This window comes from Gymnoscopelus braueri, assembly GCF_963280865.1.
Source record: "Gymnoscopelus braueri genome assembly, chromosome: 20".
Lineage (NCBI taxonomy): Eukaryota > Metazoa > Chordata > Actinopteri > Myctophiformes > Myctophidae > Gymnoscopelus > Gymnoscopelus braueri.
Window position 1 is genome coordinate 12,709,864 of NC_137622.1, and position 144,179 is coordinate 12,854,042.

General features: G+C 40.9%; 3 protein-coding genes across 7 annotated transcripts; 2 read left to right on the top strand and 1 right to left on the bottom strand.

Moving 5' to 3' along the window:
* Positions 1-10,780: 10,780 nt before the first annotated feature.
* rxfp1 (relaxin family peptide receptor 1) lies at positions 10,781-93,166 on the top strand. 3 transcript variants are annotated; one of them, XM_080415706.1, is made up of 18 exons: positions 10,781-11,030; positions 14,776-14,916; positions 41,211-41,294; positions 46,180-46,285; positions 60,965-61,036; positions 67,533-67,604; positions 69,901-69,972; positions 70,289-70,360; positions 72,111-72,179; positions 72,422-72,493; positions 72,616-72,687; positions 75,689-75,760; positions 76,464-76,535; positions 77,517-77,588; positions 80,797-81,026; positions 87,722-88,132; positions 91,484-91,702; positions 92,780-93,166. In XM_080415706.1, exons 1-18 carry the CDS (start codon positions 10,988-10,990, stop codon positions 93,061-93,063), a joined length of 2,235 nt encoding a protein of 744 aa, XP_080271832.1. In that variant the 5' UTR covers positions 10,781-10,987; the 3' UTR covers positions 93,064-93,166. The 3 variants fall into 3 exon arrangements, with proteins under 3 accessions (XP_080271832.1, XP_080271833.1, XP_080271834.1); XM_080415707.1 differs by lacking the exon at positions 77,517-77,588; XM_080415708.1 differs by lacking the exon at positions 41,211-41,294.
* A 7,483-nt stretch (positions 93,167-100,649) lies between these two features.
* On the top strand, positions 100,650-123,453 carry etfdh (electron transfer flavoprotein dehydrogenase). Of its 2 annotated transcripts, XR_013932294.1 has the most exons (14): positions 100,650-100,806; positions 105,530-105,688; positions 107,883-108,112; positions 108,517-108,598; positions 114,325-114,443; positions 114,822-114,899; positions 116,046-116,192; positions 116,637-116,777; positions 117,655-117,798; positions 118,494-118,662; positions 119,684-119,866; positions 121,043-121,264; positions 122,182-123,056; positions 123,094-123,453. XR_013932294.1 is itself a non-coding variant. In XM_080416853.1 (13 exons), the coding sequence occupies exons 1-13, from the start codon at positions 100,776-100,778 to the stop codon at positions 122,343-122,345; spliced, it is 1,869 nt and encodes a 622-aa protein (XP_080272979.1). In that variant the 5' UTR covers positions 100,650-100,775; the 3' UTR covers positions 122,346-123,453. The 2 variants fall into 2 exon arrangements, 1 of the variants encoding a protein (XP_080272979.1); XM_080416853.1 differs by having other exon boundaries at positions 122,182-123,453.
* On the bottom strand, positions 123,450-134,207 carry ppid (peptidylprolyl isomerase D). Of its 2 annotated transcripts, XR_013932295.1 has the most exons (11): positions 134,031-134,207; positions 132,492-132,632; positions 132,064-132,170; positions 131,532-131,720; positions 129,856-129,978; positions 128,769-128,875; positions 127,611-127,752; positions 126,683-126,769; positions 126,117-126,159; positions 124,860-125,334; positions 123,450-124,824 (listed from the first exon to the last, which is right to left on the bottom strand). XR_013932295.1 is itself a non-coding variant. In XM_080416854.1 (10 exons), the coding sequence occupies exons 1-10, from the start codon at positions 134,113-134,115 to the stop codon at positions 125,246-125,248; spliced, it is 1,113 nt and encodes a 370-aa protein (XP_080272980.1). In that variant the 5' UTR covers positions 134,116-134,207; the 3' UTR covers positions 123,450-125,245. The 2 variants fall into 2 exon arrangements, 1 of the variants encoding a protein (XP_080272980.1); XM_080416854.1 differs by having other exon boundaries at positions 123,450-125,334.
* Between the last annotated feature and the right edge of the window lie 9,972 nt (positions 134,208-144,179).

Below are 144,179 nucleotides of genomic sequence, written 5' to 3' on the forward strand. Positions count from 1 at the left end.
GCCCTGTTTACAAATGAATGACTACACACTACAACCAAGGTTACTGTAGCAACATTTTTCATGTAAGGTATGACGCTAAAATCAGCTGCATTTTATCCGAAAAAAGCAGATCTACAAGCTCACAACGCATCGCCGCCTTGTGAGCTTGTACATCTGATATTTTTTATTATGACGTTTTATTGAATACTTCATTTACAAAAGACATTAATGAAACCAAATGGACCCATTTGGGTTTTTCATTCATTTAAGCCAGTAGTGAAAAGGGCAAACTTGCAGTTATGCATTACAACTCAAGCCTAGCTGTTTCAAACAGTGAAATCAAAAGACAAGTTGTGAGCTTCACTTTTATAAAGGCTTAGGGTTACATTGCAGTATTGATACTTTTACTTAAGTAAAACATTACAGTACTTTTTCCACCACTGTTGATGTTTTTAACATGACTGCCCTTATGCTACCTGTATTCTATGGACTCACTTAGTTTATTCTGAAAATAGTTTATTTCTTTCATACATAAATGAATACTAACTGGTCACCACCGGTCTTTTGTCCAGGAACAATGCATACAACACTATCAACCAGTCCTCCTGGGTGTGTGTGTGTGTGTGTCTCGTAATTTTTGTTGTTCATACATTTCTAAGTGAAACACTGTAGTTTTGACTTGGCTAAGGGTAGGCTACATTATTTCAGCTGGTGAAAATAGCAGATCTGTCAGATTGTAGATCAATTATTTTCACTATCATTGATATTATACACACCACACACACACACACACACACACACACACACACACACACACACACACACACACACACACACACACACACACACACACACACACACACACACACACACACACTTTATATTGGTAGCCAACCAATGAACCTCTGTGGAGTTATTTTTGTTGCATTCGAATGGCTGAGATTTTATTTTGATGACAATTTTTACATTTTGTGCTGCAGATTGGGGCAAAAACAGCCTGCCGCAAGCGGGTATATTATGACTTTGTCATTTCTTGTTTTTTTGTCTCAAGGCAAAATCATTCCCCCTTGCTGGCTGAGGCTAAAATCACCTATGATCCACAAGTATGAATATTTTCTGTTTAATTTGCATCCCCCGACAGCCTAATTATTTGGATCACAAATCTGTGCAGGGATGTCACATTGAACTGTCAAGTGACTACTGACACACATAAGTGGACACAGCTGAGTTCAGACTGGGCGCAACTGATCACAAAAGTCACATTGAAAAGACAGGTTTATGTTCCCAGTGAGTTACTGTTTGGAAGTGGGGATTACTTGACTGTAGGTTGGAGGAAACATTCCTTACTTAGGTTAAAAGTGCCAACCTCTCATAAATGCTATCTTTAGCTTGGTAGGAAATGTAGACTGCTTGCATTTATATTTGGTAGCCAAGGTAAGGTTATGTCCACAAATTGGTTGTGTGGTGAAGAGTTTTCAGGTGCCAGGAATGTTAAAGAAAATGGCTACAGTCAAGGCAAGGTACTGTTCTACTCCTGCAATCACTGGCAGTTACCACATTTGGAGGAGGTGCGTCTACTTAGTTTGGGTAAGGATATGGCCCCAATGATAAGGGATGCCGGAATTGTCTTTGCCAGTAGTTTTGGTGGACTCAAACAACTTTGATCTTAAGCTTTTTTATCCTTTGCGATAATAGCAGCAAAAATAGCTGATCTTCAAGCTCACAACGTATGATTAGCCCTTAGCTTGAGGATGTGTTTGTTTGGTAAACTAAATGTGGAACTAAATCAGTTCTTTTGTAATTGTAGGATACCATTGTCTGCTGTTTCTGTGCAGCCAGCATAACTGCTGTTTTGCATCACTCATGTTACACTAAACACTTGCGTCAAAGTGGATTTTAGTTTGGTTTTGTTATGTTGGTGTGTTCATTTATTTGTCCCTGGCCTGTAGCCCTCGAGGGTGTTTGTCCAGCCCTGTGCCTGGGCAACTGACTATAAATCCTCTAATAAACTGAGAGTTTTTGTGGTCCATCCTCTTGTCTATAATTGATTCAAATGAATACACTTGGAACCAAGCCGTATATTGTGTCAAGGATTCCCTACCATACCTCTTAACGGCACATATCGACTGAAGCAGCATGTGACACGGCCAAACACAACAAGGGGCACACTCTGTGATGTTTCTCTCTCTCTCATGTCTATCATGTTTGTTCTTCCTTTGAGCAGGGTTCAATTTGGCTCGTGGGGGAGGATCCAAATTGAATTTTACGAGCAAAGGACCACAACATCAATTAGATATTGACCCAGATATGAGCAATGGTGATAAGAAACATGATGAGCTGTGTGGTGAGGGAAAATACACTGTCAGTGGTGTAAAGTAACTAAGTACATTTACTCAAGTACTGTGCCTACTTTAATGTCTGTATTTCCATTTTTTTCCCTACTCTGCTACATCTCAGAGGCAAATATTGAACTTTTTACACAACTACACTTATTTGACATTTATAGTTATTACATAGCAGATTTTGATTATTAATAGGCTACAAAACATTAATTAACCACTTAAGCCCTATACTTCTGCTATTCGAAAATAGCCAATCTACAAGCTCACAGCGCGTCACATCGTGGCACGTTGTGAGCTTACTTCTTCCACCACTGTCCGCAGTGGTGTGGGGACAATTTGCCAAAGGATCAACCGTAGCTCCCGGGCTCTGCATACCCCTGAAGGTACTGTACAGTACACTGTAATAGAGGGGGAGGTAAAGGAGAGAGAGAGGGAAGGGTGGGGACATTTAATGAAGATGAACTTATGCTCACAGACATAAATAGCCCTGTGGCCTAATTGGCCACAGGGCTGCAAATGTTGTTTGTGCATGCAGAATGCACCTACTTTTGTTAGATGTCTTTTTCCTGTTATTTCCATAACAGAAGGGGAAGAAGAAGGGGGGAAAATAAATCAATAAAAAACAAACAAATGATCTACATATTTACACATTGATATCTATCCGGTGCAGTACCTGAGGTAAGACCTATAAATGCGTGAGCATAGCAGCAGATATATACTGTACATGATATACTATGGATGTTAGTTAAGGTGCGCGAAAAAAACTAAAAAAAGTAAATTTAAAAAAAAAAATCATTAATGCACATTTGGCAGCTGCACACACACACACACACACACACACACACACACACACACACACACACACACATTCATTCGGGAGAAATTGATATCTACTCAATGGAACAACTATTGAAGATATATTGTCAATAAGGAGTTGAATGTACTACACAACCCAAATCTCTACCAAAGTGTAATAGTGCTTTAACAAGAGAAACTACACAGAACAACCACCAGGACAGTGGGTGGCCAATGCAATACAAAACTGATTTTACATCATGTATTCTGCCTGTGGACTACTGCAGATGTTCAGTTATGTATTCAAAGTGTACGACAAATCAGGTATCTCGCATGTTCTAACTCTCTCCTGACTGACAGACTTTATAGCGCTTCCCTGTCTCTTCCAAAACTTTTTGTATATTTTAATTACATCCTTGGAGGGATATTATAATATACAGTACATCCCTCCAGTCTCTCATCTCATCCCCTCTATGATGTGCTAGTGGGGATGAGGAGCACATTCAGCCACAGTCTAGACTCAACTCATCATATCATCATATTCACCGTATCCATTCATAATGTACTGTATATGTAGATGTAGATGTATAATGTGTAGATGTATAGACATCTCTTATTTTATGTTATTTAAAGTTTTATCTATTCTCATCTCTCTCTATCTGTACCACAACAGTGTCTCACTCTTACTGCTGTTGCTGCTACTACTATGTATCTGAATGTCCCCACGGGGAACAATAAAGGCTTATCCTATCTTATCTTATATCAGTACGCTTGTGCTACCATGCTGCAGCTACTGAACTTACAAGTGAGCAATTGTCTTACGCACATCTGAAAAGCACTGGAGCAAATTGTGAACTACAAATATACGCCTACCCCCACCATAAACAAAGAAACTATGGTAGGCCATGTTTAAAGGATACTTATGTAATTATGTAATTCTGGTCATTCATTGCCTGTCAAGAAACTGTGAACAAACCCTCAAGCTCCGAGTGCTGTGTGACGCAGTATGACGAGGTGCTCACACACACTCCAACTGCTTTCTTGCACTCGCAAACACATGAAATCACTTCAGTCAATAAATACTCCATGGTCATCCACGTCACTGATTAATGACTCCCACAGCTATTGATCTGATTCTGGGCACTGCTAGCCCCACACTAGTCTGGAACATACTGTATAACCACTTAAACCCCATAGTAGGCTATAGTTAGAGGGGACTCCCTCTTTCTTTGGTGTTTTGCCCAGGTGGGTGTGGTTATATGCCTAAAAATAACCTTAACCCTAACGCTAACCTCACAGAAACTATGCCTCAAACCGAAGCCCACCTGGGTGAAACACCGGGAAAAGAGAGAGTCTGATAGTTAAAGACAGGCTGACCATATCATGATGTAATTCCTAGTGAAACGGGCTGGGTCACTGGGTGAGTCTCAGCCAATGCAATGGGGCGGTGGGGAGATCAGACTGAGGGCGCAGATCTGCGCCAGGCTGGGTTGCCTACCAAGGGCTGTGTCAGTCATGGGGTGCAGCCATGACGACACAAGGAAGCTGTGGGGGGAAATAAAGTTTGTACGACAGATGGTGCAACTTTGTGCGTTTGTGGCGCTGCCTGTGGGCAGAAGTAATATTGCTCTATGAAGGCCTCTCAACATGCAATTCCAATTTGGGGATGATTGGGTGTTGTATTCAAGATATATGCAGTTTTTGTAAGAAATAGGCCCCACCCACAAATCTATGAATCTAATCACAGGCAAACTAGGCCATGTGGTGAACCATGAAAAAGTAATTTTTCAATGTCTTTTTGCAAAATATCCTGCAGTTTTTTGTCACAAGCCATGAATGTATATAAATGAATTACAAAACAACTACAATCTTATGGTGATTGTTTTTCTTATAAGTGTAATATATTATTATTAATATTCATTTGGACACAACACAATGAGCAAGGCAACAGCTTACAGACGTGTTTCCACAATCAGGGTGATTAGTCACACTTAAGTAAAGTCTGTGCGTAAAGCCGTCTTTTTGTTTCCACCCACATAGAAAAAAACACAAGGACATTCAAGACGATTATCTCTGGTACATAGCGTTAGAAGGAGTTCTCCTTAACACTGTTACTTTTCAGTAATTGCTGTGCAGAGATGTAACATCCATTGTGACCATAAATACATCACCAATATTTTCTTGAGTACATGTGTGGTGACTTGTATATAGGATGGAAGGGCAAAGACAAACGGTTTGATAAAGTGGTCAATATATGAGAAGCTGGTTCAGAAATGGAATCTATCCCACTGATAATGGGTCGGCCTGGAGGATTAACTGCATTTTTGTGTATTTTAGGCAACATGTAGAATCTTAGAACTGGTTTTGAACAGAAAATCTAACTCTTTTCTGTGATCCCCTTTCTCTCAACAGCATTGTTCAAAATGTCTGTTAATTCACGTTTCATGTACTCCACATGATTACAGAGGTGCATAATAGTCAAGATTGTGTAGTTGATTGTGGGCTTCACTTACATATTGATCTCTGCCCCAGATGACCACAGCACCACCCTTGTCGGCTCTCTTTATTATGATGTCCTCGTTGTTGGAGATTTCTCACGGGGCTGTGTTCTCCTGTTTGGTGAGATTAAAGGTAGAAGGATTGATGGAGCTGTTTTTCCTTATCACCCACACAAAGTACCAGACACTTTCATAAAGGCGACAAAGAAAAGCAGACTCGGAGACAAGCAGCCATTTGTTTATAAAGATTATATTCAGACAGAGAGACTGAAGGTTACAGTATCACAGGTATGGTAGGCATCATCGGTCGTGTCTCTCTCTGACGCATAGCACGACAAGACTGGACTTTTACATGGCCCGTTATCAGTTAGGTAACATAAACAATGACATGATAGGATGTGACATAGATGAGTTTCCGGGCGAAGGTGGACTTCTTGAGGATGATGATGATGATGGTGATGATGGTAGATGATGAAGATGGTGTGACAGTTTATCTTTGGACAAACAGTGTCCAAATGTCTCAAACAACACGTTGACCTCGGATGTTTTACCGTTCGATTGAGCGACTCTACTTCACTGGACACTTTTTTTGTGAAAACAATTAAACAGGCATTACCGCCCCCAGACGGTGAGAGTGGCTGGTCGTACTTCCTCCACACTGAGTCTCAGCATAGGGGCACCACAGGGCTGTGTCCTCAGCCCCCTCCTGTACTCCCTGTACACCTACGACTGCGTGGCAACACAGACATCAAACCATGTTGTGAAGTTTGCTGACGACACGGCGGTGGTGAGATTGATCTCTGGCGGCAACAAGTCGGCCTGAGACGCCACACCATCAGGGACATCAGGGCACAATAGAGAGCCTCCTGACAAGCAGCTTCACGTCCCTGTACGGCAGCTGTACGGACAGAGACCGCAAGGCGCTGAGGAGGGTCGTTTGCGCTGCCAAGAACATCACTGAGTGTGAGCTGCTCAGTCTGGAGGACCTCTACACCCAGCGCTGCCTCAATAAATCCCTGAGGATCATGAAAGACCCCAACCACCCTCACAAAAGACTGTTCCCTCCTCTAAAATCCCGAAGGTTGAAGGGATACAAGATCCTCTCAGTGAACACTAGCAGGCCATCAGACTGTTAAATAACAGTGAAAAGTGACTGTGCAATAACTCTGTACTTTGCACTATATGCTCTTTCTTTTACTGATATTCTTGCCTTGTGTTTATTGTTTATTGAGTGTTTTAGGCTGTTTTATCATGTTTCTATTATCATGTTTTTATTGTATTGGAGCTTCCGAGCGGAGGTTTTTCCACATGTATGTACTTAAACAGTGTATAAGTGACAATAAAGTCAATCTGAATCTGAATTGTTGCTTATAGGGCAGAAAGTATATTTAGGTCTGAACTCCTTTTACAAGTCATTTATATGTGTACCTAACATATGAGACAGGTATTGGTGCACTAGTATACTCAAATGTGAATTTAAACTATATAGCAACGCTTAAAAAAACGCTTCAACTTGAGTGATTGGCATACATTAAAAATGTCAGAACCTATACTGTGTAATGAGAGGAAGAAAAATAAAAAAGAACACTTTGCCCCCAAATGGCAAAAATCTAAATGCTGCCCTGCACCCAAACTTTCAAATAATGCCAAAAATGTACAATACTAGATGCATTACATTTCAGAATGAATGCACAATATGGTATACTATACAATAATTATTACAATACAACAATGTTTCACAGCATTGTGTCATCAGTTGATGAAATCACCCACCACCCCATGTCAACAGCCCACCTCATCTCACCCCACCTCGTCCCACCCCATCTCACCCCACCTCGTCCCACCCCATCTCAACACAACTCACTTCACTCTCACTGCACCCTACCTCACTCCATCTCACCCCACCTGATCCTACCTCACCCCACCCCAGCTCACCTCGAGGTGGAAGGGGGGTCAGAAGGGCCAGAATGTACAGAATGTAGAACTATTTAGCGATCGATTTGTCGATCTCGCCGACCGCTGGTCTATTCCCCCCCCCCCCCCCCCCGCCCGGCACTGGTCTAGCACCCCACCGTTCCCATTGTGTTGTGCAATCGTTGTTGTTTATTGGCTGGATGCTTGCCTTGCCAGTTGCTCTCTCAACTCGACCAACTAGGTGCAAGACAAGCTAACACATAACAAATCGTTGTATGCTGGCTGTAGGTGTGAAAGAAGCAGATGCCCGCGGGGCTCAGGCTGCAAGAAAGTGCTGCGATGATAGACTGACTCACCAGGGATTAGATAAATATATGGGGGAACAAAGTTGTTCCCCCGTCAGTTAAAGTGAGCCGAGGGCACAACACAGACACAAAGCGCATCAAATTTTACCTCTGTGGAATCAAAGTGCACTGTGGCATATGTGATCATGGATTTCTTATTAATCGAGGTGAAAACATGCGATTTAATGTCATTGTCAATGTCTCTTATTGTAGGCTGCTACTACAGCTAGGTTAGATTTCATATGAACATCTCGCCTACTGTGTTAGAACAGCATTTTAGGTTTGTCGGGTCCATGAAATAATGGGTGCCGTCCCGGTGCGTCTTTCTTTTTCCGGCTCCACTCGGATCTCAGAACGAATTTCAGGGGTCCATTAGGGTTTGGGTCCATCATTTTGAACCCATGAAGAGCTATATGTATAATATCTAATCTAATATGTTCAATATTTATTCTGACTTCCTGATTACTAGGTGATCTTTATTGAAATGCAATGTTTCATTAGGTCTTCTAACTTTCACTATAGAGTAAGCTTGAATTTCCCTTAAATCTGAAAATTACTTTAACATTTAGGCCTACTACAGTATCTGGTCTTTATCCAGAGCTACTTAGTGGTAATTAAATTCTGAGGACTCTGGGTCTATAGCTACACCAAAACATACAATGAACGTCCTGACGTCACCGTCTAACACCCCCCCCCCCCCCACTAATGTCGGCGTGCCTGCCAGCAACACACTCTCGCGGGATCTAGCGCCAGTAAACTAAACATAGGACGTGGGCGAGATTTGCCGTCAGGTGCCGGCGCCCACTTGGGAGACCATTTGCAGGACTTATTATTACGTATTATTTCGCCTCTAATGGCTCCAATTGGGATGGTGGATCTTCCTAAATGAACTATCTTTGCCTACAGTTTAAGAGTTAAAGGCCAAAACATGAAGCAGCTTGTTATAGCGCTACCATGAGGCTGATTAAAAAAATTCTTGCTTAGCCTCCTGGGAGTGTGCCTGCAAAGTTTCATGCTGATGGGTTCAGAGGTGCTGGAGATTTGCTGTCTCACACACACGCACGCACACGCGCGCGCACGCACACACACACACACACACACACACACACACACACACACACACACACACACACACACACACACACACACACACACACACACACACACACACACACACACACATACACACTCACCTCTCTCTCTCGCACGCACGCACACACGCACGCGCACGCACACACACACACACACACACACACACACACACAGACACAGACACGCACACACACACACACACACACACACACACACACACACACACACACACACACACACACACACACACACACACACACACACACACACACACACGACACGCACACACACACACACACACGACACGCACACACACAAAGCCGGAAAACAACCACTGCCTCCGGCTGTTCTAGGGGAAGATAGTAGCAGATGTTTATTTGTGATAGCCTATACCTCATCCAGCAGGGTAATTGACAGACAGAGTGGATAAGGTGGAGCCTCGGTGACGTGGCAGCAGTGTTGCCAGGTCTGCTTATTATAAGCGACTTTGGGCTTGTTTTACCCATAAATTACCCATTCTTCAGAATTGGGACAAATTATGTCCAACCAAAACATTTCTAATTATTATTTATTATCACACACAAAGTTTGGTGAAAATATATTCTTAAAGGATTTATATATTCGTTGCTGTCCGGCAGAAACCAGCTAACTCCACCCCCCTTTGACCTCCAACCTCATTGTGAGCTTTGAGGTCCATTCAGCTGTCCTTATCAATGATGAACAAAACCTCCTAACTCCACTTTTTGTTTTGTTTTTGTCATTTCCTGAAAAATGAACATTTTGGAGTTTCTGCCCATTTTGGAGTTTCTGCCGAACAGCAGAGATATATGAATTACATGAGATTTATACAATGTTTTGGTCTGGTTTCCTTTTTCTTTTACATCTAAACTTGCACTGTGCCAGAAAATACCCTTGTCTAAGGATTCACAATTTCAATTTATTTTGTTTGTATTGTTAAAAGCATTAAAAAAAAAACTTGTGTATTGATATAGATGTAGGAATGTACTTGTATCAACTTTGGCAAAAGTACACAAATCTGGTACACAGCTAGGTCTCAGCTGGCACAAGCACAAATATTCAATCCGCAGACACAACCAAATTTGGAGGACCACGACATAATTTTTTTTAAGAACCACTGGTTTAAACAACATTATAGGAAACAAGCCCAAAATAAGCAACTAAACTATAAAAAAAACGCAAGCTGCAACTAACCATTTGTTACAAGCGACTTTACAGAAGAATAAGCCCAAAGTCGCTTAGAATAAGCGGACATGGCAACCCTAGACACAACTGCTACTGGACTTGGAGAGAGTCTGATTCATGTTTCTGTCTACTGTCCTGAGGATGTAGGAGAGCACCACGAATCTGCCGCGTACATAGTGTTGCCAGATTTTGTGATAGAAATAAGCAGCCAGGTCTATGAAAACAAAGATGCCACATGGGCACTTTATTGGCTGTTTGAAAATAGCAGATCTACAAACTCACAATGCGTCGCGAATGTGAGCTTGTAGATCTGGTATTTTCAAAAAGATCTTGAAAAGAAAAAGTGAAACATTTGGAATATATTTGAAAGTTAAAAAGAAAATTCAGATGGGGGGTCTGCAGAAAAAATACATTAATTTGGGCGTCCTTGACATGCAAATATTTGAGAACAAGCAACCTTACAGGAAAAACAAGCCCAAAGTCGCTTATAATAATCCGACATGGCAACACTGCTGACTGGTGTTGGAGTAGCCTCGCGTCACCAGACTTTCCACCTCAGTGTTGGAGAGAGTCTGATTCATGTTTCTTTCTGTCCTGACTGAGGATCGAAGCACACACCACCCAATCTGTAGGTGAATGATCAGTTGTCCTCCTCGGCTCCTCGTCGCGCTCTACTACCTCATCCATTCCATCTCTCTGTCCTTGACAGACCGTTTTGCCTCACAGACACTCTCCTCCTCCGGTAACTTTTGGGGTGATTTTACGCACACTTTTGCGCCTTTGGATCTTGCGCTGCTTCCCGGTCCCGGACGTTATCATCATGCACGTTTACGTCGCTGTGGTGCTGCTCTGTGGAGTCACTGGTGAGTTTACGTTGATTCATGATGTATGTATGTTTCACTTGGCCGTTGTATTGCTTCAGAGTATCATACTTGATTGAATAAAGTCACATTATGGCTGCAGTTGCCTTGTTGTTGGATACAGGATAGGTGGGCACTACTAGGGACATCTGGGCACCTCGATGTAAAATTGTCTATTAACTCTATTTTGTCCAAAAATACATACATATTTAAAAAATGGTGTTAATGTAAAGTATACATGATGTGAACATGCATGGTACACCATTATCAGACTTTAATTTTATCCTTCAACTTCTTGTTGATGCCCCAAATGACTGGATGTACAGGTTTTTTGTAGCAATTGTAGAAATGTTAGACCTTAATTGCCCAATGTTTAAGCATGTTCTAAATCATGTATACTTTACTTAAAACGTTTTCCAGATAAAAAAAAAACTTTTGGACAAAATAGCCAATTTTACATCAAGGTGCCCAGATGTCTTGTAGTGCCCACCTATCCTCTTACTCTTCAGGATATCATACTTGAATAAAGTCACATTATGCTGTGTTGCCATGTTTAGCTACAAACACTAAAAGTCTCATTTGTTTCAAAAAATTCACACAAAAAAATCACATTAAAACAATCAAAAATGTGAACAAACAATGCATTGTTTTTTTTTCTTCACATTTTTGAATGTGACGTGTTTTGGTGTGACATGTAGCCTACTGTATATGTTTATAGTGGTTAAACAGATTTTGATGCTATATTTAACAAATTTAGCTGGGGAGTGGGGACCCCCTGGAACACCTTCAAGTACCCCTGTGCGTCACTGAACCCCACTTTGAGAACCACTGCTATAATAAACCTATATTTACTAATTGTATGTATTTAGGTCATGCTGCTAACTGATGTAGATTTTTCTAACTGATGTAGATTTTGAATGCATTCCTAAAAAACTCCCCAAACACCTTAAAACCAGAACATTAGGCTGCTACTGACAGCTATATTTAGACTGTCAGATGATCTTCATGGTTTCTAAATAGGCTACTGCAATTAGCGAATTGGTCGCACTTGGAACAATATGGTCCAGGGGTAGCATATTGTTTAAAATGAGATGCTCAGCTTAGCCCCTGTAGGGGGATCCAGGGACATCCTCACTCATCTTAACATTTTTCTGAATTTAACGCATTAAATAGGTTGCATACATCTTAAGCACTCTGGGAGTAACTAAAGGAGATAAATGCCTATTCTGAAATTAGCATAAATGATCATACGCTCAGAATGTTCTATCAGTCTATATAGAACAGGAGTTCTCAAACATGTTCACGTGAAGGACCCCTAGTTTGATATATATTTGCCAGGGAGGGACCCCCATAAGAGAACATGTGTCAATTATTTTCCAGATTTCTTGAATATAACAGATTTATAAGGTCACCTTGCATCACTTTGCAACGCATTGCAAGCTTGTCGTTGTAGATCGACTATTTTCGAATAGCTGAAAATAGAGTGTTTAAACTGTTCCTCATTTTGCTGAGGGACCCCCTGGAACCCCCCTTTTTAACAGAGTAGACGTCATTTCCTGTATTTTGGTGCATTTTAACAGGGAGTTTGATGCCTGCCTGCTCTTGGCAGCACAGTAACAATCAATGGATAGACAGACACACGGAGGAGTTGGTCCCTAAATTATTAGACGTCGGTTGAATTAAGTTAATAAAAACTGACGTTATAAACTTGACTGGACAGAGAAAATTCCAGGGTACCCGGCATTTTGGATGCGTAGAACATAGAACATAATGTATTTACAATACTGTATACAGTACATATTCGTACAGTATGCATATACTTAAATTATACTTCAGATACAATAATTAAATTCCCTTCATCGCTCAAGAAGTGGATGCCTCAGTGGTGCATGAGTTCAGTTGATGCAGTTTTCCACTTGGGCTGATTTGATGGCTTGAGAAATGAGTGTGAAGAGCGTCATTTGCATGTGTCTCACGCTCATTGCATGAGAGTTGGCAGCTCTGCTATCTGTCTGTCTACCTGTGTCCCTTTTATGCCCATATATGGAGATCCCTGATGTCATCAGTATATGCCCATATATTGGAATGTCCATAAATGGCTATTTTGGTTGGATCGGCGGTTCTGGACAACTGAATATCCGAACTACTCGACGGCAGGCACCGCACTCCCTCAAGTCCTTGCCGCTAAACGCATCGAGTTTGAAGTCGCTCGGTCCCATATAAACATGACCATATATGGACATAGCGGTCGGTCTGTGGCTCTGGATAACCGGATCTCTGTATCTGTCAGTCCTTGTCCCTTTTATGACCATATATGGAGATCGCTGATGTCATCAATATATGCCCATATATGGGCATTTCCCCTTTTGTACCCACATATGGAGCTGACTAATTTGTTTAAAACATTTGATTCTGTGTCAAAAAATATTTGAATATTTAATTATATACTATATTTAATAAATATACCGTAATCTTTGTTTTTTTTACACAGAATCAAATGTTTTATGGTCTTGATTCACTAGGAGCCTGGATGGCTTGGTTCCAGGCTTAAAATAATTCATATAAATATTATCAGAAATCTCTGGGGAAATTAATGGGCTTTCCATCTGTGGCACCACAAAATGGCCAACACTGCTATGCCCTACGAGTCATGGTGACATGAGCGTGATGTCAGAGGTCCGCCCGCCGGCCGACCAGTGCTCCCTTAAGCCAATTTTAATATAAGGATTGTTGTCTATGTGGGTGTAGCTCTGCAATTGTTTGTGTGATTATACATTGTGTGTGTGTGCGTGTGTGTGTGTGTGTGTGTGTGTGTGTGTGTGCGTGTGTGTGTGTGTGTGTGTGTGTGTGTGTGTGTGTGTGTGTGTGTGTGTGTGTGTGTGTGTGTGTGTGTGTGTGTGTGCGTGTGCGTGTGTGTGTATATGTGCGCATATATTTCAAATTGTCTTCTTTGCTGTGAAGTGTACAGAGGCCGCTTGGGGTGATGTTGCAACTTGCACTATAAATACATGAAAACTGAACTGAACTGAACTGAGCATAATCCCCAGCCAATACATCAAGCTGCACATTCAGTATGGAAAACTGCATTAAAAAAGAACAACTCCTAGTCCTAAATAGTTGTAGTTATTAAAAAAGAAAACAAGCACTGTAAAAGCGTCTGCATGTATCACAATCTCATGAGATGTCATGTCTGTTTACCTTTAACTATATACCATACCTAGAGCCTTCAACCCCCTGACTGATGCTGGCAACAAACAATAGGCTACTACAACATTCGTACCTTGGTCAGAGTTCAAATACAAACAGGACTGACAATACATAAACACATCAGTTCTAACACACCAGATAAGTAATCCCAACTAGCACTTGAGTAATTCTTTCTTTCACATACGTACTTAATAAAAAATAAAAAAAAGTTTTATCTAACTTTAATTTTATAATGGAAGGCGATGGGGGCTCGGATGGGGCTGAAACTTTGCCCAAATTTGGAGTCATTATGCCATAGAACACATCACAAGCTGGCCACATAGTCAGAGATTGGAGATCCATGATTCGATTTGTTTTAGTGGACCAATTTCCCTTGTGCCTCCTCAGGTTGTTGCAGGTGTGTAGATGTATACTGAAATCTACAATGAGGGTTCTTGATATAGTTTGCTGCCCACTTAGGGGAGAGAAGACAAGAATTTCAAATAGAAACTTTGAAATCATAATCATGCTCTTGAATTTGCCCTGCCTTTGTGTTCCTCAGCATCGTTCAACATCTCAGAGGAGAAGGGCGTTTGCCCTCTTGGATATTTTCCCTGTGGGAACCTAACCATGTGTCTGCCGCAACTACTACATTGCAACGGTGTGGATGACTGTGGCAATCAGGCTGATGAGGAGAACTGTGGTGAGTCAGATCTTTTGTTTAGTCTAAATTATTTGTAGTAGCTATTTATGTTTTGGTGTTAGTTGGCATGTCATTATGGTTAACTTGTAGTTCTATGTCTAGACACTTGGTGGTGGGCATTTGATATGCACAGGGTGTGCACATAGGAATCACAGGCACACAGGTGTTTCAATTAGTGTGGACACAGAGTGAAGGGAAACACAGTGTTCCTACTTCCTACCAGACAGTAGACAGAGAAACAGAAAAATACGGAGTGAAGAAATACAAAAGAAACTGGGCTACAAGGACCAAGGTGCCAAGAGAGACAAAGTTAACTGGTACGTGTTGTTGCAGTATTCATGTGCAGCGCTTTAGAAGAACTACAGGAATATTCATAGGACTTTGTTTGTATATCTGCTTAGGACACTCCCTTTCCTGTGCCTGTGCAATGGCACAGTTCAGTTTTTTTCACTGACAAAAAAACAAAAGACAAGACAACAACAACAAAAAAACTAAAGACCCACTGCAGACTGCACCCACCCACACACACACACACACACACACACACACACACACACACACCTAGGTACAGTACAAGTCAAGTACCATCTTTATATTTGCCTCAAACACATATTCAATATCCCATTTAGTTACAAGGATGCAGTGATGGTAATAAAGATATAAAAGAACCCCATATTTTCCCATATGTCGCAGGTTTCCTCCTTAAATTGTGTAAGATCTTTTCAGGAGTACAATAGGAAGTTAATTCGTTCAACCAATGTCTCTGAGAAGGAGCGTTTTCAGATTTACAGTTTTGAAGGATATTTTTTTCCCCAGCTGTGCCAGCCAGCAAAATAAAGTATTTCTTATGATGGCTTAATGCAAGTTCCTGTGTGTCTCCCTAAATCCTAGTCCTAGGGTCGGGTACTATTTCAGACTCTTATATTTCTGAAGTTGTTCTAACAGTATATTTCCAAAACTCCTCCAAGCACGGACATCTCCACAGCATATGAAGTAAATCTCCATCAGAGATTTTGCATTTCTGGCAGTTCGGGGGAATCATTAAATATTTTGTGTACTATGTGGAGCATAGTAGGTTCTATTGAAAATGGTAAACTGCATTTGTCTGTTTAGTGGATATTAAGAAAGTCTGAGCATGTTATGCCAATCAATGTCATCATAGATGCACCACAAATCAGATTCCCATTTTTGCTTTACAGGCATAGTATTGTAGAGTGGTAGATTACTAATAATTATGTCATATATAGAAGATGTCAGGCTTTTAGTGGTAGAGCAGAGAAGATGTTTTTCAAATGGGGACTCTGATGAGTTACTACCAACCCAGTTTCTGATCTGAAAGTATTTGAATAGAAAATGATTTGGAAGGTTGAATTGTTCGGATAGTTGTTGGAAACTTGCAAAGTCATTGCAATATAGGTCATCGACTGTCTCAATTCCACTGCTAATCCATCTTCTCAGTGTTTTTTGTCCGAGTCGTGGGTAAGGAATTCTTGAGAGTTTTTCTGAGTAGTGAGATATTTAAACCAATGATGGAATGGGATTCGTGCCATGCATTGAAGGAGCATTGATTGGATATTGGAATTTTAATGAAAATCACCATTACACTATTAACAACAGTTCATTTAAGCAATGAATGACTAATGATGCCAAGGTAGAGGAATCAAACATCTGTACTGACACCACTGGTTCTACTGCATCACCACCCACCGACACTGCCAAAGTGCCTTTTTGAGCAACCCACAGAAGGCGTAAAGCTCCATGAGTCTCCACTGTGTAGGCAACCCATCTTTCTGACCTCTTGAAAGTATGCACCTTGTGGGAAGACCAAATTCAGAGGCTGTATGTAAACTAAGTAAGAGAGCCGTCTGACCCATTAGTCTGCCTAGCCCTAGACAATGAATGTGAATGTTAACACATTCTCAAAGCTGCAGCTTTGCTTTTAGGAAAGGGATGGATGCACTTACTTAAACAGCTTAAACCCTGTATACTTCGTTGACCTTCCCTCAGGGGTTTGGACTTAATTGGCCCCCTTCTCTTTTTTCCTCTATCTACACCAAAACTCTTCCCCGGAAATAGTCAGTGTTGTGTTGTGACACGTTGTGAGCTCATAGATCAATTTTTTTTGCCAAAGGTTTGCCTATTATGACATGCCCAGAATAGGGACACTAGGGTTCATGTGGTTATGTCCTTCCCACCATCTACATGTAAATGATTGTTTCCCAAACAGTTGGTCAGGTCCCATGTTAGGGTCATGGACCCATTTCTTATGGGTTGCGAGTAAATATCCTTTCATGTTTCATTTCCTACATTTAGTTTTTTATTATTGTTATTATTATTTCAAAAGATTTTCAAAACCTTTCCCACAAAAAATAATAATAATAACAAGTTCAAAATGTTCAAAAGAATCCCATGAATAAATAAAAGGCCTGAGAAATCCAATAAATAAAACTTAAATAAAACGTTCAGCTTGTGGATCGGCTATTTTCACTAGTTGGGGTCCCGGGAATACATAAAATTTCTCTTTTGTGTCTTGAGATAAAAAGTTTGGGAACCGCTGATCTAAATTGTGTTCGGCCTTATCTTTTCTGCTGTATGGTTTGTTAGTAGTCACAGTAGCATCTTTCGGAGCAATGATGCCTTTTCTCTTTACAGGCCAGCTATAGAGTACTGTATAAGTGTTAATGAGAAAGGGGTGCACCACCACGGAGCACATAATGATCTAAAAAATATGTTTGTTGTAACTTGTAGCAGCAGTGGATGGCAAAAATGATTTGATTTGCATAACAATGTTACATAATGATCAAGAACCAGGAGGCACGCCCCAGTAATAACACTAGCACTGTCTGATGCAGTAATGTCAAACTGCATCTTCACTCTGTCCCTCTGTGTCCAGTATGCGCGCACACATGCACATGTGTCTTGGGTGCGTGGGGCGTGTTGTGCATGCATGTTGTCACGTTACTGAGCGGTGTGTCTATCCGGTGCGTGCACATACGTTGCGTAATAGGTGCTGTGGTCTCTGTGTATGTGTGTGCGTGATAGTTTTATACAACTAGATTCTGACAAGTCCCGGAAAAGACGAGCTGTGATTGGCCAGTAGTCACTTTGAGTGGCAGTTGGGGCAAACGCTCGTCCCAAAACATGATTTACGATTTTGTGCCTAGTCGCAACGTTCGGCACGGCAACTCGCTCGCTTCAGCTCGCTCGGTGGTGCCTCTCGTGGCTCAAGTTCGCTTGAGACGGCGCGCCTCCGTCGCGGTCTAAAACTATAATTTTTATTGGCAAAAAAAAAAGGCTGCGGTTGTCAGAAAAAGAGTGCCGGCAGCGGTATTCGATCATGGGGGGTTGGGGTTGTTAGTCCAATGCTCAGCAAGGCACGCCAACCAGACCAGTAAAAAATTGGGGTTTTGGGCAACATTAGAATATGACAACGCCCCCACCGTCCCCTCTGGGGGCGGAGTCCTTGTTTTCTCGGTTTTGCATTCAGCCAATCGCAAGGCAGACAGGGCGGGGCTTGGTAGAATCTAGGTACCATTAAATAATACGCTATGTGCATTTGTGTCTCTCTGTTTGTGTTGCAGGCCAAGTGCATGTGTGATCGGCATAGGCGTGCCAGTCTATAATAATAATAATAAACTTTATTTATATAGCACCTTTCATGTCTGTGTGTCATACTATAGGTATCGTGGTCTCGTTGCGCCTGTCTGCGGTGTGATTGTCTTGTAATGTTAAAATGTAATTGCCCATTTTGTTTTCTGTAATGTAATGTTGTTTGGAAAAATAAAAATTCTATAAATATATTGTGAAGAAAAAAGGAAGCACAGGCACGTGATCTGACAAAGATGTAATCTGACATCGAAATGTTGTGTTTTTTTTTTGCCTTGCACTCTGTTCTATATTAAAGTAAAAGGCTCCAATCATCCAAATTGCTCCAGCACCTTTTTTATACAGGCACACAGGTGTTTCAATCAGTGTGGGCACAGAGTGAAGTGGAGCACACTGTTCCTACCAGACAGCAGACAGAGAAACAGAAAAAGACGGACAAGAGTGACGAAATTCAAAAGAAACTGGGTTAACTGGCAGGTGTTGTTGCAGTATTCATGTGCGGCACTTCAAAAGAACTACGGGAATATTGATTGGACTTTGTTTGTATCAGCGTAGTACACTCCCTTTCCTGTGCATGTAATTGGCGAGGTGGACATTGGAATTCTTATGAAAATCGCCGTTGCACTGACTGACATTTGGGATGCTACTAGTAGATCCCAAATGCTGGACATCCTCCTGTGGTGGATGAACTTCCACAGGAGGTATTATTACATTTTGGAAAACACAATTTAAAAAAAAATAAAAGCGTCCCAACAGGGACGCCCGGTTGAAAGTTATAGAAGGGAAATTATAGTGTGGTTGTCATGAAATCCCAACTAAGGCACACCTGGAACCACTGGATTACCTTGACCTCTGTTGTGCTGTTTCACTGAGTTCTTGGTAACTAAGTTATTTGGCTGAAAAAGTCACGTGTGAACAACGCAAAGAAGCAATCAGGAGGATGTTGAGTCAAACTGGGTCAGACGTACTTTGTACGTCATTGGAGTTCTCTGACCAAGGCAGAGAAGACAGTATGTGTGGTTAGATAAGATGCTCCATCAGTTCTTACAGTGTCAAGGGATGGAAATGGAGACCTTTAAGCCTGGTCAACAGACAAAGAAAAAAGTTAAAAAGCCTTTATTCAGATGACTATTTCATCATTGAAATTCTACCGTTCTACCGTGTTATGCTATATACGTAGTATGACGTGCGGATAAAAAAAAGAAAAGAAGCTCAATCAAGGTCAATGGATGAAATGGTTAGTAGAGGCCTACCTCTACTAATCATTTCATCCATTGACCACGTGCGAGCGTAACCACAACCACGCGCATGTCGAGCATATCGTATGCCCTCTGAAAAAAACCTAGAACACACCACTGGTTGCGACCGCACCTCGAGAAGATCCGTGCTACAGCCAATGAGAGCACAGTACCAGCCAGCCAGGTGGCTAGCGGAGGGTCGCTGGACATGACCGCGGCTCCTGTCTGCAACAAAACAAAAGAGCCAGCTTTTCAACACAAGCAGGTCCATTCAATTGCTTTTCCAGAGAGAGAGACAGAGAGAGAGAGAGCGAGAGAGAGAGAGAGAGTGGTGATTGATCACAGAGTGTGAGTGTGAGTGTGATCAACTCGTTTGAGTTGAACTAATATTGTGGCTTTTCCAACAATCTAAAACTAAAGCCACAGTTCTTGATCAGGGGGCAGGGGCTGTAGTCTCGTGTCTCGCTTTGTTACAATTAATCGCGGAGATCCAAGAAGTTGCATCAATCATCTCACTTTACTTTGCAGCGTCACATACAGCAGCAGATGCAGAGACTGCAAAACAATCAAATGACCAAACAGAGAGAGAGCATTTCTGCTGTATTATTATTTCTCTCTTTATTGCACTTGATGCACACACACGAGAGAGAGAAAGGGGGAGAGAGAGAGAAAGAGAGACTCGGCTCTGCTGTAGCCTACCCCGGCAGCCAGCCGTAGGGGAAATGATGTTCTCCTTTGATTGAATGTAGACGTAATATTCATATCTACAGTATGCAGGGCTCAACTCTCGGCGTGAATCCTGTGAAATATCTTGCAGTGTGTGATCCCTTGTCAGCGATCAATCGTATAGTGTGAAAACCACAACGATATTAGACTGCGGAAAAACCTGCAAGGAGGGTTTAAAAATCCATCAAGGTAGAATGAGATGTTTTCTGTTCAGCGGCAACGACGACACAACGCACAGAGGAATGCTCACTTCTGGTCAGACGATGGAGGAGCCAGGCCTGTAAGCAACCCACAGTGCCCAGAGCCTCCTAGAGTCGCCAACCTGCTGCTAACATCTCACCAGCCACCCTAAGCCCCTGAGAGACAGTGGGGGCAGTAGCATGCCACTTGGACGCAGGCCGGGGTCTGATCAGCCTCGGTCGCCGGTCGGGCGACCGGCGACCGAGGCTGATCACACCCAGATCACACCCAGTGACTCCAGGAAACAACTGATGATGTGTCCAAGTTTGTGCATCAGCAGATGTATTGTATTAACTTATGACAGCCGATTTGCATCAGCAGATGTATTGTATTAACTTATGACAGCTGATTTAAAAAAGAGACTTGTGTAGTGTGAAATGCTTAACGATCTGACGACTCCGACGACTAAATGTACTAAAATTCGTACTGTGTGTAGCTGCCTGGGAGTAGCCAGCCACCATATATGGAGAATGTGCAATGGTTACAATGTACACACAAGTGGCACACAATTTAGTACATACTATATGTAGTAAGGTCATATGCAAGATAAGTATTATTAAAGATATTATTCCACAGAAGATTGTGGTTGTGTGGTCATACAGAATGTATTTGTAAATCTTGAGGATGAGATAAGTGCTTTGTCCAATTCTTTCTATTTGAAATGTTCCGACTCCTTCTGTGTCTTCTTAAGAAGAAAATCATCTATTATTTAATATTGTTTGTCCAGCTCACACTAGACCACATGATCAACTGATGAACAGTGCATCTCAGGCTGACCTGTAGGTCATAGATGGGCTTGAAGGTTTGCACATGGAAATGCAGTATTGTGATTATACTTCTAAATTATCTTAAATCTTATATTTCCCATTCCCATTTTTTTAAATAATAGTCAATGTTTGTTACTGCAGACTGTTGCATGTTTGTGTTTTCGGCTTTGCACCTGTCAGACTTTGAGACCTCGAGTTAAGTGCAGTTCCTTTTATTTATTTATTTTTCCATTGATTTGAACATTTTGGAAACCGACTCACAACATATTGATCAGTTGAGCAGGAAGTGCTATTTGAATGTCATTTCAAACGGACGATTCAACAAGCTTTGAGGTTTGTTGTCCAACGTGGCTATTGGGTAGTAAATATGCACACAGACAGTATGACAGCAGGGGAGGGGATAATGAATGCATCAGGTTTCAGGCAGAGCAACATCCACATTAAATGCTGGCATCCTATCCCCATGACCCTCATCCCTCTTTTGCATTACAAAGGCAACTTACTGTTACAGCCGGAAATCCAGGGGAGGGTGGCACGACCCCACATCTTGGCAAAAGAATAATTGTCCAACCAAATATATCATTATGCACATGGCAGTTCTATGATCCACTCTAGCCCTCAGATGCTGCACATGAATGCAGGTACAGTCAGTGTGTGGGAGCTGGGAGGGGAGGGGAGGGGGGGACGGGACGGGACTGACTTTCAGTAAGAAGTTAAAGGAATAAGGACATGTACTAAAATACATTATCTTACTGTATTGTGGTCTCATTACAAAAGCTAAATTGTCACTAGGGGACTTTGAAGCACCTGTGTGCCAATCAGGAAGGAAACTGACAATGGCCAAGCAAACACCACGGAATGTGCTTGGGCTAGCTATGCAAATTCAGCTATTGTGGGAAGCAAGCAATCTAAACGGACTACTTCAGACTACTTCAGACTACAACAGACGTTGGCAAAAATTGGCATTTAGTTCAGCACAAACTGTCGGCCGCAGCGCACATTGTTGTGCAAATGCATTAACACTGGCAGGCTGGCCTGTTGGTGTTGCCAGGTCTGATTATTATAAGTGACTTGGGGCTTGTTTTCCTGTAAAGTCGCTTGTAAATATTCATAGTTGCTGGTTGCTTTTTTTGGGGCTTGTTTCTGAAGTGTAGTTGCTTATTTGGGTTTGCTTTCAAGATTATTTTTGAAAATAGCTGATATAATAGGGCTCAAGTGGTGAAACTGGTCGCTTCTTTTGGGCTTGTTTTCATAGACCTGGTCGCTTGTTTCACTCACAGAATCTGGCAACACTGAAGCCGGCTCGGACCAAAGTTTTTACCCCCCTCTCTCCCCCCTCTTCACTACCCCACGGCTCTACCAGTCGGCCCAAAGACTGAACAAACTCGGTTTCTCTGGGTCGGGTCGATAAAGGTCCGAACCGACCGAACGACGCTACCCGACAACAATTTGTCGGCAGCAGATGCTTTCCAACGCTTTCCGGCGCTGAGTCGGCCCAAAATCCATGTGGTGGAGAGCTGCCTTGAAAGGAAAGCACAAACTATATTAATGAAAAGTTACACCATTACACTATTTACCGTTACGTTGTGTAATTAGGGAATTCATACAGCTGTCACTGCAATCTGTTGCAATCACATTTGTTTGCTGACCTGGTATATCGAAGCCCATTATAGATGATAGAATACAATAGATGATAGAGAAGCCCATCTACTACTGTAAATAACACACTGTGTGTGTGTGTGTCTGTCTGTCTGTCTGTCTGTCTGTCTGTCTGGCTCAATAAAAGGCCGGTCACAGTGCACACCTCTACGTGCATGACATCATCAAAACGAACCACCTCTATGCAATACAAACGGTCTGCACAACAAGGTAATGCCTGGTGAAGTGAAAGGCAATGTTATGTCAGACTGGATGTTGGAATTGGAACACTGACTGGAACACTGACTTCTCACAGCCCAGAGAGTGACAGACAGTTGATCTCCACTAACATACACAGAGGATATTTTTTATTGCTTTATTTCTCTGCAGAAAATATCAAATGCAGTACCTACAGACCCCACAAAGCTGACACTTTGTAATATATACTATTGACTGGGTTGAGGGGTTTAAATTCACTGAGTAGTGCTGGATAGGTTGAGATCACAATTTCAACCTCCATGGCAGACATTCTGTCTGGCAATGTGACCTTGTGCAAGTCAGCAAAAACACCTGCTGCTAACTCAGTTGAAGTTTTTCTGGAGGCATAACTGACCAAAGTAAAAGGGTTCCTAAGCAGGTCCATGCATACTCAAAGTCTTGCCATTCCTGGTGCATGAGTAGAGAGATGGGGTTGAATCTTGGATAGGGAAATGCAGTGCTATCTTAAATCTTAACTGTCACATATTCTATATGTTCTAACCCGTTCAATCCAGGAACGCATACCGTGTCATTTTAGATTTTAGCTATAACCATTATTTTATACTTTGGCTATTCAGAAATAGCAGATATACAAGCTCAGTGTGGCGTTACGAGCTTGTAGATCTGCTATTTTTGATTTTTGTTTTAAATTTGTGCAAATGTTTTAATATATAGTTTTTGTAAGCAAACATTTGTAAAATGTTTTGTTCCAAGGACCTCCAAGCAAAGATTTGAGTTAAAAATGTTAGCTTTCAAAAATGCAATGAGTTTTCAAAAATAGCAGATCTACAAGCTCATAGTGCGGCACTTGGTGCCGCGCTATGAGCTTGTATCTCTGCTATTTTTGAATAGCCAAAGAAATCTAAAATGACAGAGATTTTAATGGGTTAAGCAGTGTAGGTGAACCTTTTTTTTAAAGATGCAAGAGCCTGGTTGCACCTGCTGTGCGTAAGTCATTGCTAAGTCTAATTGTCACAGAAGTATTTTATAAGTTGAGATTTACACATTACTGCATTATGATGGCTTAGTTGTTACTAAATGGGGCATCAGTGGCCCAAGGAGGTAGCACGGTCAGCCGCGAGTTGCAAGTTTGATCCCTGGCTTCTGGTCGCAGGTTGGTGCCTTGCATGGTTGCCTCCGCCTTTCGGTGTGTGAATGTGTACCGCATAAAGTCATAATGTGCAACAGTGTTCAGTTATGCCATTGTGGTGTGTGAGAGTGGAAGAATGTGTGCAGGTGCACTCCTTTTCAGCGCTATATAACAACATTCAATCTGTCATCACAGTTTTTGAAACCCTTTAAGATTTTTCTGATAAGCTATAACTAACAAGATAAGCTGATAGCAATAATATAAGGTAGTATTCCTTGTTTAACCATGCCAGTTGGGCAGATTAACTGACCCAATAATTGTACTGTAGATGGTATAATGTTAGTTTATAACTGCATACATAATTTATTATATTCAAAACAGTGTAAAATATTCATGTCAAATAGGCAGTTTAATAGGTCACTGTGGTCTGATTGGAACTGATAATAATTTGGCTGGATTAATGAGAAATCACATCCAATATAAACACCTGGATGTGAATCTCCAGGGTGAGTGTTATGCTGGAGCCTGGAGTCAGTTAAACACTAGATTCTGCTAACAGCAGCAAAAACAGGGTTCCCAGATTGGTCAAACGCAAGCCTGTATTACCTTGTTAACACCTCATTGCCCGCCGGCACTGTGATGTTGATCAATGAGAAAACTGTCCAGAACAAAACCGGACAGGGAACAGGACTGGAGGAAAACCTTGACTGGCAGGGGTGTAACAGACAGGGCAACGTACTGGACTGGTTGGTGCAAGGTGAGACAGAGACAACAACAGGCAGTCAAGAACACACGCAAATACAGAGAGACCATTAACTAGGGCAGCGACTCTCAAACTATGGGTCGTGACCCAAAGTGGGGTCGCGGGAAGGTGCCGTTGGGGTCGCGCATTGGCAACCGAAAAACACACGATTTTTGTTTATCAAGAAACGGAAAAAAGTGGGGTCGTCGTGACCAGCGTGAAGAGGCTGTCAAAGACAGCCACCTGACTCCTCATACACACATACAGCTTCAACCGGCCGGGAACCAACAGCAACACAGGAAAGACAACACACACACAAGTCCTTGCAGAGAGGCACACTGAACTGATTTAGCTGTTCATAAACTATATAGTTATATAGCGGGAATGAAGTTCAATATGAGCGGGTGCCGGGAGGCTTAAAATAGTTTTTGTAACTCAGAGAGCGAGAGGGTACAATTACATGGACCATGGGTCCATTTTGGTTATTTTTTTAAATAAATAAAAAATCCATTATTATTATTATTATTTACCCTCTCAGAGTTAAATTGGAGCTGGAGGGGTCACTGACTGTGTAAATTTGATCTGTTGTAGCCTAAAAAACACAATAAGCCCCCGAAACTGCATTTGAGTCAACAAACCGTTAAATTTTCAGATCGTAATGTAACATCACCGAGCGGGGAGGTCATGCTCACAGACTCCCCGACCAGTTACCAACAGCTGCCGACCGGGATGGATAAAAAACAAAACTTTCTTGCACCACATTTAAAATAAGATTCTGTAACTTATTTGAATATGATAACCATTTTGGATTTTATATACTGAGATTTTACCTTATAATTAGATCGAAGTGTGCTCAATTCAGAATGTTTTGGCTTTGTCTTTCCTGCCACCACATTTAACATTCTGTAACTTATTTAAATATTATAAGCATTTTAAAGGGCTTTGATATAGAGATTTGGCCTCATAATTAGCTAAACATTCTTTTGCTACTTTTGTGTCCATCTATCCATCCATCCATCCATCCATCTTTAACTGCTTATCCGGAATTGGGGCAACAGTTCCAGCAGAGAGCTCCAGACCTCCCTTTCCCGAGCAACATTAGCCATTTCCTCCAGGGGGATCCCGAGGCGTTCCAAGGCCAGTGTGGAGATATAATCCCCCCAAAAACATAGGGCGTTAATTTATGGAAAGAGTAAAAAAAGGTCTATGGAGCACCGCATTGAGTAGTAATAGTTTGGAGGAGGGCTGTACATGTACTGTTTGTCTTAATGCCACATTCTGAGTAAAATGTTTTGTATGTAAGTTGATGGCAGTGGAGTTCTCCACTGCTTGGTGGTTGATTACCGTTTCTAATCGCAAGCATTGATGCTTTCTAAAGCCCCAATTGCCAGCTTGCACACAGTTCATTTATTTATGGAGTGATGTGGGTGAGCACCCCACCCCCACCCCCCCATTACGCTTATGAAACGATATAAATCCCACTAAAGCACCTCTATTTTCAAACGTCCTCCCACGTCTTTGTCCATTCCCTCCAGTAATGCAGGAGTCTAATCTGGCAAATCCTTTCATATACTGTACAGTTCTATTATTTATGGTATAGGCCTATTTGTTGTTGCGTTGATGTGCATTCTGCCCAAGGTAGCATACACAGTATGAATGGACAGGATGTGATGAGTGAATACAGATAGTGAGATGTTTTTATATTGCCAACTAGAAACCCCTCCAGTGAATAGATCAATGGGGTAGATTGAAAGACCCCCCCCCCCCCCCCGCTGGTCCTGTAGTGAAACAGTACCCAGCAAGCACAGTCAGGACCCGGACCAATCAGTGACGTCTCGATTGGGGCTAGATCAAGTCAAACCAAGACATGTCAGATCTGGCCCAGAATATCACCTGATTTCAACCAAAATTAATCCTGACCACAAAAACGTCACTTCCAGGACGTCATCTAAACACATTTCTCATCACCCAAAATTGCTGTCCAAATGTCCATATGATGTCCCGGTGATGACGTCCTGTAAATGACGTAAAGATCATCCCCATATGGGCTGTGATCTGGCCTAGTCCTGAACGTCACCGGGGTGATGACCGGGCGTCATCATAACGTCATCATGACGTCATTGTGCTTGCTGGGTATTGTTAAAAGATGAGGGGTAATCAGTGCTTAGAGAACTGCACTGTAACTTCTAAGACTAAGTTTTAAGGTTTGATCCCGGCAACACTCACATTACATTACGTAGCAATCAACAAACAGTCAATTGATACCAATATCTTTGCAACCCTAGTTAATATGCTGATCTGTTTATCGCATCGATATAACGTCTCATGGTATGAACATACAAATACTCTCCGTCCTTCCAACAAAACTTCACAGTGGACACTATTATGCAGGTAGGCACAACGCCTTGCTATCCATACTTATTGATGGAAAAGATGTTCATTTGAACTCCAATCTAACTGTTAGATTCAATCTAGATTAGAAATAGTTCATGAGAGTCTTTTGGCATATCTCAAATGAGGCGTGACTACAGTAACACCTCTGATCTATGCAAAGACAAAGGCAAATAAGGAAATGTTTGGTTGCAAAATATAATCCTGCTTAAACCCTATTCGGTCATTTAATAATCTTCTGTTCTTACCTTGCTGAGAATTTAGTTTATTTTCAGACTTTTCGTTTAAAATAGATATTGAATTGGAAGGAAGGGGTTTGCTCAAGGACACTTAAAAATCACATTGTTCTTGGCAGACATCCTGGTAATTGTGTTTGTGTTATGGGGCTAGTTATGACTGAACTTTTGACCTTTCACTTCTGGTAAGGTCTCTCTATAATGGCTAGTCTCATCAACACTTCATTTATCATGGTTTTTAACTTGTAACCCTCCCAGAAGATCTAAAGACCACTGGATTTAATTTCTCGTAGCTTTATTTTTAGATTATGGGATCTTTGCAACTACTACGACTACTATTATTATACGAAAACTTTAATGGACATGTCAGAGATAATTCCCCATGTTTTCACGTGTGCTGTTTAGAGGCAGTTGCAAAAGTTTGAAATGTTTAAAAATGACAAATCTATCAACTCACAATATATTGCGTCACACGTTATTAGCTTGTAAATTAACTATTGCCATTTTATTCGTGCAACACTTTTTTATGACAATGTTTCTCACTCGATGTTTCTAAAAATGTCATCTTCCTTTAAGACACAGCTAATATTGACTACTCTTTTATTGTAACTCTACCTATTGAAACTCTGCCATGTTTTAAACTAAATGTTTTACGAAACAGTAACAGAGTCATAATCACATATTTAATAACCATTACACATTGAAGCTAGGGCTGTCACGATTATGATATTTTGCTTGACGATTAATTGTCACTCAAATAAATAGATATGACAAAAAAAAATTAAAGACACAAAGAAATGACTGACAATGACCGATACCAACAATAATCAAAATCAATAATGTACGAAAAATCTTTGACGCCAAAATACTAAGAAATACACAAAATAGTGGATATAGTCGATTTACAAGCTCACAAATGCGACACTTTGTGAGCTTGTAGATCTGCTATTTCCACTATTTCTGAAACATTTTGAAAATGTACAGTATGAACATTTCTCAACACGATTATGACAATTATGCACAATTATCAAACAACAGCGATTAAGCAATTATGTAATAATTGTGACAGGCCTAATTGAAGCAGCTCTCAAAGGTGCCGTTTTAGCACACAAACTAATGCAAACAAAGCAGATTCTGCCACTATATAACATCACAAAACAGGCATTTCTTTTAAAAAGAAAAGATTATTTGTAATAGCTGCAAAACCTGACTGGCTAGACATGGATTCATAACCGCAGATCACTTGAGCACAGTATATGCCAAACTTCTCAGGCCGTGACCCCCCAAAATAATCATATTTGAACTGGGGAACCCTGACAAGCACGTGGCATTGTAGGCGTTACATTTAGTTTGACTCGAAGGCGTTGTGAGCTTTTATATCGGCTATTTGCACAATGTTTGCCTCTTTCTTACGTAATATTTGACAATTTGGCCAATTTGGTATTTAAACGGTCTTAAAAGTCCTTAAATTGTCACTTAAGAAATGTGTAGATACCCTTGTGCAGATACACTTATACTGTATGTTGTAGGAACCACTGGTATATGCAGTGGAACAGTTAATATGCTTGTTAAAGGGCAAGACCACTTTGATAGAGGTTTGGGTTGTGTAGTTACCTTGCCTCCAAAAGGTGGACAAAGTCAATGAGGAGCATATTTTGAATTATCAATTTCTAATCAATGGAGCAATTATCTTTGATTTCTTGTCCACCTTTGGAGTTACATCATGGCACGGTAACCACACAATCCATGGCCTATTTGAAGGTGATACAATTCTACTTATAATGGTAAAAAAAAAAAAAAAAAGTAGGCTAATAATCACATTCTAATAGACCAGTTTAATGTAATCAGTTATTTGGCATTCAATGAGATGTTTTCTAAATTATATAAGCAACACCATAATAAAGAGACATTAAAGGGCCACTTCACCGATTTTCAACCTATATTCATATATTTGGTCCTCATCATACTCATTATAATATGGTACAATTTTTGTCTACTGTGTCTGTGTCCAGGGGGGGGGGTGGGACTGAGTTACTACTAACTCAGTCCCACAGTGAATCTTTGTCCCCAGGGCCCAGAATTTGGTGCTACGTCCCTGTCTGTGTCTCAGAAAAGGGTGGACAGTTCAGAAACCTGTTCAGAAAGTGACATCATCGATGGGGGAATTGAAGCTAATAGAATCTGCAGGCTTTCTATTCCTGGAAAGTTAACATGCTATAATAGTGTTCTCACATTAAATAAGAAAATAAAATAATGTCTTGTTTGAAATGACCAAACCTGTCTGCTGATGATGTCACTTGTTTCTGAGCTGTCCACAGCAAAGGATTTCTTCCTTTTCTTGTTTGGACATTGATCCTCTAATTCTTGCTATATTTTGAAGGTAAGATTCTGGTATTCTGGTAAGACTTGTCTTTTGATCTTCAAAGATAGGGAGTTGAGGCGAGCACACATTTTCTGCCTTTCTTCCTTGGCACAAAGGCAGGTTTTTGTGTTTGTGACAACGTACAACCTATTACCCAATCACTCTTATGTCCCACTCACCCATCAAAAGACAAGCTCTCTCACCTTTCTATTTTTCCACCATTAAATGTTTCAATAGAGCTGTGAAAACCCCCATCTCTATACTCCCATCATTGTCTCATCAATATCTTTCATATCTCTCTCTCTCTCTCTCTCTCTCTCTCTCTCTCTCTCTCTCTCTCTCTCTCTCTCTCTCTCTCTCTCTCTCTCTCTCTCTTCTTTTTGTGATTTGTCTGTAAGAGGACCACCGCCTGTTGATGTTCTTAGAGAGATGCAGGGGTGTTCAATTATGATAACTAATCAAATAGCACCATGTAATTGTAATTCATGACTGATATCTGTTTAATATTGCTATGATGCCAGTCGTAGGGCCTGCTGCTGTCACTTGGCAGCAGGGCGCAAGGAGATGTGAAATGGGTAGGGTTGTTTGATGAATGGTGAAGAATGTTTTTGAACTGTAATGATGTGTTCGATCGGAAAATTGGAGAACAGCCTGTCGTTTGAAGTGAAGTGTTTGAAGTGAAACGGGGCTGAATAGTGTTTAAATGAGTTAAGACGAATCCTATTATAGATGTATCTAATAAGTTCAAACTCAATCTTTGGAAAAAGTGACAGCACTACAAGTAGTTGTAGATTGTTATGAGATTCAGAGCAAAGCAGCCCACTCCCCACGGGAGCTTGCCTCTAGCAGGGTGGCAGACACTGATAAATGGTGAGAATGCTATCTTCAGGGGGGTTAATGGCTGTTAGGCTGTTTCATTGTTTAATTCTCCGCCTCAGCATTATAAAGTTCATTTTAAATAGCAGACACACTGTTTCCACACTGGCTACTCTTCCCCACTGGTTAGACTCTAACCCACTGCTGCCCCCTGTCATGCATGACACACCAGCTTGGGAGAATTTGGGATCTCCATATAGTAAAAAAGGAAAGACAGACACACGCACACTTTAAAAATACTGATGATTCTATTTCAAAATTAATTAAATTAAATTAAAATACAAGATTACGAAAGAAGACAGTTTCTCTGTTATCAAGTGGTTCATATGACAATATGACACCACAGAATAAATACTGTATATTGCACTATTACCCCCTGTCACTGTCAGCTGTCCTCCCAGCTGTTCCCATCACCGCAGAGTGTAATCTAACAGTCTCTATGGGGTTTTGGGTGGGTGGCTCATTATGGCTGTTGTGGTGGAAGCACAGAGAAGCGTGTACAGCCACAAGTCTGCCTCATGATGAGCATGGTTTGTCAATAAGCTCATCCACATGTGTAGACAGAATTAGCACTGACGAAGGTCCCAGGAACGAAACGTTTGCTTTTTTTAAATTAACCCCTCGCTATGAGCACAGTGCACATCATGCTTATGAAATGTGATTTTCTTAAGTCTCTGTCTGATGAGTTTTCCTTAATATTTATGCAGCGAGCGAGTCTTTTTCTGCCAGTTTTCCTTCATGTTTTTGAGACCACCGCACCTGCAGTCAACCGTTAACAAAGAACAGTTTTCCCTGTTCTTTAGACAGAAGCCTCACTATCCCAAGTTCTAACATGCTCCTAATCAGTGCAGGCTGTGGGCAGTGCAAGCCCACATTATTTAATCATCATAAACTGTATTTATGATGTTATTTATAACATGTACATGGCCATGTTATTATGTGGAAAGCACCTCGACAACCAGTGGTTGAATTATTCATTATTTGGCAGGTGACCTGAGAAAAAGACGGAGTCCGACATTTGCATATGTACACCATATGGCATGTGAGCAGAGCTTTTGTGCCAAAAGCGGGCCGCTTCGGACATGCAAAATAGTAATACAATGCACCTTACATTTTTTATTTTGCTAATGAGCGTACGGGCCTGAGTGGAGTGCGGAGTAAGCGGTGTGCAAATCAAGCTGAGCGGAGGGGAGCGGAGCAGGGAAAAATCAACATAAGAGGATCGTTTTGTACTTCTAGGTCCGTGGGTCATGGCACGTGCAGAGGGGCTTTGCGTGTCATAAAGGGACACCAAGACACGTATATGACTTATATGAAATGAAAAAAATAAATATATAATACATACCCGCCATTTCCACCCACCGTCCATCCGGGCTATGGGACTGCAACCACGGCTACAGATCCCATAGTCAGCGAGGACCAATCACAAAGAAACGCTAAAAACTGCTTAAATTTAGGGTAAAAAAAAGGGCTTTGTCACTCTCTTCATAATGCCAATGGTCAATGCCTGTGTGCAAGTTCAGATCAATTGGTCAACCCACTGAGGAGAAAACACGGTTTCAGACAGACAGGTTTTATGTTCTCTGAAACCCCCTCACAACACCATGTCACTGTTCTCCTGAACGTGGTTGATGACATCCATGATTGCAGTCTTTTTCTTAACATGGGCAAAAAACTCCTCGCCAGCTATCGTGGCACTAGAGGTAGGTAGTTGTCCACTTAATCTTTGTGACGACCAATTTCCAATTATGTCCCACTCACCCATCAGAAGAAGAATTCTCAGCATTGAATGTTTCAATAGAGTTGTCAAAATCCACTGCACAGGGGTGCGTTAGAGCCTGTCACTGTCATCATCAAAATCTCTCTCTCTCTCTCTCTCTCTCTCTCTCTCTCTCTCTCTCTCTCTCTCTCTCTCTCTCTCTCTCTCTCTCTCTCTCTCTCTCTCTCTTTACCTTCTGATAGATCTACTTATACTGTCAGACTTGAATGTTGTCAGACATGACATAATGATTTGTGCAGCCTACTGGACTGGTACATCAATCCCGCTAGTGTTTCAGCAGTGTAAACGTCATGGTTGATGTTTGTTTAGTATTGCTATGCTAATCTACGTGCCAGTCATAGGATCTGCTGCTGTCGCAGGGCACATCATGGAGATGTGACGTGGGTTGTTTGTTGGTGGTGAAGAACACTTTTTAACGGCAATATAAATGTGTTCAATCAGACAATTGCTGACGTGTTCAATCAGAAAATTGGAGAGCAGTGAAATTAATTATTTGAAGTGAAGCTTCAAACACTTGAAAATGCCTTTTCAGTTGCATCGAGTCCTCTGAAAATCCCTCACATCACTGTGTCACTGCTCTCCTGGACAACTGAATCTGTTGACTCATGAGTCAAGACTGTGACAGGCTCAATTGCAAGACAAATCACAGCTGAGGTTCTTTAAATCAAAGTTTTATTTCATTTCCAAGTAACATCATCACGCTGCTTGCCATGCCTTAGTTGTAACCATACTGTAGACAAACTCACGGAAATAAGAACTTGACAGAGGCTCTGTCTTTCTCCCTTTAGTGTGTGTGGGGATGGCTGTTGTATCCTGTGGGCATCGATTAGCTCAATGTACAACATGTTTAGTCACACCTACTGTATCTCAGAGTCCAATTAGTTTGACTCACGCCAGGTGTGACTGCTGAAATCAACCATCACCCACCTACTGTACATGCCCCTCCAACGCTAACACCATGCCCCTCTTATTTTAGCCTGCAGCACTGAGCAGGCTAATTGCATCTTTGCGAGGTAAATATTTACCAATGCTTTCCAAGCATTTCCCAAAAGTGAAAATACTTGCAAGAAATGGAATGCATTAATACAGAGTCATAGGCATTCATGCAATATACTGTATGCCATGAACACAAGTTCCATCGATGCATCTAGGGAGCAGGACATAATATCATCAGAATGAAGGAATGAGGCGCTGGAGCATCACGGGCATATTAAATGCCTTTTGTATGTAGGTGCTACATCATGACAGAGGACTAACGTTTCGATGCCCTAGGCGTCTTCATCAGAGTACACGATAGCTTTTAGAATTAATGCTGCCCGGCTACCTATCGCTCAAAAAGGTGCCTTAGCCTCTGTTGTGTACTCTGATGAAGATGCCTCGCGCACCCAAACGTTCGTCCTCTGTCATGATATTGTACATAAAAAGGGCATTTAATATGTCTGTGATGTGCTAGCGCCTCATTCCTTCATTATACGTATGCCATATTATCCATTATGCCATCAACAGAATGTGTCGATAGGTCACTAACTTCGGTGAGACACCAGTTTTGCTTTATCTATTCATATATTATTTGCTTGTTCATTATTTGCTTGTTGGTATTTTTTCTTTTTTTCTCACTGTTTTGTGAGAAAAAATAAGTACAATAATGAATATGTACTTCCATGGTCGGTGAATCCGTTTAGGTAAATGCAGCCCCAGGCTGAATTATAGTTTCAAACTGGAAGATTGTCGGTGATTTGACAACATCATCAAGTGTGCTTTAATTCAAATTCCAGAGTTCCATTCTAGCCATCTTCACAAAGTGCCAGCAGCAGACCTACCTGCTACGGAGGCTGAGACATATGGACGTTGCCCGTCCCATAATTTGCAGCTTTTACATCTGCCATAGAAAGCTCCTTACATTCATTTCCTGGCTTGGTATGGGGGGCTCTCAGAGACCGAAAAGGCTAAGCTGCAGAGGGTAACCACCATGGGGTCTAGGCTCTGTGGGGTGCAGCGCTCTGCTTTTCAAAGTCTCTACGATCAGAGGGCAGTGAAAAAAGCAGGAAAGATCACAAGAGACCCAACTCATAACCTCAGCACCTGCTTCAAGGTCCTGGCCTCAGGTAGGAGATATATGCTGCCCTCGCCTCTATTCAATACGACAAAGGGCAGTGCCAGTTTCATCCCCTCTGCCATTTAATAAACATAAACCGCCTAAAACCCAATCGGAACCCATCGGCAAAAAAATAAATACTTTTTTTTGTCTTCTTTGAATTTGCCTCTGGGGGCACCGCCCAATTCCACGTGTAGAGACCGGATATCGTCCGTTCACTCTCCTTCAGCGCTCCACTTCCGGTGGTGGGTCTTTGTTTCCATTCCTACTAACAACAAACTTGCGGTGCGTCTTTGTTTTCATTCCTATTAACAACAAACTCTACACGTTGTAACAGGAGTTGCCGACAGATTCAGCAGCGGAGCTCTGAATCTGTCTTGAGAGATTACCTAAAACGTGATTCACCACACCTGGTCGAACTGGACTTGTCTGCTAATGCCCCCCCATGAATACACACACACACACACACACACACACACACACACACACACACACACACACACACACACACACACACACACACACACACACACACACACACACACACACACACACACACACACGTGTGTGCACGCCTGGATCAGCTGGACTTGGTGTGCTATTACCCCCCAATGGACTTGCATACACGCACGCGTGCGCACACACACACACACACACACACACACACACACACACACACACACACACACACACACACACACACACACACACACACACACACGTGAAAGCATACACAAACACATTATGAGCATTCCACGAGTGTGGAGAGGACATCGCTTTATTTTAAAGACCATTTTAAATGTAAAATTAGGCATAGCTTTTATAGAATTTAAGTACTTCATGTCTTTATTGTCGGTTGCTGCATCTTTTAATTATGGTGATATTTATTTATTGATTTGTCTTGAATGTATGCATTAACCCAAGCAAAACGATTACCCTGTGTGGATAATAAAGGACATCTAATCTAATAGTGTATTTTTGTAATTTCTTCTCTCTCAAAAATATATGCTGCTATGGCACCTTAAGACCAAAAGTAAATGGAACAAAGGAGCCTAGATGTGTGCATAGCTGAGACGCTTCAGTCAGCACCTAATTGGTGATAGTGTAGCTGTTCACAGAGTGTCTTTAGATAGCATGTTGTTTAGACTAGGTTTTGATGTTTACCTGGCATCATAGTTTCTTTGAAGCGCTACAGTGTTGCCTTTGCACTTTACTTAAGTGACTATTTATTTACACTGTCCTTTGATGACTAGGGTCCATGCCATGCCATGGATACGAACATCTAATAAACACCTAAATTGTTCAGACAAACAGCCTCATGCAGCTCAATTTATGACATTAGATGTCCTTTATTTTCCACAAGGGAAATTCATTTTGTCCGGTCAGTAAAGACAAACACACCACAGTAAAAACAGAAGGTAACCATAATTCTAAAAGGAACTTTTTTTGGGTTGTTTTTTGTTTCTTAAATTAAAAATAAAATAGAAATCAATACCCTTATACACACTCTGGGTTCTGGGTGGCTATGTTTTTTAAAAGGATCCCTGGTTAATAAGCCAAATATGCCTTAATACATTATAATTGTCCTCTATAACTGAAATGTAAAATTAAAAACACATTAAATATTTTAGTTATTTTAGAAATAGTTAATCTTTCACTCAATAGGGACAATTATAATGTATTAAGGCATATTTGGCTTTTTAGCCAGGGATCCTTTTAAGGAGCCTCATGGCAGAGGGGATTAAACTGAATTTCGGTAATAGAGCACCGAAGTCCTGACGTCACTGCCAGTAGAGGGCGCTTTCGGCAGGTTCACGGCTTTACTTTTTGTATTGATATCCTCATTGGGGAATCTTAGATCGCTTCATATAAGAACTGTGTTCCAAAAATAAACACACCACCCTGGTGATTTTACTCATATGGATATGAAGCATCGACTGAAGGTGTAAATGTACACATTTACCCAAAGAGTAACACAATATAAACACTAGAAACGAGTCAAACAACCCAAAGACTACATTTCCCATGAACGCGGCTGCTGTGGGGACAGTGATTTCAGACCCGGAAGTAGTAGTTCTTAAGAGTTTTAAGGCAGAATGAATTCAATTTTTGCCAGAAACAGGCTGTATCAAATATGAATGAATATCATAAACGATGCAGAGCCACCCCCCTGACAAAAACGCCAGGGTGGTGTGTTTATGTTTGGAACACAGTTCTTATATGACGTGATCTAAGCTTCCCAAATGGGGATTTCAACACAAAAAATTAAGCCACGAACCCGTGGAACAGCGCCCTCTAGTGGCAGTGACGTCAGACTTCGGTGCTCTATACATTTTAAACATTAACAATGTGACTATATTGATGCGCGAACCCCTGGATCGATCTAAATGTACCATGAATCGGACGATGGTTTGGTTATAAAGTTATGAATCGGTTCACTGAAGATTGGCAGTAAATTCCAAAAACTTTAGTATTGACTAACCTGCTGTGGAACAAACCTTTACAAATAATTACTTTAAAAATAATAACGACGCCTCTCTCATTTGCTGCTCTTCAGCTTGTCTCGCATTGATCTGTTTATTAAATGTTTTTAGTGCTGTGGGTAAACACACATCACCATCAAAGCTAAAGCTTGGAAGATATGGGCGATGAGGAATCTGGATACTTTTTCCAGCCTCAATTATATCAAACTAGAACTTCGGCCGCGCTGCGCGCGGCCTCAGCTCTATCGCCCGCGCCCACATAGCACCCGCGCCCACACAGCGATCTGTGCGCCCGCCCTGCACCCCTCCTCCTCCCCCAATGTGCAGTATTGAGAGCCCTGACGTCACAACATTTGGAGTGATGGCCACTGCACTCTGGTTGGTTGGAATACACCTAGGGCCCAGGTACAGCTGAGATGAGAGAGGAGATGTGTATGTTAGACACAATATGACTCTGAGCAGGCATCACAGTGTTTAAATTGCATCTGGTGAAGAAGAGACTTTATTTTCCTATGTAGGTAGTATTGTGTAAATACTGTATGCTTTATTGCGACGATGACACACACACACACACACACACGATCCGATGGATGTGGGAGGGCTATTTTTTTTGTTTTCATAGAGCTGGTGGCGTAGTTGTCTCGCGCAATGTGGCAACCTGGTCTGACTTATAGGCTTTTGTACATGTTTTCATTAGAGCTGGGTTCTTATGTGTGTAGCAAAATCAGTGTAAATGTCCAGTAATGTGCAACTACTACCACTGCTTTTGTATTTGAAACGTTAAATTTCTCTAAATATTATAAAGTGTCAGGACAGCCTAATACAAATATAATGTATGTAAAGGCTAGTTAGGCTACTATAGGCTACAGTGAAGTGGGACTGAATGACTGCATTATTTTTTTTTTGGACTGTCTTGGTGATTATCTGGCACAGTAGTTGTGAATTAACGTGGACATTTAGACTGAATGTTTCCTTTCCGTTGTCCGTCAACAGCACAGTAGTCTGTGCCTTGACTTCAGTGGCACAGTAGTTGTGAATTAACAAAGTGGACATTTAGACTGAATGTTTCCTTTCCGTTGTCCGTCAACAGCATAGTCTGTGCCTTGACTTCAGTGCAGTGACTCTCTCCCCCCCGCCCCCCCCCCTTGTGCTTCAACTACACGGCAAAAAGGCCGTGCGTGGTTTCTGCGGAGGGTGTTATGCAGGAATGTGTGACCCTGTACAATCTGGTCAAAATGGCCACTGTTTGTGTGTTTTTGCGACGCGTTGTGGACATACTGACCTACCAACGGATATCGGATATGTGTTAGAATGAATTCGATGTTTCGGTGGAGGGTGTTATACAGAAAAGTGTGACCCTGTTCAAGCTGGTCAAATTGGCCGCTGTGTTTTTGCGACGCGCGACACACACACACGCGCGCGCACACACACACACACACACACACACACACACACACACACAGTTTCTTGGCGTTGCGTGTGCGTTCGCTCAGCATAGTTTTTCTGCGTGCCATGGCTGCGTGCAAAGTTTTGTGTAGTGTGTCTCTCTCTCTCTGTCCCCCTCTCTGTCTGTCTGTCTCTCTGTCCCTACCTCACTCGCATCATCGTGTGCATATGTTGCAATATAAACAACATTCAGTTAGTCACTTTTGCCAGGAATAATCATGTATTGCAATGCTATTGCATTCAGTTTGGCGGTGTGCTCCTGTGATACTACAGATTATCTGTGCAAACATGACACAGAATATCTGAGATCACAAACCCCCCGAAGCAGAGCATAACATACAGTTATTGCATAACATGAACCCTTTAAGGGCATAAGTTAATGTACAGATTAACATACAATCCACAGAAACATAGAATCCACAGAGCAAACATTTAAATATTGAGCCCTCAAGCATAAGTTAAGATACACAGATATAACATCATACAACCCACAGAATAATACATTTATCTGGGCTGGGGAGGTGGAGGGAATTTTATAACAGACAGCTGCAGGAACCAAGCTGAGACCAATAATGAGCATGAAGAGTGAACAGTGTTCTGCTTAAATATACCGCATTAATGAACCATTTAGATTGAGGGCGTATTAACTTGTTAGCGAATGGGAATGAATGGAGGTGAGTGAGGTTGAACGTGGAGAGACCATCTGAATGGGTGTGTTATATGCATTACCTTGTTAGCGAATGAGAATGGGGGGGGGACTGGGGAGAGCGAGTGTGTAGCAGCTACACTATAGCCTACCCTCCTGCCTGCCGTGCCTTCCTGAATTAACGCTGCGCTCGATTTAAAAAAAAACTAGCATATAGTGGCCCATCAGAATATTACAACAACGAATGAACGGTTATTCCTCTACTACCCCCAGTCCCATTATAGATTACTGGATGTGTTTTTGTCAGTGGACAGACACATATACTCGTGACAGGTCTTTGATCAGCAGCAGTTATGTACAAGTTTATCATAGTTATTGAAGTCACATCAAGAGATTTGCGTTTCACATCCCTGACTTGACAAGATCGGTGAATGAGTGTGAGGTCTTCTGCTTGCCTTTGAAGTAGAAAGGCTAGGCTAAATTAGCATTTTGTTTAAATATCCAAGGGAGGTCCAAAGCTTGGTATTCTGGGATGCTGTCTGTGGAGCTTTGATATTGATCCCCTTCAATTGCCATCTAGCTGATTAGTATCGCTGGCGAGGCTCTTGTAGACGTATTACTGTAACTCCCTTGAGAGAAAGGATATGACGCCTCTGTCAATCTGCAGCACTGCAGCATGTTGATTCAGGTTCACCTTCACCTGTCAAGCAGAGATAATATTGATGTAAAAAAAAAATCATTTTATGATGGTGGTTGTTAGTTGTGGTGGTGGTTGTTAGTGACGGGTGGTGGTTATTAGTTGCTGGTATGGTGGTTGACTGGTTATTAGTTGTGTATGGTTGGTTGGTGAAAGACCCTACGTTAGTTGAAGGTAGTAAAGCAGTTGCAGTGGTTGTTAGTGATGGGCTGTGGTTTATTATGGGTGGTAGTTGTTAGTTGTGGGTGGTGGTTGTTAAGTTATAGGTGGTGGATGTTAGTGATGGGTGGTGGTTAGTAATATGTGGTGGTAATTAGTTGCGGGTGGTGATTGTTGGTTGTGGGGGCGGTTGTTAGTTATGGGTGTTAGCTGCTGGTGGTGTGTCACGCCTACGCCCAGGGGAGCTCACACACTCACACACCTGTGCCTGTTTCCACTGAGTAGCCAAGGTTATTTAACGCCTCACTCTTGCCACTATTCCCTGCCTGCTGATCAGACCAGTGTTAATCTAGTCTAGCTCGCTCAAAACCCAGTATTCGGAACCTGTATTCTCTGCTCTCTGTTTTGACCCCTGCCCCATGGTTCCTTTGACAGTTCATGACATATGATGTGAAAGTTATTGTGCCGCACAAGACTTCATTCCTTCACACAACACTTCATGTCAACAATGAGGGGAAAAGAAAACATTTTGAAAACATCTGGTCGCAGAAAGATTTGAACCAAACTGGTATAGTGCTGTCTAATTTGCAAACCAAAAAACATATCATCAACGATGGGGTCTAGTCACTGTGTATAACCTGATGGCGGAACAGCAGAATAATTGATTGGTGATTAAAAGTATGTCTGTTATCTGCTCTGATGCCTGCCAGAAAATGATGCCTTTATCTTGAATTCCAGTGGTAAACTGAAAAATCTCAATAAAAGATTTTGTCTGAGAAGAATAATCAGGCTAATCCTGGCTTGTTTCTCTTTTGCAGGAGACAACAACGGATGGCCCCATCTCTTTGACAAGTACTTTGGAATGCCCAGCTCCACTTATGGGACCAAATCTAATGCATGCTGTAAGTACATCACAAGAGGAATAATAATTCAAACTGAGGAGCCATAAGCCTCCTTAGAGATTTCATATCTCACATCTCTCAGAGGTGAAATGAATGTTACATTTCAACAGATGTTTTGTCTTATAATTTTTTATCTTTCTGATGTCAAGCCACATTTTTACATCTGAATGAATCTGAATCACAAAGTATGTCCGTTAATTGCTATTAATTTGATGATGCTATGTGGTATGCACAGTAGATTGTAAATGATTACGTGCATACTGTAATGCATACTGGTAGATTTATTGCACTCTTACTGCCAACAATCCAACGTAAAACTGTATGAATACAGCATAAGTACACCTATAAATAATGGAACATTTAAGCATAAACAACATGAATGTAATGAAAACACCTCGCTGACTGCACATTAACCAAAGGGAATGACTGGGAATCCATGGCCGACAACAGCAACGTACAACTTGAATAAAATACATCAATCAGCATAAAGAAGACACATGATAGTAACGTAAATGTTCACATTTAGAAAGCAAACACAAGTACCTTATTCCGTCCCGCACACGCTCAAACAAGACACTCCTTAGTGAGCGGAAGTGTATAGTGTAAAACACTTGTGAGTCTGCATGAAACCATGCCTTATAAAGCGTTCCGGCTTGATCCAGACAATTAGACCTTCCGGTACAACAAATACATAGTAAACACAAGTTCAGGACAAATAAATTATATTACAATAGAGAAATGAAAAATATAACAAATTGCAACCTATTATGGCAGCCACACTCCCACCAAATCACTTGGGGTTTCCAATCACCTTAATACTTAATTAATATTTTCTTTCCCAATTGAAAATCAATATTCATGAGAATATCCATGATTAACACTTGTGCTTCAAGCAGCAAACCTTTTTCCTTTCAAATTACGAGTCAACTAATGAGTAATAAATAAAACATGCCAGCATTGTGGCTTCACATTAGTCACTTTAACCTTTTTACTTTAGTTTGAAACCCTTGACCTTTACATTAGTTTTAAGCAGTCAAACAGCGTTTCCTTATCTCCTTTACAAATAGAACTTTATACATACAAATAAACAAACAAAATGAACCTTGCCAACTTGTGGCTTCACTTATTGCGTCTCAACACGTCGACCCCTTTACTTGTTGAGCACAACATTTAAAACAATTACTTTCAGGCGGTCTGCCAAGTTTTCCTTCTCCCACCCTGACATGTCCTATGTGGAATTCTTTTGAATTTGACCCTTTTCCTCCTCTTTGCATCCTCACCACTTGAGGGTGACCGTCTCCTCTTTCCTTTCCTCCTGCCAGACTCTTTTCCTCCTTGAACCTTTGCCATTGTAAGGCTGCCTTTTGGCCTTCTTGGGGTTCTTAACAGCAGCAGGTTTCTTAACATGAGGGGGTTTCTTAACATGATGGTGAAGGCTAGATTCAGTTACATGTCCTCCCACCCTGAGCACACTGTACTTCTCAACAAATTGATTTAGCTTGTGCAGCTTCTTTGTTTTAGCTTTAGGCTGAACGTCTTTACGTCGCTTTACACTGTTGATTTCTATGAATTCTTCACTCTGCTCTGCTTCCTTTCTCTGCTCAACACTTGTGGCTTCACCTTTCTTAAGTGTAAGACCCTTAATTTGTTGAGCATGGCACCTCGGACCTGCAATGGCTTTGGCAGCTCTTTCCCAACCAGAGAACGTTTTTAGGTCTAGTAATGTCTTCCTTTGCATTTCTGTTGTACACCTTGGCCTTGTGAAGTTCTGGATCATTATCAGTGACCTCTTCCCAGTCGCGTAACGAGGCAACAGTAGGCCCCGACGCGAGGTGGTCACAGCGGGCCCTCATGAACGTGCATGAACGCGCATGCACGCGACATAAAATCAACCTTGGTTAACAATTACAATGTTAAGGGGCCCACCCAGGTTTATTTTTTAATTCATTATTTTTTTCTTTGTGGGGAGGGGCCCCTAACGTCATGGGCCCCAACGCAACCGTGTTGTCTGCCGGTAGTGACGGTAGTGACGCCCCTGCCTCTTCCACTATAACTTCTCCTATGGGTAGCTCCTTTCCATGAAAGGTCTGGGCCAGTCAAATTTGAAGCTTTGAGCACATCTGCTGTTAAGCCTCTCAAAGCATGACCTGCAGGATTATTTTCAGATTGTATGAAGTGACATAGCTTTGGATCTGTAAGAGACTTTTGCAATCTGTCTGAACTGTTGGAGGCAGGCAGAGAAACAGTAGTGGTTGTATTTGAAACAGAGCTGACCTCTGGTCGAATTAGTTCTTCTGATCTTTGAATTTGAACTTTAACATTATACACAACCTGTCACTAGTATGGATTTGTCCAATTTGTGACACATGTCAGGATCTGGACCATCAATTCTCCTGTAGGCATCATAAACACTGTTCAGTACAGCTACCTTCTGTTCAATTGAACTACAATAATGTGTCCTTGTAAGATGTCAACAGAAGCCTTGTTTATGACAGCCCTTTTAGTCACCCTTGCTTAAGCCTTCCAATGTTCATAAACAAAATAAAATGTATCCAACAATTCAGAGCTGCAATATTCTAATAATTGTGGCTCTGTAGCAGTTCCTGCATCTTTGTTCTCTTTAACTGTAATTTGCACATTAGGCTCATAGTTGCGTCATTTTAATTATTTAACAACTTTCACTTATGCACAACCAAATTGAACCAGTAAGCTACAATTAAAAACCTTAATCACTCAAGTGAAGGTGTGAAATTAGGTTGGCTTATTACAGAGTGAGCTCATACACAGCACTTCAAAGATCACCAAATACTGAACCATGCATATAAAATGTCCGTAGATCAATGTTCATTTGCATAACAAAAGCGTTTAGGCCTGCTGAAATGTAAGCAGTCACTTTATCTTCTTCAAATGAAAGCAGTCTTTCTTCACATAGTTCTTTTTCCACACTTAATAGTTCAGTCTTTGTGTTGTCACCTTTCAGAACACTCTTCTTGTGTAGTGTACATACCTTTGAACAAACAAATGAACTGCAGGTCTTTAAACGTGGCGGGTGTGCTTAGTGTGTTCGTTGGGCACGCTAAAAGGTCCATAGACGAATGGCTACAGAATCTGAAGCTGTTAGGAAACATCATTCTGTACATTCTCTCATCATACACAGACACCTTTTGATAGGTGGGGAAATTAATATGTTCCCTGTCTGTTCGTTTCCTCTGATATTGGGGGTTTGCTCTTTTAACTTTTGATCTTTTCCAATCTACTACATCTGATTAATATTTTTCCTGTAGCGACTGACCAGTTATCAGAGTCACATCAAAGAAGTTGAGCTGGCAAAGAGAGACAACCTTTCTGCCTCAAATGCAGTGGTGGAATCATATTTTTCTTTGGAAATGTATTTGTTTGATGGTAGGAAATGATTGCTGCTGGTCATTAAAGGATAAGTATTCAAACTATTTGCATGTCTGCTCTAGCTGCTCCAATTCCCAGTTGATAAAAGAGGATTGAAATGGCAGAATTGAAATGCCAGAAATGGCCTGAGGTTTATGGAGTTGCAGCGATAAATGACAAATTACATCATGCATGTTTTGGCTGTGTCATGCAAGCCCAAATTTGGGGACATACAGTAATTACAGCGAGCTGGGTAGCATGGGGGTCATCTATTGCTACTCCAATTACCAGAGTTGTTAAAAGAGGATTGAAATGGCAGCAGCTTTGAAGTCTCAGGAGTTGCAGCGATAAATGACAAATGACATAATTCATGTTTTAGCTCTGTCATGCAAGCCAACATACGGGGGCATAATTACAGCAGAGAGCATAGGGGTCCTTCCTCAGAAATATATATACATATATATATAGAGAGAGAGAGAGAGAGAGAGAGAGAGAGAGAGAGAGAGAGAGAGAGAGAGAGAATTATTATAATAATATAAGTTTAGAGAGATTCTTTTAAAACTTTGCTAAAGCAGGTAGCTCAGTATTTCCTACTTTATATTAGGGTGAATATAGTAAGCAAGTAAGTATCCTTGGGAACCAAGGTTTCCCGAGCCATGTGGCTTATAAATCAGGAGCCTATGTCCTGTTTCGTTAGTGTGAAGCAGCTTGATGTAGAAGTACACCCCTTGGATATGACGCTAGTATGTCGCAGTGACTTACCCCCCCCCCCCCCCCCAATCCTACCCTTGATGCTGAGTTCCAAGCAGGGAGGCATTGGGTACCATTTTTAATCGTCTTGGGTATGACTCGGCTAGGGGTTGAGACCTCCCAATCTCAGGGTGGACACTCACAAGGCCACTGAGCTGTGGTACTGTAAATATCATTTAACACTCGCGTATTGAGTCACTTCACTAGCTTCAAGTTGTTTGAAGTCTCTTACAGCCAACATACAGCACGATCAACATGTGCCAAAGCGGCAGCCTAATCAAGATGTGCAAATATTTCAGGATTATCAGTACAGAGATGACACATTGAAGGCTCAAACGCCACAGAAATGTTTGTACATTCTCACTGGCGGTGGAAAATGTTTGGATATATCCTTTGCTACAGTATGTGGTCAATTATTCTATCATGACGTGCCATGTTAAGCCGTTTATAGGCATATAGCAGCCATTCAGAATATGTGACATAGTTTGTTTAACAACCCTTTTGGTGTGACGCAAACAATGAGGTACACACACACACACACACACACACACACACACACACACACACACACACACACACACACACACACACACACACACACACACACACACACACACACACACACACACACACACACACACACACACACATTTGTACAGGAGCTGGAGCTTTTTGCTTCTGGTCTTGACCATCCATCCATCTCTTCCACTGCTCTCCATTTGAACCCGTCCCCGTCCTTGTCTCTCTACAGTGCTGGGTGTGGTTCCAGACCTGTGTCAATGCAGAGATCTGGAGCTGGATTGTGATGGAGCTAAGCTTCAAGAGATCCCTGTGGTGGCTGTGAATGTAACCATGATGTGAGTGACAGATCGCACACGCATGCACGCATGCACGCATGCACGCACGCACGCACGCACACACACACACACACACACACACACACACACACACACACACACACACACACACACACACACACACACACACACACACACACACACACACACACACACACACACACACACACACACACACACCATGTACCGACAAGCATACTGCTGTGTTGAAGACCGCAGGAGTGAGGTGAAGCATACCATGAAGCAGCCATTCTCACAGAGAGCTTGTCAGGACCAGAGGGGTGTTACTGGCTCTTTTCATAACATACAATGGAAAGAGAAGATTAGGGTTTATTTACGTTAAAACCACATTAGCGTCTGTCAGTCTTCTAGTATCCTGACTGGGTGAACAGCCAAGGAATTAGTATCACATCTGTCATAATCATTGATAAAGCCAGAGAGAATGTTATGGATTAAATGACACACTGAATAGCCTCTTCAGAGCAACCATAAAGTCTGCTAGGACCTGAGTTTTCTCTTATTGGCATGAAGGCAAACCATAACTTAATGGTAGTTTCCTACAATTATATATATCTATTATTATATATATAATTCCTGGGGAATTGTATAGTTGTTTGAGGATACAATGCTACTTACATTTATTTGGCTATTCGTCATAATATTGATATTAGCAAGAGACAAAAAGTGCAGATAAGTACTGTAGCCTATAACATGATCAAATATGTCTATTGGTCCATGTAATGCTTAGCAGTTCAATTTTGTGACTCTCCTTGATAGTGCAAATAGTATATATATAGTGGAAGAAATGCAAAATCGTAAATTGAAAAACTGAGACCAATTTTCTTATGTTGTTTAAGTTTTATATGTATTTTTTAATCATTTGCTGAGACAATTCAAAATATTTAGTATTTTTTACAAGGATGATTTGGATTCGTTTTTGACTTGAGTGCGCCCCTTAGGCGTGTGATTTTTAGATATACTGTAAAGAGATGTTGAGGCATGCACCACATAGCAGTAAGAAGTGCACATAGGGAGGAAAATTTGTATATCTGGTTGAGAGCTTAGATTGGCCCAAAAAACAAGCCCGACCCCTACCTGACCACAGGCCCATCCCATTGCTGCATTTATGGGTCTGAACCCGGTTTAAAACCAAACTACTACACACCAGGTGCCTTGAAATAAGTACACAATCTCAAAGTCTAAAGCCAGATTCATTAGAATTCTCTGACTCACCCGTGTCCTTCTGTAAGGAATGATTAACTGTGTTTAAAGGATGATAGTTTACGAAGAAAAGGAGGACCTTTCATGGAGCTTTCTTGGGGCCAGACCTTAGCAAATTTTCCTCGAGCCTTTGTCATCTGAAACACTCCCGTGACATTTTGTCTTGAAATATCCTATTCCAAGTTCAAGACCTTATAATATGAAGGTATAATTACAATTTCCCTTCTAGATGGCTTGCCTCCTACAGAACCATGCCATATAAATATTAACAATAATGTGAAAAAATATTCTGGGATTTGCTTCCTTGGCCGAAAGGTAGGCACTAGGGACATCTATCTATATACCTTGATGTAAAATTGTCTATTTTGTCCAAAATGTTAAAAAAATATATATTAGAAAAATGGTCTTAAGTAATGTCAAGTATAAATGATGTGAACATGCATGGTACATCATTATCAGACTTAATTGTATCCTTCAACTTCTTGTTCATGTAAAAATGTATTTTTTTGAAATTGTAGAAATATTAGACCTTAACACATTAAGTGCCAAACACAAGAAGCTTTGTGTTTGCAAATACAACCGTTGAGTGCCAAAAAATACGAGAATTCTTGTTTAAAAAAAATTATAATGTTTCCACAAGCGCTCTAACGCAACTTATCCTAGGTCCCTTTAACTCTTTAACAGCCAGAGTGTATACATTAAAAAACTCACCCACTGCCAGAGATCTTTCGATTTTCTTACCTTTTCAAGTTGTCACTGAATATTTATCTCCAGTATGATCGATCCCCTGATGGTTGCTAATCACAGAGGGTTTCACTGTGCTTCCGCGAAAAAGAAAAAAAATGTCATAGCCAGGATTTTCCCATTCGCTTTTATCCGCCTTTGAAAATAGCATGTCTCGGCCAAAAATACATAGTAAAAAAAACAAACACACAGGAGCCGAGATACAATATTTTTAAGTAATAAGTTAACCAGGAAGTGAATGGAGCAGTAAATCTTCGGATCGCGTTATCTCTGGTTCTGTGTGAAAATAAATAAGAATAATGACACTTGCGTGATCAAACCACCATCAGTGCTGCAGTTTTGAGGAAAGAAGGTGAGAAATATGTGATATATTTTGTTATATGTAGCTGTTAATATTTTATGAAGGCAAAAAAAAGGCATCCGAGAAAGCTTGCCTCGAGCGGCAATTGGGTCTGCACCGGCCCTGACAGGTTTGCCAGGGACAGGGTCAATGTTGGAGGTAATGTGGTAAAATGATGGCAGATCATTTTAGCAGTTTTTGGGACTTAGTAGGGCTGAATTGAAGGACTTCAATTCAGCCCTACTGGCAAGAGGTTATCAAAGAAATCAGAGCTATTTTTTAAATGGAATGTTCTTTTGTTACAGTGTATCTGGGGAAAATCCCTGTCGGACTCATAAGCTAGGATTTATATCTGTATGAAATCATTTTGGTTGCTTGTAAGAAAGCCATCACTCGGAAATGGCTACAGGCTACACCTACCAAGGAAGATTGGATTACAGTTGTCAACGAGATAGACTCTATGGAGAATCTGACAGGCTGAGAGCGGAACAATATGGGAAGAACTGGAAGAAATGGATGTGTAGGAGCCAAATGGGCACAAATTGATGTGATTGACAAAGGCACCGCATTGGCACATTGGTTGGTGGGAGTGTCGCTATGGGTGGCCTCAGTGGCTATAAATAATGGCTCTCACCTGCTCACCTTTATTGGTTGGTTTGCCCATGGAGGCAGGGTGAGCTGGGAGAGCTATATTTTGTTGACCGCTTTTGTTTTATTGGTTATTGCTCACTGTTTAAATTATTTGATTTCTTGGCACATATTTATTACATTATTTATTCATTGTAAATTGTAAAAGTTGAGGAACCTTTATTATGCTTATCCACGCTTTTATCACAAGCCGCCTAGACTGTTGCAACTCCCTTTTTACAGGACTACCAAAAAACTAGAGGTTCCCAAAGCTTCTCATAAGAACACCAGTGAGGCCGCTTTTTTTTTTTCTTCACATTTTTAAAGACAATACAGTGTTAGACAATACAAAAAACACAACGAAAAATAACAACTAAATAAAATATTACAATAACCAAAAATAAACAAACAAAACACATTGCTAGGTTTGCCGATGCAGCTGTCTTTCCAAACACCCTCCAGGGTCTAGTTCTTACATCAGCCCATCTGAGAATATGAATGGGGTCCATATTTTATCATAGATGTCCAACTTTCCTTTAATTTTGTAGTGTAAGTAATCTAGAGGTATATAACTTGATATTTATGTCTTCCATTGGGCTAGTGTTGGGGGGGAAGGGGCTTTCCAATTTACAGCAATAAAATTTTTGGCAGCGATGAATGCAAGGTTGCTCAATTTTCTTTGGTAACTGTCACCATGTTTGAAATTACCGATCAAGCAGAGGCGAGGGGAGGGCATCAGCCTAAGGTCAAGACAACAGGACATAAAGGAACATATATCTTCCCAAAACGGGACAAGTCTATGGCAGGACCATAACATGTCTTACATCTCCAGCATAGAAAGGACATTTCTGGATGCATAGCGTTAAATTTCACTGGAGTATAATATGTTCTATGTGCGATCTTAAATTGCATAAGTTTGTCTCCAATTATATGATTCGGAATGTATGCTTGACCATATCTGTACCCACTCTTCCTCACTGATGCCCTCTCTCACATCTGTCTCCCATTTTGTTTTTGTAGCCAAACCAGTGGGGTCTGGCTGGAAAAGCCTCTATCAGCCCATGGTATAATTTAGACAATAATTTTACTGGTTTTTCTGTTTGTCTCAGGATCCTCTCCATTGTAGAGGGTTCTGGTTCGTCAAGTGTATGTTGTGTGGACTGAATAAAACTTCTTAGTTGTAAAAAACAAAAAAATAGTGAATTAGGTATACCAATTTTTTCTTGGATTTCTCTAAAAGAAAGCAAAATTCCGTTTTTGTATAAATTTATAAAAGTTGAAATACCTTTGTCCACCAGTTGTTTAAATATACTACCATTGAAGAGGTAATGTGGGGTTTTTCCAAATGGGAGCATAGGGTGATAGAGGTCTTCTCCAGTTCAAAAACTTATGGACAGAATCCCATATATTCACAGAGTGGAGTATACACGGGTTATTTGTTATTTTCTTAAGATTTTTCATTCCACAATACAAAGCATAATTTAAATCCAGCGGTAAGGCCGCTTTGTGAAGCATTTTGGGTTACATTTCTGTATGAAAGGTACTATACAAATAAAGTTATTATTATAGAATTGAGGATAAATATTAAAAATAAAATAAAACTTGTGAAAATAATTTGGGCAAGGATTCAGACTGAGCCGAGACCCATTGACTTCCATTATAAAATAAAAGTTAAATGTTTTAAATAATATAAAGCCTTATATAAAATACAAAATAAAAAAGATCTTTACTTTGTTGGCCTACTGGCAATGTACACATTGCACAAGACATCTGGGGCTGTTCGGTCCAGCGGTTTGCAAGATTAGCCCTGGACAAACGGAGGCAAAAACATAATCTACCCTTTTGCTTTTGGCCTGGTGGAGATAACCTAGGGTAAAACAGTTGGTTGTTAACATGTAGTAGGTGGTTACTTGGGCATTTCTATGGTCAAACAGGTGGTTTCTAGGGCGTAGTAGGCTGTTGGTAAGGTGTAGTAAGTGGTTGTTGGCATTGCTAGGGTAAAACCAATGGTTACTAGAGTGAGGTGGTTGTTAAGGCATTGCTGGGGTGAAATAAAGGGTATGCTAGGTTGTAACAGGCAGTTACAGTTCTTGGGTGTAACAAGACGGGGGTCTATTAACGTTGTGGCTCATGTGTATCATGTGTATCTTTGACTTCATGTGAGCAGTCTATGATGTCAGTATCTACTGTATGACAGTGGTTCTTAAAGTGGGGTCTGGTTTTTCTTTCTTTGCCTACTTCACATGGGATTTGGCAATGATCAGTCGAGCGGTTAGTAAGATTAGCTTTGGAAACGCATTTATTTATATCATTTTTTTTTATTGCCTGGCACAGAGAAAGAGTGTGCCATGGTAAATGATGCGTAAATGATGCGTAAATGATGCGTTGCCGGTCTAGTCTAGAGGGATCACCATGGAAATGCGCAACTCTGGTGAGGTAATGGTACGTCACAGATTCCTGTATATAGCAGCCTCCACACCTCACATCATGCCATATGAAAAACTAATCAATATACTAACATAGAGGTTAATGTATAATATTTGCATCTATAAACAACAGAGACGAACGAGATAAGAACAAGTGATAAGACAAAACTAATTGATAAAACAATGGAAATGTTCAACGATTACACGACGACTACTGAGCACACCACGGTCAATGAAGCGTGGGATTTGTGGGAGAATAAGCTGAAGGAAGAGAAGATGCTGGAAGAGATGAAGAGACTGAAGTCTTGGGCGGACAATCTAGATGAGCGTGAGATTTCGTTGTTGATGGAGACGGTAAAGAATCTTGTGGAACTCAAGAAGATAATGGGAGTTCCGTCAATACATGAACAGAAACCTAGCTTCGACTCCAGACATGGTGCGGGCCAGGAGAAGGCGATCTATGTGAAGCGTGCCGTCATGGACCCACAATATCAGTCAGTCCTCAAGCTCAAGAGGATCTTCGATCAGGGGGATCCCAGAAAGAGAGAGAGGGTGGCAAAGCTCAAATATCAAGCAGTCTGCAAGCTCAAGACGATCTTTGAACAGGAAGATCCCAGAGAGCGCGAGAAAGTGGCGAAGCTCAAATATCAGTCAGTCCCCAAGATCGAGAAGACCATTGACCGGGAGGATCCCAGAGAGAGCAAAAGGCTGGTGAAGATCTTTGAACAAGTGGAACCCAGAGAGACTGCGAAGGTGGTGAAGCACAAATTCCCGTCAGTCCACAAGCTCAAGAAAATCTTTGAACAGAAGGATCCCAAAGGGAGAATAATGGACGTTCCACGTGCCCCACCAGTCTGTGCACAGAAACCTATCTCTGGCTCCAGGCAGGTGGCTGCTGTCGAGACAAAATCTCTGTCAGTCCTCAAGCTCAAGAAGATCTTTGAGCAGGAGGATCCCAGAGAGAGTGAGAAGGTGGCAAAGCACAAACGTCCGTCAGTCGCCAAGCTCAAGAAGTTCTTTGAAAAGTTCAGCCTGTAGAGTCCCAGAGAGAAGAAAGTGAAATGTTCGTTCAAGACAATCCCGCTTTAGTGATGCAGGATATACATGTTGGGTATACCTGTACACCAAGGTGAGAAGAGTTTTCATCTCTTGTGTGGGTGCCAATATTATTTGGACATTAAGATTTGTGTAATACCAGAAAACATGTTCCATTCATCATTTTGTTTTATAATTATTAGAAAATAATTATTCATTTGTTTATTAACAATTTCAACATTCTTTGTTAGAACCATTTCATGTTTTGTAAATGTCTGTTGAAATGTTCAGTTGTAGAAATAACCGAAGTACCTTGGAAATACATTTTGTTCAGGCGTACACTAGAGTGCACCCACTTTCAGCATGACTATGAAAGAGGCTAGCCATTTATTAGAGGGTCTGTCTGTCTGTCTGATTAGTGAGATGAATGAGGATGAACAAAAAACATGACTCAATAAACATTTTTGGTTTCATGGGCTCCCTTATCTTGTTAATTAGTATGTGTCTTTAGGCTTAAAGGACAGTGAGGGGGCGGATGTGGGAGACAATAATTGGGTAATACCACAATATACTGTATGTTGATCATTTTGTTTATAATACATAATAATATGGACGTTTATTAAAATATGTCAACATTATTTCTTTGTTTGAACCATTTCCTATTTTCCTTATGTGAACTGTCTCTTCAAAGGAAAAGAAGTAGTAGTTTGGCTTTAGTAATTGTTTGATACCTTTGATCATTTGTTTAAGTTGTGGAAATAACCACAGTACCTTAAATCATTTTTGTTGTTTTGTTGTTTGTTATAAGTTATAATCTCTAGAGTAGAATCACTTTTTTACAACATGAGTAAGACCATTTATGGCTTACTAATTCAACTGTTTTGGGCACGTACGTACATCTGTTTAACCACAACCCTGATCTTGGGGAGAGTATATATTTTTACAGCACATGGCTCCTAAGGGGTCCGTAGATGATTGTTTGTGTGTCCGTCCACCTAATTGTCCAATCATATTTAGGCAAGACTGATGTCGTCAATATGATGTCATATTACCTCTCCTGTTGTATATACTGTAACACGCCCTCTTCACGTAATGTACAGTATCAGACCTGATGAAGACCCGTAGTGGTCTGTCTGTGTGCGTGTGTGTCCAGAGGTAATCTTGCAAACCACTGAATCGATCAGCGCCAAATTCCTTGTGTCAGTAGGCCACAGAAGTACTTCCATTATTTTTCTTAATATATGTTTTATGCTTTTTGAAATACTTCACTATAATAATTTGATAATGAAGTCTGAGGGCTCTGAACAGGCTGAAACCTTGAAACCATGACATTTGGAGTCATACTTGGATATGTCACAGTTGTCACAGGGTAGATGACTGACATCATAATATGACTGATGTTAGGATGGCCACATGACGTCCGTGGTCCACATTGGAGGCATGTCCATGCTGTTCATTCGTAAGGCACAATGCAGCGTTCACGTCACAGCGTTCACGTCTTTTCTCCTGCGTGAACGCACCTTTAGAGTTTGTCCACTTCATTAGTGCAGCTTTACCTCAACACCCTTTGGTACCAATAGTTACAACTAAGGCCTAGGCTACACGTGTATGGATACTTTTCTAAACGGATATTTTCGTTCTCCGTTTAAAAAAAATCCCTGTCCACACAACAAAGATATCTCTGTAAACGCAGAAACGCATTGATCAGCAGCAGGTTTCAATTTTATATTTGCCAGACCCAAGGGGTCGGGCTTACATGAGGCTTTGTATCTGTTTCGTCCATACATGGGCAGGGGTCATTTGTCCTCCGGCCCCAGCCAAAAAAAAGTTTGTGACGTCCCCTTTCGTCACGAACTATTCATGACATCATGAACTTCAGTTATAAAGTGGTTTGTAGGTGTGTTACATACTAGGACTTCATTTTGGGTCTCCTGGTCTTTTTTTTTTCTCTGGACCTCAATGAAACTATTACTGCATTACGCGGGACTAGTAATGCCGGCACTTAATGCGGACGGGAGTGGTGGTCAGTAAAGAATAGTTAGAAATCCAGCGTAGCGGGGACTAAGAAAACCCCGGTCCCGGTGGTCCTGGCCTGGGTCTGTGTCGTCCAGACGGGTCAAAGCGGGGCCTGGTGTACTGGTCATGCCCTGTAGGGGGCAGGTGGTCCGGCTCCGGCGGTCCAAACGGGTCATAGCGAGCCCCTGGGGGCACGGCCCCTGGAGGCAGGATGCTGCTGGACGGGGGGGTAAAACCGTGGAGACATGATGTTTCGTGGGTCCATTAGCATCCCTCCGCCCGATGGATTCAACGGATCCAGATCTCCTCTCCCTAGACCACCCGGCCACTGTGGCTGTACAGGACGGGGGTTTCGATGCCCAAACGGTATCCAAGGCTGTGGCTCCTGTATTCCAGTGTAATGGTGATTGTAGTATTCATCTCTGTCGCGGCCCTCTTCCTCGTATCGTAACCCTAACCCTAACCCGTCATCGTGCTCTTCTCTGTCGTCGGCGTGGCCGGTTCCTCCTGAGGCGACAGGAGCTGCGTTCTCACCTTCTCTGCCAGACTGTCGACGTCCTTGTACACGTGGTCAAACGACTGCAGCTGCCCAGCGTCCGCGTGATCACCGATGTTCACCGTCAGGACTGAATCCCGCAGTGTGTTGGAGTTGATCAAATTGACGACCACGATGGCGGAGTCAACGGTCTGAGCTTTGAGCAGGTGGTGGCTAGTAGTGCCATCTTTGTCTTGCTTTGTGTAGCGCAGACAGAGTGTACACCTCCTTGTTGCTGTTCCAGTCCGCGGGGAGCAACTCTGACCTCCTATCAGCGCTACCAGGCTCGTCTCCAGAGCCCAAACACTTGTATCCGTTCTTGATAATAGCCCAGTGAACAAAACACACAACTGCATCTTGTGTTACAGTATATACAACAGGAGAGGTAATATGACATCATATTGACGACATCAGTCTTGCCTAAATATGATTGGACAATTAGGTGGACGGACACACAAACAATCATCTATGGACCCCTTAGGAGCCATGTGCTGTAAAAATATATACTCTCCCCAAGATCAGGGTTGTGGTTAAACAGATGTACGTACATGCCCAAAACAGTTGAATTAGTAAGCCATAAATGGTCTTACTCATGTTGTAAAAAAGTGATTCTACTCTAGAGATTATAACTTATAACAAACAACAAAACAACAAAAATGATTTAAGGTACTGTGGTTATTTCCACAACTTAAACAAATGATCAAAGGTATCAAACATTTACTCAAGCCAAACTACTACTTATTTTCCTTTGAAGAGACAGTTCGCATTAGGAAAATAGGAAATGGTTCAAACAAAGAAATAATGTTGACATATTTTAATAAACGTCCATATTATTATGTATTATAAACAAAATGATCAACATACAGTATATTGTGGTATTACCCAATTATTGGCTCCCACATCCGCCCCCTCACTGTCCTTTAAGCCTAAAGACACTTACTAATTAACAAGATAAGGGAGCCCATGAAACCAAAAATGTTTATTGAGTCATGTTTTTTGTTCATCCTCATTCATCTCACTAATCAGACAGACAGACAGACAGACAGACAGACCCTCTAATAAATGGCTAGCCTCTTTCATAGTCATGCTGAAAGTGGGTGCACTCTAGTGTACGCCTGAACAAAATGTATTACTTCGGTTATTTCTACAACTGAACATTTCAACAGACATTTACAAAACATGAAATGGTTCTAACAAAGAATGTTGAAATTGTTAATAAACAAATGAATAATTATTTTCTAATAATTATAAAACAAAACTAGAAAATGTGCTCCTCGGAGCACAGGTCTCCGCCAGTACTGTTCCTGATTAATCCTGTCTTACCTATTTATTATATTACATATTGTCACGTGTCACTTGACCAATGTTAGCTCACTTCAAAAAACATAAATGGCTTTTTGAAGTGACACACCTATTTATAGGATTTTATTTCGTCATGTGTCTCGCTAGCCAATCAGAAGCATTGGTGACAACATATTGTCACGTGTCACGTGAAGCTTGACCAATGTTAGCTTGGCTAGGTGGGGGGGGACACACAGCGGGACGGGAACGAAAACATACTCTCCACCTCTGGCGGAGACAATGATGAATGGAACATGTTTTCTGGTATTACACAAATCTTAATGTCCAAATAATATTGGCTCCCACACAAGAGATGAAAACTCCTCTCACCTTGGTGTACAGGTATACCCAACATGTATATCCTGCATCACTAAAGCGGGATTGTCTTGAACGAACATTTCACTTTCTTCTCTCTGGGACTCTACAGGCTGAACTTTTCAAAGAACTTCTTGAGCTTGGCGACTGACGGACGTTTGTGCTTTGCCACCTTCTCGCTCTCTCTGGGATGCTCCTGCTCAAAGATCTTCTTGAGCTTGAGGACTGACAAAGATTTTGTCTCGACAGCAGCCACCTGCCTGGAGCCAGAGATAGGTTTCTGTGCACAGACTGGTGGGGCACGTGGAACGTCCATTATTCTCCCTTTGGGATCCTTCTTGCTTATAAGTAAAGTGTTTATGACGCTGCTTGCTTATAAGTAAAGTGTTTATGACCAATGATGTCTGTCCGTCCGATCCAGGAATGGGTATGGAGTGACCTCTAGCTGAGTAGTGCTTAAGGGTGTTCGCCTTCAGGTCTTTCTGGTCGAGGTCTGGTCTCTTTTCAGCTGTGAAGGCTTGCGAAGTGGAGATATTCTGTACTCTTGGAACAGGGTGCAACTTCTTGAAAGTGTGATCACAGCTGGGACTGCGTTCAGGTTTTAAGCTTGTTACTCGCATCATCAGTATGATGTCACCACGAGTCAGCCCTGCCCAAACACAGAGTGCCAGGTCTTGCCCCAAATATGGATGTCCATGATGTCAGACCAGCCCATACGTATTGGGTAACCGTAATGTATACACTCAGCTCCCTACATGTATATGGGCATAAAAGGAGGCATGCCCATATAAGGGTGTATACTGATGACATCAGGGATCTCCATATATGGGCATGGACAAGGACTGATGGATAAAGAGAACACCATATATTGGTATTAGAGATGCGCGGATGGGCTCTTTTGTCACCCGAATCCGCGTGTACATATTCATTATCCATCCGCCACCCAACCACATTAATTATATCATCCTATTTATAGACCCGCACCGACCGCATCATCCGCATATGAAATAATTATTATTTCCCTGACATTAGTTTTCTTCTTGTTCTTCTTGTTCTTGTCCAGAACAGCCAATCCAGCCGTCATGCCCATATATAGAGATCCGGTTTTCCAGAACCACCGATCTGACCGATATGCATATAACATCAGGGAACTCAGTAGTATGAGCATACAAGGGGCAAAGGCAGTTAGACACACATAGAGATTTCCTTATATGGGCATAAAAGGAACACAGATAGACATACGGGTGCTGACAAAACTGCAAACATATGGAGTACCCTGTTGTCATCTATATCACATCATAGCACTGGCGTCATAGATTGGCCTCCCTGGACTCCATATTTGCCCATGCCTGATACGGAACTCCATATATGGGCATCAGGGGTGTAAAGTAACTAAGTACATTTACTCGAGTACTGTACTTAAGTACAATTTTGAGGTATTTTTGAGCGGTGTAGCCGCTCCTATAAGTGGGGTTGGGACCCATGACCCATACGTCGTGAAAATGTGTCTTTCGCTGTACTGTGGCTGATAAGTATTCAGACCCTCTGCTCAGTGCTGTGATTGGCTAGCGAGACGCATGATGAAATTCATAACCTATAAATAGCACCACGCAAAAAAAGTACTTTTCTTTTAAGTGAGCTTCCATCACTGTGATGACCACTGTTCTAAATAACACCGCTCACTTCACACTGGGTGTGATTTTTTACTTTACTGGAGGTAAATATTGTACTTTTACTCCACTACAATTATTTGCCAGACCCAAGGGGTCGGCCTACATGAGGCTTTGTACCTGTTTTCTCCATACATGGGCATGCCCCCTTTGCCCTTAGGCCCCAGCCATAAAAGTCTGTCCCCCTTTCGTCCATACATGGGCATATTTGTCCTGTTTTCTCCATACATGGGCATGCCCCCCTTTGCCCTTAGGCCCCAGCCATAAAAGTCTGTCCCCCTATCGTCCATACATGGGCATATTTGTCCTGTTTTCTCCATACATGGGCATGCCCCCTTTGCCCTTAGGACCCAGCCATAAAAGTCTGTCCCCCTTTCATCCATACATGGGCATACACAGGCTGACACGTCATGTGAAGTCCGGCTTATAAAAGTCTGTCCCCCTTTCGTCCATACATGGGCATAGACACAGGCTGACACGTCATGTGAAGTCCGGCTTAGCCGTGACGTAGTGCTTTGATCTTAGTACTTATTCCGGGTCTGGCAGAACCAGGTCTCCTGGTCTTGTTTATATATATAAATATACATTTATTTCATATATGAGGGGCCAAATACACATTTGTAATCACATTTTAAGGCCCAATAGTTCTACAATTGCTACACATTGCTGCAACACCTGTGATCTCCAGTCATTTTGGGGATAAACAAGACATTGAAGGGTAAATTTAGGTCTGATAAAGATGTACCGTGCATGTTCACATCATATACTTAACATTACATTATTAAACGCATTGACACAGGAGCGCATTTCTGATCAGCAGCAGGTCAAGAACGCTCATCTGTTCATTTCGGCACAAGCCGTCAGAAAACGCAATTATTTTAATGTAGCCTATAATCGTTCTTTAATTTTATCATGCCGTCTTTACTAAAGACACATGTAGAAACTTGCGGTTGACTTTACCATACAACGTTCGGAAATTTGTCTAAAAGCTCCTCCAATTCTGGATGAAAATGCTGTTTGTCTGATGCGCTTTTGTGATGTGGATCTATGACCAACAGGCAACAGCAGTGAGGTTTCTGTCACTGACTGACTGTAATAGTCTGTTAGCTACTTTGTGTACAATCAGCCTGCACGTGAAATTCACTCATTTATTCTGTGCGTAAAACGAGGCTGCAAGCACCAATCCTTCATTGTGCAGCTATACCAAAGGTGCACAGGTGACATCTCCTCTGTCTGTCAAATGATCAATTATGACGTTCTTTCGCCATAAATGAGTGTGCCTTGTTTCATAGGCTGTAAGTGTTGCTCTCTTTAACTCTCGGGTGTTCAGAAGCAAATACCGTTAGCCTACAACTAGCCCATTCACCCGATCACAATACTAGTCTAGGGATTGCTTGTGATTATGAAAAGACACAGAGCTATGGCGGTGTTTACATAAAAGTTTGTGTAGGCTAGAAACAAATGTGCGTTAACTTTGGATTCATTCAAATTGGAAGAAGTGACAGACATATTCTGCAGTAGCCTATTGCAGCATGCAGGTGTCACACTTAAAGGGACCCCCAAAATGACTTTTTTTTCTATCGATCAGTGAGTCACCCCATGAAGACTTGAATTCATGGATATTTTTTTGTTTTTGTTGCATTCCTAAGCCAATCATTTGATGACCGGCAGCGGTTCCGGTAGGAGACACAAAGAGTCTCCTTTGTGTCTCCTACCGGAACCGCTGCCTACCGGTCCGCTGGTCATCAAATTATTGTCTTGTTTTGGTGTCACGCGCGATTGCATTTGGTTATGGGTGCATAGCCTATATTAATAGGTTTATATCCACAGTTACTCAGCACCCGCAATTACTAATATTCAAGCTTCCCCTCAGCACCCCAATAAAAATCCGCTGGCACGGCCACAGAGTATTATTATTGGGTGCAGACGCCTTTGCTCGCCGGAGAAGTGGTGCAGTTGATGCAACATGAAATGTAAAAAGATAGCCTGTTCCAATGGATCCAGTGTAGTTATTATTTATTCTCAAGCTCTGGTTAATACTTTGCATTGGTTAAATATCATGTATAAAACCCACAGACACTTAACCACTTCAACTTTTACTTTAAAAAATGTTCGTTAATAGTGAAAATAGCAGATTGTTAGCATGTAGATCGGCTATTTCTGCGACTTTAGTGTGACACTGTTGTACGAAGAAGTAGGGCATTAATTTATGGAGAAAAAAAACAAACATAAAAAGTTGAAATATGGAGCTACAAGGTTTCTGCCCGACAGCGGCAATAATATTGTCGCGCTAGAATAAGAATGCATATTATGCATTCTTAATCTAGCGTGATCCCAAGGTTGAAACATAGTTTGAATGAATGAACGGTTGAATGAATGAATCCTCTTGACATTTCCTTTGTTGTGCAGGTCTCTACAGAGGAACGGGCTGAGGAATCTCAATGCAGATATCTTCTATAAGTACCAGAGCCTGCGGAAGCTGTGAGTATTCATTGATGCATAATTCAAAGTCATGTTATCATGCCCTGTGTGGGTGTGCCATCTCCCTGGAACAATTACACAATTACACAGTCCACAGCACGAATACATTTATATCCAACTGCTTTCATGTGACAAAATAATCTAAGAAAGCTACAAAGCTCCTGGCTACAAAGCTCACATGTTTCATGTGCAGAGGAACGCAAAGTTACTCTTCTGACTGATCCACACTTCCATTCATAATTTATTTATCTTGACCATAATAACTACTATAAATGCACAAAATCTCTGTCTGTGTGTGTGTGTGTGTGTGTGTGTGTGTGTGTGTGTGTGTGTGTGCCCGTGTGTCTGTAATTAATGTATCTCGAGAATTGTCTGACGACCGACTTAACCTCGGCACAAGCAACAGCGACGACGCAAGGGAGTGCCGTGTCAAGTCGGTCGGATAGGTGGTTGTCCAGATCCGCCGATACGACCATATATAGGCAAGCGGAGATTCGGTTGTCCAGAACCGCCGATCCGACCGATATGCCCATATATGGGATTCCAAGTGGGAAGTTGGTCGGATCAAAAATATTGATAGAACGGGAAATGTGGGGCTTAGAACTCTCATAGCTGAATTCTGGACATACTGTCATCTATTCAACCCCCCAGGAGAAACTCCAAGAAGGAGAGCATTACAATAGTCTATACTGGAAGGAATAAATAATGAATGAGAGTGGAGAGAAAGACAAAATGTCCTTCAGGTGGAAGAGGGACATTTTAGTGACGTTTCTGATATGAGAGGCAAAACAACACCTTGTCCTAAAAAAAAAACTCAAACATAGTTTAAAAGTTTATTGAGGCATTCCACAGCACAATAAGCAAGCAGCCTTCCATATGTGCCACCCTGACATTCTAACATTCATTTTTAAAAGTTTAAAAAGCCCACCTCAGCAAATCTAGAGACTTCATATAGTCCCCACACAGAGAAGGACTGCTATTCTTGCATTAGTAAGTTGCCCTTAAATTGTTATATTCTGTTATATTCTGTTATATTTATTCTGACTCTCATCAGCTTGTAGATCGTCAGTACCCGTTACGTGTGTGTGTGTGTGTGTGTGTGTGTGTGTGTGTGTGTGTGTGTGTGTGTGTGTGTGTGTGTGTGTGTGTGTGTGTGTGTGTGTGTGTGTGTGTGTGTGTGTGTGTGTGTGTGTGTGTGTGTGTGTGTGTGTGTGTTTGTTTTGAGTGCCACACACACAAAAGTAGTGAAACTATCTACAAGCTCACAACCGAGCTTGTAGATTGGCTATTTTTACTATTAAAAAAAAATGAATAATTACAAAGGAATGGTTTTGGACAGACAAGGTTTCCACCTGACAGCGACGATATGCTACAGTATATACTATGTGTCGCCCACGTTATTGAGTGGGTGAAACAGGCATAAAGTATGTCAAGGCCAGTGTATGACTTCAGTCGTCTATCTATACAGTATGTAGGTAGGCAAAATAACCCATTCAATTGGGGAACGCATCTGTGTCATTTTAGATTTGAGCTATAACCATTATTTCACACTTTGGCTATTTTTGAAAAATCTTGAACATTTCTGCAAATCTTTGAATACATATATTTTTTTGAAACATTATTTTTTACTCAAATCTCTGCTTCTGGAGATCCCTGGAACAAAAACAGATATTTTACAAAAAATATATATATATATATATATTCAAAGATTTCGCACATTTTCATGATTTTTCAAAAATAGCATATCTACAAGCTCACAGCGTGGCACGTATATCTGCTATTTTTGAACAGCCAAAGACATCTAAAAATGACAGAGATGCGTTCCCGGATCGAAGCACATTACACTAAGGGACAAGGCTGCAGATAGGAAGAGGCAGATAGCGGTCCTTGTGTGACGACAACAACAACAGCAGGGGGCCTGTGGCCGGTCCTGTGCAGTGAAATGACATTAGTTTCACATTAAAAGTCTCACTTGGGTGGTATTTAAATGTTCCTCATAACCTCAGCAGCAGGGGCTGAAACCTGGGGTGGTCGGATTTAGAAGAGATACTTTGTCAAGTGTGGGAGGCACTGAGGTTATAGCCTCACATTTATCCTGATTCATAATGGCGTATGAAGATGTTTGAATGTTCCCATGTAGGGTGCTTCTGTTCAGACATTAAGAAAGATGGCAGTAACTCAAAACATTTGAAGCTGTTCATAATTCAATTTGCACGTACGCAAAGAGGATTGCCCGCAACAGTAAGCAAAAAAAATATGACTTTATTTGTGGTTATTTGTATAAAGTGGATGTCACTGCTGGGTATACTGCTTTATAAGGGACAACAATTGCTATTTTTTTTACTAAATGGTTATTAACTATTAACTATAGCTTAGCTTGTTAATGATTAGTTAATTATTAACAACTTCAGGTGTTGCTGCTAAGTGATTGTTGTGGTACCACTTTGCTGTCGAAAATACATAGAAAGATAATGTGACGTCACACCATTGAAAGTAATAGCTGGAAACCTCACAAGATAGCGCCACCTGTCCATTGAACTCAATGGACGGGGGCGGTCGCTCGTTCTATATACAATAATCATTCTGTGCTAGGGATTGAACCTGGAACCTTTTGGCAATCAGTTTGTTTTCCTCAATACTGCACAGTAAATGCATCCCATGAGCCCCCACTCAGGTGCCTGGCTTAAGACTAAATGAAAACTGTTGAGTTCACATCAATGTGTAGAAAATTACACAAAGAAGATAAACGTAATAATTCAGATTTGGGGGATTTAGTTGTAATAATAATAATAAACTTTACAGAGCTCAAGAATAAAGCACAAGTGCTTTACGGGAAAACAACAAATGATTAACAATAAAGCAAAAAAGGCAGTGAATCAGGCAAAACAGTGAGGACATGAATAACAAAGAGATTTAAAAATCAACTAAAAGCAAGAGTGAAGAAATAGGTCTTGAGCTGTGCTTTAAAGCTATCTTCAGAGGCTGCCTGTCTTACGTGTAATGGGAGTTTATTCCACTCCGTCGGCCCGTAGAAGAAGAATGCTACTTTACCGTGTTTTTTATAAGTCATTGTAGGCACTTCGAGCAGGTCAGCACTAGAAGATCTGAGGGGGCGAAGACCTTGCACTAGAATACCTCGTAGTGTGTGTGTGTGTGTGTGTGTGTGTGTGTGTGTGTGTGTGTGTGTGTGTGTGTGTGTGTGTGTGTGTGTGTGTGTGTGTGTGTGTGTGTGTGTGTGTGTGTGTGTGTGTGTGTGTGTGTGTGTGTGTGTGTGTGTGTGTGTGTGTGTGTGTATTGAAGAATATGCCATTCTGACTCATTCTGTGTTAAAAAAAATTGTTTTAGACGAGTGCATTGTTGTCTTTACTCTGAAAGCGAGGTTACAGGTTTTACCATCTAAACTTAACCTCTCCATCTGGTTTCCAGGCAACCATGCTCCTCACTGTATACATGGTCATGAACAAATAGCTGAAACCATGTCCCACATATTAAATGGGTGCCACAGGGGACTCTACATAAGTAGGCATGACAGAATCGTGGATTTGATATCAAAAGATATCTCTTCTATTTTCAGGTCCTCCATCATGCTGTATAAGCATTCTACTGTGAAGCCAAGCATGTTTAGCCTGTGTAATGATGATTCTGTGTTCTCTAACATTTCAGCTAACACCCCTGATGTCATTGTTGTTAATGAAAACCATAGGGAGGTGTTCATTCTCAAGGTCGGCTGTACTTTTGATTACAGCTTAGAGGAAGCCTTCCTAACCAAAGTGCTAAAATATCATCAGCTATAGCAGAACATCTCTCAGCTAGGCTACAGATGTAAACTTTTGGTTTTTATCTTTGGTAGCCTACGGCACGTGCACAAGTTGGTTGTGAGGGGCCTTCAAATGGCCGGCCTCTCCAAAAGGAGGGCTAAACAATTAGCAAGGTACTGCTCAATATCAGCTATATTAGCTGTATTATAGGAAGCCGCTCAATTTGGAGGAGGCGTTGTTTCATTTACCCATAATTGTTGTCTGCTGTGTTTGACAAGTATGCCAACATTATTGTATGTAACAATGTGTGTGTGTGTGTGTGTGTGTGTGTGTGTGTGTGTGTGTGTGTGTGTGTGTGTGTGTGTGTGTGTGTGTGTGTGTGTGTGTGTGTGTGTGTGCGCGCGCGCGCATGCACACTGATGTGCCGTGACAGACCTGTCACTCTTGGTTCAATAAACCCTAAAGTCCAGTTTATAGACGACATACACAGAAATTACCTTTTACATGCGCAAGGCATCTTTATTGACAAACAAGGGAGATTCCCTCTATACTATGTGAATAAAAGAACAGCAAATTAATGATATTAAAACAATACGACCTGATATATCACGAAGGCAATTCGCTCCACATCTAAGTCTGCATGCAAACAAGCGCTCGGTTGAGCGCCTGGAGAATTCTGAAGTTCTTATCTATTACATTCAGTATATCAACGCTGTGGCTATCAAGGCCTGTCTTCTGACTGCACTCTATAAAGTAAAGGTTGACGGCCCAAGGTTCCACAATGGACCATCAAGCCCTCCTTGGGTACGAATTTAGTACCCACAACACAAGATTAAACTCTGATCAATACATTACAGCAAGTCTCCACTAGTATAACATGTTTCATGTTTAAAAAAATCAGGTCCCATTATTCTCTTTTTGAGTCATGTGAGCCGAGGAAAACCCTTTTCTTTGAAGGGGAAACTCTGAACTAGGCTGGGGCAGTCCCAAACCTACCATCTGGACATGAGCTCTTATTGGGGACAATTACATCATTTGATTCCATATTGCATTGCTAAACTTAGGGTCCCTCAGTGGGGCATTCCCACTGAGTTTTCCTTTACAAGCAACTATTCTACACTTAAGTCTTTCGAACCTCCCCACCGGGGCGCAGTCCCAGGCTAGACCCCTTTCCACTTGAGGTCTACACCCAGGTCACCCTGGATAGAGAGTTCAAGTCTCCTGCTTCCCGGCGTCTTCTTTTCAAAGCCCACCGATCACAGGAGCATCACTCGCTTAGTAACTGTAGCACTCCGGCGGTCGCTTTCAGCTTGTGATGGCCTGACTGTACATTGAGCCGAACGCAGCGACCACACCCGCCTCCTGTCGGGGAGCACGCCATGGAATTAATGCTTTTTGCGATCCGACCGGCGGGTGACCCAGTCGATAGCGATCCCTTACCCGTAGGCGTGGTTGGCGCCCCAGGCAGGAAACCGACGGTCTTGTCCTGGCCCCGCTTGGCTACGGGAACCAGAATTTTAACCGTTTTCACCCGCCTTGCCTGTAACCGGTGAGTCACGCACTCCCGTCCGGTTAGGTGTGGACTGTCATCCACGCACCATGTGCTGCCAACCCTAGGAGAGAGCGGCAGTCGGCACACCGACTAGACGGAAAACACAGCTAGGATGTTGATTCATCCTTGACAGAACACGGGGGCCCTTCAGTCTCTCCCCAGCACTATATAACGTCTTTAACGTGCTCTGGGAGCCTTGCGACCCCGCTGCCGCCTGTTGGGAGCAAGGGATTGGGGAGCCTACCCCCTAACCTCACTCCCTAGTTATCTGTGTCCTTAATTTCTGGGATTACAGGAAGAATAGTCTCCACTAAGGTGTAGACTAGTGGATGCTCCTTAAAAAAACAACAACCCACTTAAGTCTTTCGAACCTCCCCACCGGGGCGCAGTCCCAGGCTAGACCCCTTTCCACTTGAGGTCTACACCCAGGTCACCCTGGATAGAGAGTTCAAGTCTCCTGCTTCCCGGCGTCTTCTTTTCAAAGCCCACCGATCACAGGAGCATCACTCGCTTAGTAACTGTAGCACTCCGGCGGTCGCTTTCAGCTTGTGATGGCCTGACTGTACATTGAGCCGGAAGCAGCGACCACACCCGCCTCCTGTCAGGGAGCACGCCATGGAATTAATGCTTTTTGCGATCCGACCGGCGGGTGACCCAGTCGATAGCGATCCCTTACCCGTAGGCGTGGTTGGCGCCCCAGGCAGGAAACCGACGGTCTTGTCCTGGCCCCGCTTGGCTACGGGAACCAGAATATTAACCGTTTTCACCCGCCTTGCCTGTAACCGGTGAGTCACGCGCTCCCGTCCGGTTAGGTGTGGACTGTCATCCACGCACCATGTGCTGCCAACCCTAGGAGAGAGCGGCAGTCGGCACACCGACTAGACGGAAAACACAGCTAGGATGTTGATTCATCCTTGACAGAACACGGGGGCCCTTCAGTCTCTCCCCAGCACTATATGAGGTCTTTAACGTGCTCTGGGAGCCTTGCGACCCCGCTGCCGCCTGTTAGTGGCAAGGGATTGGGGAGCCTACCCCCTAACCTCACCACTGAACCCCGTGCAGGCTCTCTGAGGGGAGTGACTCACACACACACACACACGTGTTCTCTCATTTGTCTTCAAGTTCCACACGCATGTCGTTCATCTTGAATAGCATATTGAACCATCTGGTGTTTGTTTTAATGCAGATATCTACAACACAACGGAATCCAAGCTGTGAGTCCCGAGGCATTCCGAGGGTTGTACAACTTAACCAGGCTGTAAGTCTCTTATGTCTCCTGGTATGATTAAACTAGTCTTCCAGACCTTTGATAGTCTACTCGGCCTGCCCACATCTGTCAGAGAAAGATAAGTTACGCAACTAAAGTTTCCTTTGGTGCCACTTTCAATCTCGTTAAAGTATTAAGAAGGCGATCACATCACAAATTTTATTTTCACATCGAGTGTGCAAGCATGGTTTAGCCTGGCTGTAGTCAGATTTATTTATGAGGCATATTTTTTACATGTTTTTAAGTTTTTCACAAAAGCAACAACTTCTATGCAGACTTTTTTTGGTTCAAGAGTGAACGTTACATAATGTTGCTGTCGAGCGGAAACCTTGTATCTCCATATTTCGGAAATGAATGCCCTACTACGTCATACTACAGTGTCACACACAAGTAGCAAAATAAGCTGATCTCACAATGCGTCGCGATGCAACGTGTTGTAAGCTTCTAGATCTGCTATTTTTACTATTTTTTATAATGTTTAAGTGAAAGTCAAAGTAGTTGATTTTGTATTAATAGTAATATTTAATATTTTATTAATATTGAACCAATGAAAAGTATTAGCAAGAGCTTTTGAATAAATCATAACTACATTGGATCCATTGGAACATTGGTTATTTTTTTACATTTCATGAAAAGTTGCGTTTTTTGGACATCCAAGGTTTCCGCCAGACAATATATAGATATGTTTATATTAGCTGTTCTACAATTCCACAATCTCCGAATGCTATATAGAGTCTGGAACTACACCTCCCGAAAGCCGAGAACAGAAGCTGTTATTTGTTTGTGATTTCTGTTCACGAAAATATATCTTAAGATATCTTCACATTTTATTTTAGAATTTCCATTTCTATATGCTTTGATTACTTAGATTTATATTTGGACAAATTTGCGCGACTGTAAAGACGAAACGGAAGCAAGGAGAAGGCGTCACCTCTGCTTTATCCTCTGATCATTTTCAGAGCTTCCGTGCTCCAGACTGTATGGCGGAAGCATTTAAAAATTGTGGGAGGCAACAGCTTGAAGATCTGCTATTTTCACAATTTTTCTTTTCTTTTAATTATCGTTCATTAATCATTATCGGAATAATTGTGATTTTGATTTGAAGTCATGTCGCCCAGCCTACTACGTGCACACCTCCAGGTGATGTGCATCTCTCTCTGTCTGCACACCTCCAGGCCGTGCATACATGTACCAATTTAGGCTGAGAAATCATTCAAATATTGCTGTGATGCCTGCCATTACAGCACAACCTGTGTCCCGTTCTAAGCTGCTGGGTGTAGTGAGCTGTATTTGCCAGGAAGACGAGGCGTAAAAAAGCTGCAAATGTCACTTTGAAGTGTTCTCTTGCAGTATTACCAGTAGTAGATACCAAGGGAGCCATACCTTGCCATACCCAATTGATTTGCCATGCCCATCTGCAGTTTGCAGATGGGCCATTTTCGGTGTTACAACTTTCGGTGGTACAATTCAGTCTTCTCAATTTCACTTTAAAATACTTCTGGGGTTATTTGGGTGTAGATGGGGCCATCTACTCTGGCTTTGGTGTGCGGTTTTAATTAGAGATATTTGATATTCATTTGATCAGACCTCCCCCCATATAAGCCCTTCAATGTCATCCTCCATGTTAAACTCAATAAAAACACATTTGTGGTTCTGGTGACTGATATTGACCTTCTTATGAAAGGGCAGACCTTCATATTTCCATTAGTTATTTGATTATGTTAATATTTTCTGTGATGTTGCATAGCTGTAAGTCCATGCGTGAAATCCATTATGTCCATGCATGAAATAACTAATGGACAAATGAAGGTCTCCCCATTCATATTGGAAGGAAAATATCAGTGACCAGAACCAGAGATGTGTGTTTTCAATGAGTCTAACATGGAGGTTGAAGTATATTAGAGAGGGGTATGCCTGATCAAATGTATATTAAATATATAGATATTGAATCAAGCAACTTAAAAACTGACTGGGGTAAATACAAAAGTCCGAATAGATGTGAAGTGTTTTAAGAAGTGAAATATCCCTTTATCAAAGTACTTGAAAGGAGGATCTAGCCATCATCGAACCTCAGATCCAGTTGGAACAATGCGGATTCCATCCTGGGCATAGAAGTACGTGAACATAAACTCTTTACTCTTGCAGAGTGGAGAGGGCCTTGGAGTATAACTATTGTGGATTTGAAGAAGGCATGTGACAGGGTTCCCGGTAGATATTGTGGGAGGTGCTGCGGGAATATGGGGTGAGGGAGACCCTGTTGACTTCACACCATGTCTCCCTGCCACAGGTATCTGAGCTACAACCAGATATCCGTCCTGATGCCGGGGGTGTTCCAGGACCTACACAAGCTGGAGTGGTTGTATGTTGTATCTACTCAGTGGAAAACACAGCATGATAGCATTTTAAATAACAGGCCATATATTACCAATTAATTGATATTGTTGCTGTCGGAACAGAACCCGAGTTGATTGATTGGGCCTCTAATCAATGAAGGCATCAAAGACAGCTAGCAATCACTTTGATACCTGTCAGAGAGTATTTCGTTTTTCTTATTATTTGACATCTTTTAAAATTGCTTTCCTCTTGTCACTGTTTATCTTTGAATGAATATCCTGAAAAAATTATGATTTGATTTGAAATGTCCCTGAAATAAAGATTTCCCTTTTCTGTTGTAGGATCCTGGAAAATAACAATATCCATCAAATATCCTCCATGACCTTTTCTGGACTGAACTCCCTGGTTCTCTTGTAAGTTAAAACTTTTCATTATAGACTGCATTACTCAAACCAGACTGGGTGCGTTTCTGTTTTAACGTATCGCAAATATGAAGCAAATTTTCAGAACGTTTGAAAAACTAAATGTGGATTTGAATTTGGAGGGTTCATAAAATAAGCTGTAGGTGGCCCTATTTTGCCAGTCAAGTGAGATGCATATTATTGGACAATAATTACTTTTTGACTTTTTGCAATTTGGGCTGCAAGTCTGCTGGTTGTGCAGAGGCTGTGAAACGTTTATTTCAATCAAGCTGTCTAGGAATAGTACTATTCATGAATGACATTAAATGACACAGACCAGACTATACTCAGACCGAATTAAGTAACAAGTGGGGTTTCCATCAATCAGTTTTTATATGCATTTTGCGCATAAAGCTCTGAATGGAAACCCCCCTCCAAATAAATCTTTATATTTTTCAAAAATAGCAGACATACCAGGTCACAGGGCGCGTTAAATTAGATATATGACCTCCCCCAGTGAGAATTTTTATTTTTATGTTTGCAAATTATCATCAACATATCCCTGATTTTGAAACTGCAAGGCCAGACAAATTGGATGGATGTTTAAAACATGCAGCTGAAACTAGACGCATCATTTCTTATTTGTATGACACTTCACATAACATGGCTCTGGTCTCGACTGACTCTATTAAGGCAGATTGGGAGGCGGAACTGTGCCTACGGCTGTCTGAAGACATCTGGGATGGGAGTCTGGAATACAGACATACCTGTTTGATAAATGCGCGACATTGTTTAATACCATAATATTACATAGGTTACATTACTCAAAAGTAAAATTACACAAACTATTTCCAGACATCTCATCCCAGTGTGATAGGTGTAATTCAGCAGATGCAAGTGTATTACACAGTTATGCCTTATGCCCCAATCGACAGAATTTCTGGTTTGAAATATTCAGACTATTTAAAAACATACCAGAGGTAGAGATAGAACCAGACCCAGTGTTAGTCATCCTAGGAGTGTCAGAAGGGCTGAAGAAGCTACGAGTAACCTGATTCAGCAACGCCTGCTGTCATACGGTCTTATCACTGCAAAAAGAATGTGTACTCTTATTTTGGAAGAAAGAGGTGCCCACAGTCAAGCTTTGGCTCAATGAGATGACAGAAACTCTACACTTAGAAATAATTAGATTTATAACCATGTTTCTGTTTGGGTTTGATTGTAGTACATATTTGGACATATAAAGACAACCTTGGTTATGAACCAGTTCATATTCACTCCATATGTACAGTTTGTCTTTGTTTGTATTTTATTTCATTGTACCGGTTTATTTTGTGTGTATGTTTCTGTCTGGTTTTGGAAAAATGAAAATAGGGAAGTACATCATAATTGTTTGGATCATTAACTGTATGAATGTTATCCTGTGCTTCACAATATAGATATTTGAAACACTTGTTATATTTGAAACAGCTTTACAAGTGGAAAAGATGCCATAATGTCAAGGTCAAGGTATGCTGTATGGTCAAGGTCTCCATCTGCTGTATGCTGTACATTGATAAGGACGAAGGTCTTTCTGAAGGTTATTAGGATAATTATTTTATTCACCTAGCAGTGGTAGGGCACTGAATCTTCCCCTTTGATCAGAAAATGAAAACCCTGGTGTGTGTGTGTGTGTGTGTGTGTGTGTGTGTGTGTGTGTGTGTGTGTGTGTGTGTGTGTGCGTGTGCGTGTGCGTGTGTGTGTGTGTGTGTGTGTGTGACAGGGTTTTGCTGAACAACTCTCTCAATATGCTGGAGGACATCTGTCAGGAAATGCCAAGATTGAACTGGCTGTAAGTGGAAAGCTGATTGTTTTAAGACGATACTACATATTGCTTTATTGTTTCCACTCCCAGGTGTGTGTGTGTGTGTGTGTGTGTGTGTGTGTGTGTGTGTGTGTGTGTGTGTGTGTGTGTGTGTGTGTGTGTGTGTGTGTGTGTGTGTGTGTGTGTGTGTGTGTGTGTGTGTGTGTGTGTGTGTGTGTGTGTGTGTGCACGCTCGCTCGCTCATGTTTGCTACTTGTCTGACACACCAGGGATATGGAGGGGAATGAAATTGAAAGCATTGGGAACAGGTCCTTCCATTCATGCAGTATGCTGACAGTTCTGTAAGTCTAGACTGACTCACTCACTTACTCACTCACTCACTCACTCACTCACTCACTCACTCACGCTTAAATAAAATATACAGTTTAGAAATTAAACAATTTTTTTCTTCTCTTTTCTGCAGAGTTCTCCAGAGAAACAGAATCAACCACATCCACGGACAGGCTTTCACTCTACTACAGAAACTTGGAGAGCTGTAAGTTCATTTGGCCACACAGAACTGTACGGAGAACATGTTTGCGCTGACGTTTATCCTACTTCCTACTATAAAATGAAGACTCTTTCCTTCTGTCTGTCTTTTCCCAAATTTAAGCTGTTAGCATTTTCACCATCAGCTAAGGGATCTGTGTGGTTGCGGTACCCGCAGGCTATGGGATCTGTAGTCACAGTTGCGGTCCCATATCCTGGACAGACGGTGGATGGAAATGCGGGCATGAACTAGTATTGTACAAAAGACTTACCGTAGATTGTATCTCAGTCTGACAAGGATGATGTCATTTAACATTGCTTGGATGCTGCCTATAAATCTGTGGAGCAGTTGACATTCCAACAAGAACCAAACTCTAAGAACACTCGATTAGAGTTCAGTAAGAACTCCAGCCCCAAGAGGTGCTTACAAAGTCATTATACAGACTATAGATTAAAGGGAAAACCTTAGGCTCACTTCAAGCATACTGCGAGCCCAGGATAAATGTACTAGAAAGCCTTTAATGTTTTAAAAACATTAAAAAGGGAGCCTTTGTTTTGTTACATTATGCTCTGAGACATTAAAGGCTTTTAAAATGTATCCATGGCTCGTCAGGAGTGTATTTGATGTAAGTAATTTGACTTGGTGCTTTGTATGAAACTAATCCATACATCCAGATGTGTGCGCACAAACTATGTGCTGACTTGAGATCACAACTGGCATCCCGTAGCGGTAGCTCGTGGCAACAATGCTAATAAACAGCTTAAAGGAATATTTCACCCCAGGGGGTGCCGATAGCGGTTAAGGCGCAAACCACATATGGGCTCTGGTGCAGCCTGACAGCGAGGCGCAGGTTGGATTCCCGAGCCCGACGACCTTTGCTGAGTGTCACTCCCCGTCTCTCTCCCTGTTTCCTGTCATTCTAAATTGCACAATTGTAAAAATCCAATAAAGGCAGAAAAGACCCAAAGATATATATATAAAAAAGATTAAAAAAAGTGAAGTGGGGTGAGTAATTCTATCAATTACTCACCCCATGAAGCCTTGAATTGAGTTTTGTTTTTGTCTCATTCCTGAGCCAATAATCCAATGGTGGTAGGAGACCAATGCTAAACTATATAAAAGAATAATATAAACATCAAAACTATTCTCATAGTGTAATCACTGAGGCCTACTGATGATCCAGGTTCAAAGAGAATGTTCTAAATATAGTATTGCTCTTGTTAAGGGCTTTAATTGGCTTGTGTAGTTACCTTGCCATGATTGGCCAAAGGTGGACAAGAAATAAAAAATAATTGCTCCATTGACTAGAAATTGAGAATTCAAAATATGCTCCTCATTGACCTCCATTGTACGGTGTAACAGCTCTCAAAGTCAACGCAAACAATATAGAACATCACCAAACCCAGCACTGTTTTTTATTTTTTTAAGAAATTCACTTGATTTTGCTATTTTTATTAGGAAGAAAACCCGGACTGGATCTGCGGGTCCGGATCTTCAAATAGTAAAATCAACAGTACTGGGTTTGGTGATGTTCTACATTGTCCGAATCAGCTTTTGTTTATGTGCTAAAAGGGTGACTTTGAGAGCTGTTTCACCGTACAATGTAATTCAATGAGGGGCATATTTCGAATAATCACTTTCTAATCAATGGAACAATTATTTTAGATTTCTCGTCCACTTTTGAAGTTACATCATGGCAAGGTAACTACTCAACCCAAACCTCTACCAAAATGGTCTTACCCTTTAAGATTGGTCTCCTATTAACTTCAATTTGCCAAATATTGGATTATTGGTTCAGAAATGTGTTAAAAACTAAAAAGATATCCATGTATTCAAGGCTTCATGTGACTTCAGGTGAGTATTTGAAAATAAGTAATTTTTTGGGTGAAGTATTCTTTAAAATTGGATGAAGTGGGACGCCGATGGCCTAGTGGTTAAGGCGCATACCACAAATAGGAATTTGATTCCTGAGCCCGACAACCTTTGCTGTGTGTCACTCCCCATCTCTCTCCCTGTTTTCCGTCACTCTATACTGTACTATCCAAATAAAGCAGAAAAGTGAAAAAAATAATATATATATATATATAGCCTATATATATGTTTTTTTGGATGAAACAAAAAATCTGGTTCAATAAATATGAAGATACCAACCCCCAGCCTGGCTGGGTGCTGCTTGCTATGCGTTTAAGTTACACAAGCTACACAAGTCTCTGTGTGAGTTAGTGAGTGAGTGTGTGTACTAGTCTCAAGAACCGTCCAATCAATATTTGGTATGTTTATTAATGACTCCACAAGGGAGTGCAGTGCCGAGTGCTAAGTCAGTCAGATTGGCGGTTCTTCTGTAATGGCATGCGCCACAATTACATGCCAAGTCATCGGGGATGGCTGACTGAAGCAGTCACACCTGGCCTGAATCAAACTAATTGGACTCAGAGCTAGGTGTGGCTGTGTATGTCAGCACAAGACATCAACACAACTACTCAACATCAACACAACTACACAATACCAACACAACTACACAACTACACAACTACACAACTACACAACTACACAACTACACAATACCAACACAACGTCAACACAACTATACCATCACGATAACAACACCAGAACAACTACACAACATTTTAGAGCTTGGACTGTAGGATCTCATGACGATGACGTTCCATGCAGAGCTGAACTCAGACATGTTACGCACATGACCTCAAAATACTTTTCTGTGATTGTCTGAAACGTGGCGTTTCTCTCTGCATTGTTGTATTTATCGAACTCCACCCATCCAGCACTTAAATTCAATGATACTTTAAAAAAAGGGGGAAAAAATAAGTGGTTTTACATGAATTTAGGCCACGTCTGCTTCTAACACATTTGGATTCATATAACGATGCAATATGAATGCTTAAAATCCATATTCATCATTCAGGTAAATAATATAACAGAGGACATCTGTCTGCTGTCTGTTCCTTGTCGTTTCTGGGGACCTGTATGGATTGAACACCACATGCAGAGACCTGTCCAACAACAGACTGGTGGCCATCCCGCCCAATCTATTCATTTGTCTCGGGGATTTGCTCCAACTGTGAGTGTCATTTGCATAAATACATACAGATGCCAGGGAACATCTGAGTGAATAAATCAACGTTTAGTTTTAGTTTTAATGTGTTAATACTGTGGGGGTTTTCCACTTTGTTATGACTTATGTTATGGCCTATTTTCAGCAAAGAGATTTGGTGTGAGGGGAGAAAAAGGAGTGGGCCAAGGATAGACCCCTGGGGGATCCCGGTCAATGAAGTATATTGGGTTTTAGTGGTTAAATAAACATAAACATAAAGTGTATAAGTTAGTCAGTAGTGTAAGATGTGGATGAGTGTGGAGTGTGTGCAAAGTGATGAGGTGTGCAAAGTCAGTGGTGGAAGAAGTACTCAGATTTATGACTTCAGTAAAAGTACCCATAAAACAATGTAGACATACTCAAGTACAAGTAAAAATCCTGTATTCAACATTTTACGGGAGTAAAGGTATAAAACTATTGTCATCAAAATATACTTAAAGTACCAAAAGTACTCATTATGCAGAATGACAAATGATGTACAGTTATAAAATGTGTGTGTGTGTGTGTGTGTGTGTGTGTGTGTGTGTGTGTGTGTGTGTGCGTGTGCGTGTGTGCGTGTGTGTAAGGTGCTGAGTGAGTGTGTTTCGGTCCTGCCTTAATAAGTATGCATATTCGGTATGTACTGTACTGTATGTGCTGACATGAAAACAGTCTCTGTTGTGTTTTTAAGGAACATATCGTACAATCCCATTGCTGAGCTGCAGGTCGACCACTTTGACAAGCTGCACAAGCTCAAGTCTTTGTAAGTCTTCACCTGACTGCAGCACAGCCACCTACATTTAGACACATCCCTGCATACGCTATTATCTCATGAGACGCTTGTGATGTTCGGCGGGTGCGATTGAAATGTTAAGCACTTTCCGGCCTGGCATCCCTATTTTGGGCTTGTCATTATGGGGAAAATGTTTAATTTAGTTTAAAAATAAATGAATAATAACAAAACGATCGTGAAAATAGCAGATGCACAAGGCTCACAATGCAATGTGTTGTGAGCTTCGATCGGCTTTGAGTTTTGATCGGCTATTTATTTTTCACTATTTGTTTCACCAATATAACTCAGCAATATACTGTATCTCCATGTTTTATTTGTGTATATTTGCTGGAATCACACTTGTGAATAATAATAACACGGTAAAATGAGCATTGTAGTGAATTATTGCACTTTACACTGTTGAAAGATACAATGATAGTTTTTTTTCTTTTTTCATATTGCTCATTATATTATATTATTATTATACGTGTACATATCATACTAGAGAACTATATGTGTGTCTGTAGAAGAGTTCTGTGTCAGCCATTCAATATGGTTTATCTTGAAAACCTAAACCAGCAGGAGTTCTGTGGTGCTTTGTACCAGGACATTAATATTTTACAATTAAGGCATTTAGCAGATCCAGACTGACTTATAGTTACTTATACTACAACGGCAAGCCAGCTGTTGCCTTGCTCATCAGCAAAATAAATTATTATTTTTTTCACCTGAAGACCTCAGTATTTCCCCCCTACAGTCTGCCTCACCACAAGCAGAACTTTGGGTTCCTTTGCTTCTATTCCTGTACCTGTTCCACTGAAGAGCACCTGTTTTGAGCCACTGTGATTGAACCCAGGCAGCACTTCCTTTTCTTTTGTTATGAACTGCAAGATGTGTGCGTGTGCGTGTGTGAGAGAGAGTAAAGTAAAGAGGAGGTTGTCTTTTGGATATCCTCATCCATGTTGTTTACAGGAGTATAGAGGGAGTGGAGATCGAGAATATTCAACGGAGGATGTTTGAACCTCTCAAACACTTGACTCATATGTGAGTACTCAATCCTGGATGTTTATTTGTGCACCGCTGACTGCCTTTGTCTGACTCTGACCCCCTGCTGTTCAGTTTCCTGTAAAATATTGTGGAGAACACAAAGGCTTTGACTGAAAATATTTGTTGTTGACACCAAAAGAAAGAAGAGAGTTGGAGAATGTAGTTGTAGAAAAACATTGCATTTGCAGGGCATGCAGGTTTCTTAGGCCCTTTTCCCACCAAAATAAAATAAATTCTAGCACCGATTACATTCAGGATTCTTAGAACCATGGCGCTTTCTAACAAAACGGCCCGTGTTTCCATCAGTTTAAGCTTATAACCATTGTAATCATGGATACATCATCAACGGAGGCTGTTGATGCCTACAGCGTACAGATAGATAGACCTTTATTTATTTATCATAAATTAAGTCATCAATTGCAGTTACAGTTACCCAAAATAAACTTTGCTGGCATGCAATCACGCATGAACCAATTTTGTAACATATTTAAGCTGTCAATCTGTTCTAAAGTGGATATGAGGCTGATTTGTGTGTTAGACACACGCACACACATCGTTTGGATAACTCGGATGGTGATGCAGAGCTGCTGATTTGCGGAACGCATTCATGACAGATTACACCTCTTTCAAATGACATACATTTACAGTATATTCACACTTTCATTTTATACAAGCGGAGATGAGGAATACTGCTGGCAGAGATTTTCTTTCTCCTCTGCAAGACATAATACATACCTGCGTGATTAGCCTAGGCTTGACAGGTTGTAACGTACAAAATAATACAGAAAAACAGTACAGTGATTGACAACGCTCCTTTATTCCCAGAGTGGTAAATTATAAAGATTAGGAAGAGTGCTCACCACATGTAACCAGACAGCCCCAATCAATGTTAGGCCATCAATTGATTGTTAATACAAAATGTCAGTAGGCAAAACATTAGGCAACATCATTGTCCCAGATTGATTAGACCAACTAATGAAAGTGAAAACGCCAGTGTGATGAATCTTACATTGTACAACCAAACAAAGACAGAGCTTTAACTATCAAACTAACTAGACCACTTATTCTTATTTTTTTGTCTCCGCCAGGCCGAAAGGCATGGCGAGAGAGTATGTTTTACCCCCTGTCCGTCCGTACGTCCGTGTGTCCGTCCGTGTGTCCGTCCTGTCCGTCCGTTAGCAGCTAATCTCTGGCACCGTTGGCCCGGCCGCTGCGAAACTGTGCACGCACACTCCCTGGATGCCAATTCAGAACCTCTGGCCCAAATTTTTCAGATTGGCCAGTTATAGCGCCACCAGGAGGCCGATATGTGCAAAACACATTTATTGATACTACTCCTACAGATTTTGTCCAAACATCACACAAATCGGTAAACAGTATCTCTATAGTCATGTGATCAACACAGATTTATCCGATTTCCCATATTCCATCCTGATTGCCTAAGATTGGCTTCCAAAGTTTGCAGGATTGGTCAGTTTTGAACAAAATGCCTCAAATCATGAATGCAGCTTGCAATTTCCGTGAAATTTCACACGCACATTTCTATTAGGACGAGGAACAAATGGAAGAAAGGAAGAAATGCCAACCTTTTCACATTGGCCTGTTATAGCGCCACCAGCAGGTCTAATTTTGCAAAACATATTTTTGGAACAAAATGCCTCAAATCATGAATGCAGTGTCCGATTGCAGTGAAAAGCCCTGGCTTGAACAAATGGCACCCTTTTCACATTGGCATATTATAGCGCCACCAGGAGGCCACAATAACGTACCTGACCTGGCGGAGACCTGTGCTCCGAGGAGCACTTTTTCTAGTTTTTAATGTTTTTTCGCTCGCTTTCGCCTTTCGCATCTGCATCTTCCAACCTGTAGAATATTGACACTAAGTATTCTTTGGTATCAGTTCTGAACAAACTTTCCAGAAACGCTTCAAACTGGGTTTAAATTTCAGGAAAACAAGAACGGAACTGGTTCCACACCGGTGGAGAGGGGCAATAGAGGGGAAAAAAAAGAAAAACCTTCTCGCCTCCGTAGAGTTCAGTCCCCAGCGTTTGGGTGGGACGTAGTCTATGGCAGTGGTTCTCAAACTTAAGAGAAGATGTTTATGGCTCTAGCAGTGATTTTCAACCATTTTAATTTCAAGGACCCCTAGTTTGACATGCATTAGGCTATGGACCCCCATTTTTATCTCTGGGACCCCAATTTATATTGTAAAATCAATGTTAATTTAACTTAGAGTTAAGTTAAAGACCCATAAGGGTCCATTTGGTTCCTAACTATCTATCATTTATCTGGGGACCCCCTGGAACCCCCTCAAGAACCCCTGGGGGTCCCCGGACCCCACTTTGAGAACCACCGGTCTATGGCATGCTCTTCTGGTGAAACCCCTCATTGTCAGGTCAAATTTGTCTGAATTTCTATTAGCACCTTTATCCAAAGCACATTCACACACCAACAGCAAAGGCAACCATGCAAGGCACCAACCTTCGGGAGTATAGGGCTGTACTCGACTCAGAATTGAATTGGTCGAATCAGATTTGGATTTTAATACGAATATTCAATTATTAGTTTTATGTATAAAAGACTCTCTGACAAAATAGTATATTTGCAAGCGTTTCGGTGCTGATTTAGACCACATTACATACTGTAAGTCAAGTGCCTCAGAGGCATATCAATTATTTTTTTGTATCTAAAAATAAATGAATCTGTTAAGAAAACGACATATGACAGCAGATGGTTTATTTTAATTGACAACGCATGCATCAGACTGTGTACACAGATTGTGTACAGTTCTGTAGCACATGAGATAAAACGACTCACCTAAATAGCAGTTGGCAGTGGGTAGGGGTTGTCACGTTGGCTGATCTCCTCTCCCCCTGCCCCTCGACACATTCAATCCGGGAACGCATCTACACATGTCAAGGAACCAGTCCAAGTCCAGGGACCCCCAAGAAGCAAAGATTTGAGTTAAAATTGTTCGCTTTAAAAAATATATAGGCTATTCATAGATTTGCAAAAAATATATATATAGCAGATCTGCTATTTTTGAATAGCCAAAGTATGAAATAATGACACAGTATATGCGATTATATTATTATAATAATCTAAAATGACACAGTATATGCGTTCCCAGATTGAATGGGTTAACAGAATCAGAGAAAAGAGGAATGCATGAAAAGTGACACATGCACTTTGTTCTCCCCTCCAGTTACTTCAAGAAGTTCCAGTATTGTGGCTATGCGCCTCATGTACGCAGCTGTAAGCCCAACACCGATGGCATTTCGTCCCTCGAGGACCTGCTGGCCAACATCGTGCTCAGGGTTTTCGTCTGGGTGGTGTCGGCCACCACCTGCTTTGGGAACGTCTTCGTCATCTGCATGCGCTCCTACATCCGCTCTGAGAACAAACTCCACGCCATGTGCATCATCTCTCTCTGCTGTAAGTCAACAACACTACAACTACCAGACTCTGGGTGGAGAGATGAAGGGAGGGAAAGAAAGTAGATTTAACCAATTGTAACTTGACCTACTACAGACTGCATTGTAAGAGGAGAAAGGGCATCAGCCTTCACTGACTAGAGCTGTCCTCTAGAATGGACTTGAATTAACTGGAATAGAATAGAATTCACCTTCATTCACAGGTCTGTCTAGAGGAATTGAAAGATCAGCAAAACTCAGAAACAATATTAAATGATAATAGAAAGATTTATTTACAGCGCTGTAACAGTCACACAACATACACGTACATCATACACCAGCAAAGCACACAGATAGACTGACTTGCTCTTCCCTGACTGTCAGCTTATAATTGGCTACAGGGAAACAATAATACATTTGATCTCTTCTACTGAGCTAAAACATCTCTCCCCTGCACAGCCATAAAACAAAAGCTCTACTCTGCTGCTGGCAGCTGTGTGACCTGCGACATGTACTCCCTGCATTCTGGCTATAAGCCCTGTTTCTTAATTAACAGCTTTTTAGGAAAACAAGCTCATCAATGCTAAGCAATATAATAATATAATTTCGCTTGGTCACTGCATAATTAGGTTATCCATCACGTAGAGTTAATCCACTCATTACAGTTAGTCCATTCACACATCATCCACAGAGAAATCCACCTTAAGTACTTTGATTATAGAGTTGCCCAGCCAGAGTCCTCAACCATGTCTAAGTTATTGCCAGAATTCAGCAGCTGAATGCTATCTGGTATGAATTAATTGTCTCCGACAGGTCGAAAGGCATGGCGGAGAAAATTCAGAACCGCTGCCCCAAATCTTTCACATGGGCCAGTTATAGTGCCCCCAGGAGGCCGATTTGTGCATTTGTTTATATTACTCCTACAGATTTGATCCAAACATCACGCAAAATCGGTACAAAGTATCTCTATAGTCATGTGATCAACACGGATCTGTTCGATTTTCCATATTCCATCCTGATTGGCTAAGATTGGTTCGTTTTGAACAAAATGCCTCAAATCATCAACGCAGCATGCGATTTCTGTGAAATTGTGCACGCACATTTCTACTAGGCTGAGGAAGAAATGCCTCATGGTGGTGCTATAACAGGCCGATTCGCGTTTTTACCTATAACTGCACCGATCTGCGTGAAACTTTGCACACACACTCCCTAGACTAGAGGCCAAAGAAAAACCTTTGCCATTAGTGATGAGCGGGTCGACCCGTAACCCGCGGGACCCGCGGGTCAACCCGCGGCGCGGGTAGGTCGAGTCAGGATTTCAGAGAAAATTATGCGGGCTGAGGGTGAGCGGGTCAGCCGCTCTCCACGAAAAAAAAAAAAAAAAACCCTATTTTGACCAACATGCTTGTTTATTCAGCCCATGACAATGTTGTGCTACTGTAGACATTTAAAGGGTACTTAAAAGAGCGCTATATAATATATATATATATTCCCACCGCGGGTCGCGGGGCGGGTTGAGCCATAGATTTATATATGGGTTCGCGGGGCGGGTTGAGGCGGGTCGCGTTCCGTCGCGGGTTGGGGCGGGGCGGGTCATGAAAAAACCCGACCCGCACATCACTATTTGCCATGCATTTTTCACATCTGCCTTTTAGACCGCCACCAGGAGGCTGACTTTTGTAAAAAAGAATTGCCATTACTCCTTCAAATTCTGTCCAAAAATCACGCAAATCGGTACACAGTATCTCTATAGTCATGTGATCAAGATGGAAGTGTCCGATATTTCATATTCCATCCTAATTGGCTAACATCGGCTTCCAAAGTTTGCTGGATAGGTCCTTTTGAACCAAATGACTCAAATCATGAACGCAACGTGCGATTTCCGTGAAATTTTGCACACACATTCCCACTAGGTAAGGAAGAAATACCACCCTGGTTATATACCACATTGGTTATAGCGCCACCAGCTGGTCTAATTTGGAACAAAATGCCTCAAATCATGAATGCAGTGTCTGATTGCCGTGCAAGGCCTAAGAAGAAATGGTGCCCCTTTTCACATTGGCATATTATAGCGCCACCAGGAGGCCACAATAACCTACCTGACCTGGCGGAGACCTGTGCTCCGAGGAGCACTTTTTCTAGTTTTATATAGAATTTAAATTTCAATATCAATTTGTCATGATATTGAGAGGATCGTAAGTATATTCTGCATAATGGCTCATTTGCAAAACAGGTTTGAATTCCTATGTGGTCTGAAATGCAATTTAAAAAAAAAACTATTGTTTGTTTTTTTCAAAAATGCTAAAGACATTTCAGGCATGTTCAAATATACTCTAGAAGAAACCTATTTCTCCCTAAAAATGGAAAGCATTTGAAATCTGATGTTTTCATATGAAGTGTGCAGCAACATTCTCCTCAGTGGAAGCTGCTTTTGCAGTGCTTACAAAACCTAAAGCTCAAGTGCAATTTCAGTAGATTTCCCAACTGAACTGCTAAGCAGTACAATGATCAATTAAATTAGATCAAAGGACCCACACAGTGGCTTCCTTTTCCCCAGCATCTATACCAATTACACAACCACAGGCAGGAAGCTGATTTAATTGACAGAATTGTCTCACAGCAGGTGTGTAGGATGAACACAATGGTAGAAAACACCAAGCAAACAAAATCCTGCACGTTGCTCTTGCAAAGCATAGCGTTGTATTATAGTATACATCTATACACATCTAAATCATCAAGGATGACACCCTGGAGGTAGATATTTTGCATACTTTGGGAGAAAATTAATTTGATTTGATTTGCGCACTCACACACTTTTGCAATTCAAACACTTTGAAGGGGAAAAAATGAGGTCACATGAAAAAATACACACATAGATAGAAGCAATCATTGCTGTTTCTACAAGTCGATTTGGCTAAAAGTGCAGATGTGTTGTGTCCCCGCAGAGCAGATTTGAGCATTTTTAGAAACAAAATACAAACACATGTAAATGAAGTTTACAGTGGTCGTTCTATACATTTGTGAGTATTTTTTACTACATTATTTATTCTTTGTGACTTCAAATGCCAATTTACTGGTGTATGAATAGCAATGTACACGTGTGTAGATTAACAGTGTACGAGCACTCAAATAAAGTTTAAAAGCTGTCACATTTTTCAATGTCCCCCTGGCCCCTGCTCAGTTCAGGTTTTGCAACAAAATAAAAAAATACAGTATTAGCAATATCCGTGCGCAATAGTTTTAGGAATTTGTGACATGTGAAAGTAGATTTGTGCTGTTGTAACGACTAATTTGAGAGGTTCTAGTGAGCGATTTCAAGTTTTACTGGAAAATTGGTAGAAATGCAAATTGGTAGAAAGTTGGATTACTGGACTTCATACAATACATTTTACCAAATAAATTCAAACTTAATTTACTATTGGGAGACTTCTAATGTCTGCAGGACTGTTCTTCATTCAACCATATTTTAACATATACACTATATATAAAATATATATATAATTGGTGTTAGAATTGTATTACCTATTTAAAGAAAATATATGATAATAATATAATATCAATATAATATCAATATAGTTTTTAAAATTCAACTTGCTAGACTTCAGTTTGCTGTCTAAAGGCAGTTTGTTCCAATCTATAGCGCCTACATGAAAGTACACTTTCCAACTAAACACTTGCATCCGGGCAGCGTTAAGACCCTGAAGGAGTTTAGGGGACAGGGATGAAGTATTAGTAGTATTATTAGTAGCACTCATTAGCTATAATTATGAATTATATATAATTACATAATTATATGATAAGCTCTAATGGATCTGGTGTTTTAAGTGTGCCTGAGAACAGATTACTCAGGTATTCAGGAGCAATATTATAATTTCCTGTTTAAATAGCTCCCAGAACCATGAACTAACCGCATAATCTAGATGACAATAGTACCGATGTGGAAGCCAGGAATTTCATGCAGTCCCTGTCATTTAGCATTGATTAAAAAAAAAAATCTTCTCCAATCCCAGCAGAATGTCTTTGATGGAATGTACAGTAAGTATACTGTTCTGCAGTGGTGGACAGTAACGAAGTGAACTGTAGTACATTTTTGGAGTATCTGTACTTTACTTGGGTATTTGTATTTTTGCACACACCAATACCTGGTATCTATGAACTAATACATTTATGGACATTTTCTGTAATGTAATTTGGGTGTAGTGTAGTGCTATTTCCATTGTGATGAATGGAGCTTAATGGCATGTTTTCGTCCTAGCTAATGGTTTGATTGATTTGGCTTTATTTATTGCACTGCACAGAGTTGATTTATTAAATAGATCAATGTTATTTTGTTAATAACTGTCAATTCCCCTGCAGACTGAAACTAATCAATTCACCTCCTGTCTCCTCTCTCCTTCTGCCATCCTCTCGCTTATGCATCCTGTCTGCTCCCTCCCTCTCCTATCTATTCCCTTTCTCCTTCCTCCTCTCAGCTCCCTCTCTCCTCCCTGTCAAGCCTAATTTCTTCTTAAAGGAAAAGATGACAAAATGACAGATTAAAGTAGTTTCTATGTGAGAGAGAGCAGGGCAAACCCTTTTCTTGTTGATTTTTCTTTTAAAGTGAAGTAAAGAAATGCTCCCCTAGAAGCACTAAATTCATACTCTAATACCGTACATTCAATGACAAGCTTGATTATGAAAGATTAATACAATTATCCTCTAGACTTTTTTAAAGATGTATTTTTGGCATGTTATATGCTTTATGATAGATAGATAGATCTCTGTAGAGATAGGAAACCAAGGACAGAGAGAGAGAGGAGGGATACGCAAAACAAGACAGGGGTCGGATTCAAACCCAGGTCCTCTTGCTCACTATGGTGCATGTGCTGACCCACCAGGCACCCCTGGTTGAAAATGCCTTTGATACAGTATGTGGACCTTCAGGGTGTTAACCAGTATCAAAGGAATGATGAAAGGGAGTCTACCGGTGCGCCTCAGCCTAAAACGGCCAGTCCGCTGCGTCACAGATGCAGATGAGATCAACGCTGGAGCAGCACGCACAGTTTACGCCTTTTATCAGAGTTCCTCTGAGGAAGGCCGTAACGTCAGTCACTTTTTGTACTTGCACCTAAATAATAGATGGCTTAAACTGTCCGTGCTGCTCCAGCGTTGATCTCTTCTGAATGATTAAACAATTTGACAAAGTTTTGCTAGAAATCAGAGATGACCACATGTCTTCATGGAGGTTGAGTTGATAAAACTACCAGCAATATAAATTATTTATTTCACAATATCACAGTCAATTACACAGAACCAGCTATGAACAAAACACACGTCAAATATACATTTTTGAGTCAAGCAAGTAAAAATTATATTAGTTAAAGGCATACTAGGTAACGTTTTCAACAAAACTAAAGTTAAATTGTATATCTTTTGTGAGTGGCAAAAGTTTCACAACACCCACTCCATGAATTTCACCCCCGGAAGCCTTTTATTTATATATTTTCTATTGAACGTGGACTGGGGGGACTTTCCCGGGGAAATGACGTCATCTGGCCGGAAAACGGAGGTGGAAATGCACTGGTTTCCTGTTTGGCCAGGAACTACCGCAACGGTTTCCTGTTTGGCCAGGAACTCCGCGCTAATAACAAAAAGGAACCTCACGCTGATTTTAAGAGAATGTAGGATTAGAAGATCGAAAAAGAACAGAAAAAGAAAGCACAGCTCATGGTAACTAATGCTCCACTGGCTAAGAGAAACGATCCGTAGATAGTATAAAACAATTAAAAGATCGCTTTTTGAAACGCTTCCGGCTTCCGGTGAAAACGAATGGAATTCTGGGTAATCGAGGACTAAGGAAATTGTATGCAGTGACGGTAGTGACCAGCAGAGGTTGCTAAAAATCGTTAGTTGTGAATTTGCATTGTACAACTTTAACTTACATGTATTATGGATTGCCTTTTTAATGGTACGACATTACTGAAATCTTATAGCATTTTGTCTAAAGTCAAGAAATGCTCACTTCCATATCTATATATCACTTCTATATTGTCACAGACAGCAGATGTTTGTAGTATATATGTTACAGGGAAATTGGAAAACCAGTGAAATTGAAAAAGGAGCGCTCGTTTTCACCCCCCCCCCTCGCTTCCCCCTTTGTTATCGATTAACTTTGATTGCGACTGGTGACGTTAATCTGCCTATGTAATCAACACACCTGTTACGTAGAGCCCCCCCACACACACACACACACGCGCATACACACACACGCACACACACACACACACACACACACACACACACACACACACACACACACACACACACACACACACACACACACACACACACACACTATGTGCACAGGCACAAAGCCCACTGTCGTGGATAGTAACCCATGAAAAGATCTATTCTCCCCCTATCGGTTTACAACTCGGACTCGGCTAACCGCTTCATTATCCAACCTGTCATAGAATATTTCTCTCATATTATCTATTTTATTTTCAGAGCTCCTCAGCGTTCCCCTAGCGTAGCTTCCTGGTTGCTATGTTGGGGGGAACAACAAAAGCCAGGTCCGCCTCGCATCAAAGCCCCGCCTCGCGCCGAAGCCCCGCGCCTAAAAACGAGCACACCTTTCCAATTTCCCAACGAATGCCAATTTCTCTGTGACATATATACAAATATTTCATTCTGAAAAGGTAACTGTTAACTGTACTGCACTTCACCTCCTCTCTGCAGGCGCTGATGGTCTGATGGGCATCTACCTCTTCATGATCGGAGCGTACGACCTGAAATTCCGCGGCGAGTACAATCGCCACGCCCAGGCCTGGATGGACAGCCCCCAGTGCCAGGTGATTGGCTCCCTGGCCATGCTGTCCACCGAGGTGTCTGTGCTGCTGCTCACCTACCTCACCCTGGAGAAGTACATCTGCATCGTCTACCCCTTCCGCTACCTGACGCCCAGCCGGCGCCGCACCATCGGCATCCTGCTGGGCATCTGGGTGTTCGGCTTCATCGTGGCCTTCCTGCCGCTCGTGTGCAAGGGGCTGTTCAGGAACTTCTACGGGACCAACGGCGTGTGTTTCCCTCTCCACTCGGAGCAGCCTGAGACCTCGTGGGCTCACATCTACTCCATCGTCATCTTCCTGGGTGGGTCAGCGGTTTAACTTCCTGTTTGCTCTCACGCAGTGGTGGAAGAAGTACTCAGATTTGTTTACTTTACTTAAGTAAAAGCAGCAATAATGTCGAAAGTCCTGTATTCAATCTTTTGCTTGAGTAAACGTACAAAGGTTTTGGCAGCAAAATAAAATAACCCATAGTTACACACATTTTTCAAGATATTTCAAAATGTGTCAAATTCTTTCAGAAATGGCAGATCTACAAGCTCAAAACGCATCGCGATGTGAGATGTTGTGAGCTTTTAGATCAGATGTTTTCAAATAGTTTGTATAATTGGGGGTTTTGTATTAATAATAAAAAAAAATGGTTTAGTAAGTAATAAAATCTGCCTAAAAGTTGTCAAATAATTGTAGTATAGTAAAAAGTACGAATTTGCATCTGAGATGTAGTGGAGTAGATGTATAAAATATCAAGAAATAGGAATACTCAAGTAAAGTAAAAGTGCCATGAAATTCTACTTAAGTACAGTGCTTGGGTAAATGTACTTAGTTACTTTACACCACTGCTCTTAACGTTAATTGGTATCTCTATTCTCTTATCCTGTATCGACCCTGTGTTTCTAACTGCGGTACTGCCATGACAACTGAATTTCCATCGTGGCATCAGTAAAGGTCTATCTCCACCTAGAAGGATGCGTTTGATGGAAGGGATCACGACAAGCCGCGCTGTTATTGAAAAATTATGCATGATGCAGCAGTTAATTAGCCACCTCTGCTGCTTGCCTCAGCAGACTGCATTATATTATGTTTTTTATAACAACACAGCTCTGACTTGATTATCCTACTTAAAACATGGCTTGCCAAGTGTTTATTAAAAATGTACAGCAATATTCTCTTTATATAGAAACTTTTTGTTGCCTCTATCTTCATCAACCTTGGAATAAACATTGCCCTACTACTCCAGCATGTGGGAGGTAATTAAGTAGGGGTCGGAGAGGCTTATTGTCTGTATCAGCCGAGCACATGGTAGTCTATCCACGTTTCAATGCGTTAGACCAGGGGTTTTCAACTGATTGTGCACCAGGGACCACCACTCTGACTAAGAATCAACCTGGGGACCACTGTTATGTTGGGTGGGGAATCTGGGGATGTGGACTAAGATTAGTGCTTTGGTAACACTTTCTATGCATCCCATGTCTGCATCCCACTGTTTCTGAACCAATAGTCCACAAACTAATAGTGGTCCATAGTATAATTAGGCCTGCAGGTGGTCCATGGGGGGGAAAAAAATAAATAGTCCATCAAATGTAAGAACATATTTCAATTCATAGGCGTCGTGTGGGAGAAAAAGCTTGCAATTAAATAATGACTGTTAAGTGCTTGATTATATCAAACCCAGGCATTATTTAACTGAAATATGTGAGTGGTCCAGAGCTAAAAAAAATAAAAAGGTTGAGAACCACTGATCTATTCCTACCCCACAGCTACCCTTATTCCATTCTCTTACTTTATCCAACCTTCCACTAAACTCATGTTTTGTATCTTATGTATGAGTGAGCAGACACATGTGATTATATGAGCACTTTTCCTAATAATGATGACTCAATCAGGCAATCCCGTACACTTCCCATTCTTGAGATTTTCTGTGGAATTTCTTGACCTCCGACTTCCCAGTAAACAACATTGACACATCATCATAGGTCACCAGATCATTAGTGCACTGTTCCGTGGAAGAAAATATTCACTTTCACTTTCCTACATTACTACGTGCATGGTCAGGGACCACATGTAATACCTTCACGGACCACCAGTAGACTACCTGTTGAAAACCTGTGCGTTAGACGCCTGGGCCTACCATACCATATCTCCAACAAGCAAGAGTCTCTAAAGCAGGGGTGCCCACACTTTTTTGACTTGAGAACTACTTTTAAAATGACCAGCTCAACAAGATCTACCCACCCAAAAAGGGATTATCCCATTGCTGAAAAGATTTACCTGAGGGGGCTTTGGAATAGTGGCGCTGGCGTTACATATAAGACAAACCCATTTGGAATGGGAATTAGTGGGGGGGGAAAAGCCTTCCTCCCATTCTATGGAAGTGGTAGGTTTTCGGTTCTATGCCTCGCACATTTTTATATAACGGTATAATACTACTGACGCTCGCGCGCAACACTCTTGAAAACAAAGCATTGCATTGCCTACTTCTATAGAAGCCATGAAGGGAGCTGACAGGCCCTTCTTGATGTTAATCAAGTCACCTATACCAAGTGGCAGATGCCAAAAAGAGGAGGAGTTTTGTGATTTTTTTTTATAGATGTTATTAAATATTTTAATTATAATTCTTTAGGGGCATGACATGTGTTCTACCTGCACAGCCTTTGGGATTTACTGGTAGATCGCGATCTATCTTTTGGGCACCCCTGCTCTCCGTCGTCGTCGTCGGCTTCCGAAGTCCCATAGGACCATTGGATCAGCGCTTCTGGTTTCCCACTGCAGAGCTGGAGCAGCGCCTCTTGTGGCTGTAGAGCCCAATACGGGAGTGGCAGTCCTTCTGACACTGCTCACATACAGTATGAAGGAGGTAGCAGGTCTTTCAGACAGGTTTGTAGTGCTTCTGTGGGCCCTCTTCTCATCCCACTGAAGCATCAGGTGTTCTTCAAACGTCTGCAGCCCCTTCTGGGTTTCAGGCCTCCAGATGTCTCTGTTTTTTGCTGAGGCCTCCCATGTGGTTGTGGTTGGTGTCATCACAGAGGCGTGATGCTGGAGTGGCCTCTCCAGTGCGCTGGCCTGGGCAATGTCTTTGAGGGACGTGTCGTTGCCCAGGCAACAGGTCCCCCTTCTCCTTGTCACCAGCAAAGTCCGAGGGAAAGGCGAAGCCAATACACTCGGTGCAGATGACAGCGCAGAAGCTGCCGGAATGGGTTGAGTACAACTTCAGACCGCCTATGGGGCTTCAACTCCACGTGTAAGTTCTTCGGAGTACACAACTCCTAGAGGGATGGCCAACCAAGGTTAAAGAGCTCCCCCCGCCCTACTATTTAACCCATAGCTGGGGTCGCTATTTAACCCATAACTGGGAGGCTAAGAGAGTACTACCGCTTGCCCAAGGCGGACTCCCAGGCTAGCAGAGGGAAGGAGGCGCCTTACTTCTCCATTGTAGACCGCCCCACAGTGGGGGGTCCCACCTGCTACCCCTGCTCTAAAGCCTAATATATTCTGTAGTACAACAGTGTTGCTTTCTGACAATAATTGATTTTCAAGCTAACAGCTTATTGCAAAGTTGGCAAGCGACACGATCATGCGATGGAGTATAAACGATGCAAGTATAAATGATGAGTATAAATGATGCAATCTGGATGACCTTAAAAAGCCTTGTCCTCAGGTCTGAACCTGGTGGCATTCGTCATCATCGTCCTCTCCTACGCCAGCATGTTCTACAACATCCAGAGAACAGGAACACAGACCACCATGTACAGAAACCACATCAAGAAGGAAGTGACCATCGCCAAGCGCTTCTTCTCCATCGTCATCACAGACTCTCTGTGCTGGGTGCCCATCTTCATCCTCAAGATCCTGTCTCTGCTGCAGGTGGAGATACCCGGTAAAACTACATGAATTAAGCATTGTTTTAATGTATTCTTCGGTCAAAGCTACTGTAGAATCCGTAAATTGTATGTCTGTTGTCTCTGAGATAATTGCAGCGTTGTCCGAACTCCAACAAAGATGGCTGTGTGCATCTACTGTCCAAAGCTGTGCGCCATCTGCTTCAAATAGCTTTATTGACATTGTCAACCAGTTAGGTCAATGGTTCTCAAACATTTCATGTCAAGGACCCCCAAATTGATATGTATCTAGCCGAGGACCCCCATCTGAATTTGTTTTGTGCCAGCCGACAGGACATGGTAGATGTTTGTTAATTCAGTTTCAGCTTTACCCAGCTGATAGCTGCTCAGATGCATGATGAATATTTGGGGAGGGGGGGCTCTTATGGGTTAAGTGTCTTGCTCATTGACACTTCGACATCTACACTAGGCCGGGGGGGGGGGGGGGGAACAAACTAAACAAACACAAGCTAGTTGCACACTAAATGTGATCTTCAAAATCCAGGGGTCTAGTCTATTTACTATAAATGTAGAAGTTATACTTCATAACCTCATAACAATCATTCAAAATGTCAAAATTATATCCTCTTTTAGTAATCATGGGTCATTTCTGGCAGCCAATGTGGATTTTCCCTTTAAAAAAGCCTTTAACTCTTTTCCCGCCAAAAACGTTTATAAACGTTTTTAATGGGTCAAACTTTTTCTGAGATGGTGAGATACATCCTAAAGAGTGTGTGTACCAAATTCGGTGCTTTTATTCGCCGCCTAAAGATTTGGCCATTTTATTTTGGTGAATCCCCCTGACTAATCCTTTTATTCCACAGAGACAGCTAATTATCTTTCTCTCTCTCTCTCTCTCTCTCTCTCTCTCTCTCTCTCTCTCTCTCGTCTGTCTCTCTCTGTGTGTGTGTGTGTGTGTGTGTGTGTGTGTGTGTGTGTGTGTGTGTGTGTGTGTGTGTGTGTGTGTGTGTGTGTGTGTGTGTGTGTGTGTGTGTGTGTGTGTGTGTGTGTGTGTGTGTGTGTGTGTGTGTGTGTGTGTCTCTCTCTCTCTTTCTCTCTCTCTATCTCTGTGACAGGCACCATCAGTTCCTGGGTGGTCATATTCATCCTGCCCATCAACAGTGCGTTGAATCCCATCCTCTACACACTGACCACGCGTCCCTTCAAAGAGACCATCCTGCAGGTCTGGGCCAACTACAGGCAGCATCGCCCCCTGTTGAGCGGGCACCCAGCCTACCACCCCTCCCTCACCTGGCAGGAGATGTTGCCCCCGCAGGAGAACAGCCAGGGCCTCAATGCACCGGACTGCATAGGTGTCCCCTTGCAGACCCCCAAAATCCCCCTTACACTCCCAGCCTAGACACCAACGGCGTTCAGTGACGTCTGTGGGTGTCTCGAACAACTGACTTGACATGGAGTGAACACACTCATGTCCACGTGGGCACGGAGATCATGTCAGTTTGTACACACATACACTGAGGCATTCTTTAATAATCTCTCTCGTGCACACACACACACACGCACGCACGCACGCACGCGCGCACGCACACACACACACACACACACACACACACACACACACACACACACACACACACACACACACACACACACACACACACACACACACACACACACACACACACACACACACACACACACACACAAACAAACATTGTATTACAAGTAAGACGCGCGAACGCTGGAAGCGAACGCAGCTCGAAAATATTGTGTATTTATGGACTTGTAATCCGTGTTATTTCACCGTGATGGGGAGAGAACATTGACATTGTGTGTGTGTGTGTGTGTGTGTGTGTGTGTGTTGCAGGCTGTTGTGCATTTTAATCAGAGCATTGTCTAAATTCCTGCACTCTGGCGGCTGCACACAGGCAGTGCATGCACACAGAATGCACACAGACACACACACACACAACCCGAGCACGGTTACATAGTAAGCTCCACTTGGTCGGAGGCGCCTCCTTCCGCGTTCGCAATTACCTGTTGTCAATCAACCAAGTTGACATTAACAACAGCAATGTTGTTAATGTGTTGTTGTTGAGGAGCTTCGTGTGTGTGTGTGTGTGTGTGTGTGTGTGTGTGTGTGTGTGTGTGTGTGTGTGTGCGTGTGCGTGTGCGTGCGTGCGTGCGTCAGAGGCATTGAGAGTTAGCTGCCAGTCAGCACTCCACTGTTGTGTACGTGGGTGGTTGAGTTGAAGAGTTTTTTTTTAGATGGTTTATGTCATCTCCATGAATTTAGTGTTCACTGTCTACGAGGACGTTTGTGGCACCCAGGAGGTTCACAGGGCAGAAACTCATTTTCTGCACTGTCTTTACTGGCTTTACTCATTTTGAAGAGATACGATCTTCAAGAGTAGTGTGGGGGCGAGAGAAGGACAGTTAGTAATTTATTTCATAGCAAGCAGTGTCTGTTTGTGGATCTGAGGCAAGCCACTTGAAACCAGTGAAGCACAGCATATAAATAACACAAGCGTGATGAGAATTCATCAATTCAACTCCACATTGAAGAGGGGAATCGAATCAATTTTATTAGTAAATGAGTATGTATCTCTGTACCATCAACATGCTGTTCTGTCAGCTACGAAGGAGCAGCTCAACAGGAAGAGAATAAATCAGCTCTGGTTCTCCTCTCATCTGTATGGACCATCATGTTTTGAAGATTTGTGTAACAAATTGGGGGACATTTTTTTTAAGCCCTATATACTTCTTCGTATGACAAATAGCAAACATAGAAGTGACACGTTGTGAGTTTGTAGATCTGCTATTATTGCTTTTTCTTTTCTGAAATTGACAATATCCCCAAAATAGGGATGCCATGGTTAATGTGGTTAACATACTGTACATTTTAAATTAAATGGTTAAATTGTGATATTATCAAACATAAATATCAAACATATCATGCAGTACATTTCCCAAAACAAATGCACTCATATGTCAGTCTGACCTGAAGCAGGAATAACACGCATGACCACCGGTGGTAAAATGAATGACCAGAGGGGGCATAGCAAAAGCAGAGGAATGGATCCGCCTCCAGCAAATTGATGCCACAGTTTAGCACTTAATTATTTAATTAGTCAAATGGAAAGGTGTATAACATAGAATATGATTTTAAAGTCGCATTTCCACTTTATATGTGCTGCATTCTTTACCAGCGTTCAGTGTAATTTATTCCACAAGAAAATTCCAATACATAATGTGATTCGTTAGATATGTTTTTTTTTTTTTAATAGTAGGTACGTAGCCTTAGGAACCAATGATGTGGCCCATAGGTCACATCATCACACAGTACAGTACAAGTACACCCCCTGGAAATGACGCAGGTATGTCATAGGGACTTGCCCCTATTCTAGCAATACAATATACACAAGATAATACTGGACTGTAATGAAATAAAAAGATTAAGAAAAAGAATGAGCAGCAATGGGGGGAAACCCCTCTTCCTAAGTGTTGAGTCCCGGGCGCCCCAGGATGTTAACTGGGGTGGTGTTTATCCTTCACAATCCTTTTTGCCCTACTATTACACCCACTTAAAACAGAGGTCTCCTGTGGTGTCTCCAATGAATGTTGTCAGGGCCTGTCTGAAATGCGTCATGAGGGATCTCGTAGATGTGTGGAAAATGTGTGCGTACTGTATATAACTGTATAATTTAGTCTGAGCTTATCTTTCTGTTTTGGCATGAGGAATTGTAAGTAATTCATGATAGGGATGTGTGTTATGGCATTCTGAAATGTGTCTTTGGGCTCCTTGTATGCCCATAGAGAGGAAAACCATTTGTATATTATGTGATCTGTGTTTTTTTTTCTAGGATTTTGGTGAGGTTGTGGAGTTTCTGTATGTTGATCATACATAATGATGATGATAACAATATTGAAGTTAAAAGTGTATTATCCAAGAGGCGCGTTAACGTTACATCCGGGTAATGTTACAGCTCTGGAACAACACACCCTGGAACAACCCAACTGATGTACTATCTAATGAATAGAGACCCTGTAACAGCTTCTGAATCAAACTGGGTAGTTGCTGCTTTGATGTAGAGGAGAATATACATAATGATCAGATTTACTCACACTACGCACCAGAGTACAAAAGGGGACTAACTATAGTTGTGGGCATCACAAGAATCTTAGGAATCCTTAGGTCAAGTTGATTGGCCAAATCATCTTAGAAACACATCTTACAATAAATGCAGGGAATCTCTGCACATGTACGTCTGTAATCCACATATCTCGAGAACCGTTCGATCGACGACTTCAAATAATGCACACACGTCACAGACGACCCGAGGGAGTGCAGTGCCCGCAGTCGACCGACTGGCTAAATTAATTACAGTATGACAAGAGCCGTTTCTTCCAAGGTTTTGTTTTGTTGGAAAATGGCCATGGTAAAAGCGGTTTAATCCACTCTGAGATGTTATTAATACAATAATGGATGAGGTGGAAGTTGACGATCACAGTGCAAAGCTAAGTGGACCTTTCCTCTGCCAAGCTTGCAAGTTTAATTATGCTTTATAATGCATTTCGAGCAAGAGGAAAAAGACACACAATCACACCACAACAAATGGTTGGACCCAGATAAAGAAAAACCTTTTTGCATAATAAAAGTGATAAAATGAATCACTTGAATTTGCCATTTCCATTCAGCTATGAAAAGGAGCATAATTATCACAAAAACAATAGGGCTATGACGTCTTCTTTGCGCATCAGTAAAGACTACCGCAGTAGTATTAAAAAGCAAAAACTTCTCCCTCATGCATAGACATGAACTGTACAGCAGGCAGCGGCAGTAATAAAGTCATGCTTTACAGGGATTAGTACAGCAAACGTAGCCTTGAATTACGGTGTATGTTGTCATGAAACTTCTCATGGTACCATAACATGTCACATACATTACAGCTGCAGTAGAAGTGTATGTTACAGTATGATTGGAAAACCAGTCAGAACGAGGAGTACTCGTTTGCTCCGAGTTCACCTCCCGCGCTTCCCCGCAGCGGGGCAGGCCCCGTCAAAAAAAGAAATGATGTCTCGAAGGTACCGAGACTGGGGGGACGATGATTTATGATTCTGTCCCTATCGGGACATAACTCGGACGGCACTGAGCCAGCTGAAGGTGACTTCGCAAGGCTCGGCACGGCGACTTGCTCGCCTAAGATCGCTCGGCGGTGCCTCTCGTGGCTCAAGTCCGTCGGTGAAAACGAGTGCACCTTTTTCAATCTGACTGGTTTTCCAATCATACTGTAGCATATAGATGTGTCAACCTCTTTTGGCTCAACATGTTTTAAAATGTAAACTGGAGAATGATTTTTCTAACATAGCATAACATTTATGACATTATTCAATAAGCACATTAAATTAAAGGGTATGTATGATTTTTTTCCTTCTTTCCGCCCAACCTGTGCTTTTTCCACATTTAAAGTACACACTGGCATACAGTATGTGCAATTTTCTGATTATCCACCTGACTTTTGAGTGTTGGCCAGTATTAGTTATTTGATGGTATAAGGTATTCATTCTTGATTCTTACTACTCATACTTTTATCAGCAAAATGTGTAATAGTTGTTCATTTTCAGCTAAATGTTTTGTCTTACATGAATATTGTAAAAATGACATGTTTCTGTACACTTCAGACGGTTTTTGATTCAGTTCTGTGAAACTCTGCTTTGGAAAAAGTTACAAACTTTGTAACATAACTGTTCGGCACATTGGAAGCAAGTAGGGAAATAAGACCAGACTTACCCTTAAGGTTCTGTTGGGTTGAATAGGTGTGTGAGGTAGTTATAATAAAGAATAAATGCTATCATATGGAGGGGGTGGGGGAGACAACCTTTTCCTGCCATAAAGAGAGAGAAAATAGGCACTAGGTTTAGTAGTAGGTTACCTTGCTCATAGGCACAGAGGCAGCTACTGAATGACTGTGGACAGTGATAGCCTACTAATGTCTATATTTCACAGACAGAACTACCACAGCTGGACTGGGGATTTGAACTCGCAACCTTCTGGTCGCAAGATTATTTCAGCACTGACCTCCACCCCACTGCCAGCTGTACAGTTATATGTTTACAGTCACGTGACTTGATGAATAGTTCCTCACTGTGATTTGTACAATGGATCAGAAGAGCTCTTCTTTTGTATAATGATACAATTATTAACGTTATGTTCTTCTGAGGCCTGAAACATTTTCATTTATGTTGAGGCACAAACAACCTTTTCAGTGAATGACAATATAGTATTTTTATTTTGTAAATAATGACGCCTGATTCCTTAGAAAATGAATATTTTCAGACTATAAATTATAATGTGAATTGAATCTGCTGTATATGTATATTTGTATCAAATCAAGCTGTTATCATATGAATGTTAAAAGGTAAAAAGGGTAAAATATTTTGTAATCATTTAATGTTGCAATGGGAGTTTTTTTTCTTGAATGTCACAGTCTGTCTTTCAGTCTTATGGAGTCTTATGGTATAAATACAGGTTAAACAGATAGCATTTACAGGTATAGCCATAGTAACTGTTGCTGTCCTAGAGGGCCCATGTGGCAACACCTCTGTGACAGTAATTCCATTTGTATTAATTCCTGTGTCCTAACCTGCAATAAAAATGGTTATGGCAAAATCTGGATTTTTGTCTCCATTATGAAATTGTGGAAAACGTTTGACATGTCAGCCACCACAAATCTATGGCCTGTAGGATTATTTATTATGCCTTAATTTGTTGATTTAACTTGTAGCAGCTGAGGAATGCCCTGTTACGCTGTGATTAATTAGTTTGTTGTCCTTGCTTAGTTAGAGCCTGAGGCCCACATTGAAGTATATCTTTGTTCAGTGGTGTAAAGTAACTAAATTAATTTACTCAAGTACTGTACTTCAGTACAATTTTGAGGTATTTTTTACTTTACTGGAGTATTTCCAATTTTCAGTACTTTTACTTCTACCCCACTACATCTCAGAGGCAAATATTATACTTTTACTATTTACAATTACTTGAAAACTACTAAACATAGCCTACATTAACCATTTAAGGTCTATATATATTTTGTTCTTTTGAAAATAGACGAACCACAAGCTCACAGTGGCATTGCAAGCTTGTAGATCTGCTATTTTCAAAGCATTTTTATACATTTGGAAACTTGTGAAATGGGACATTCTGCAAAATGACTACTTTTACTTTCAGTAATTAAGTATATTTTAATGCGAATACTTTTGTACTTTTACTCAAGCAAATTTTGAATACTGACTTTTATTTGTAACAGAGTATTTCTACATTGTGGTATTGGTACTTTTACTTAAAGTACAAAATGTGAGTACTTCTTCCACCACTGATTGAAGTATATCTTTGCTCATATCCTGCAGTAAGATTAATGTATGTGTAATACTGCTTGTATAAAGGCTTACCAAAATAAATCAATTCAAATATGTTAAGTATTGTCTAAACAAACTTGATTGATTGATTGATTGATGTACTTTATTTAGTAAGACATGAACAACAGTACATGGAAGTACAGTCATATGGGAGTCGGGAGTTGAAACTGGCTACTGCTATCATAGTAAGAGACAGTTTATACTCAAAAAGAACAAAAAAACAAACAAATACAATAAACACAAATATTGGAATAACATTCCTCTTTCAACCAAGCAGCCAATCACAGTGCGACCATCCGGGCTGTTGAGGATGTTGTGATTTTGTAACGTTGTTATGAGTGCCAAGAGCTCAACGGGTACTTCTGTTGCCATGCTGTAGCCATGGATCACACAACGGTCGTCTGTCACGACCGTCATGAATGAACTTCAACGTGGTGTTTGCACTTTCTTCCCTTTTGGCCCGTACATCTACATAGACGTTCAAATTTCAAATTGTAAGTGCTTACCCCATGGCCACGGATGTTAAAATTATGTACGGGCCCTTAGAAATACCCATATCTTCCGTGTTATTCAATAAAAAAAACATCTTAATCCGATTGGCAGCCATCATCTTATAGTTATAATCTGTGCAGTACACCTCCCAACCGATGGGGTCGCGCAGTTGAAAGCATGTAGAGGAAATACGGAGAAATGGCCACCAATCGGATTCAAATGCTTTTTATTGAACACTATGGAAGATACGGGTACTTCTGAGGGGCCGTACATAATTGTAACATCCATGGCCATGAGGTCAGCACTTTAAATTTGAAATATGAACGTTAATGTAGATGTACGGGCCGTAAATGAAGAAAAACAAAACACCAGGTTGAAGTTCATTCATGACAGTCATGTTTCAGGGCTACCTCTGTTGGAAACATTTCCATTAATTCAAACATGAAAATAAATAAATGATAGCGACATAATAACTGGAAGTGTGATTTTGAATGGGAATTAAATTCAACATAGAAGTTTTTCTTTTTTAAATTGCATGTGCAATAAGGCTGTAAGTTTAAACTTAACTCAATAAGTGTTTTCATTTTGTTCCTGTTTACTGTGGTTTCTAGAAATGCTGGTCACTTCTCTAACTGTACTTGGATGTGTGGTACCCTATATTTGCCAAATTATTTGCTAACTGTCTGGTCTGGATATGCTAAACCCCTAGCCCTAGAATGTCTGTGATCTTACATACATTTCAAGTATTCCAAATAGTATTTGGAATACTTGAAATGTATGTAAGATCACAGACATTCTAGGGCTAGCTAAACCCCCTTAAGCTTATTAAGAACTTTTCTTTTTCATTTATTTTTGTCTATTTTGTTTTCACCTCGAACTTCAATTATTTACTGCTCTCGTATTTTATTTTATTCTCCCCCATTTATAAATGTTGTTTTATTGTTGTAATTTTATTTTTGTGAGGGAACTAGGGAGGGTGGGGTATATGTGGGGTTGTATCCTTATAACTGAAAATACCATTAAAAAAAAAAAAAATACCATTCACAAGGTAAAAAAATACCACATGCGGTTACTCAACAATCTCCAGCCAGGCTCTTGAACAGGGCAGCCATACGTAACGTTGACAGTAGCTGTCTGCTGTATTTACACCCAAAACAACTGTTTGCTGGTGAATGTTCACCAGCAAACAACCTGATTCACATCATGTTTCCTGCCAGCAGATACTCAATTCACGGTAAGTAAACCAATATTTAAGGCTATAAGCTACTGCTAAAACTGTGTTCAAGGAGCTTGCGGTTACACCGACATTGGTGACGTGTCGAATTGTGTAACTAAGTCAAGTACTCATTATGCAGAAGAATGTCAATTTTTTTCAAATGTATAAAAATCCTTTGCAAATAGCAGATTGTTCACTGGTTGACAAGCAGTGTACAATAAGGTTGTACACTAATAGCTACTATGGGATTTCATGAAGTCACACGATTCAATACAATAGGTTGCCAATTCTCGTGTTACGCGTGAGCTTCTAGCTCATGTGTTACTTTCCAAATGCATTGGAAACTCAAATTGAGGAATCACACTGTAGTGGATTATAACTTAATATTATGCACAACACTTTCACCATGTTAACAGCAAAATGCACATATTAAAGTTGGATTTCTGAGACACACTGGTGTTTGCTGAAGATGGAGCATAAAGCAGTTTCAGCTCAACATCTCCATATGTTTGTTAGCATCAAGCTAAGATGTAGGGTAAAGTTGAACCCATATATAGGTCACCACCACAATCATGTCCTTGTCTTTGTTATTTTATCTGTTTAATGCCAGTTTAAAAAACACTTAGATGTTCTAATGAGCATTTACTTGAGTAAAAGTACAAAAGTATTGGCATCAAAATATACTTAAAGTACCAAAAGTAAAAGTACTCATTATGCAGAATGTCCCATTTCACAAGTTTTCAAATGTATAAAATGAATAAAAAATACTTTGAAAATAGCAGATCTACAAGGTCACAACGTTATTGCATTGAACTGTACATGTTTTCGAGCTTTAGATGCTACTGTTCATGTGTGTGGTAACTGACTTTGTTTATCTGTTGGTCTATCCACAACACATGACACTATGATGCCCAGTGAGGCAGTCACATAACATAAATTACATTGGCAAAGCAGTGAAGAATAGGAGAGTTAAAAATAGTCAGGGTCAGACACATTGGAGGCTTTTACAATTTGCAATGATTTACATTTACTTATGAGTGTCCAAGCCCACTAAATTCAAAACAATTCACCAAGATTTCTTGCTATGGTCAAAGCTCAACCTACAATTAGGTACACTTGTGTGCCTAATTTTCATAGATGTATCATAGATGTATTTTATCGATTTTGACATTTTTATATCTATGATACGAAAGTAAAAGTCAGACTTGATAAAATACATCTATGATATTCTTGATCCAAGTCTAACACTGTGGTGACGCACATTTTCTGCATGAAGATTAATGATATAATGTGTCATGTCACTAATCTCAGAGATATGAATTGATGCCACACCAGTATTACGCTGCTGGTACCTGTATGAGTGCAAATAAACCCCTCCTGATTCTTGATTAGTGATGTCACTAATACTATTCCATTGCAGTGTTACTTAAATCTTTTATTTATTTATTTGATAGGCAAGTTAATGATCAACTAACTTATCGTTGTGTGGAGCATGTTGGAGTTTGTGGGTTTGCTTATCTTGTATTTGCGTCTACAAACAAGAAAGTGAGTGTGAACTGGTTATGATGAGATTCCCTCCTGTCTGTGCTGGTACTGACTGCCTGGTGCTGCTGAATGGAATTCTAAACTCACTCTAGCGAATGGCTAGTCCTTCTGGTTCCTTTAGCCAGATCTGAAAGACTGCTTTCAGCATTGGTGCACCTGGTTCTCTTGGAACCTCCTTGCAACAAGATCTTAACCCATTTAAGACCGGGAAAAGCATCTGTGTCATTTTTAGATTTCTTTGGCTATTCAAAAAATAGCAGATATACAAGCTCACAGTGCGGCACCGAGTGCCGCACTATGAGCTTGTAGATCTGCTATTTTAGAAAAATGGTGAAAATTTGTGCAAAACATTTTAAAGGGTCTACACCATGAAAATCACTTTTTTCTTGGTTTTTTGTATTTTTTGGGGTCCCCAGTGTCTCTTGTACCACAAAAAATGTTTTTTTTTTAAATTCTGTCATTCCTTCTCATTTCATGGATTTCCAGAATGGGCGTGTCTGAACAGGCGATCTCAGAATGGAAATGTTTATGATGTCACAAACATTATTGATGGCAAACCCAATGTTAAATGAAAAGTGCCCGAATCGCTCCGAAACTTTTTCTACCCCCCCCTAAGTGGGGGTCTACGAACAAATACTTCGGGCTCGGATTTTGGCTCCGCCCCCCGGAAGTGGGTGAAACAGGCACCTCAAACACTTGGTGGAATTGTTAAAAAATGTTCAAAGTGTTTTTTTTTCGATTTTGTATTTTTCTTAGATGCTTCTTTTTATGCAGAATTTTTCCTTTTTTTTTTTCTTTTTTTTAATAATTTTTTAAAATATTTTTTTGTATTAACAGACAGAATTGCTCAGTAGCCCCCCCCTGCCCAAGAGGACGTTTTGGTATTGCAGCTGAAAGCGCTGTATAAGCCAGAGACAATTGACTTGGGATGAGTATATCTGAGTGATGATTTAGGCTCAAACCTTTTGAAAAAGGCTTGAGGGACATACACCATATGATATTAAATATCAAATATTTGTTTTAAATTCATGGTGTAGCTCCTTTAACTCAAATCTTTGCTTCTGGGGATTCTACAAATGTCTTCTAAATCCTAAAAGTGTTTTGAAAAAACGTATGTTGCTATAATATCAGTGGTTCTCAAACCTTTTTCATGTCAAGGACCCCCAAAATGATGTAGTTGGCCGCGGACCCCCATCTCAAAATATTTTGTTCCAGGGACCCCCCAGAAGCAAAGATTTGAGTTAAATGTTCACTTTCAAAAAGACTGTATATATTCAAAGATTTGCACACATTTTCACGATTTTTCAAAAATAGCATATCTACGAGCTTGTAGATCTGCTTGTAGATCTGCTTGTAGATCTGCTATTTTTGAATAGCCAAAGAAATCTAAAATGACACGGATGCTTTCCCTGTCTTAATGCCTTAAACTTAATAATCGTTCATTACCTCTATGCAACTGTTTGTTTTTAAACTGATTCTTTTTTATTGCCGTCAGCATATTGTCTTTCTTTGTTGTTCTTATGTTATTGTCTCCGCCAGGCCGAAGGCATGGCGAGAGAGTATGTTTTACCCCTTGTCCGTCCGTCCGTGTGTGTGTCCGTCCGTGTGTCCGTCTGTCACCAGCTAATCTCCGGCACCGTTGGCCCGGTCGCTCCGAAACTGTGCACACACACTCCCTGGATGCCAATTCAGAACCTCTGCCCCAAATCTTTCACATGGGCCTGTTATAGCGCCACCAGGAGGCCGATTTGGGCAAAACCCATTTTTTTATATTAGTCCTACAAATTTTATCCAAACGTCATGCAAATCGGTACACAGTATCACTATAGTCATGTGATCAACACGGATCTGTCCGATTTCCCATATTCCATCCTCATTGCCTAAGGTTGGCTACCAAAGTTTGCAGGATTGGTCCGTTTTGAACAAAAAGCCTCAAAGTATACACACAGCTTGGGATTTCCGTGAAATTTCACACGCACATTCCCACTAGGCCGAGGAAGAAATGCCACCCTTCTCACATTGGCCTGTTATAGCGCCACCAGCAGGTCTAATTTAGCAAAACACATTTTTGGAACAAAATGCCTCAAATCATGAATGCAGTGTCAATGCAAGAATAAATGGCACGGTTGGCACCCTTTTCACATTGGCCTATTATAGCGCCACCAGGAGGCCAGAATAACGTACCTGACCTGGTGGAGACCTGTGCTCCGAGGAGCACTTTTTCTAGTTTATTTACTTTTTTTACTTTATTTGTTTATTTGGACAGGACAGAGCATATTAATGGACGTCACATGGACGTAAATACACCGTATTTGGCAAAGATGCTAATTTTCATCCGCAGTCCTCATACAAAACATAAAATCAGAAAAACATACAGACCAACGGTGGAATACATTTACATAACATTACATAGGGAACACAGCATAAAAATAAACCTAAACATGATCACAAATGGTAAAACATGATCACAAATGGTAAAACATGATCACAAATGGTTGCAGCTTTGGTTTTCAAGCAACCATCTTTTCAGATTTAATTTAAAAGATGGAAATGTAGCACGATCCCTTATACGCAGAGGGAGGCCATTCCATGCGACACAACCCTGTACTGAGAGGACATTTTGACCGAAAGTTGTTTGCCGGTGCGGCACTTCGCAATCTCCTCGAGTGGTTGCTCTGGTACTGATTCCTCTTTCAGGCTTCCTTTAATGAATTCACTTAGGGGGGGGCGGGCACAGACCATGTAGGGTCTTGTATATGACCCCAACCTATTTGAAAATGTTGAAGTTGTCAAAGCTAAAAAAAATTGAGCCTCCGGAGTATGTTACAATGATGATATGAGTGAGGCTTCCTGTCAAACACTTTGAGCACACTTTTGTAGAGCTGTTCAATGGGTTTTAGAATCGTCACGCCTGTGCAAGACCAGTTTGTAAAACAGTATTCAATGTGTGACAGGATCATACAGTGAAGATACGATCTGGCAGCTCCAACTGTCAGGAAGGGTCTAATTAGTTTGACATTTTGAAGGTTGAATTTAATCGTATTTGTGACTTTCTTTCTTCACATGTTTTTTAAAAGTTAGGGTGTTATTTATGTGTGTAATAATCTCGGCATCATTGTAAATGAGGGTCTACCTCAAGGATCTCTCCGAGAATTCAAAATAATGGTTGAATAAAATGAATGAATGGTCCTTTCAGCCCGCAGGTGTATCAGGGCCTTGAAAACTGGCCAGGCTGACCATGCCGCACCTCAGCTGTACACCGTGCTGCACAGGCGGGCCTGCTCTGCGGTTGAAGCACCACGCATTACTACACACTATACAATCCACCCCAGAGAGAAAGACCCACGATGGGAGGGTAAGTCACGACTACTATATAATTATTTGATTTGATTTGGTCGTTTATTTACAATATATAATGAAAAATTAATTAATTTAGCAAGCCATTGCATTACATAAAAAAACAAAAAAAAACAATTAAACACATTTGAAAAGGAGTGAGATGAAGTCAAAACGTATTAACTCTCAGCCCTTTTCCACAAATTCATACTTTCTCGCGGGCCGCTATGCCATAAGCATACTAAAATTCATCAAAAAAAGAAACACTTCATGTTCAACTCTGTATGTAAAGCAAATGAATAGATATGCTCATGAATGTATCAAAAAAAATATATATATATATAAAATGATATACAAAATACCTACTTCTCATATATCATAAATGTATATCATCACAATGTGATACCATATGCACATACAGTATATATACCCATGTATTGTTACCTACAGACCTACAAACAAATACGTTCATGCATATATATGTACACAAATATAATATATATATGCATACAATATGCATAATACGTTATACACACTAAAGTGTGCTTCCCCATATTATACTAGATATGCACTACATAATATACAGCATATCATATAATGCACTATATATAACAATACCATACCTTGCATAATTTCTAACATAGTACCCCTGTTACACTACTTTATGTGTTATAACATACCACATCATACATGTTATATTATGATATAATATTACATGATTAAATATAACACCCATACAGTGGCGATAGTCACCCATACCTTGGGGGTGACTATCGCCACTCTCATTGTAGTGTATGTTGATGCAATTTTAACCATCAAATCTGCAGTGGTGGGCGGTGGTCTCCCCACTCTTCCACTGTAGACCTTGGGGTAGGACACCTACTGGTCGACTGTCAAATTGAGGGCAGCACAGGTCCGCCCGGCAGTGGTGGAAGAAGTACCCAGATATTTTACTTAAAGTTGTACAATGCAGGTTCACAAATAACGATTTTTAGGAACCTCTGCTGGTCACTACCGTCACTGCATACAATTTTCCGTAGTCCTCGATTACTCAGAATTCCATTTGTTTTCACCGGAAGCCGGAAGCGTTTCAAAAAGCGTTCTTTTAATTGTTTTATACTATCATCGGATCGTTTCTCTTAGCCAGTGGAGCGTTAGTTACCATGAGCTGTGTATTCTTTTTCTGTTGTTTTCCGATCTTCCAATCCTACATTCTCTTAAAATCAGCGTGAGGTTCCTTTTTGTTATTAGCGCGGTAGTTCCTGGCCAAACAGGAAACCGCTGCGGTAGTTCCTGGCCAAACAGGAAACCGGTGCATTTTCCGTCCGGATGACGTCATTTTCGCGGGAGAGTCTCCCCCGACACCGTTCAATAGAAAATATATAAATAAAAGGCTTTCGGGGGTGAAATTCATGGAGTGGGTGTTGTGAAACATTTGCCACTCACAAAAGATATACAATTTAACTTTAGTTTTTGTTTTAAAGTGACCTAGTATTACTTTAAGTTAAAGTAGCAATACCACAAAAAGGCCTGTGCTCGAAATGTTACTTGAGTAAAAGTACAAAGGTATTGGCATGAAAATATACTTAAAGTACCAAAAGTAAAAGTACTAAAATGTTTGAAAATAGCAGATCTACAAGCTCACAACGCGGTGCGCTGCGACGCGTTGTGAGCTTGTAGATCTGCTATTTTCAAATGGCCTATGTATGAAATAGGGCGAAAGTGCTGAAATTATGTTTTATAATATGATTTATATCTGCAAAGTAACTAGTAACTAAAGTTTTCAAATAATTGTAGTTGAGTAAAAGTACAATATTTATGTATTGAATATTGGAAATACGCCTAAAAATACCTGAAAATTGTTCTTAAGTACAGTACTTGAGTAAATGTACTTAGTTACTTTCCACCACTGCCGCCCGGAACTCTTTAACCTTCGGTTCTAAAATGAGACGTTGTAATGACGCTCAAAAATCCATATTGTCTGTTCTCGCGTATTGAATGAGCTACGTCTAACGTTAACAGCCGATTGAAGCGCAGTCAATCTCAAGCGCACTGCACTTACTCCACTGATGTCTTTTAGCGAGGTGAAGTTGGAACGTCGTCTGTGTGGAGCCATTATTACAATTGTGCAATCGAAAATATTGAACTGACATCTGGGATAATGATGTGCTCTACTTGATGATAATTTGGTCCCTGCCTTGGTCTTTCTCCAGGCGTAGAGATGGAAAGGTTTGCTGATGAAGCCGATGTAGTGATTGTAGGTGGAGGCCCAGCTGGCCTGTCGGCGGCCATTCGACTGAAACAGCTGGCTAATGAGCACGACAAAGAGTTGAGAGTGTGTCTGGTGGAGAAAGCCTCCCAGATCGGAGCCCACACCCTGTCAGGAGCCTGTCTAGAGCCCACGGCACTCAACGAACTGTTCCCTGACTGGAAGGAGAGAGGAGTGAGTTCGTGTGTGTGTGTGTGTGTGTGTGTGTGTGTGTGTGTGTGTGTGTGTGTGTGTGTGTGTGTGTGTGTGTGTGTGTGTGTGTGTGTGTGTGTGTGTGTGTGTGTGTGTGTGTGTGTGTGTGTGTGTGTGTGTGTGTGTGTGTGTGTAATTATCATCTACATCACAATGTACACATGCCAATCACTTACATTGTAGGATGTGGAATATATGTGGGATTCATCATGTGATACACTTGTGATCAGCACAAATCAAGGCTTTACACACACACACACACACACACACACAAAGATATTACAATGTCCATTTTCCCATTCAGCCCTAGTGTGTGCATGTTAGAGAGATGGTGAGCGTGACCAGAACAGATTAACAATATGTTAATCAGTGTTTTCTCACTCCAGGCTCCTCTACACACCCTAGTGAAGGAGGACGTCTTCGGCATCCTGACAGAAAAATACAGGATCCCTATCCCCTTGCTGCCTGGTAATAACTCAATCAAATATATCTATCTTTTGTTTTTTAACTTGCATTATACATTTTATCTGAATAAGCCTTTGCATCTCGTGAGCTTGTAGATCGGCTATTTTCGCTATATCATCATATGACAAAGTCTATAGGTCTTAAAGGTAGGGTAATTGATATTTTTTTTACTTTTTGTTTAAAGGTTAAAGCACTATTTTATGATAGTAATCATTGCTATAAAGTGTTTGTCCAGTAACAGGCGTCTCCCGTCTCTTCAATAAACAGGAAAAAAAATCAGGTGGGTTGCAAAATGTCACCCAATCAGGAGAGAGTACCCATTTATCAGCTTAATGTTTTATAGTGTTCCACTTTTGTCTACTCATTTCTTTGTGTCATCACTTCAAATTTCACTTGTTTAATCTGTATCTCTATCCTGATTGGATAAAATTGGTATCCTGACCTGAATATTTTAATAAGGAGATGGAGAGAAATGGAGACTCCTGTTACTGAACAAACTCTCTGAGTACTTATGAACAAAAAAGGGTTTTAAAATAAGTACTGCTTAACTCCCAAATGGTGTGGACTGCAGACTTGCAAAGAAAGGAATGCCAAGGCACTCCGTCTTTGATGAAAAAATATATAGGATTTATTTTGAGCAAGGCATCAAATTATTGGTCATACTTTGTTGCCTTGCTTAAAATAAATCCTATATATCTTTTCATCAAAGACTGAGTGCCTTGGCATTATTTTCCTTTTTTTAAACCCTTTTTTGTTCATATGCCACTGACTGATCCCTGCAGCCCGTCTTTTTTTCCTTCTCTTTTTACTAAGTACTATCAGAATACAGACAGAGCTATTTAACACTTATCTTAACCAAGGAAAATCACTTTCCCCACCTTTTTAGTGGTTCATTCTGACTCATAGCTGTGTTGTATTTATTTATGTGCTTATTGTTGTTTTCTATCTGTTTTTAAATTGGTTAGAGCTTTAATAGTATGTGTTTATAATTAGCTTGTTAATAAGTTATCAGCAATAGGACATAAAGTTATAAATAATGTTTAGTAGCTGTGGCCTGGTGGCTCAGCACTTGGCACTGTTACCTCACAGCAAGAAGGTCCAGGGTTTCAACTTGTTTGCACTTTCTCCTGCACAAATTACATGTACAGTATGTTAAGATGACTAATGACTATAGACTATGATATCGGCCAGCATAGAGTCCTTCCTCCCAGACATAATTTCCACATCGTGTTATGAACATGGCATAAAGTGTCGCTCAGTGTGACGAGGACAATGACGGCCATCTGCCAACCAATCCACAGCGTCATTGACTTTGAACGGAGGTCTGGCAGTGTCTGAAATGCTGGGCCGTCTTCGTGCAGTGTGGCTGGTGCTAGTCAATGTGAGACTGTTATATAACAGCTAACAACACGTAAACAAAGGGAATGTCATTTTCTGTGATTAGAGAAGAGAAACTGGAAAATAATATTGTGGCGGTTTTACAGGTTTCATGTGTTAAAGCACAGGGAATTAATCACTATTTACTAGTCCAGCCCCACCCGGAATGTAGGAGTTGAGGCATTACATTTAGTTTGACTCGGTTCCACAGATAAATATTGTGAAAATAGCCGATCTAGGCGTTGTAAGCTTGTAGATTTCCACAATTTTCACCTTTCTTATTCAATTTGGCCAATGTTTGACAAGTTTTTATAGCATAGTCTGTTGTTTACTTTTGATGCAGTAATGGTCTTTTTTCTTAGCTTTTCTTTTTTTGGGGGGTATTAAAAAGGTTACTTAAATTGTCACTTCAGTGTCATCTGGGGACCCCCCCCCGCAAAAAAGAAAAGATTATGTGGGGACCCCCCTCTCGGTCCCTACCCACAGGTTGAGAACCACTGTACTAGTCTATGTGCTGACCAGATTATCTAGTATCTATTTCTTCATACCTTAATAACATTCAGGTGGTATATGACATTTGTGTAAAGAAAGAAAAGAAAAGGAAAAGGCTGAGCTTCTGGTGATAGTCATTGTAGCATATACTGTATGCTGTTTGTCTAATATGCAATTAGCCTACTTCCACAAGTCTTGCTGGGTTTAAATACTTAGTTCTGAAGATCCCAATGTGACCGAGACATTGATTAATTATGCTGAGAAAGTGTGGGAGTATGCATTTTAAAGGGATTTACTCCTAGCCACAGTCCAGGATAATGCACACACATCCGAAAACAAATTCAATGGTTGCAGGATACAAACTATAATGTGCTAGAAAATGTGCCATTTAAGAATCTCCCACAGTGATTGTCTGGTCTCCTATGTTTTTTCTTGTTTTTGTGTTGTTGCCCCCTGCATCCCTTCCCTAAAAAGAACCACAATGGAAACAAGCCTTTAGTTTTTTCTGTGCTTTTATCCTTTTGAATTAATGTTCAAAAAAGTGTTCAATCAATCAAAACTTATCTGGCAAAAAAAACTGCTATAGTAGTTGGAAGAAGTCATCTCAAGATAAAGTAAGAAAATATATTCATGATTATTTTATTTTTAAACCCTTTTGCTTTTTGGGGTGCATAGGTCATTCATGAGTTTCTTCCAGCTGGTTCGGTCTTGGGCGATCTCTGCTTCCTTCCAAGATGTTCCTCTTTCCCAGAGTTACGCCTCGACAGACCTTTTACAGCTGTGTCTGGGTCCATATTCATGATTCCCCATCCCTATCTAGGGGCGTCAACGCTCCTAGATAGTAAATCATGAATATATTGAATTTAATACAAATACAGACGCTGTCCTTATGGATTGAGCTGAAAATAATTCCATCGGGATCTATTCATAATGCCCAAGCCTACTGCAGAATATTTCCTGATAGTCAGGGGATATTTAAAAAATCTGGGAATAAATTCCATACCAAGAAATTTCTTCACCAATGTGTTTGTAAAAGTGTCTAGTAGCACATCTCATAAAGACTGAAATGCAGTTTCCCTAGGGGAATTTTTGACAGCTGCTGAAAGTTGGGGTACCCACCATAACCTTATGCGGGGAAAAAAATCTAAATTTAATTCTGTTTTAAGTAGCATGTGAGGGGTCAAACTAGGGTGTTTTTATGATTCTGAATCCATTGCAAGCATTTGTTTTGCACCAAAACCACTCCTTTGGCTAAAAACGGCCATAGCCAACCTTTTCCAGGTAATTTCTTTGTGTAAAAAGCTCATTGAGATTGGGCCGTTTTTAGCCCAAGGAGTGGTTTTGGAGCAAAAACCATAAACCATAAAAACACCCTAGTTTGACCCCTCACATGCTAATTAAAACAGAATTAAATTTACATTTTTTTTCCCACATAAGGTTATGGTGGGTACCCCAACTTTCAGCAGCTGTCAAAAATTCCCCTAGGGAAACTGCATTTCAGTCTTTGTGAGATGTGTTACTAGACACCTTTACAAACACATTGTTGAAGAAATTTCTTGGTAAGGAATTTATTCCTAGATATGACATTATTCTGATAATATTCCCTGACTATGAAGAATGGCAGGAGATATTATCAGCTTTTTCTGGAGTTGTTGTTATCCCCTTCTGGCAAGCCAATACAGTAGTCGTGGATCAAAATATTGTTTTGTTTTGGGAAAACATTGCCTCACAGTTTGACATGTAGACTCAGTTAAACTCAGTCTGACAAGGCCTTATTTAACCTTTTCCCCCATTGCAGTGTGACATGTAGTGAATATGTAACCCTTGATTTGCGTGCAACGTTAGTTAAAATAACAGATCTACAAGCTTGTAGATGTCCTATCTTCGGTGTGCCACACCGGCATGCAACCAAATAGTATAAATCATCCTTAAGATGGCCAAAATCATGCATTGTGCAAATTCAAAATGTTCTTGGCAAACTAATGACACAAACAAATATTATGTTGCTCTGAATGTGCTCTGTATGTGCTGTAGCTGTTTGTCAAACAACACCACAACACAGACTCCGTCAACTGAACATGTGAATGTGTGTTTTGTGTTGTTTATTCACTTCATAATCCCGTTAAAACCGGGAAGGCTGTTTATTCACTTCATTATCCCGTTAAAAAAGGGAAGGCGTCTATGCCGTTTTAGATTTTAGCGTTGGCTATTCAAAAATAGCCGATATACAAGCTCACAGCGCGACACTTCGTGCCGCGCTGCAGGCTTGTACATCTGCTATTTTTGAACATTTTTGAAAAATCTTGAAAGTGTGAGAACTACTGATTTTAGAAGGCATTTGCAGAATCGGCCTCATGTCTTAAATGGGTTATACCAGGAGGTGACTTCGGCATATAAACACATACATGCTGCTCAGTGCTCACTGACGACTCGAGTGACGACAGCAGATGAGTTGTGCTTTGTTTTTGTTTTGTTTTGGTTTGTCTGATCCCGATATATATGTTATACACACGTTTTTCTGGTGTACATTAGTGTGGAACAATTACATTATTGTTACTTTTTACATTGGAGTACACCGGTAGATGATCGGATATAGAGAGCCTAGCATCTATCTGATTAGACAGTACTGTATATAGAATAGATACAGTATACTTTGTATATAATATAGTAGAGATACAGGAAACTGAGCAGAGAGGGATATGTCTCTGGGTCGGAACACTATATCCAGTCATCAAGCCTTCCAGCCATCACAGGCTGTTAATGGCCTTGATCCAGAACAACTTTGAATGATAATAAAAGGTCAAATGAGTTTTCAGAGCAGCAACGCCTTCACTACAAATAGCACATAACAGGCAGTGCAAAGGTCAACACAACAGAAATCTCATGTAACATTTCTTATCAAACAGCAGCAGAAAGTGGCTCAGGTAGAGCCTCTAGCTACTCATCTCAGAGTTTATTACTCCAGGCACATGAGATGAAACAGGGAATACTGAAAAAGACAGTGATATGGCGGGTACATAATTTCAGTCATAGCCGCCTTTTTACATACAGTATCTTCAAAAGGAGGTCTCTGATAATAAAATCAAAGAAAAAGGTCCCGCACACTGTCTGGAACTTGCAAAAACATTGCTCTTTAATTAAATCGACGCTTTTGGTCGTTGGACCGAAAGGTCGATTTAATTAAGAGCAATGTTTTTGCAAGTTCCAGACAGTGTGCGGGACCTTTATCATTTTATTATCAAAGATCCCCTTTTGAACATTTGCACCTTTTGTCCTACGCACCTGTCACCAACCTTTTGAGGTGTGCATCGGCCTTCCTTCTAAAAGTACAGACAGTATCTTAAAATCAGAGTTCCAGGAAAATCACACAGGCACTTTGTAGCTTTGTAATTATGGTACTTTATTTCACTTAAAAGTTTATGCTTATGTGTTAATCCTTCAGCGAATATAAAGTGTATTATCCAACCCACCAATTCAACACTACAAAAATGTATTCTTATTAATACAAATTTTCTTGTATGTATGATGATGTAGTTGTCTTTCAAGACAAATACTTCCACCTACCCTTCTGTAATTCAGTAGCTTTGAAAATGAGTAGTAAATGAGAAGGATATCCGGTCATTTCCGTATTCTGTATACAAACAAGGGTACGCACTGCAACAAGTAAAGTAGTTGAAACCTGAAATGAGTACCCCTCCCCCCCCAGTTCCTGAGATTAGTTGCTTAGTTAGCCATGCTTTTATATAGTATTGTGACTCTATTCCTCTGCTGTGTGCCAGGATTATAATACTTTGACTCTATTCATGTACTGTTAGTCAGGTTTATAATTCTGTGACCCTATTCCCCTTACTGTGTGTCAGGTTTGCCCATGAATAACCATGGAAACTACATTGTGAGGCTGGGGAACTTTGTGCGTTGGCTGGGTGAGCAGGCGGAGGAGCTGGGAGTAGAGCTGTACCCTGGATACGCTGCATCCGAGGTAAATCCTGGAACCTTAACTACATGTCCGACACCGATGAGTCATTTAGGGGGGGGGGGAAATAGAGGATGTCAAAAAAAGTTACCACTTAATCCCCATTTCCGTTGTGACACGTTGTGAGCTTGTAGATCAACTATTTTAGCTATTTTCGCTATTTATTTTTATTTTTTATGTTCAAACTAACTATGGTATTTTTGGATAATGCATCTCATGTAAAAACATCATAAAAGAGAACAGGATCAAAATGTCTCAGTAGTAGAGCAGGGAGATCACCTCCAAGTACCACTGCAGTTGTGTTAGTTATATTTGTAAATAACGTTTTATTCACACACAAAAAGTTATGGGTTGTAGCTTTAATGAAGCTTGTCTTTTGTTCAGGTTTTGTTTCATGAAGACGGCAGTGTCAAAGGAATTGCCACCAATGATGTGGGGATTGCCAAGGACGGCTCGCCAAAGGTACTGTCTCACATTCACATGGTTGGTTAAATCTGTCTGTACACATTGAACATATTCATATTATTCAATAGTCCTGGGTACTGACTTATTAGTCAATGCAAAATTCAGGATCCAGCATGAAACCAGTTGAGACCCACACTGGTTGTTATGTCTGTCTTTGTTTGTCTGTGCTGGCATATTTTTCACTGCAAGGGAATTTACAGGTTAACTGGTATAACAAACCTTTATTTATACGGACAAAAATCCAGTACAAGCTCTCTTCTACGAGGGAGCCCTGTGTCAGCTATATACAGACGCATAGCATATCCACACAAAACAGATTATTCATGTACCGTAATTTCCGGACTATAAGCCGCTACTTTTTTCCCATGCTTTGAACCCTGCCCCCGGCCTATGCAATGGTGCGGCTAATCTATGGATTTGTACAGCTAACGGCCACTAGGGGACCTTCTAAATCTATGGATTTTACACCTGCGGTTTATAGTCCAGTGCGGCTTGTATATGTACACATTTGTTTTTTTCCCTAAATTTGGCTGGTGCGGCTTATTAGGTGCGCTTTATAGTCCGGAAATTACGGTAATAAAACACTTTGTAGAATTTGGTTTTGATAAGTTACCATGTTAATGCACTAAACCTCTTGATGTAAGTGTTTTGGATTAAACAATAACTCGGATGGCATTCAGAGAGATGACTAGACTATTCCATTGATTTCGTAACGGTTAAACATGGAGGAAAATTATAGAAAAGAAATACAGATTTGAAAACTACTGGATAATTCAGCAGGGTTCCCCTTTCCCTCCTTCCCTTCCCTCTCTTCTTCCTCTTTCTTTTTTATTTTATTTTCCTGTACTAATTTTACTCAGACCTTCTCTCTTTCCCTCTTTTTCTCTCTTTATTTTTTTCCAAAAACATTTGTGAATTTTACATAACAAGATCATTGTTTCAAAAACATATAAATGTATATTTTGTATCTTTTATTGTATTTTTCATTTTTATTGTTACAGATTTGTATGTTTATTACAAAAATAAATTGTTGCAGATTTGTATGTTTACGACAAAGAAATAAAAAAACTGTTAAAGATAATTCAGGTCTGTGGTTGAATGTGAGCCTATGTGCAATATCCACTGTCTTCTGGTTGTTTTCAGGATGTGTTTGAGAGAGGCATGGAGCTACACGCTAAAGTAACACTGTTTGGGGAGGGTTGCCACGGACACCTGGCCAAGCAGCTATACAAGCAGTTCAACCTGAGAGAGAACTGTGAACCACAGACGTATGCCATCGGTCTGAAAGAGGTGCATCTCCATCACAACGTTTCTGATGAAACGATGTTCCATTTGACATGTCAGTTATCATTAACCCAAGACCGGGAACATATCTGTGTCATTTTTTTAATTTCTTTGGCTATTCAAAAATAGCAGATCTACAAGCTTATAGTGCTTGTAGATATATTTTTAAAGCGAACATTTAAAACTACATTTTTTGCTTCTGGGGGTCACTGCAACAACATATTTTGAGATGGGGGTCTGCGGCCAAATACCTATAATTTTGGGGGTCCTTGACATGAAAAAGTTTGAGAACCGCTGATGTAGAATCGGCCTCAGGTCTTGGGTTCAATGGGTTAACTACACTCTCAAATTGAGTTTTTCCATAGAATGTAAAGTTTATATCACTCTCATAGGTAGGTGTGTGTGTGTGTGTGTGGTACAAATGAGTTACTGTGGGTGTTCATTGTTTAGTTGTGGATGATCGATGAGAAGAAGTGGAGGCCGGGCAGAGTGGAACATTCCGTGGGTTGGCCTCTGAACAGAAACACATATGGAGGCTCCTTTCTGTACCACCTCAATGAAGGAGAGCCCCTGGTGGCTCTGGGCTTTGTGGTGAGTTGGACCTCATGGATTTAACCGTTTTACATCTGGTCTCCCTAATTTGGGCATGTCCTTTTAAGGAAACATTTTCTAAATGAGCTAAGATAGCAGATCTACAAGCTCACAGGGCATCGCATTGTGATCTTGTAGATTGGCTATTATCGCTATTCAATTTTTGAAGAAGTATAGGGTTTTAGTGGTTAATATTTCAAGTTATGTTCCTTCTTGCGCGGTTGAGCTTGGTTTTGAAAAACAATGGGGGGGCAAAAAATTATTCAAGAGCTTTATTCTGTAACTATTTAAAACTTAAAGGAGTAGTTATTGGCTTAGGAATGTGACAAAAACAAAAAAATCTCCATGAATTCAAGGCTTCATGGGGTGTGTAATTGATAGAAAATAATTCATTGTTTGGGTGAACGAATTCAAGGCTTCATAGGGTGTGCAATTCATAGAAAATAAATCATTGTTTGGGTGAACTACTCGTTTCAGTCTCGTTGCAGCTACTTTTTTGCCATTGGACTATGGTAAAAATCAAAATGTATTTATTCATGCCCCCTAGATATTATCTGCACACACAAGAGCAGTGGTCCTCGAACGGTGTGCCATGAGACAAGTCCAGCTATCTCACATACACAATCTCCAGCTGGGTTTGAAAAAGTTTGAATAATTTTGATTTTTTTTTTTTAACACAAATCATCTCTTCTAAAGAAACATTTTTTCATTTTCAGATGGGGGGGGGGGGGGGTCCACGGCCAAATATATTTCAATTTGGGGTTCCTTTTTTGGGGGGTTTCAGAACTACCGAATTTTAGAAGGCATTTGTAGAATTGGCCTCAGGTCTTAATGGGTTAAGTGATTAACAAGGTGTTTTTTGTGTCTGTGGTGCCAGGTCGGGTTGGACTATACCAACCCCTACCTCAGCCCCTTCAGGGAGTTCCAACGCTGGAAGCACCACCCGTCTGTGTCCCCAACGCTGGAAGGAGGAGAGAGGATCGCATACGGTGCCAGAGCCCTCAACGAGGGAGGCTTCCAGGTCAGGGCACTGTTCATGTGTATTGTATAAAATATTGTGTTTTTACATTTTCAGCGATATACATGGCTAACCGTGTACTCTCCCCCATCCTCTGTGTGTGTGTGTGTGTGTGTGTGTGTGTGTGTGTGTGTGTGTGTGTGTGTGTGTGTGTGTGTGTGTGTGTGTGTGTGTGTGTGTGTGTGTGTGTGTGTGTGTGTGTGTGTGTGTGTGTGTTTTGCAGCATAAGCTTCAAAATATTTTCGGTTTCATATTGTGTATTAAAATCTATCTATCATATTGTCTGTTGACTAGGCATGTAACGATTCACTCAACTCACGATACAATTCGAATCACGATACTAGGTTCACAATACGATTCTTCAAGATTTTTTAAACACAAAATTAGTTTCCAGACAAATGCTTTTTTTCCCCGAATGCAGTAGTTTTTTACAATGCAGTATTTTTTTACAATAATTAGTTTTCTCTTATCCTCTTTTCAATACAGTAGCAAATGACTGAAAACCTTTTTTTAAATCAATTCTCTTACAAAGATCCTGTATTTTCTTATTTTTTTCTGCTGTTCTTTATCAAATTGATTTAAATTGTCACCAGTTTCAAACGATTTTAATCGATTTACGATAAACCGTTACATGCCTACTGTTGACTGCACTAATAAAGCATAAGTGATATTTTTAAGAATGTTGCGTTGCTCTCCAGTCTCTCCCAAAGCTGACGTTTCCTGGAGGCCTGCTGATTGGCTGCAGCCCTGGCTTCATGAACGTTCCAAAGATCAAAGGAACCCACACGGCCATGAAGAGCGGCATGGTGGCTGCCGAGGCCTGCTTCCCTAAACTCATCGCAGAGGATCTCCAGTCAGAGACGGCGGGTATGAAAAATATCACTATATCGTTGCTGTCGGGCAGAAACCTCTTCTTTCTCCATATTCTAACTTTTTTGTGTTTTTTTTGGCCTACTTGATCATACAGCGTCACACAAAAGAAGAGCTTTTTCTTTTTATTTTATTAAATGTGTTAACAGATTAAAGCTCTATATTCTGATTGCAATCATTGCTATAGAGTATTTCGTTCAGTAACTGGGGTCACCCTCTCTCCAGCTCTTAATTAAACAGAACATATTTTTTTTATGTGGGTTGCCAATCAGGAAAGAATGCCCATTAATCAGTTTAAAATTTATAGTGTTCCAGGTCCAATTGTGTCGGCTCATTTCTTTGCGTCATTACTTCACTTATTTATCCTGTATCCTGTATGGGTGCTCTCTCCTGATTGGATAAAACTGGTATCCCGACCTGAAAACAAACCCTCCAACAATGATTACTATCAGAATATTGAGCTATTTAACATGATCATAACATACCTTTTTAACCCATTAAGACCGGGGAAGCATCCGTGTCATTTTAAGATTTCTTTGACTATTCAGAAATAGCGGATCTGCAAGCTCATAGCTATGAGCTTGTAGATCTGCTATTTTTTTTTTAATCGTGAACATTTGTGCAAATCTTTGAATATATATATTTTTTAAAAGCAAACATTTTTTAACTCAAATCTTTGCTTCTGGGGGATTCTACAAATGTCTTCTAAATTCTAACCCAAAATGATATGTACTTGGCCAGCGGACCCCCATCTCAAAATATGATGTCGGAGTTACAAATGTTTGCTTTAAAACATATACTGTATATATTCAAAGAGTTGCACAAATGTTCACGATTTTTCAAAAATAGCAGATCTACAAGCTCCGTAGCGCAGCACTCGGTGCAGTGCTATGAGCTTGTGTATCTGCTATTTTTGATTAGCCAAAGAAATCTTTAAATTCTTTCCCGGTTTAAATGGATAAATTAATGCCGTAGACAAAAGGACCTCAATTCTAGTGTCACCGTTTGACCTGCCCAGGTCTCCATGTTGCGGAGTACACTGAGAACATCCAGAATTCGTGGATGTGGAAGGAGCTGCAGGCTGTAAGGAACATCAGACCATCCTTCCACAACTACTTTGGTCTGTACGGAGGGATCGTCTATACTGGAGTCTTCTACTGGATCTTAAGAGGAAAAGAGCCCTGGACACTCAAACACTGTGGTGAATAAATACCCCCGTCCCCCGTCCCCCCCCCCCGTCTCCTTCAATTCACTGAAACACTTAGGATTAATTACTGTTAGAAATATTCAAATCAAGCAATTTTTCTGCCCTAAAGATTAACAGAAAGAAATGGAAAAAAAATCTGGCTACAGCTTTTAGATGATTCTTACATTTACCCGATACAACCAATAGTAAACATCGCACGGGTCAAAGCCAGAGATTTTAATGGACAGACATAATCATGTAACCTTGGAGCAAAGCATTATGTACTTTATATAATGTTGCATTCAACATGAGTACACGCAGCACGGGTCACAAGCCAGAGGATAACTTATAATGGAAAAACTTGTAATGGAAAAGCATCATCATGTAACCTTCCGAGTAAAGCATTATGTACTGTTTTAAACACCCAGAGCCAAAGGACCTTAACCCATTCAATCCGGGAAAGCATCTCTGTCATTTTAGATGTCTTTGGCTATTCAAAAATAGCAAAAATACAAGCTCATTATGAGCTTGTAGATGCTATTTTTGAAAAACCGTCAAAAATCTTTGAATATATATTTTTTAAAGCGAACATTTGTAAAATATTTTTGTTCCAGGCCCCCCCCTAGAAGCAAAGATTTTGAGTAACAAATGTCTGCTTTAAGAAATATATATTTATATTAATATAATATATAGTGTTTGCACACATTTTGCACTGCTATTTTTGAATAGCCAAAGACATCTAAAATGACAGAGATGCGTTCCCGTATTGAATGTGTTAAGCTAAATTGTATTCAGTGTCATTCAGACTGAAGCGGTTTCTCTGCACTGTGCTCATCGAGGAGGTGAGAAGGCTGGCCGTCTTCATTGCTGGCCCACAATAGCCTACCTGACCTGACGGAGACCTGTGCTCCGAGGAGCACTTTTTCTAGTTTCAACATGTATTTATTTTTCAACAAAATGTTGAGATGTGGTCTCAGTTAATTAAAACGTAACCCCCCTCCCCCTCAGGTGTCTATGTGTACGTCTGTGGCCAAATACATTTTCGAGGGTCCTTGACATGAAAAAGTTTGAGTACCACTGATAACATGATAAGCAACATAGGTGTTTTCAGAAAACTGATTTAGAAGACATTTTGTAGAATCGGCCTCAGGTCCTAATGTTCTAAAATGAACATTTCCTAACCGTGTTCAGGTCTGGACTCTGCTCAGCTGAAGCCAGCTAAAGAGTGCACCCCCATCGAATACCCCAAACCGGACGGCAAGCTCAGCTTTGACCTGCTGTCCTCTGTGGCTCTGAGCGGTACCAACCACGAGGGAGACCAGCCGGCCCATCTCACCCTGAAGGACGACAGCGTTCCTGTGGACAGGAACCTGGCCATCTACGATGGACCTGAGCAACGCTTCTGTCCTGCAGGTATGACTGCAATCACCAATTATTACATCATCGTCTAATCGCAATTATTTTTGCATAATCGTCAAAATCGTTTCCATGATCACAAATACATTTTCGAAATATAAAATAATCTGAAATAGCTGATCTACAAGCTTACGCGTCTGAAATAGCTGATCTACAAGCTTACAACACGTCACAAAGTTGTAGATCAACTATTTACGCTATTTTTACTATTCTTTTGTGTAAAATAATTATAAATATGTCTGTAATTTCTTTGTAAATTCAAGTTATTTGTCATATCTGCCCTGTGAAACTTTTAATTACGAAGCCCAAAAGCCAAACGGAAAGGAAATTTGTATTCATATGCTCCAGTTTTCAATGACGGAAACAATTAAATCATTAATCGCAATTATTTGCACAGCGTGTAAGTATCAGGCTAAACCTGCGTAAACACAGTCTCACAGGGTTTCATTTTCACCCAAAAATGCACTTGTTGATAATCTCAGGAACGTTTAACCCCTACAGAACTGGACTGATGCAGAATTAACCACTTTAAACCTGACGTCCCATGTAAAAAAAATGACAGTTCAAAATCTGATATACAAGTTAACGCCACGTCGCTACATGCGTATGTAGGGCTATAATCAAGAATCAAGGTTTCATTTGTCACTCACGCATGCATACAGATAGTAGTGAAATGCTGGTGCAGTATGTCCGCATAATGCCTGATTTATGCTCCTTCTCATGCCAAAAATAAACGACCTACAAGCTCACAACACATCGCATCCGCGGTGCGTTGTGAGCTTGTAGGTCTGCTATTTACGACACGCGACACCGTCGTGTGGCGAAGTATGAATCGTGTTTCAGTGGCTAATATGCCATGTTTGGTAAGATGTTGTGGTCTCAGTTAATTAAAACGTAACCCCCCTCCCCCTCAGGTGTCTATGAGTACGTTCCTGTGGAAGTGGGCGATGGGATGCGACTGCAGATCAATGCTCAGAACTGTGTTCACTGTAAAACCTGCGACATCAAGGACCCCAGTCAGAACATCAACTGGGTCGTCCCAGAGGGCAGTGGAGGGCCCGCCTACAACGGCATGTGAACAGATGTGTTTTTGTTTTGTTTTGTTCATATGACGAGGCCCTAGTACAGTGGTTCTCAAAAGTTGTTTTTTATTTCAAGGACTTCCCAGTTTGGTGTGCATTTAGGCCACGGACCCCATAACTGTGAGTGTACAAATGGAACCAAATGGACATTTGTACACTCTCAGTTACAAACCTGTAAGGGTCCATTCGGTTCCTCACTATCAGTCATTTAGCTGGGGACCCTATCAAGTACCTCTAGGGGTCCCGGGACCCCACTTTGAGGGTGCCCTGGCAGATGTGTCTGTTTAAATGCCTTTCAGGGTTTAGCTGAACGGCTAATGTGCCTACAAATGGACCAGAGTATTACCTTTACTGTGGTCACACTAAAACCATTTATATCTGCAGTAATACAGTTGATCCATTATTGAACTCTGCTTCTACAGCCCTCTATGGACCCAAGGGTTGTGAAACTCGTAACACATAAATATACATGAGAATGTTCAATACTAATGAGCAAAGACATCAAAATTGAGTGTTCTGGTGAAGGGTTCTATTCTGTATGGGCATTAAAGCAGCACTATGTAACTTTTTTTTATTATTAGTAAATATTTAATATTGAATAAAACTGTTGTCCAATCTGTATGGTAGAGTATGTGAATACGATATAACTTATACAATTGGAGTGGTTGTATTTTGTCTCCCTGCTCTTCTATTGAGACGTTTATATCGTGTGAAAAGTTCACGTCTCACCTAGACCTGGTCGAGATTCAATTTATCCCCTGAGCAAGCAGGCAGGCTCCATTAGCTCAATGGTAAAAATGTCAGCACTTATCTGGGGTAGAAGAGAAAAGTTACATAGTGCAGCTTCAGGTGAAGTGGCTTGTTTGTGAATTGTTCTTTGAAAATTATAAATGCTTGACCAAGTATAAAGTACTGTCTATATTTGTATGTTGTGAACAGAGGCTATGTGGCCATTGATAGTTCAACACAGAGCTGTGCCTAAATGAAATGTTTTATTTCATGTAAACTTAGCAGGTACGTGTTTTCAGTTAACAATGATTGCAGGACATGTACATATTAACAGAAACAATAGAATTGTTACTGAATAAAGTAGACTTGACTGTTGATTTGTTGCTTTATTTTAACATTTTGTAAAAAAAAAAAACTAGATAGTTGTGTTCAACAGCCTTAACAGTTGAACTAATTATATTGAAGGCTTTTTATCAACACAAATAAATAATGAGAAAGCAGTTCAGAGCAAGACAGTAAAAGACAGTATGATAGCTAATTTAACAGTGAGACTTATCAGAATGCTGACAGGCTTAAACTCTTCCTTCATTGCTTCAGTTCCTCTTAAATGTGCCAGTCATCAAAACACGAAAATAATCATCCGTGATTCACACACAAACTACCTGACTCAAATGGTTGTGTTGCTCCCCTTAAAGGCCCAATGTGATTACAAAACAAAATGGCAATGGCGACGTGATTTTACTGTAGAGGTGAGTGACTCCGCTCTTGATAGGAATAACACTACAGACAGCAGATACATGATCTTTAACCACATGAACCCTAGCATCCCTATTCTAAATAGACTATCGATCGGTCAAAAGTAGTCGATCACAAATGGGAAATGTAGCACATATAACATTTGGGCAGCAGTAGCTGATCGGGTAAAGATGCCATCTGAGAATAAAATATAAAAAAGTTTCCCCCCCCCCCACCTCACCCAGTCTGTCTAAGTGTTCCTGAGCAAGACACCCTGAACGCTCAACATGACCATCTGAGCAGCCGTCAGCTGGGTGAAGCAGAAACTGAATTTCCCCAGTGGGATCAATGAAGGTCAACCCTTTCTTAATTCATATATTTGCCCAATATGGTAAGGAAATGTATGTCCTCTGATGCAGCCGTAGAACAGCATTGTTTAACTCATGTGACCCTGTCGCAGTTAGTCCTAACATGCAGGGGCCTTTAAACTATTTCCTGTTTTGATTAGCAACGGGCATTGAAAGGATTTTATGCAGGTTCAATATTAATTTAGTTTTACTGTATGTCAATATTTATTGAACAAAAACTAAACCGTCTTATTAAAACAAGAACATTTAGTGCTACTAGTAACTGCAGCCTGAGTCTTAATAACTTTTTTGATTCATAATGGGGTGTGGAAGTTTTTAAATATCACATTTTCCATTTACAAATCAAACTTATTTCAGAATGCATGTGAATATAACCCTAATGTATATGTTCAAAGGGCCCGGATTGGGCCTTTAACGGAAGCCAAAGACCTTTTAATATGTTTTTCTTTTTGAAAATTGTATCCCCAAATTTAGTCATTCTGTCAATTCCCAAGTCCCCTTGTATTGTAATCCCTTATCTCTGCTGACCCCTACTGGTTGGTCTTAGGGAGGGTGTAGTTGAGCACATAACTCCTCCAATACACAGTGGTGAACCGTAACGAAGTACATTTACTTAAGTATTTGTACTTTTGCATATTTACGACTTTCACTCCACTACATTTCAAAGAAATATTGTACTTTTGACTTCACTACATTTCTAGGTAGGGAACAAGTACATTATGAATTAACCACTTTTTCAAATATAGTGAAAATAGCCGATCTACAAGCTCACAATTAAAAAGAATGTTACAGTAATTTTACTTTTGAATACTTAAGTATTTTTAAAAGCCAGTACTCCAGTATTTTAACTCAAGTGCAAATTTGACAGAGCAACTTTCACTTCGTAGTTGAGTAATATTTGACCAGGAGTATTTATACTTTGCAGATGTACACAGACTACACACTATTCCTCCCAGTTCAGCTCCCCACTGAACAGATGCCCTGACCAACCTGCAGGTAAGTCACTAGTGCAGTGACAGAGATCGCCCTCCCCACCCGAGCGCCCCCCAAAAAGCTTCAACATTTCATGCGAACATTTTGGCGTAGACCTTCTTCTCTTTCTCCTTCTCTTCTTTCACTTTGAGCTGAACTCTCTTCATCTCGTTGCTGATGGCTGTCGAACACAAAACAAGCTTTCAGTTAAGATGGCAGACATGACATTGAAGATAACGCAGGTCCAAGGAACTAGTCTACTGACAACGGTTCTGCAGTGGCATTGTTTAGCACCACGGTCAATGTTTCAATTTTATGATATAAATAGACAACGACAGCATCACGTTCAGTGGATGTCTACAGTTAAATGTGTACACTGGCTAAAATAGGGCCATAGGATGCTAGCAAGGTCACTCGTACAAACTTGATCAATCAGTCAGTAATTCATTTAGACAGTGAAAGTGACTCAAGCATCAGCCATTAGAATTTTGTTTCAAATATTCATGTTGCTATATATCTCCAGATGCAGTTTGTACACAAACTAAAAGGAGTAAAGGAGTTAAAAGTACCACAATCTGCATTAAAAACCTGTGTCTGTCCAGCTGATTTAATGAGTCAGATCAGTTTCACCAACAGTGGTTTCTGTTAAGTGGTGGTGCATTTTGTACTAATGAAGTGCTGCAGTTTTAGGCAGTGAATTTCACATCTTATTTTTCTGGCATAATTGTTGGATCAAATGTTAATGTTTTTGATTGATCTAACAGTTAGATCAATCAAAAACTCAATTACAATTTATAATTACATTAAAATGAAGAGCTCTTAGTTGAAGCAACCATTAAACATATTACCGACTTGAGATGTAGGACCATTTCACAGAGAAAACAGATCCCATTACAGCTTGGGGGAAATACAGAAATAATTTCAGCTGAAGCTAATCAAAACTAGGGGGGGGAAATGTCCCACCTTTGTCCTCGGGTGTAATTTCTTGGGCTTTCTTCAGATCGGTCTGTAATGGAAAACAGCAAAACACAAGTTGATAAAAGTAATTCAGCAGATGCGCTGTAATAACTGACCACCCATCCTTTCGACTAGTTTTTAGCCCTGCTAGCGACACACCAGGCCTAGGTCCACAACAATCATTCGCAATGCAACTTGCAACCACCAATTCAGACCGCTGCAATTTCTGTCTGCAACATATTGCAACGGTTATGTTACATCGCGAATCAGTGGTGTTGGACTGGGATTTTAGGATGGCTAATTCAGGCTATTTCCGTTCACCAATTTGATCCTAAACAACATATCTCGAAAACCACTGGCTGGAATGCCATGGATTTCTCTCTACACCTTCATGCTGTTATGCAGTGTTCTCAAAGTGGGGTCCAGGGACCTTCAGGGTTCCTTGAGGGGCTTCCCTTACAGGTCTGTAACTCTGAGAGTGATGGGGGGTCTTTGAACTTAAAAAGTTTGAGAGGCATTGCTCTGATAAATTGCAGCTTTGAAGAGCACAAGGAGGATTTTGTGGAGGTTACCATGGCTTTGCTGGACTCCTTCAATCCCTGCCAGGCCTGAGCCCGCCGAAACAGAGCCTTGGTGTTGGACTGGTTAATCTCCAGAGCCTGGAAACGAAACACACATACACTGGTATTACTATATGTGTGAGGGCAGCAAAGTTTTAGGATGGCAATTCTTCATTATTAATGCAATTCTTACCATAAAAACCTAACACCAACCTGAATCTTTTCCTAATTGTAATCTTAGCTCTAAAAAGGAAAGGGTTCAGGAAAATGGTCCTCACAAGGTTGATTTCTCATGTTCTACTATATATCTGTGGGAACATCTGGCCTTCTTACGTATAGCAATACCTGATACACGCACACACAAAGTCAGATACACATCAGCAATTCCAAGTTTTGTCCATAAACATATTGGCACGTAAATTACATCAGTGTTTGTGTGTTAGAGATGCGCGGATAGGGTTTGTCGTCACCCGAATCCGCATATACATGTTCATTATCCACCCGCCATACAACCGCGTTAATTATACCATCCTATTTCTAGATCTGCACCAACCGCATCAAAATATTATTATTTTGCTGACGTTAGTTTTCTTATAAACAATGTTACTCGCCACTGTCTGTTGCGATATAGTGACTGTATACAATCCATATCTATGATAACAACAAGACGGAGCTTCATAAACTTTAGTTTCGCTTTCAACAGCTTTGTTGCCATGTCTGTTTTTATAAGCGACTTTTGGGCTAATTTGGCGCTTGTTTTGGGCTTGTTTTCATAGACCTGGCTGCTTATTTCTCTCGCAAAATCTAATTATTATATTTGATTGACCCAAATCCACCCAAACTGCGGTTAACTGCGGCAAAAACCGCAATTCGCGCATCTCCAGTGTGTGTGTATGTGTGCGCATGCGTTAGGCGTGCATGCATGTGTTAGGCGTGTGACCTCAGTGCAGCTGTCCACGGCGTCCTGCCACAGTGTGAGTTTCAGTTTACAGGCTGCAGTGTTCAGCATGCAGCTGAGCGCCGTGGGCTCCAGCTGCTGCTGCTTCTCCTCGTCCACCTCCTCTCCACACGCCTCCAGGTACCTGCAGGAGGACATATCAAACACATATGAGGACACCTCGTCTTCTCCACACACGCCTCCAGGTACCAGACCCATAGAGAGAGTTATGGCACGCTTTGATCTTGCCGCAAAGCGGGCTGCTATGGGCTGTAGTTCCAAATATTGGAACTATACCGCTGAGATGGAACGAGCATTTCCGCATTCCATTCTTACGATGGAATCAACACCAGTGTCGTCACTCTCATATTAGATCACGCTGCCAGGTACCTGCCAGAGGACAAATCAAACACGCACCAGGATTGGAATCAGCCGGTGCCGGCCTGTAATTGGTGGAATGACGTGTATGTCCTTAATCGATAGAATAATCGCTAAGAAAATAATCGATAGTATCATCTCCAGATGAACAACTCATCCATAACAATTCGCAATGAATTCCATTATCTATTATGTTATGTACTAATCATGTTATGTACTAATCCGTAGATTCTGCATCTAACTCACTATGAAATAATATTAGAAGGTCACATCTGAGTATTAAAGTCCTGTTTAGTTGATCATTTGCCATCTCAAACTGGTTGTGGTGTGAGGGCTGACTGTGTGACATGAGTTTGGCAGGCAGGAGAACTCATAATCACCTGATGAGACTCACCTGAGACACAAGAACGCAAAAGGCACAGAGAAGCACAGAGGTGCAATAATGCCAACAATGGGATAAGGAGGATTGTTCCCCCTTTTGGAAGACAAGCTGGCCACAGACATTGTTATTGGATCTTTCCCCTAACTTCTGTTTTATTTAGTTTTGTTGCATCCAACTGATCGCCCAACCAGAGAGCAAACGGCAACAAGAGCATCACAAATGAAAGACCAGAACTGTCAGGGTTGAAGGAGCGTCAAACGCAGTGGTTCTCAAACGTTTTCATGTCAACGACCCCGACAATTAACATGTATTTGGCCACGGACCTCCAACACCTGCACGCACACACAATCACGTTGTCATGATGAAGGAGTCAGAATCAGAGATGCAGCTTGGTGTCTGACCTGAGAGATTTGGAGTATTTGCTGACAGCAGATGTCCAGTCCTGCTTCTTGAAGAAGTCATTTCCAATGTTCTTGATGCCCTCAGCCGCAGACACCACCTGCTCCACCTGGGAGGTGAGATATAAACTGAAATAAGACTTCCACCACTTAAGTTTTTAAAAGCTAATGACACCATGAGAGTAAAACGTTCTGCTGTTTAATATAAAATACAAATAGAACAAGGTGCATAGTTCAGAAATCTGCAGATAGTGACACTAATCTAACATAGCCAGGGCCCACGAGTTCAAAACTTGAATTCCGAGCTGAACTGATCAGATTTGTATTTTGGGTCGTTCAAAACAAAACAAAAAAAAACGGTTTGCGAAATCAGGAAATCAAATCCAAGCTTTAATCTGGATACAATCTTCAAAACGGGTAGTTCAAAACAAAAACATTGTATTGGGATCAGTTCAATCCCCCCCAAAAAAATCAGGATTACCAGGATCCCACTGGAGGGTTGGATTCATAGTGGATAACCACAGCAAAACACACTATATGATTAATTTAAACATGTTCCAATAAGTAAAAATAAGATGGCGAAGGTTGTAAATTGAAATGTATTATTTTTATGGTTGATTTTTGTCACATTTGCAGTGTACACTTGGCCTACCTCTAAATTTGATTAATCAACTACTATCTTTAGCAAAATAGGCTAAAGTCCATCATCAACCTTCAAAAGTAATATTGAACCACTCAAATGGTATGGTATTCTTTAATTATAAATCTATTTGATTTTAAGCAAGTGCTGTGTACTTGGAAAATATGATTCATCATTATATCCTTAATAACCACATGAACCCTCGCGTCCCTATTCTAGCCACTAGAAAGAACACCCTCGCCTTTGGGCGTTTGGGTCCTTCTTACCCCCATCTTCCATACTGTACCAAGCAGTTCCTACCTGAAAGCCCCCCACACCCCATCATTCACCACCCTGTACCACCTCACCCCCTCACACGCCCCCAGAGTATAAATTATAGCCTTTATATCTCCCACAGCAACATGAGTCATCATCACTTGTTTAAAATTCATGGTCTGATGAACTAATTACATTTTTGAAGTCGACGTCGGAGTCCTCAGGGAAGTCAGGCTGGATGTCTCCTGAGCCGTCGTTTGGGGCCACACCCCAGTTGTCTCCGTCCTTATGTTCTCCACACTCTGCTATGACACACAGCTGGACAGGCGAGAGAGGACAAATACAGATACATGATTTAAATCAATGACTACATTAACCACTTGAACCGCGTCCATATTCTGGGCATGTCTTAATAGGCAAACATTTGGAGGGGAAAGGCGAACATTATATGTATATACATTGTGTGTGTGGTTAAATAAACCCTTCATACGGCTGTATAATTTGGTTGCTGGCGGTTTTTGGGTGCTGGGAAGAGGGGAGTACCATTCAGTCAAGCTGTGCCAGGGTTTCATCTAGGCTGGGTCCGTAACAGTGGGCGTGTTTGGATGGCGTATGAGTGTGGGGCCGGTTCAACTTCCGTGCCCTGCCTGAACTAACGCAAGTTACTCTTAAAAGGTCTTTACACACTGGTAACGTGACAAATGAAAGATCCTAAAATTAATCAGCATGTTTCACATCAAACTTTTCATAATAGTTGATGCCTCATTCACAGGTTGGTGTTTTTATTCGTGGGGAAAAATTTATTACGCCACACAATATTTGCGTTCTGTGTGAATGTACTCTTGACATACATTTAAAGAAAAATGAAAGACACGCTCCCTGTGTGTAAGGAACAATATTCTGATAAGCTGCATCTTTTAATGGGTTTGAATCATTCCCCAGGGTTACACTCAACCAAGAGCAAACAAGTTAGACACACTATTTTCATTCTTGGTTGAAGCTTCTTCGAAATTAGTTTCACATCCCCCCCCCCCCACAATATATTAAAGTTTTTGAGTTTCCAAAGTTCACACAAAAGACAGTAGTGAAAGTACTCAGTAATGGAGCAGCAAAGCTGGCAAGTATTAAACAAGACTTGTCCACCAAGACAAAACAAGGACTAGAAATTAGTTTCACATCTGACATGTCTGATTACTGTAGTGGTGTTACCATAGAAACCTGATGATAAAGACACAATGTATCCAGCTATAATAATTAGAACTGATTTTACAGTTGGTTACAATCTGTTGCAAGTATTGTTTCAATTCCGTAGATGCCCAACCCCCAGGTTGAAAGTTCTAGTGAAAGGGCTTATACTGTACTATATTTTCAGGCCGCTACACGCCACCAAATGTTACCGTCTGATTGATTAAGCTCCATGATCCCAAATTTAATGACTTGTCCAAACTCAGAATGACTTGGTTCATGATTGTTTGACCCAGTTGTGTCTGACTCTGTCCTTGTGCTGTAGAGGAAATATTACAGTGGATGAGGTTCCTACTCCTTATCACTAGATTTGTTTTAATTTATTTTTGAGTAGCCAGTAATTCTTTCCCCCCGGATTTAGTCATTATGCCAATTAATCCTCCCCACACATGTCTGTGTTGCCACTGCTATTGTACCCTACTAGCTCACCTCAGGAGCCCCCACCGAGAGGATGTAGCGACTCTCTCCTACTCCTCCCATTCAACACCCCCTGCAGACACCTTCCCCACCAGGCTTCTCTCCCCGAACACGGCCAATTGTGCCGACGCTGGGCCAAGCCAGGTGCACCACTGTGGTTTCATTCACTCATTCATTCATGTACTCAATCACTCCTTTTTTTTTTTTACCTTAACAGGGGTGTCGTCTTTAGTTTCCATGCCCTCCAGAGTCTTGACGAGCCCCATGCCCTTCACCACCTGACCGAACACCACGTGTTTACCGTCCAGGTGAGGGGTGGGCACGGTGGTGATGAAGAACTGAGAGCCGTTAGTGTCTGGCCCTGCGTTGGCCATGCTGAGCAGACCCATTTTGTCATGCTGTATGGAGAACCAGAACCAAAGAACATTAACCACATTAACCCTGGTGTCCCTAATTTTGGGCATGTCATTAAAAAATGTAAACCGTTGCTGTCGGGCAGAAACCTCTTATTTCCACATTTTAACTTTTTTTCGTAAATTAATTTCCACCCGACAGAGACGAAATGTTCTAAATTCCTTAACAATGGTAAATCTACAAGCTCACAACGTGTCGGAATGCAGCGTGTTGAGCTTGTAGATCGGCAATTTTCGAATATCCAAAAGTATAAAATAGATCTTAAGTGGTAAAAGAACACTGTGGTCTCATTAAACATTAACAGCATTCAAACAACAAAGGCTTCACCTTATAATGGAAGTTTTCATCTGCAAACTTCTCTCCATAGATGCTCTCGCCTCCGGTGCCATTATGGTTGGAGAAGTCTCCTCCCTGGAGCATGAACTTCTTGATAACTAATGACAGAATAACAGAGTTTATAGTGGTGCAACAGTTAATCAAACTAATCAATTTAATCTGTTATAAAATTGTTTAAAATAGAAAATAGACGATCTCCAAGCTCACAACGCCTCGCAACTGCTATTTTCACAATATTTATCTGTGGAACGGATACATTCAATGCCTCAACTACTACTTAAATACTTATCGTAGGGGGGGGGGGGGGGTCCCCCGGTCCCCCAGTTCAAATATGATTATTTTGGGGGGTCACGGCCTGAAAAGGTTGAGAACCAACGCTGTAGTCCACATCATCATAAAGTTGTTGTTCTGCTACTTACTCCTGTGGAACGGACATCCTTTGAAGTGCAGCGGTTTCCCTGTGGATTGGCCAGTTCCTTTCTCTCCCGTGCAGAGCGCCCGGAAGTTCTCAGCAGTCTTGGGGGTGATGTCAGCAAACAGCTCCAGAACTATTCTTCCAACTGTGGGGGGGAAAAGATGAACATTACTGGGAGGTTCAACTGGAAAATGAGACGGCAACCAGTGGCTGGCCTATTTAGGTCAGTGGTTTTACACTGGGAACCAGATTTAGCAATGATTTTTAAGTCCAATAAGAGCTGATATATTCTATTATAATACACTATTTCTTCATTAAAACAGCCATTTATTTGTGACCCTGTCAGAACATCTTCTGACCCACTTTGGGGTCCCCGAACCAGCGGCTGAGAAACACTGTTCCCGTGCCAATACAAACACAGTAGATAGTGTTGTGTAATAAACAGTTTAGCACGACTGTTCTGTTGAGTAATAACACAGCTTAGTCAAAAAAAATACTGGAAAATTAACAAGAACATGTGGTTCATTCACTGACATGGATTAAGCTCCACTTCAATGAATCAATGGTGTAAAGGAACTAGGTACTTACTCAAGTACTGTACTTAAGTACAATTTGAGGCATTTCCAATTTTCAATACTTTTACTTCTACTCCACTACATCTCAGAGGTAAATATTGTACTTTTACTCCACTACATGTATTTGAAAACTTTGCAGATATAAATTCAAAAAGCCGATCTACTAGCTCGGCAACATTTTAGTACTTTTACTTTTGGTACTTTAAGCATATTTTTATGCTAATACTTTTGTACTTTTACTCAAGTAACATTTTTAACACAGGCCTTTTACTTGTAACTGAGTATTTCCTATTGTGGTGTTGCTACTTTTACTTAAGTAAAATATCTGAGTACTTCTTCCACCACAGCAATTATTAATCCACCTAAAATACACGCATTTCACTTGAAATGGATCAATCATAACATGAACTCTCATTCCTCTAACACACTAACAGCGATTAAGAACTAAACGTATGCATTAATCGAGCTGATTGATAAGGTGGTGGATCAATGAAAGTGTCTTTTTCAGTGTTGCCAGGTTTTGTGAGAGAAATAAGCAACCAGGTCTAGGAAAACAAGCCCAAAAGAAGCCACATGAGCACTTTAATCCTATTATACATCGGCATGATCGGCTATTTGAAAATAGTCAATCTACAAGCTCTAAAACTCAAAAACTCAAACATTCTAACAACACAAATGCTCCCCAGGCACAAAACATTTATGAAAATATCTGAGAACCACTAGTTTAAATAGTAGCCTAATTAAAATATTTGGAAGCAAGTCCAAATAACAACTACACTTTAGAAACGAGCCTAAATAAGCAGCTACAAATAATCCCCAAAAACACAACACACAACTAAACACAAGCCCACGGTCGCTTATAATAAGCGGACATGGCAACCCTGGTCTTTTTGTATTTCTACAACAGTAAACTGAAGCAGAGAGATGATGCTAAGCTAACCAGGCTAACACAGTTCCAATAAACTGACCTCTTTCACCACCAACGTCTACGTCAAAGAAGACGCGGGGGTTTGCGGAGTTAGCAGGCCTGTTGGACGGTGTTTCGTGAGACATTTTTGAATGAATAAAGGTTAATTTTAGACGATAATTTATCTAATGACTAGATCTACGATGCTTCCAGTGAACCGGTTGTCCTGGTGGTGGCGGTGGTGTGGTGCGTCTGGTCAGTGGTTACCACATGATCTCGTACACCGCGAGATTACCGTGGTTCGTTGAGCATAGGGTAGGATTTTGCCCTGGTTTAATTCGCAACAAGGAGACATAACGACAATCGATAACAGCCACGTGATATTGTACGTTTAGCGCTCTAGCCCCAAGCAACTTTTTAATATCTGGAATCTAGAGTTGCAATACCAACCCTTGACAGCCCAAACATCCAAACAGAAAAGTCCTATCTGATAGTATTAAACGACCTTAAGGTAACTCACCAACATTGCAGCTGTACGGAAAGCTTGAGTTATCCTCTTTATATCTGCATAGACTTTGTTTAATAAAAAGCTACTTTCTGTCAATACATTTCTAGCCTTAGAATGTCTGTGATCTTACATACATTTCATGTATTTCAAATACACAGCCATAGATCGGTCCCACCCGTTTACGGTTAGCACAGTGATCTGCGCGGCATAAAAGTGCTCCGTGCGAGGGGCCTGTAATGAGTGCAGGACTGAATAAATCTAAACTTCCTTTTGGGAAGCACAAATGTTTGGGGCACACAATTGGCAGGTGGTGTGATTCATTACCCCTCACCAATCACAACGCACCTGTCAATTGTGTGCCCCCTTCCTTTGTGCCAGCTTCCCTGTCAATTTGTGGTGATCAGAGGAAGTTGTGAAAAATTCGGTCCTTCACTTAAGTGGGGCCCCTCGCCCGTGTGCAGCTCGTGGAAAAGTGGAGATATTTTACTAAACACACATTTGCTGGCAGAACTTTCAAATGAAACTAGAGGACAATATCTGACTCCAAGTCTTAGGAATTAATTATTGGGTGAGTACAGACGCAGCACGGAGCACTTTTATGCCGCGCAGATCACTGTCTGTGCTAACCGTACGCGGGTGGGACCGATCTATGGCTGTGTATTTGAGATACATGAAATGTATGTAAGATCACAGACATTCTAGGGCTAATAAATTCTGTGCAGGTGAATATTTTTCCAAGCGTTGGAGTTTGGAAGTGCTCGTTTTCAATAACGCAACGTCCTGCTGCCTCCTGCATTATGTGCAATTTCGAAACGGGTAGTACTGTAGGCATGACCGTTGAGTGATTTCCATCACAGAAAAAGTATCACCTGCACAGAATTTCTTACAGAAAGTAGCTCATAAGTCATAACATGTCTATGGTGGATTTTTATGAAACAAAAACTATGCAGATATAAAGAGCAGCTGCAATGTTGGTGAGTTTAACGTAGTTTAGTACAATCAGATAGGACTTTTCTGTTTGGATGTATGGGCTGTCAAGGGTTGGTATTGCAACTCTAGATTCCAGATTGTTAAAAATAGGATCTAAGATTTGCTTGCAGCTAGTTTAATCTCCCGATTGACGAATTTCAGAGAGCATATACAATTCAAACAGAAAAATTTGTGCTACCTAGGTGGTTGCTGCAGCCACTTCAAAATACATATTTTGCTATATATCAACATTTTAATGTTACATGAATTTGACATTTCTATGTAATATCCTTTTCATCACAATGGTCATCATGAATATGACGAGGTCTCCAATAAATTGACTTAATTTAGGCAAATAAATAGGCAGAAATGTACCATATGCATCACCCTACTAGACCCATTTGAACCTCTATCACCGTCTGCTGACACGCCTGTGTGTAGGTACAAATACCATCATGTCAGTTTTATATTTAACCCCAGAAAGGTCAAAGTTCATTTGTGAAATGATACTGATCCTGTGTTGCACGCGTTAGACAGTCCTATCAAGTGTCGAGTGTCAAACCCCTCCATGTCGTGGTGGTCGAGGCTATCTTTGCAGAAATGAACCACAAATACTTTCAAAGGTCATGCTTTCAGATTGGGGGCAGCCAATAACTCTGGGGGAATTACCAACAAATTGAAGTTGAGCCTGAAGAGGAAGTTATCTTTCTGTGACTCTACATGAAAACAGGTGGTCTTTTGTGCAGAAAAGCTTCATTGATCCAATCGATCTCTGTCTTTATCCCACCAGAATGGGGGGAATTAATGGCTTTTGTTGCGGGGATGGAATACCAGCCATACTACAAAACTAAAGCCTATCTGACATCATTCAATGGGAAGAAACGCTCGATACCTGTTATCGCTTACTTATCTTTCTTTTCAAGTTAAACCCTACAAGTAGGCTACTGCACAGAAGGTGTGACAGAAAACCCAGCAGTGGTATATACTGGGTGCGTTCGGAAATTGCGCACCGGAGCGCACTCGCCTATTAGTTTGTATTGGCCAGTGCGCTCAGTGCTGTATTTCCGAACGCACCCTATGTATACCTCAGTGCAGGTGCCAACTGTTTATTACAAATACATTAATATTGATATTTGGGGATGACCATAAGTACTTTCACAGCATATTTACACAATGAGATTTTTGATAAATAATTATGTCTAATACTTATAATAAAAACTAAGTAGGTAAAGGCAAATAATAGAACAACTAGAACAGTCGGGTAAGTTGTGCCTTTAAAACCAGAAAAAGACACAATATTACGATATCCAAAATCCTACATGATATATGGTCTCATTTCATAATATCAAAATAGGGCTCAAATGATAAATGGTGCCATAGACAGTACACTAGGTTAAAGAACGACGATAGGCCCTCACTTGGCATTTGTCATCATTGATGTATCATTAAGAGACATGTAAGAGACATGTTCAAAATGAAAACCAAAAAACACATTGATGAAGAACAGAGAAGGATGTTTAATCGTCGTTTACAGTCAGCTGTCGTCTGTCCTGGTTGTTGTAACTTCTGCATCGTCAGGGAACGCTCTCTCTGGAAATAAATAAATAAAAGGAACAGTGACTTTGTGTGTGCGTGCATGCTTGCATGTGTGGGCAATGGGCATTCGGGTGGGGGGCATCATTATCACTGAAATACATAAAGGCTTAAAAGGTTTTGGGGCGTATAATTTACCACTGGTTTTTAGTAAACCCTAACTCGTTATCATGATTGATTGATGATCCAGTTCATGTCTAAAAGTAGAGAAACGTGAATATAAACATTAGCATGGATATAACCACTTAATTAACTGATACTGTAATGAACACAGAGTAAGATCATTGTGTTGTTAGCCCAGTAAACTGTAGCAGAGAGAAGAGATGGGGCACGTCTCATTATTAATTCAGACGCATAGGGCCTAGAGGTAGAGAACTTGTTCTAGTTTGTGTGGTGTTTAAAGGGAGAGAAGAAGCCATCCTCTTCTCAAATGAAAGGTTGCTTTGTTGTATGAAATGTCCTCTATAAATAAAAACGTAATTCAATTTTAGTCAGTTATACTTGTGATGAACGTACCCTCTGGAATAGGGGATTGTTTGGTGTTGTTGCGTCCCTCTGTGTCCGGCCTGCCTGTGGCTCCTGTGGGGTTCTTGCGTACATCTTTTGGCGTTGTGTGCCTGGAAGGGGTGGAGGTGTTGCATTATGTATGTGAAGGGAATGGCCTCCCGTCCATTCACACTAAGAGAGCAGGAGATGTTATCTCCACTCCATTAGGTGCCACACAAACACTGGTAATATGATTACTATCAGCTGAAAATAAAGGACACCCAATAGGCTGTGTGTGTGTGTGTGTGTGTGTGTGTGTGTGTGTGTGTGTGTGTGTGTGTGTGTGTGTGTGTGTGTGTGTGTGTGTGTGTGTGTGTGTACTTCGGGGTCTTCGGGGTCTGGAACTTATTTGTCAGACTGTCCTCCACTGCTGTCCTCACATCAGTTTTCTGTCGAGATAACGCAAAGAGCTTGTTGATATTTTCACAATTATTTATATATTTTTGGTACTTTGTAATTTGAACTTTTGAATACTTAAGTATTATATTTAAAAGCATGTAATTTTTTATCCTTTAGTAAGTTCTCTTATAATATTGACATTAATATTTGTAATATTTGACCAGGAGTATCTTCATTTTGACTCAAGTACAGTTTTTGTTGTTTTTAGAATTGTACCCCTTTTTCTCCCCAATTGACCCATTGTCAGCCTTCTGATTGGTCCCTGGCTGACTAACCAGCAGGCTCTTTCTGCCTTGTTCTACCCTGGTTCTGCCCTGGTTCCACCTTATGGTTGTTTATGCAGAATGTTCTAAAACATTTAAAAACATAATGTATGCCCAGTCACTATACTGCACCTGAGATGTTCCTTTTTACTGAGACCAAGTTTAAAACAAGAATTGAATACATTGAATATCAATACAAAGCAATACTGAAAAATCTGTCATTTCAATGGTAGTGGATGGAGAGAAAGGATTTTTGTCCAACCAAGAAACAGCAACCAATGAGGGCGAAGAAGGGCACAACCACGGGCGGGACTTGACAAAGGGTCAATTTAGTTATTATGCAAATGATTTGTGTGTTGTCACTGCTGTTGTGTCCTAAACTGACTCACCTGCCAGTGAGAAGCACCGACCGGTAGGACGTATAGCCTTCGTCCTACTCCTACCGCCCAATGCTCCCTGCTGACAGATGCTGCCATTGACCGTAAGAATACGTACAGTGACAAATATCACCCTCCCTGACCCTGCCCGGCTTCCCTCCCCCCGAACACGGGCCGATTGTCATCATATAGACGCTCGACAAACTCGGATGCACCTCGGTGGATTCAAACCCACAACCTCTGTGGTTGTGGGCAGGTACTTTACCACCGTGCCACCCGAGTGCCTGAAGTACTGGGGTTGAGTACTTTGCCCACAACTGATTGTATTATATTAGACTGTTGAACAGGCCCTGAGCACCGCCTGTCATCAGGCTGTGCTGCTGTTAGTTTTTGGATTTGCACAAAGGCCTAAGTTCTATACTATCACTGTTCTACATTACATTACATTACATTACAGTCATTTAGCAGACGCTTTATCCAAAGCGACTTACAATAAGTAAGGTAGTTCTACCTTATCTACTGTATGAATCTGCATCTGCATCTGCTGCTATTTTAAACCTCATGTATGTACCTGTTACTATATATGTTATATATATGTTTTTTTATAACTGCCTCGTACCATTGTTATTCTCATGAATATCCGGAATATCTAACCTACTTGTATACGTATGAATATATTTTCACTCTACTCATATCAGGAAAATTTGAATATCTGACCTGTTTTTATCCTTGTTTTCCTTGTTCTATATTTCTACAGTACCTCTATTCTTCTTACCTTTCCTGAAAACTACAAATGATGGATCTTGTACAAAAAAATAATTTCACCCACTTTTTTACACTTGTAAACCTGTGATGTGACAAGTTGATTCTGATCATCGAATGTATACTGCTACCTTCTGTATGAGTACACTTGTTGTGCGCTAAGTACAATAATTCATTCATTATTTATTCATTCATACATACATACATACATACATACATACATACATACATACATACATACATACATACATACATACATACATACATACATACATACATACATACATACATACATACATACATACATACATACATACATACACGTTCTTATCTTTATACTTTAAGTTGTAAATAGGTTGCTTCAGTGTAAAGGGCCAACCTCACAGGGACAAATTCCTCATGTGCAAACAATAAACATATTATCTCACAATAATTAAATAAAAATCTCATTCTGATTCTAACTACTTCTGTCTTTATAAAGAATGTTAAATTGAATCCTTCATCACATGAATACCTACTTGAAGAAGTAGATATGGGGAAGTATTGTGGCATGGTCATGTTGAATCTTGTGTCGTGAGCATTAAATAAGCAATTTTTATGTTGATGGGAAAAAGTAAGGGCCCTGGTACAGACCCCCGGGCACGGGGGACTTTGGTCAACAAAGTATATAGGGTTTAAGTGGTGAAACTTCAGGTCTCAGCCTCACCTTGATCTGCATATTGCTGAACAATGTGCTGTTGTTCAACAGCAGTTGGTACTGGAGACCCCAGCCAACCTCCCCTACATGGGCACATCTGGGCAGGGGTGTGGGTGCGTGTGGAGCAGCTCGCCACAGGTACCTCGCATCACTGGAGCCCTCAGGGGACGCGGCACCCTCGCCAATGTACCACGGGAAATAATCAGATTTAGGCTGGTAGTCTCCGATTCCATCTGGACCTTTGTTAGATTAACAAAACAGAATAAGGCTGACAAGAGATCTAACACACACACACACACACACACACACACACACACCCTATATACTTTGTCCGTACAACAAATAGTGAAAATAGCCACGCTGTGAGCTTGTAGATCTGCAGTTTTTGCTATTTAGAAAATAAAATTTGACAATTTTTGCCCATAATGATCCAAAATAGGGACACCAGGTAGGTTTAAAGTGGTTTAAAATGTAAGTTGTGAAATACTGTATAGAAACGCTGAAGTTAAGTCCTATGTGAGGACGTAATAGATAAACTCCTACTAACCTTTACCAAATATTTAATATTCATACATCAACATATTTCAAACATGCAGAAGTGGCTCAAGCTATCTAATGAGCTATGGAGAATATGAGACATCTGCCACAGTGACACACCCACATGTTCTAGAATCAGAGTAGAAACTGTCCTTCTGCTTCTCCTCCTACCTGTAAAGCAGTGGTTCTCAACCTGTGGGTCGGGACCCCCAGGGTGATCCCCATATGATTTTGGGGGGTCTCCCAGATGATTTTCTTAATTTCCAACATTGTTTTCTCACTCAACAATAAACAAACCAACATACAGTATAAGTGTTTACAGGGTATCTGTACATTTATAAAGTGACAATTTAAGGACTTTTAAGACCTTTTCAATACCTCTAAAATGACCAATTAAACATTTGCCAAATTGTCAAATATTGGAGGCAGAAATTGTACCAAGTTAAACAAAATATAATGCCTCAACTCCTACAATTCCAAGTGCTTGTCAGGGTGGGAGGTCCCCAGTTCAAATAATTTATTTGGGGGGTCGCGGCCTGAAGAGGTTGAGCATCACTGGCCTAATGCATATCAAATTATTGGGGGAGCTTGAAATTAAAACGCTTAAGACCTGTAAAGATTATCCTCTGTCCATACTGTCTCTCCTACCTGTAAAGATCATCCTCTGTCCATACTGTCTCTCCTCTGCCTTCATTTTATTCTTGTGCATCCTTTGTGTCCTTGATGTTCTCAGTCAGGCTCTTGTTTGGGGATTGCTTGGGGATTAGACGGGAGATTCTTGTACGCACAGCTGTGTGTGTGTGTGTGTGTGTGTGTGTGTGTGTGTGTGTGTGTGTGTGTGTGTGTGTGTGTGTGTGTGTGTGTGTGTGTGTGTGTGTGTGTGTGTGTGTGTGTGTGTGTGTGTGTGTGTGTGTGTGTGTGTGTGTGTGTGTGTGTGTGTGTGTGTGTGTGTGTGTGTGTGTGTGTGCGCGCATAGTACCTCCGGGGGAGAATATGAGCCTGGTGGTCATGGGGTCAGTTCCCTGTTGGCAAGCAACTGATGGTGGTTGTCATGGCAGCAGTGTTGTTGTGACTTTCTGCCTCACATAACTGCCATGTGACTGTCAAAGTTAACTACTTTCAACCGTGTGTCCCTAATTTGGGCATGTCATTATGAGCAAAAGTGTACAACGATTTTCAAGAATTTTCAATTATTTTCCCCCAAAATTTCAAGAATTCACAAAAATAGCAAACATTAGCCAAACATGTTATATCATCATAATACAGACAAGTCTAAAATAACGTTATTTGTGTTTTAAAAACAGTATCAATATACAAACAATTTTCAGTTTTGATGTAATTGTGTTAAAATAAAAAGCAAATCATATCAGTGGAGTGGCACAATGCAAATTAACACAGGAATGGCCCTGGTAGCAGTTGAATGGTCAACAATGTTATAGTAGCCTACTCTTCCACTATTGAGAATGAGTTTGGGAAGAGACACCCTGAGAAAAAAGACATATGCTGCACTGTCCAGTGTCCACACAGAATGGGAAGAACATTTTTCTTTTCGTTATGTCGAATGGACAATATATTTGTCACATCAGCAACAACTACCCAGCGATTGTGAACAAAGGGAACTTGTAAAGACACTTTCTGACAAACCACAAATCATGTGACTAGACTTCTGCAGCCGAGAAAAATAAAGAAAGAGCTGAAATCTCATCCATATGTATGTACTATGTGTACCTTACAAAACGGCATCAAGTGCTGTCATCTGTATTAAGTGTTGTATTCGTCTCATCAGTAACAACTGCGGAAAGAAAGGGAACTTGGAAAGACACTTTCTGACAAACCACAAATCAGTTAACTAGACTTCTCCAGATGAAAAAAGAAAGAAGGATCTGAAATCTCAACCACACATGACACTGGAGGCGCTGCACCTGCACAGTGATCAGAGTGATGGTGAAGAAAGGGAACTTGAAAAGACACTTTCTGACAAACACATTGAACAAAATTGAAATCTCAACCATTGCCAAAATGTATAGGCTACTGCATTGTACTATTTTAAAAGTCTCATAAATATAAGTTGCATTATATTTTAATAACACTTTTTCAGAATTGATCTTGCCTTTATTATTCACATTAAATATTGACTTATTCTGTTAGTTAGTTTTTTCTATTAGCTTATTCTATATTTGCATTATTCTAATTAGAAGCCTATAATAAGACATAAAAGTGGTGGTGGTTATCACTGTCTGGTGATGGCAGATCTCACCAGTTTTGAAAAAGAGCTCAACGGATCTTGTGTCTGAAAAGGTTGCCCACCCCTGTACCTACAGTAGAGGACGAGGTTGTGATGCCATCTGGCATCAAGGTGCCCTTGTTGTTGTTGCTCTCACCCACCACCTGCTACATTTAATGTAGGCTACTGTCTGTCTGTCTGTCTGTCTGTCTGTCTGTCTGTCTGTCTGTCTGTCTGTCTGTCTGTCTGTTTTCGTTAAGTAGGTTTATCTGGCACTGTTTCATATTAGGCTAACTCTATGGCACTGTTAAGCTCCTTTCCTTCTACTGAATGCAAATATGTTATCAAGGGAAGAAAGGAAAATAAATAAATACAGCCCAAACTCTAAATATTTTACATTGACACATTCGTTTTGAGAGTGGTGAAAAATGAGTAATTATAATAATTTATGCTTTATGAAATCATTATTTTCTAACATATTTCATTGTTGCCATACTGTCTGGCCTGGTTCCCGTCACTAGATGGAGACAAAACTCTATTGTGTCACATTTCATTGTCCTCGAGCTCCATTTTTTCTAAGTGGACTCGCCCAGTAGCCACTCCCCTTCTGTCATGTCAGCCACACTTAGATAGAGAAACACCGGAAGTGGGACTAATTGGCCTTCAGAAAGAATATCAACAAGAAGATGGGAATAAAATAAGGTAGCTGTCAGTGGTGAATGGTGTAAAGTACATTTACTCAAGTACCGTACTTAAGTACACTTTTGAGGAATTTTTACTTTACTGGAGTATTTCCAATTTTCAATACTTTTACTTCTACTTCATTACATCTCAGGCAAATATTATACATACTTTTACTCCGCTATAATTTATTGAAAACTTTAGTTACTAGTTACTTTGTAGATTTGGATTATTATTACAAAACATACATAAACTACTTCAACCCTATATAATTTTTGGCCATTTGAAAAGAGCCGATCTACAAGCTCTCAATGCGTCGCGATGTGACACGTAACCGTTGTGCTTGTAGATCTGCTATTTTCAAAGGATTGCTTTACATTTTATACATTTGAAAACTTGTGAAATGGGACATTCTGCATCATGGGTATTACTTTTGGTACTTTAAGTTTATTTCGATGCCAAAACTTTTTAAATTTTTGCTGTTTCTACAGTATTGATGCTTTTACTTAAAGTAAAAAAAAAAGTAGTACTTTTTCCACCACTAGTATGGTATGCAGCTCCTTGCCTTGGGAGCTGGAACCTTATTTTTTAACTCCATGAATTATACCTCTGGAACCCGATGGTTTTATTGTGAAGTCGGTGACCGGAAACTCA

Excerpts from the sequence above, each read along its gene's own strand:
- etfdh (XM_080416853.1), top strand. The coding sequence starts at position 100,776 with ATGTTTCCTGCCAGCAGATACTCAATTCACG. Across the intron at positions 100,807-105,529 it reads CAGCAGATACTCAATTCACG|CCCGCAGGTGTATCAGGGCC; the intron begins GTAAGTAAACCA and ends TGGTCCTTTCAG. Across the intron at positions 105,689-107,882 it reads GAAAGACCCACGATGGGAGG|GCGTAGAGATGGAAAGGTTT; the intron begins GTAAGTCACGAC and ends GTCTTTCTCCAG.
- ppid (XM_080416854.1), bottom strand. The coding sequence starts at position 134,115 with ATGTCTCACGAAACACCGTCCAACAGGCCTGCTAACTCCGCAAACCCC. Across the intron at positions 127,753-128,768 it reads AAATACTCCAAATCTCTCAG|GTACCTGGAGGCGTGTGGAG; the intron begins GTCAGACACCAA and ends GTCCTCCTGCAG. Across the intron at positions 126,160-126,682 it reads AGGAGTCCAGCAAAGCCATG|ACCGATCTGAAGAAAGCCCA; the intron begins GTAACCTCCACA and ends TTTCCATTACAG.
- rxfp1 (XM_080415706.1), top strand. The coding sequence starts at position 10,988 with ATGCACGTTTACGTCGCTGTGGTGCTGCTCTGTGGAGTCACTG. Across the intron at positions 69,973-70,288 it reads CTACACAAGCTGGAGTGGTT|GATCCTGGAAAATAACAATA; the intron begins GTATGTTGTATC and ends TTTCTGTTGTAG. Across the intron at positions 72,688-75,688 it reads CTACAGAAACTTGGAGAGCT|AGACCTGTCCAACAACAGAC; the intron begins GTAAGTTCATTT and ends CACCACATGCAG.